The sequence below is a fragment of the Leptopilina boulardi genome, unplaced genomic scaffold, assembly GCF_019393585.1.
Source record: "Leptopilina boulardi isolate dan_hultmark-lab unplaced genomic scaffold, ZJU_Lbou_2.1 LbouV2_208, whole genome shotgun sequence".
NCBI lineage: Eukaryota > Metazoa > Arthropoda > Insecta > Hymenoptera > Figitidae > Leptopilina > Leptopilina boulardi.
The window spans coordinates 1,536,093-1,664,047 of record NW_026137761.1 but is presented as its reverse complement, the minus strand read 5'-3'; the positions used below and the strand labels follow the sequence as shown (position 1 = coordinate 1,664,047).

The 127,955-nt window shown below is 31.1% G+C and overlaps 8 protein-coding genes across 10 annotated transcripts; 2 read left to right on the top strand and 6 right to left on the bottom strand.

Annotated features, from left to right (window-relative positions):
* Window positions 1-14,961: 14,961 nt before the first annotated feature.
* Window positions 14,962-17,541, bottom strand: LOC127278595 (uncharacterized). 2 transcript variants are annotated; one of them, XM_051300394.1, is made up of 2 exons: window positions 16,927-17,541; window positions 14,962-16,810 (listed from the first exon to the last, which is right to left on the bottom strand). In XM_051300394.1, the coding sequence occupies exon 2, from the start codon at window positions 16,542-16,544 to the stop codon at window positions 15,849-15,851; it is 696 nt and encodes a 231-aa protein (XP_051156351.1). In that variant the 5' UTR covers window positions 16,545-16,810; window positions 16,927-17,541; the 3' UTR covers window positions 14,962-15,848. Both variants share the same exon structure in this region, with proteins under 2 accessions (XP_051156351.1, XP_051156352.1).
* Window positions 17,542-18,100: 559 nt separating this feature from the next.
* LOC127278575 (juvenile hormone acid O-methyltransferase-like) lies at window positions 18,101-19,251 on the bottom strand. The gene has a single exon (XM_051300354.1). The coding sequence runs from the start codon at window positions 18,875-18,877 to the stop codon at window positions 18,101-18,103; it is 777 nt and encodes a 258-aa protein (XP_051156311.1). The 5' UTR covers window positions 18,878-19,251.
* Window positions 19,252-29,420: 10,169 nt separating this feature from the next.
* On the bottom strand, window positions 29,421-29,906 carry LOC127278572 (uncharacterized). The gene has a single exon (XM_051300353.1). The coding sequence runs from the start codon at window positions 29,904-29,906 to the stop codon at window positions 29,421-29,423; it is 486 nt and encodes a 161-aa protein (XP_051156310.1).
* A 509-nt stretch (window positions 29,907-30,415) lies between these two features.
* Window positions 30,416-30,967, bottom strand: LOC127278571 (uncharacterized). Its single transcript, XM_051300352.1, has one exon. The coding sequence runs from the start codon at window positions 30,965-30,967 to the stop codon at window positions 30,416-30,418; it is 552 nt and encodes a 183-aa protein (XP_051156309.1).
* Window positions 30,968-65,516: 34,549 nt separating this feature from the next.
* On the top strand, window positions 65,517-74,694 carry LOC127278584 (E3 ubiquitin-protein ligase RFWD3-like). 2 transcript variants are annotated; one of them, XM_051300375.1, is made up of 5 exons: window positions 65,517-65,910; window positions 66,366-66,584; window positions 66,655-67,043; window positions 67,637-68,264; window positions 74,013-74,694. In XM_051300375.1, the coding sequence occupies exons 1-5, from the start codon at window positions 65,892-65,894 to the stop codon at window positions 74,504-74,506; spliced, it is 1,749 nt and encodes a 582-aa protein (XP_051156332.1). In that variant the 5' UTR covers window positions 65,517-65,891; the 3' UTR covers window positions 74,507-74,694. The 2 variants fall into 2 exon arrangements, with proteins under 2 accessions (XP_051156332.1, XP_051156333.1); XM_051300376.1 differs by lacking the exon at window positions 65,517-65,910 and adding an exon at window positions 65,913-66,016.
* LOC127278582 (condensin complex subunit 3) lies at window positions 74,545-81,614 on the bottom strand. The gene is made up of 7 exons (XM_051300372.1): window positions 81,375-81,614; window positions 77,789-78,594; window positions 76,391-76,931; window positions 76,000-76,314; window positions 75,558-75,926; window positions 74,921-75,427; window positions 74,545-74,847 (listed from the first exon to the last, which is right to left on the bottom strand). Exons 1-7 carry the CDS (start codon window positions 81,480-81,482, stop codon window positions 74,713-74,715), a joined length of 2,781 nt encoding a protein of 926 aa, XP_051156329.1. The 5' UTR covers window positions 81,483-81,614; the 3' UTR covers window positions 74,545-74,712.
* A 1,215-nt stretch (window positions 81,615-82,829) lies between these two features.
* Window positions 82,830-99,085, top strand: LOC127278583 (protein bunched, class 2/F/G isoform-like). Its single transcript, XM_051300373.1, has 5 exons — window positions 82,830-83,535; window positions 88,281-89,054; window positions 89,159-90,467; window positions 96,141-96,192; window positions 98,653-99,085. The coding sequence occupies exons 1-5, from the start codon at window positions 83,490-83,492 to the stop codon at window positions 98,854-98,856; spliced, it is 2,385 nt and encodes a 794-aa protein (XP_051156330.1). The 5' UTR covers window positions 82,830-83,489; the 3' UTR covers window positions 98,857-99,085.
* Window positions 99,086-99,715: 630 nt separating this feature from the next.
* On the bottom strand, window positions 99,716-123,459 carry LOC127278578 (E3 ubiquitin-protein ligase UBR5). Its single transcript, XM_051300358.1, has 16 exons — window positions 123,243-123,459; window positions 121,744-121,944; window positions 111,766-116,394; window positions 107,614-107,962; window positions 107,195-107,534; window positions 106,891-107,114; window positions 104,483-104,995; window positions 104,216-104,407; window positions 103,753-104,124; window positions 103,494-103,679; window positions 103,287-103,409; window positions 102,560-102,769; window positions 102,117-102,478; window positions 101,829-102,035; window positions 101,384-101,762; window positions 99,716-100,454 (listed from the first exon to the last, which is right to left on the bottom strand). Exons 1-16 carry the CDS (start codon window positions 123,302-123,304, stop codon window positions 100,242-100,244), a joined length of 8,562 nt encoding a protein of 2,853 aa, XP_051156315.1. The 5' UTR covers window positions 123,305-123,459; the 3' UTR covers window positions 99,716-100,241.
* Between the last annotated feature and the right edge of the window lie 4,496 nt (window positions 123,460-127,955).

Here is a 127,955-nt window from a genome sequence, read left to right as displayed (position 1 = left end):
TAAATTCAAGTGGTTAATTGTTTTATTTTTCTTTTGTGGACTCCTGACAATCCATTACAGTTTTCAGAAGTGGGATTAGAGCTATCGTGTACGCTTTTATTAAAACGCGGAAAAGTGACCGCCATTGTGTATGATAAGCGTCGCGTCGCCTAGTCATTGTGAATATTCTGTGTGGTGAAAAAACTAGATTTGAGTGAAATGAAAATAGTTGGTGATACCGAGTGACGACCAGGCCTTTTGTAATTGTGAGACATACTCATTGAGGACCTATCGCGTTTAGTTTAGTTGGAAAGATCGCAGTTTAAATTGTGGTGACACGCGATCGTAGCAAACAAGATGGCTCCAAATTTAAATGAATATTCCTGTGTGGAATTGAAGGACATCCTCAGGTTGCTGGGAGCTTCTACGTCTGGGAATAAAGCGGAATTGGTAGCCAGAATTTTGGAGTTGGATCCCGAATGTAAGAAGATTCCCCCACGTGTAGATAAGCAAACCCCTAGAGACCTGGAGGAATTCGAGAATAATTTGATGACGGAGAGTTTACAAAATGAAGCACTCTTACAACAACTCGAAGTAGCGAATAAAGAAATAGAGGAGTTTAAAAGAATAAGTCATAGAAGAGCTACATTATAAAATTCGGAGAGGATGCAAAAAATTCGAGCTGAAAGAGAAGCATTGAAGCTCCAGTTGGAAGCCGCGAAAAAGGAGTTGGAAGCGTTGACTCATGGTTCAAGTACAGAGCCTGTCAACAGCGTGAGCTCAGATGCCGCCACATTTGAAGTAGAAGAGAGAAGAAGAGACGAGGACACTCATCGACTGTTGGAATTAAGGAGACAACCCGAATTTGTACGACGAGGTTTGGGTAGCCGATCTTCGAGTGTAACTAGTCTTGGAATTCAAAGAGTGGGGATCAATGCTCTGGGCGAGCTTCTCAGCATGTTTGAAGGCCTCGCTGGCACATTTGACAGCTGGGAACGACAAATTAAATTGTTGAAATCAACATATTCACTCGAAAAATCGTAAATTTAAAATAAGTTTTATAATTGATACTTTAATCGAGTACAACCGGCGACAAAACTGATAAGTCTCTCTCCTAATCTCTCTCATTCCCTTTCCCTTCGGCTCCCCTTCCATAACACACCTCACACACATAGATACCCTTTCAATAATAAGTGAAATAAAAGATAAAATATGGAGCACTGTTATATTAGGGTATTCTGTCAAATTTTTATATAATTCAATGAAAAATGTTTTAGATATGATTTTTTAATAATAGAAAAACAGTGAAAAAGTATTAATTTATTATTTTAAAGCATTTGAAAGGGTAATAAATAGTAAAAATTAATGAGTTTATGGTATACTTTTTGTGTGTATTGGACAATGTTTATCGACAGCAAGTTACAGGTTACACCGGTGAACGCTCGATGGCAGCACAGTAAACAATTAATAAGACTTTGACAAGAAAAATATTTAACCCACTGTAAGTCGATGATGCATCTAGACACAAATAAAACAAGTTGTAAATTCAGATGTTCATTACATGAACATTTTGCTTCCTCTTTACGATCAGCAAAAAAATTTGCTTCCTCGTGGAGAAAGCAAAATTTTATTGACAAAATGTGAATTTTTGATTTTTTAACTTTCATTAATTCTTTAAATTTACCTCAAATGTATACTTTATATATCGATCGATTCGTCTTGACGTAAGGAATACAATTATTTCATATATAAACTTCAATTTAAAAAATCACAAAATTTTATAACCAAAATGTGAATTTTTGATTTTTTAACTTTTATTAATTCTTTAAATTTACCTCAAATGAATACTTTATATATATCGATCGATTCGTCTTGACGTAAAGAATACGATTTTATTATATATAACCTTAAATTTTTCCATTTAAAAATTTTTTCGATTAAAAAAAAATTTTTGGAAAAAAGACCATAAATTTTTTTTTTTTGGAGTATTTTTCAAAATCCTTTGGTCAGATTTCAGATATTAATATGATAAATGAGCCTACTAAATTTTATCTAAATCCATTAAAACCTGTTAAAGTTATCTTCTAAACAAAAAAGGGATCCACACACACACACACATACATACATCCGGACAATTGAGTGCTTGGATACAATAAGGGGACGTACGCTCGGCGAATCACTTGAAAGCCAGTCAGAGGTACCAAAAAGTGTAAAAAATGAAAATTCGAAATTTAAAATTTTGAAAAATACCACCTTATAGTGAATAAAAATGCGCATCTTTTTTTCCTTTAAGATTTTTTTGCATAATGAATATTTTGGATAATAATGACAAAAATGTCATAAATTTTAATTCCCAAAATTCATTGAATTTTTAAACATAAATTGTCGTATCTTCGACAAAAATTAGAGAATTCTCTTGATATTTGGTATACAAATGCATTTGGGTCTATAGAAGGCGACAATATTATGAGAATGTTAAACAAGGAGGGGGTCCTTTATGTTTATTTCATAAACATTATGCTTCCTCATTGTGTGAAGCAAAAAATTCGCTTCCTCGTGAAGGAAGCAATGAATTTGTCCAATTCAATTGATTGATTTAAAAAATTTCGAGTTAAAAATGTTTTAAATTAATTAAATTTTTTGAAAAATAAAGAAAATTTTAATTAATTTTGAGTGTAACATAAACTTTATATATACGAATCGATTCGTTTTAATGCAAGGAATACAATTATTTTATTCATCAACTTGAATTAAAAAAAAACACAAAATTTTTAAGCTAAAATATGAATTTTCGATTTTTCAATTTTTATTAATTCTCAAATTTTAAATCAAATCTATACTTTATATATACCAACCAATTCGTTTCAATGCAGGGAATAAAATTATTTTATATATAAACATGAATTTAAATAAACACATCATTTTTTAGCTAAAATGAGAATTTTTGATTTTTTAACTTTCTTTAATTCTTTAAATTTCAATCAAATCTATACTTTATATATATCAATCGATTCATCTTGACATAAAGAAGACGATTATATTATATATTACCTTAAATTTTTCGATTTAAAAATTTTTTCAATTAAAAAAAAATTTTTGGAAAAAAGACGATAAAATTTTTTTTTGGGGGTATTTTTAAAAACCCTCTCGTCATTTTTGAGAGATTAATGTGTTAAATAAGCCTACCAAATTTTATCCAAATCCATTAAAACCTGTTAAAGATATCGTGTTCACAAAATTGATCCAAACACACATACACACACACACACACACACATACACACACACACATACATACATCCGGACAATTGATCAGGATCTCATATAACATGTTTCTATATAGAGGAAAATTTGTTTTCACCATTTTTAAAAAGTTTATAAACGAAAGGCTGCAAAAAGTATGCGGGGAAGTTTCAAATTTTAACAACTTCCAGTGAGACATTTGTTCATTATAATATAAAGAAGTTTTCTGCAAAGTTGCAGAAAGATTGCTTTTTTATTTACAGAAATACAATAGTTTTTAACAAGTTGCGCGCGCCGTCCACGATCGCAAACGTGGAGTCTTTAAAGACACTTGCTTGGGAAAGTTTTATATATATAATATTATATAATTTTATTATTATAATTTTATTATTATATAATATTATTATTATATAATATACAACATTTATACTTTTTTAATAATAGTATAAAATGTGATATATGTGCAAATTGAAATATTACAAATAATTTTAAAACGTTTTTAGACGTGAATATTATTGTTTAGAAATCTGGAAATATTTTGTTTTTAACTATTTTTTAAAAATTGTAATTTTTAAAATATTTATATTTTAATAGTTATTATAAGGTTTTTACCAGATTTAACATAATTTAAAATAGCATTAAATGTTGTTACAGCATATATAGAAAATTCTAATACATTGTATCTAATACATTACAAGTGTCTTTAAAGACTCCACGTTTGCGATCGTTGACGGCGCGCGCAACTTGTTAAAAACTATTGTATTTCTGTAAATAAAAAAGCAATCTTTCTGCAACTTTGCAGAAAACTTCTTTATATTATAATGAACAAATGTCTCACTGGAAGTTGTTAAAATTTGAAACTTCCCCGCATACTTTTTGCAGCCAAAGATAGGAAACATATTTTCCGACAGGGTCAATATTAACAATAAAAAATTGTTAAACAATTAATTATTTTTAACATTCTCATAATATTGTCGCCTTCTATAGACCCAAATGCATTTGTATACCAAATATCAAGAGAATTCTCTAATTTTTGTCGAAGATACGACAATTTATGTTTAAAAATTCAATGAATTTTGGGAATTAAAATTTATGACATTTTTGTCATTATTATCCAAAATATTCATTATGCAAAAAAATCTTAAAGGAAAAAAAGATGCGCATTTTTATTCACTATAAGGTGGTATTTTTCAAAATTTTAAATTTCGAATTTTCATTTTTTACACTTTTTGGTACCTCTGACTGGCTTTCAAGTGACTCGCCGAGCGTACGTCCCCTTATTGTATCCAAGCACTCAATTGATCAGAATCTCATATAACATGTTTCTATAACGAAAAAAATTTGTTTCCGCCACTTTGAAAAGTTTTATGAACGAAAGGACTACAAAGCTTCCTCCACGAGGAAGCAAAAATGCTAAAGACTTATTGATTATTCATAAAAAATGTTACTAGGGGGTTTTTGGGGTCGCTAATTACAAATTTGATATCAGATTTCCAAAAATCAAAATGGAGAATCAAAAAATTGAATTTCTGCATAAACAAAATCCTGTAATCATATGAAGTTAGTCGTTTTGCAATAGATTCAACGTTTGACAATTTTTAATTTGTCAATATAACCTTTGCTTTCAACTGCAACTATCTTTCAAAGTAAGTAAATCTGTTTCTATTACTTTATTAAATTTTTATTAATGTTTTATTAATCTATTAAAAATCATCCTTTGTCAAATCCCATGTCATTCTCTATGTGAAATCCTTTATCATTTTTTTGAATAATTTCCCATGTCAATCCCCATGTGATTCTTAATTTTTTTCAAAAATTTTCTTATGTCAAACCCCATGTCATTCCCCATGTGACATGGGGTTTGACATGGGAAAATTTTTCAAAAAAATGATAAAGGATTTCACATGGGAAATGACATGGGAAAATTTTTCAAAAAAATGATAAAGGATTTAACATGGGGAATGACATTGGGTATGACATAGAAAAATTTTTCAAAAAAATGATAAAGGAATTTATTTAGTATTTAACATGGTATTTAACATGATATTTGACATGGTATTTGACATGGGAAATGAGGAACCTCGTTTTGAGATTTTCCGTTGTCAATTCCAGTCTCAATTTCCCATGAGGATTTACATGGGAAACCATATGGTTTCCTATATAGGAGTGGGGTTTTACATAGTTTTTGACATAGGATTCCATGTGGTTTTCTATGTGGAGATTTTCAATAGGGGTACGAGAACTTGTACAAGACCTTGCACAACATTTTGTACATAAATATATTTAATATTTATATACAAGAAAATGTACATGTTCTTGTACAGGTTCATTAGTGTCTTCGTTTAGTAAAAATTAAAAACTTTAAAGGCTGCGCAGTAGTTTTCTCAGGACTTTACAGCTGCACAATAATTTTTAGCATGTATAAGTAAAGAGTTTTATTGATTCTAAATTATAAAAATCTCAAATTTAAAAAAAAAAATTTTTTTTAATGAACTTGTACAAGAACATAAACCAGAGATATCCATTACTTCTGGATAGTGTTCGAGGATATGTACCTTAGGTTTTAATGGCTTTTTGAAAAGAGTTAAAAATTGTCTATGATGTTCATCAATTAAAACTTTGAAAAGACTAGAACAATCTATTTGCAATGCTGGAGAAGTTAAAATGTCTACCATTTCTCGTGTAAGTAAATAAAATTGACAAACAGGATCGTCTTTCTCAACTAGATTTTTACAAAAATCCTTCTCGACCATCGTGTGTAAAGTCAGCGGTCAAACTTTTTGTAACATGAAATCTAGGAAAGTCACGAAACACACATTTTTCGTTTATTCCAGTTATTGACGTGTTATTTTCAAGGACATCACGATCATAAGATTTACAATCTCTCATTAAACTTTAATTGGGAACATGAGAATGAGATCTATATCTATTTTAGGCATTTTACAAAATTGACAAGAAAAATTTTCATTAAAGTAATTCAATAATAAGTTGTCAGCTATAATCAGTCCAAGTTCAAAATATAGAGTAACTTTTCCAGATGGAAGATCAAGTTCGATTCCAATTTCTTGTAAAAACTTAAGTTCTTCTATTAATTTAGAAAAAATAGCTGCATTTCCTAATTCTTTTCTATCTGAGGTGAAAAAAAGAAGTGCTATGAAAATAGAAGAAAGAGCTGCTTAATATTCTGATGGAAAGCATGGAATATGCACATATGTTGCACCTATTTTTTGAACACCAGAGTGACTTTCCAACGGATTCCCAACTTCTTAATCATCAATAAGAAAGAAATAGTGGTTATACATTTTTCCCCTCATGATATTTTTTTTACTTTGCCATAATTTACCCTGAACAAATTACTAATGATATTTTTTTCCTCTTCTAACCTAGATTTATACGTCATTACGGCATTATATACATTAGAAGATTCAAAAAAATTTTAAATATTTTTCTCGAAGGAAAAAATTTAGCTTTAACTTCAGTTAGATTAACTTCAACGTGCCTATTTTGCGCAACATTTTTTTGAAATCTGCGTCTGATAATATAATCTTCGGGCATTATTAAATATCCATTTTTTTCGAGTATTTTAAATCTTTTGTATTCACTTTCCATACCATTAAAAGGATTTTCAAGAATATTAAAAATATTATTTATTTCTTTAATACTATCTACGTTATCTACGTTTCTATAGAAAGTGCTTGCAAACGATTTATTACTTTGGTACAGAGTTGATGTAATTCATCATGCATTAAAGAATTAGTTACTTCAACTATAAACTGGGCATGATTTCGAGGAATTGTCGGGGCATTCTATAATTTTGAAATAAAAAGGAGTCTATTTTTTTCAAAAATTTGTTCGAATTTTAGAAGGTCAAAGTTATATGCATTTTCTGGTATTTACTATGTTTACTAAATTCGTGTATTATTTGAAAATAGTCACACAATTCATTAAACGTTACTACATTTTTTTGACACTTAAAACAAACAGGAATTTTAAATATTTTTAACGGTTATATTAAAAATAACTGGATTCAATTTAAAAGAATTAGTTTGTAAAATATTATTTTAGTTAATCAAAACTCTTTAACGTTCTAAGTCACTAATTAGACTTTTTTTCTGATTCTATAGGATAGTTTAGCTGTAAAGCATAGCAGCTTTTAAAGGTTACGTCAAGAGCTTTTTTAGCAGAGTCAACTTTATATTCATTTCCGTTAATTATTATTATAATAAGCTGAGATTGTTTGAATTATGTTAAATTGAACTTTAATAATATAGTAATAAAAAAATGCATATTACATAATTAATTATAATAATAGTAATGAATGTGCTCAAACTTGAGCAAAAAACCTGATAAAATTCGCTCAGAGTTTACTTGAGACAATTCGACAGTGTCTTATTGATCTTGAATATTTTAATTATATTATACATATTCTTTCAAGATGGAATTCAAATAATATTTACATACGAATTTTTTGTTTAATTAAATATTTGCTAATGCAAATTTTGAATACATCCCTCATAACAAAAGGATATTCCTAGGATATCCATAGGATATCCATATCAATGGTCGATATCCTAGAATGGTCCCCAGGATAACCGCCGGTCTGTGGGACATCAACAGGACATCCATAGGATATCCACAGGATATCCCTAAGACATCCACAAAATATCTATTGGATATTATATCGCAGGATATCCATGGGATATCCTCAGGATGTCCGTGGGATATTCTTAGGATATTCACGGGATATTTAATATCTCAACATATATTTTTAAAGGTTAAAATTGTTAAGCTAATATAATGAATAATAATATAATAAAAACAAAAATCTTATGAGCTTCTAATTTATTTTAAATGAAGATTTGAAATGCATTTTTCAAAGTTTTTAAATAAACTTATGCACTTAATGTATAATTAATATTAATAGTTATTCGTTATTTGCGGGGAAGAATTTATATTGTTTAAAGCCAATTTATTTTCTGACAATATTAAGCATATGAATAAAGGAATGAATCACGAATGAGAAAAAAATTAGTTAATAATTTTTCAAATTAAACAACTTAATCGAAAAAGAAGTTGCATTTTATTTTATTTATATAAAATTTAATTCACAGAATATTCTCACTCGTAGTCTCATAATGACTTTAAAAACAGTGTCCTAAGAATATCTTCTTGACATCCAGAAGATATACTGAGAATATCCTGAAAATATCTGTGGGATATCCTGACGATATCTATGGGATATCTGGAGGACATTTATGAAAGTCTACAGAGATATCCAAAGGATATCCAAACCGACGATTTTTTGGATATCCTTAAGAGATCCTTTTGATATCCATAGGACATCCCTAGGATATCTGCGGGATATTATCAATATATCCCAAGATATCTTGTGTTATTAGGGATTAATATATGATAATTGGACTAAAAATGTTTTTTGATAAATATAAGAATATACCTAATATTATAACTTTACTTATTAATTTTTAAAAATTGTAATAAATTTTATTTTTTAAAATAATAGTAATAATAATTACCAACAAAATATGTTGATAAAATTGAAAAAAAGTAATAAGATCGTTATTAATTTCATAAAACTGTATTCTGCTTTTGCGATCTCAGTTAGGTTAGTTTACCTCAGGAGTTAGGTATTCGGTTTGCGTTCTGTGACTGAAATCGTAACAAAAACAGTCTCAAAACGTCAGAGATCCTCACTAATTTTTTTAAGTTCTGTGATTTTATTTTTAGCAGGGTTTCATAAAGTAGGAACTTCTCACAGTATAAATTTTTCTGTAATTAGATGGTTGCCACCCAGGAAAAAAAGTTTGTTAAATGCACTATTTAGTGAATAAGACATTTTAAGAATGCGGATACATTATTAATGTTTTCAATCGGAATGTAACATTTTGAATATAGAAGTTTGTTTCAATGAGTAATTTCCTACCAAGGTGCGAGTTGGCGGTCGGCCCCAAGTTGGGCCAACCATGTGCTCAGTCGACCCACCTTGGGCAACCAGAGGACTCGCTAACTAGCGAATTGATAACGTCAACCGACCTAAGGTCGACTTGGTTGGACCAACTATGGGTACCCAAGTCGGGCCAACTGTGGCTGCCCTAGTTAAGCCAACCGTTGGAGACAACAGTCGGCAGCCACAGTTGGGCCAACTGTCGCTGCCCTAGTTTTGCCGACTGTTGGGGACGACGGTCGGCAGCCATAGTTCGGCCCACTATGGTAAAGATTGTCGGCCCACCTATGGCAGCCAAAGGTCGGGCCAACTACCCAGTAAAAAAAAAGTATAGACAGTAAGGAAAAAGTATAGACTCATAGCTTAGTGGCTATACCGTTCGGCATGTAATGACGGTATAGAGACGTTACGGTGTATACTTTTTTCTTACCGTGAATACGGTTCACCTGGATTGTTTGAATTGATGTGTATTAACGCGATTTGACATTGTCAATGAAAAAGCCGATTGTTTTGAAGTGTAATAATGCCGATTACGAGGAGGAGCGACGAAATTTTATCTAAAAGTTAAAAAGGTAAATGTGACATGCACGAGACCTGCGAGAGTTGTTACCACTGGATTGAGAAAATGCATCATTACTGACAAAAAGTATTCGACAGAAACTTACCGACAGAAAGTTACTAGGAAGAGCGGCAAATTCAAATGGTCAAATTAAATTCGAATGAATATATACATAATTTAATGTAGTTTTTTTATTTTAAATCAAGTATAGTATTTTAAATAATTAAATACCGATATTAAATAATTAATGTTTATTATAAAAATTGACATATAGACATGAAAATTTTTTCATTTTTAGCATTTAAATCTGTGAAATAATGAAATATTGTAATTTTATTTTTTAATTACAAAAAATTATTATTTTTTATTAATTATTAATAATTAAATTTTTTTAATAAAAATAAAAATGTACTGAAAATAATATGTTTTATGCATTGAAAAATAAAAATTTGTTAAAATATATTATTTCTATATTTTGTAAATAAAGTTATTTATTAAAATAATATTTTATTTATAAAATTGAAATAGATTAAAAAATTAATGTTTTAAATTAAAAATTTTTTATTTGAATTAATATATGTAATTAACTATTATGAAAATTAATTAGTCGTTAAAATTTTTTTTTTTTTTTAATAATAACTAATGTTTTTTTACCTATAAACAAATTTAATTTTATTTTGAACAAAATTATATTTTTAATGATAAAAACTTTGTTATTTTACATAGAGACGAATAATATTATACTTTTTTTATTTGTGAGTGAGAAGTGACCAAAACCAAATAATTGTAAATCATCGTAAAAATATTTTAAAAGGGATAGAAACAAAACAATACATTTTAAAATTATACAACACAAGAATACTCGCAAATGCGATTGTAAAACGAAAAGTACGAAAGTAATATAATTTTAGGTTTATTACGTCCTGCAGCCGTTAGGTGGCAGAAGCATGCAGGGAGCACAATGTCGCAGCTGTCATTATATTACTTTCGTACTTTTCGTTTTACAATCGCATTTTTGTATAGATTTGCACAATCTTTCGGATTTAAGAAATTTATAAGATAAGGATCCTTGGTATTTTTTCCGATTTTGAAAAAAGTGTCCGCGTTTTGAGAAAAAAGTATTTTAAACTCAATGTTTATCATTTTCACGTTCAGTGCCGTTTTTATAGGGCGATTATTGAATGCCAAAGAATTTCAGAGACCGTTCGACACTCTTAAACGATATTTTTTTATTTGTGAATTTCTTTTATATTTAAACGCATTCTTTTATCCTACAATAATTTTTAATGCTTATAATTTGTTTCATACGCGTATATGCGATTTGCGAGTATTCTTGTGTTGTATAATTTTAAAATGTATTGTTTTGTTTCTATCCCTTTTAAAATATTTTTACGATGATTTACAATTATTTGGTTTTGGTCACTTCTCACTCACAAATAAAAAAAGTATAATATTATTCGTCTCTATGTAAAATAACAAAGTTTTTATCATTAAAAATATAATTTTGTTCAAAATAAAATTAAATTTGTTTATAGGTAAAAAAACATTAGTTATTATTAAAAAAAAAAAAAAATTTTAACGACTAATTAATTTTCATAATAGTTAATTACATATATTAATTCAAATAAAAAATTTTTAATTTAAAACATTAATTTTTTAATCTATTTCAATTTTATAAATAAAATATTATTTTAATAAATAACTTTATTTACAAAATATAGAAATAATATATTTTAACAAATTTTTATTTTTCAATGCATAAAACATATTCTTTGCAGTACATTTTTATTTTTATGAAAAAAATTTAATTATTAATAATTAATAAAAAATAATAATTTTTTGTAATTAAAAAATAAAATTACAATATTTCATTATTTCACAGATTTAAATGCTAAAAATGAAAAAATTTTCATGTCTATATGTCAATTTTTATAATAAACATTAATTATTTAATATCGGTATTTAATTATTTAAAATACTATACTTGATTTAAAATAAAAAAACTACATTAAATTATGTATATATTCATTCGAATTTAATTTGACCATTTGAATTTGCCGCTCTTCCTAGTAACTTTCTGTCGAATACTTTTTGTCAGTAATGATGCATTTTCTCAATCCAGTGGTAACAACTCTCGCAGGTCTCGTGCCTGTCACATTTACCTTTTTAACTTTTAGATAAAATTTCGTCGCTCCTCCTCGTAATCGGCATTATTACACTTCAAAACAATCGGCTTTTTCATTGACAATGTCAAATCGCGTTAATACACATCAATTCAAACAATCCAGGTGAACCGTATTCACGGTAAGAAAAAAGTATACACCGTAACGTCTCTATACCGTCATTACATGCCGAACGGTATAGCCACTAAGCTATGAGTCTATACTTTTTCCTTACTGTCTATACTTTTTTTTTTACTGGGTAGCGAATTGATAACGTCAACCGACCTATGGTCGACTCAGTTGGCCCAACTATGGCTGCCAAAGGTTGGTCGACCTTGGCATTAAAATTTTTGACGACCAATAAAAAATAAAATATAAAAATTTGTTACACGAATAACATATATTAGTAATTATTCTAAATTCATCAAACAATTATTTTAAGTATTTAAATACTAAACGTAATCTTATACATACATACATTTTAAAAATATTTATCGCTCGCAAGGATCGAACCCGCAACCTAACGCACCAAAATCTAACACGCTATCCATTACCCTACGCTTACATGAGAGTCTAAGGAAAAATTAGTCTCATAAGTTGCATCTTTAAAGAAATTTAGCCGACCGTCGGCCCGACTTGAGCCGACCATTAAGAAGTGGGCTTTTTAATATTTTAGCTGCCACAGTTTTATTAATTACCATTTTGTTTAAAGTATATCCCAACTGTGATTGCTAAATTACAAGTCATGTCAACCGACGATCCCATAGTCAGCCCAACTAGGGCGACCAAGGTTGGCCCAACTGTGGCTGCCCAAGTCATGCCGACTATTATCCCTCATAGTTGGCCCAACTAGGGTTGCCGACCGTCGTGCCCGATGGTTGGCCCAACTATGGCAGCCACAGTTGGCCTGACTATGGGGGACTATGCCGACTGTATTTTTAGAAATTTTAAATAAGAACAAAAATTTTAATTATCATAAATTAATGTAATAATTATTAATATTATAGTATTAACAAAATAATTCTTTAAAAAATTACCTATTTCAAATTATTTAATAAATATTCTATTTTATAATAAAATCATAATGCACAATTTATTTCATATCGAATCACTTTGGGGTTGGCAAAAGATTATTATAAAAATAAAACATATTTAGATAAGAAAATTAGTCAATTTGAAATAAATTTTGCGTTTGAATTATCATGTATTTATATTTTAATTATTTAAACGACCATTATATCCCACAGTCGGCCTAACCATGGCGGCCAAGGTTGGCCTAACTGTGGCTGCCCAAGTCATGCCGACTATTATCCCCCACAGTCGGCCCAACTGTGGGAACCATGGTTGGTCCAACTAGGGCTGCCGACGTTGGCAGCCATAGTCGGGCCACCTTTGGGTGACAATATTTACCATGGTCGGCATAACTAGGGCGGCCGACTCTCGTGCAGCTGTAGTTGGGCCAACCAACCATCTCTGGCGGCCGACCGAAATTCGCACCTGGGTATTAATGAAAAATTTAATATATCTGTTTAGACAATTTTGAATCGGATCGAAAAATTTTAGGTTATTTTGTCATATTCCGCACAAAATTTAATAATTTTTAATAAATGAGATTTGTAAATAAATTACAGTACGCTGGAGATGAATTAGATTTGTTTAATGCTTTTAAAATTGAAAAGATACATATCACTGTCTCTCAACTTACAGCGGTAATGAGGAAGAAAAGATTGAAAAATGTAAATGATTTGAATCGGAATCCATCGGAAATTTTCTTGTACGACCCGGCTGAAAAAACTTGTACAAGAAAATGTACAAGTTCTTGTACATGTTCATTAATGAACTTGTACATTTTCTTGTACATGTTCGAGTAATGTTCTTGAACAAGTTCAGCATCCGGAATTGAGACATGTTCTTGTATCAGAACTTGTACAAGATCCTGAACAAGAAAATATACTTGTACAAAAAAATGTTCATGTTCTTGTACATATTTTTTATGCAGGTTTCATGAACAAGTACTTTTACATGAACACGTTTATGTTCTTGTACATAAACATTTGTTTAAAAATGATTTTGAAAAAAATTTGTAATTTTAATAAGTTATAGTTATTAAGACTCTTCACTTCTGCATACTAAAAATTATTGCGCAGCTGTGAAGGCTTAAGAAAACTACTGCGGAGCCTTTAAAGTTTTTAATTTTTATTTTGTAAAACATAAATGAACGTGTACAAGAACATGTTCCATATTTGGTCCAAGAAAATGTACATGAAACCTGCACCAAAAAAATATGTACAAGAACATGTACATTTTCTTGAACAACCCAGTAAAAAATAAAAGATAGGGGAAAGGTGGGTAAGTTCGCCCAAAAAAAGTTTAGAGTATAAAATAAGTTACTTAATTTTAATGTTTGAGTATAAAAACTCATTCATAAGACAAAGACAACCTTCAGAAATAAAACAGAATAGTTATTTAAATTGTCTTTTAATGAAAATATTGAATAAATTTTAATTAAAATATCGATGGTAAAAATGAAGAATTGATCTGAGGTGCGGGTAAGTTCGACTACGGAGGAGGGTAAGTCTGTTTCTTCCAAAAAGTATGAATAAATTGAAGTAAATGTGTCAAATTTTGTTTTATTTGTTTTTATTAATCAATAATCTTATAAATGTCTTAAAAATTAATACTGTATTATAATGAAATATACATTTTTTTGGCAAATTTAATTTTTCAATCAAAACTAGTTTTTAAAGGAGGAGAAAGTAGTTACGTAAAGTACGTAACTCTCAGAGACAAATGCGCATGCGCGCTTTGTGCGCGCTTATTTCAAATGTTTTTCTTTCTCAAAATATTCAAATAATTGAGGAGCCGGATCGTAGAACCGATTCTTCACTAATGCGCAAGTCCCCCGCGCAGCTGAAAGCTGGCTCACTTGAGGGACTCCGGAGAGAGCGAAGAATCGGTTCTACGATCCGGCTCCTCAATTATCTGTTATTATAAATTTATTCAATTATGCATTTTTTCTATTAAAAGATTTTTAGACACGTATCACAAATAAATAATTTTTTTTTACTAAATGTATGGCGCATTTAAGATGAGCCCATGAAGAGCAGTCTTGGCATTGGATCCATTCTTCACCAGGTATTGAAAGTGAATAAAGTTCATTGCATGTAAGGCAATTAACATCGTCCTCCGTTTTTATTCTCTTTACTAGTGAATTCGAATTCTCTTTATCCAAACTTCTTCTCTTTTTAATTATTTTTGATTTACTTAATTTATTCTTAGGTGAAATCTTTGGTGTAGTACTTCGTAATTCCAATTCTTTTTTATATTCATCAGAAGTTACTATGACAGTTTTCCCTTTTTTCTTTGAAAAATTTTTCGCTCTAGTATTATATTTACCCTGCGGTAGAGGAGCAATGTCTGCAGGTTTTATTAGCTCTTTTTTCGTGTCACAAGGTGTTTTAGTCATAGGTTCTGGAATGTCTAATTTTAAAATACTATTAACTTTTGAATTTTCTACATTTAAGTGAGTAATAGAAATATCGGCTAATACTGTTCGATTGACTTTCTTTCCTTCAGTCTTTTTACATTTATTTTTGGTTTTAATTTTTGGAGAACTATTTACATCTAGTTCTGATTCATTAATAATATTTTCAGTATAATCATTCGAGTCGTGTTGCCTTTCGTCGCAGTTCATACTCTGAGATGACGTAGCCTGTGATGTTACAATTTCGATATCAGTTGTGAGAGATGGTGAAAATTGCTCTTCACTAAAAATCTTGGAATTAATGGGGCAAATTCCTGATGTTTTAAATCCATTTATTGCAATATTGGACACGGCAGCCCGAATGTAAGATCTTCCGAAAATTTGTCCAACATTACACATTTTAATAGCCTGACCTGGGTGTTCCCGAAGCCACGTTGTACACTCTTGACTATAATAAGTCTTAAACGGCTACATTATTTTTCTGTGCTGAATAAATGAGATTAAGATTTTTAACATGCGTACTGTGCCCGTCTAAAATCAGGAGAACTGGATTGTTCTCACTTGGTTTTGCGTATTTCAGAAAATGGTCGAACCAAACTGGACAAAATATTTCTGTTTGCATCCAACCAGATGGATGAAAAACGATTAGTGATTCAGGAGGACAACCGTTTTTCAATTCCGACTTCATTCTTTTTCGTGGAAACATCAGAGTAGGTGGAATAAAGTTCCCAGCGGCATTACAACAAATGACACAAGTAATTGTTTCCCCTCTTTCAGCAGAGGTTAGCAATCCTACTTGTTTTTTCCCTTTAACACTTAGAATTTTTGGCACAACATTGGGTACAGAACTTATGCCTGTCTCAACAACGTTGTAAATTCTGCTTGGTGAAAGCGAGTATTTCGTCATTAATTGAAGCAATAAATGAAAAAATTGTTCTACATTAGGCTTATTGAAGCCACAAGCTCGAGCAAACGAAGTTTTTTCCGGAGTTCTAAGACTCAACTCTGGATGTCTGTTTCTAAAATCTTTAAACCAATCTTTACCCGCTGCTCCTACATCTTTATTGAAACGGTGAGGTATGTTATTTGCTTCTGCAAATTGATAAGCGATTCTACGAAACTCTATAGGCTGCAAACCGAACATTCGCTTATCCATTTCTATAAGATAATTTTTAAGATCTTCTTATTCCGGAGTAAAAGTAGACGTAAATCGTCCAAATTTTATATCAGACTGTGTCACTTCATTTTCTTGAAAATATTTCAGTCTTCCTCTCAAGGTGCTGAATGGAATCCCATATGAATTCGCTATTAATCTTGCATGACCTGGCCTTTGACGACATTCAAGTATCGCTTTCAGCAAGTCCTCTGTCTTCCATCTCCGTTTACTTTCTTTTCGAACTTTAGACATCTTTATGTTGTCATCTGCAATAAAAATATAGATTTGGAATATGAACTTTTTTCCAATTTTCAACATTGACAATTTAAGCATTACTTAATAATAAGAAAACGACATTCTTCTATTTTTTAAAAATAATCACCAGAATTGATGCTCACTCCCAAAAAAAGACCAAAAAGATTTTGCGTCACCATAATCACACGAAAATCTGCAAGAAAAAAATTTATTTTGATAAGAAGTAAAATTCGATCAATAGAAGGTAAAAAAAACAAAATAACATAAATCTGTTTTATGTGTTTTTTTTACCTCCCTGCCGGAAGAGTGGTACTGGATTGGTACTGGAAAATTGGAACTGAGGGCTCAGTACCAACTCAGTACTAATTTGATGCATATTGGTACAGAAATGGAACTGGGAAATTTACCTGCGAAAAGGATCGAGTTACCGTTAATACCCTCATGAAAGTGAAAAGCGACTAGCTTTTTCAATATGTTGAAACTAATACTTTATATTTATTTCAATATCTTTTATTTATTAAAGTACATAATATAAATAATATAAATCAAATAAAAACATTTGGAAGTTATTAAAATTAAATTTTCGTCTTCTTAAAATGTAAATATATAAATATAAATAAAATATGTGGCAATTATTAAAATTAATTTTCCGTCTTCTTAACACGTACAAATATAAATACAAACAATAACATGTATAGAAATTTTAAAATTAATTTTCCGGCTTCTTAACATACAGGGTGTCCCAGTCGAGGGTGTACATATTAAAGGGACATATTCTTCAGAAAAAAATAAGACGAAAAGTCCTTTACAGTTTTTTAAAATTTTTTATAGTTTTTGCGTAAATTGCAATTGAAAATTTAAAAGTTACGCGTTGTGATTGGCCGTGCAAGCTCACTGGGCCGGTAGGCGGGGCGACTTGAACAGAACATTTCCAAAATTTGCAGGCGTGGGCGTTTAGCATCAGCGCTGTGATGCATCGGGTTAAAATAAAATAAAAAAATTTACACTTTAGTAATTATTTTAAAATAAGACCAAGTTAGTTACTTTAACATTATAAAATGGTTATTAATTTAATACATACGCTAAAGTGTAAATTTATTATTTTATTTTAACCCGATGCATCACAGCGCTGATGCTAAACGCCCACGCCTGAAAATTTTGGAAATGTTCTGTTCAAGTCGCCCCGCCTACCGGCCCAGTGAGCTTGCACGGCCAATCACAACGCGTAATTTTTAAATTTTCAATTGCAATTTACGCAAAAACTATAAAAAATTTTAAAAAACTGTAAAGGACTTTTCGTCTTATTTTTTTCCTGAAGAATATGTCCCTTTAATATGTACTTCCTTAAATGTTTCTTGAATTAAATTGTCCATGAAATCATTTTTTACATCGTCTGGCATTCGTGTTACAAAAGGATTAACAGCCTCAAATAATTCTTTTCTATCTTTTTGAGATTTATATCCAGTTATTTTTTCCCTTACACTGCAATGTAAAACTTGAAAACCAACTTCTTGTAATAATTTTACTAAAGTTCCTCTGGGATTATCGTTGATATAAAGAGGAGTTACGTATCTTCTAGCATCCTTTAGATATTCTCTATATTTTGAATTTTCAGAAAGTTTCAAATAACCATTATAACCGTTAAATAACAAAATATGTTGACTTAGGAAAGTTCCTCCTGGTTTTAACATTTTGAAAATATTTTCAAAAGCACATTTTAAATCTGCAATCCAGTGAAGACAAAAGAAAGAAATTCCATGATCGAATCGTTCAATGTATTCCGAAGGCAATTCAGTTGTTTCAATACTCATTTGCTCGAAAGTTAACCGTTTCTCATCAGAATTCAAAATCCGAGCACTATCGACCATATTCTTCAAGATGTCAAATCCAACAATTACTGCATCATTAGATATTTTTGGTAAAATTAAATTTTTCGTATTGTTACCAGGCCCACATCCAATATCCATAATTGTACCCTTCATTTTACTAACATCGTTCTCAAATTCATTCAATAAGGATGTAATCACCACATACTGAATGCCAGTTGAATGTTTCAAATATTCATTAGCTAGATTCATTGTTTCGATTTATTTTCAGAAATTGTTTTTGGAAATAATTTTCTAAAAATTAATTTTCAGAAAAATGAAAAAAAAACCTTTATGATGTAGATGTATTAAGTATTTAGATACTGCCTGATGAATAGACAATGAGCCAACGTGAATTATACTCTTAGGAGCAATGATAAGCAAGCAATCTATTTATTTCAATATTATATTTGTTTTTCCTGGATTTATATTATTTTCATACATTATTATGCATATGATATGTCCTTTGGCAGCTAAATTCAAAAATGATGTCCATTTTTTTGTCAAACTTAAGGTATACGAGATAAATTATAACTTTTTTAAATGTAATTATTTTTTGATAAATTTTAGATATTGATAATCTGGAAATATTAACGAATCTCAATATATATTTTTTAAAGTTAAATTATTAAAATTATAAATTTTTTAAGCAATAAAACTCGGGTTAAAATTTTAATCCTTCAACAAAGGACCTAGGGGTCTATTGTTCAAAGAGGGATTGCAATATAATTTCCAAACTTAACAGAAATTGAATTTTACTTCTTATCAAAATATACACTTGGAAGGGAATTTCTCATTCATATTTAAAAAAAATTTATTAATTTACTAAATAATTTTATGGTTACTCATTACTAATTTTTAACTAAACAACTATTATTACTATTTATTTATACAGTAACAATTCGCTAAGTAATTATTTTAATTCTATGATATTTGAGGTTATGTATTACTTTATTCTCTTATTATAAATTAAAACACAAGCAAAGCAAACATTTAAGGCATAAAAGATATATAGAAAATAAATATTTTTGTGGTGTAAAAATTTAAATATTACAAAACAATTAGGTACCTGTATTTTTATCAATATGCAAAAACACGTGGACACAGTAACCATACAATGAGACACACGAACATGACACTCTATGACAAAAAAATTTGTTGTTTATTCCCAAGAAGCACGTAATATAACCTCAATATCAAGGTAATATTACACGTGAGATTCGTAATATAACGCTGTAATATTACAGTAATCTTAAAATGTCCGCCTCAAGGTAATATTACCGGTAATGTTACTGTAATATTACGCGCTAATATTAAGGTAATATTACAGTAATATTGCAGTAATATTATACCGTAATATTAAGGTAATGTTACAAGAGAATATTACAGTAATATTATGGGAACATTTCTTTACGAAAAAAATCTACCCATCCAGGGAAGCGAACCCCGAACTCAAAGCACACGAGTCCAGAGTTTTACCAACAAGCCAAATTGACTTATAATATATTTATGTTTTTTATGCTTTATGAATAACTCAAATCAGTCTGTAATATTACAGTAATATTACAGTAATATTACCGGTAATATTACCTTGAGGCGGACATTTTAAGATCACTGTAAGATAACTGTAATATTACAGCGTTATATTACGAATCTCACGTGTAATATTACCTTGATATTGAGGATATATTACGTGCTTTTTGGGTTTATTAAATAATATTTTAATTAATTATTCCTAATTTACAAAAAAATATTACAATTATTATTATCTACAATAACTTATTCACTAAGGAATTATTGTACCCTGCTAAAAATAAAATCAGAAATCAGTCTCAAAACGTCAGAATTCCTGACGTTTTGAGACTATTTTGATGTTTTGTGATGCTGCTGACCAATTCTGACTTAAATGGTTTTTATGGGCCTTATGTTTCTGAAAAGTGACTATTTTTCACTACGTTTTATTTTTTTTGTGAAAAGGGTCAGACTCAGACCCACCATATAACTCTATTATGTTAAGAAAGCCATTAATTTTGAAAAAAAAAATTTCTATATTTTTGGTATTATTGATATGAAAATGAGATATTTGGAAGATTCAATTTTTCAGGATTCTAGACATCCAAAAAAATTCTATAAATAGTTAAAAATTAAATAGTTAATTTCTATAAAAAATTTTTAAATATGTATTTGAAATCCTCAGAACAATTTTTTTTATTTTTTTTCAAACCGCTTATTTACTTTTACCTACTACAATTTACATTTTTTTATATATTCCCTTTTTCCAATTGGGATCTGAAATACTGCGATACGCCATCTGGTGACGACCTCGTTGTGTCAGCCATTTTTCGTTTCATCCTTTTTAAAATATATGTAGAAGAAAGAGATAAAAAATCAAGATGGCTGACCCAACGAGGTCAGTTTCCCCATAATTCCCTATGATTTCAGATCCCAATAGAAGGTTCCTTTCGAGGGTCCATCAGGTTTTATGACTTTTTAATGCAAAATAAAAAATTATTTAAATTTAAATAAATATTTTTTTAAATGTTATATTTGTAATTTATAGATTTTAACGATAACGATTCCAATGATGTAAAACATTATGTAAAAACTCTAAAATTACATAATGATTATATAATAAATACTCCATTAATTAAAATTAATTTTCAATAATTTAAAAATATTTGCAAAAAATTTTATATCGTTGTAATTGTATTAACATGTACATTACGAATATAATATTTAAAAATTATTTTTTTCAAATGCAACAATTTTTAATTTTGCAATGAAAAGCCATAAAACCATAAAAGATCCTTCTGGCCTATACTTTTCTTTTTGTCCTTTTCTAACGTACATATAATATACATGGAATCACGTTTGTAAGACAAGGACAGAAATAAAGGGAAGGCGTCAATGACTACGACTATACTTTTAAAGTCCCTACTTCAAATTTGTATTTATTATTTTACAGTAAGCTAGTTTCCTTACATTTAGTTATAAGAAAGCATATGTTGAAAACCTAGTCTTACCACTGTGTTAACTCTATATATATATATATATATATATATATTTGAAAAAAATTAGAAATCGCTGGCTATTTCACATAAAAGTTTATTTTTTTACAACTAGATGAGCAAAAACATTCTGGTTTCTTGTAAAATAGAATATATGAATTGATCGCTCAATCAATCTCTGAGCGAATTTGATCCAGTTTTCATTCAATATAAATTTGATTTGAACCAAATATTGCATCTAATTATAGTGCAGTATGCTAAAAAGAGAAATTAAAATTAGTAATTATTTAGTTGATTTGTGGAAGAATTATGTTAAATTGAATTTTAATAATATGTGACGCTCCACGAGAAAAGGGATCTTACGTACTTTTGACTTAAGGTTCATTCTCTGTGTCAAGTCACTGTAAAAGCGAACCTTAAGTCAAAAGTACGTAAGGTCCCTTTTCTCGTGGAGCGTCACATATAGTAATTAATATATGCATATTAATTAATTCTTATCATTATAATTAATTATAATAGTAATGAATGTGCTAAAACGTGAGCGAAAAACCTGATAAAATTCGCTTAGAGTTTACTTGAGACAATCTAACAGTATCTTATTATTCTAGACTATTTTATTTCTATATTACACATATTCTTTTAAGTTCGAATTCAAATAATATTTACATACGAATTTTTTGTTTAATTAAATATTTGCTAAAGCAAATTTTATTAATTGAATACATTTGACACCGGTCACTGTAGAAGAAGCCACCGGGCCAAAGGCCAAATCTATTTCACTTTTATAACCAATGGGGAGCATTCAAAGGTACAGCGAAATAGTGGCAGAGTAACTTTAATTTCACTAAAGTTTGGAAGAGAGAGAGAGTGAGAGAGAGTCACCACCTCACAAGAGAAAAGCAACTTTTCCGTTGTGACGAGCACCTCAATTATTGTTACCAGCAGTTAGTCTCAATAATGGTGATGATACAAAGCTTTAAAAAAATGGCGACTGACAGTGTGGAAACTGTGGAGTCCAAAAGTAGTTTATAGGTTATGATTTATAACCGTAAGTTGATTCACCACCCCAAAATAGAAAAGCAACTCTTCTATTATGGCAAGTACCTCAATTATTGAGAACAGCAACTATTCTCAATAATGGTGGTGATCGAAATTCAAGTTAGTGCCGGGGGGATGAAAATGAGTCAATTTACAAGTGATCGTTTATTTTCATTAAGTACACTTTGTTGAAATAATTCTAAGTCCCACAAGGGTAGAATATTTCTAAGTTCGAAAAGCGAAAGAAAAATTCAAAGTCCAAGACTCGGAAAAAATTCTAAGTACGAATAAATAGAAATTTTTCTAAGTCCACTAACTCGGAATTTTTCTAAGTAGGAAGCTGTTGCGTAGTATAGGGTAGGCTAGGCAGGGAAGGCAACCAACCCTGAGTGAGCTCTGCAACAGAACTGACGTTTTGGTCCAGTGCATCGGCTTTTATAGCCCACAACTCTTCCAAAACGACGAAAATAGTGGGAGAATTTTCCAAGAGAGGGGTAAATCTTCCGTCTATGCACTTCTTACTTTTGACCCGCGGAAAACCGCGAGTCAAGAGCCAAGTCGCGCGTCTTCTCGCGAGATTCACCTCTATCCCCGAAATTCTCTCACATCCCTGCTTAACCATTCCTTATTAACCTAATTAATAACTAATCTTACTTAATAAGTGTGATATATGATAACAATATTATTATATTAAAATATAGTTTATTAATATAATATGTTACAAATACAGATATGCATGTGTAACATAATATATATTTGCTATAAGTTAACAATATAATATTATTCGTATTAAACACACACACACCCACACACACATATATATGTATATATATATAACATTATAAATTATAAATCACTATAACAATAATATATACTATTAACAAATTATAATTATTGTAATAACAATTATAATTAATAATTAGTTAATAATAATTTATTATGATACAATAATTATTTATAATAAATTATGCTATAAATGATCTACAAGATATAAAAACCACATCTAACTTTGAACATAACCTTTTATTTAAATAAATAATTGAAAATTCGGCTCGGAAAAGTATCCGGCGAACAGAAAGTTAAAAGAAGTGGCGCGAGGAAAGCAAAGGGCCTGTCGCGTTGAGAGTGGGAGGTGCAAGGATGAATAGAGATGGGCCGTAAGGCGAAAGTGGAGAGAGCGAATAGGGAAAAGAGTGGAAAGCTTGGAGTGTAAAGGGGCGCGCCGATAGGATGATTGGAAAAATGTAGAAAAACACATTACCAATGACTCAGCTAAGGACAAGAATTCATGAAGATGTAGCAAAGTTTTTGCATTCTTCATGAATTCTCGTTACCCCCATCAGTGACATGTATATATATGATAATTGGACTATAAATGTTTTTTGATCAATATAAGAATATACCTATTTTAACTTTAAGGTGCTTATATACCTCAAATTTCGATCAGATGAACATTATTTCTGGACCGTGAAAATGCGTGAAAAGTCATTTTCACGGCGGGTATTTTTGAATTGTTTTAAACAAAAAATGTTTTTTTAAGAAATATAATATTAAATAATTGTTTTAATATGTAAGAACACTTTAAAATAGTGATAGAGAGATGATTTGATTAAAAAATTTAGCAAATTTTGCTTTAAAACGTTTTCTGCTACAAGAAAGTGTAAAATGGCGATGTTTGTGAAATGGTTTGTACAGTGTACATGTTTCTTTCAGTTATTCGAAACAATTAGTAGAATTTAAATTTATTTGATAAACATTTCAACTTACCGATTTATTTTCAGCACTCATTATTTATTACAAGTTAAAAAGAAACGACATAACATAAACAAAACTCTGAGAGACACTCACAAGGAAGAAGCACTGTACAAACCATTTCACAAACATCGCCATTTTACACTTTCTTGTAGCAGAAAGCGTTTTAAAGCAAAATTTGCTAAATTTTTTAATCAAATCATCTCTCTATCACTATTTTAAAGTGTTCTTACATATTAAAACAATTATTTAATATTATATTTCTTAAAAAAACATTTTTTGTTTAAAACAATTCAAAAATACCCGCCGTGAAAATGACTTTTCACGCATTTTCACGGTCCAGAAATAATGTTCATCTGATCGAAATTTGAGGTATATAAGCACCTTTACTTGTTAATTTTTAAAAATTATAAAATTTTTTTAAAATAATAATAATAATCATCAACAAAATATGTTGATAAAATTGAAAAAAAGTAATAAGATCTTCTATTTTCATAAAACCGTATTCTATTTTTAAGATCTCAGTTAGGTTAGTTTAGCTCAGGGGTTAGGTATTCGGTTTGCGTTCGTTAGGTTGCGAGTTCGATTCCCTGCGTTTGCGAGATTTTCTTCGATAAGGGTAAATAAATATAATAAATTGTAAAAATAATAATTGAGTATGTGTAACGTAAAGATAAAAAAATGTTGTACGATAAATGATTTTTATTTATTTTTTTAATTATAAAAGATTGATTTTATCTTAATTTTTAAATATTTGTAGTCAGAATTCATGAGAAGTAAGTCAGGAATCTTGAAAACTATTTTATAGAAAGAAATGTCATTTAACATCACAAATAGTCACAAGGTTTAATGATTTATGGTATGGCCAAAAAAAGGGTCAGCTCCGACCCTCATAAAAAATCTGACTACTATTGACGATTCTTTGACTAAACCTCACTTATTGTGGTGTGCTGTGACTGCAATCGTAACAAAAACAGTCTCAAAACGTCAGAGATCCTGACTAATTTTTTGACGTTCTGTGATTTTATTTTTAGCAGGGTATGTATATAATTGAGGTTATGCATAATAGTAATTTTCTTGATTCTGCTACAATAAATGAAAATTAAAAGCGAAACAAAAATTTAAATAATAAAGTATAAATAAAAGTATACTTTTTATTGCAGCATTAAATTAAACTATTATTTAATAATTACCTGCATTTGTAGAAATCTATTAATTCGTCTTCTGCTGCATGTCTCTAGTAGTAGTAGTAAAGATTGACGTTGGCATTTATACTAGCTTTGCGCCTTGTATATCCAGCCATGACCTGGTATTATGCATGTCTCTATATACATTCTGAGCAATTGCGCATGTCCCGTACCTAACTTACGTATCTTGCTTGCGCGACTTGTGATTTGACGAACCTTACCGCACGAACTTACCCGACATTAATAGTTTAAACATTTTATTACTTATTTAATTTTACAACTTATTTTTGATTTTCAAAACATGATTTTCATAAAGTGTAACCCTGGCGGATTGGGAAAACCGAGTTGTAACCGAATTGGGTTACGATTCGGTTACGTTTCGGTTCATTGTGAAATATTATTGTTAATCGACGAAATATGTAGTAAATAACTATTAGGAATGGTTAATATACATTTAGAGAGCTTATTTATGCAATAATAATAATAAATTAAGATATAATTAATTAATAATAAGTGTTTTAAGGCCAGGTCCAAGTCGAGTCAGCTGTTCCTGTGAAGGTTCAATGGAACAGCTGACACGACTTGGACCTGGCCTTAATTGTACAGTGCATACAGTTGTTGTATTACCATATATATGTATATTACCATCAGCGGCAGCTGTGATACGCGCGTTAAACCCTAGATGGCGTTAAGGATGACTTGTTGTGGGTTTTTGGTTAGATAAAAGTAATTACTTTAAATAAAAACCAAGGGTATCCACAAGTCCCATGTTCAAACAAACACAACTCCAATTTAACAACAAATATAACATATTATTAAATATTAAAAAGGTTCAGGATAATTATTACAATTTATATTTGGCTAGATTGACATGTGATCAATCACAATTAATTAACTCGCTAACTGCGACTGGTCTAACCAGAAAGCAAAACCGCGCTAATAGTCATTCGCACATGCGTACATTTTTACATATCTGAGGGGAGAGGAAACGGTAACGAATCCCCCACACACTCCCCCCCCCAGTGTTAGCGATTTTAATTAGAATTTTACGTTAACAAAAATACAATAAATCGTGTTTCGAAAAATTCGATTACTAAATAAGCTAAACGAGTTTTCATTTAATATTTTATATAAAAAAAATTATCCAAAAATCGTTATATGATTAGAAATTTACATTTATACATAATTGTTACAACAATTCAAAATCTCGAGATTTATTTTAAAATATAATTTAATTCTTTATTTAAACAAAAAATCAGTCTTTCAAATGACTAATAGTCAATTTAATATTAACATTAATGTAATTTGAATAAAAATAATACTGATTTTGCGAAGGTACAATTATTTCTTTTTTTCGCAAAAACTAACTTTTTTCTTTCGTGAGTAAGTTCGCAGTTGAGGTAGACTTTGAAATGCTATTTCGGGCTGAATGCCAACGTCAGATTTTTCTTTCTGCAAACTGCTGCCCACGGGGGGTTGAACTGGACACGAAATATTGTCTAAATCATCCCTGACAAAAAATGCAGGTTTCAAATTCTCGACGGAAATTCGACTAGCGATGCCATTAATGTCGACTTCATAGACTCTATCAGAAATTCGCGATAAAATTTTATGAGGACCAGAGTAAGGTCTTTCCAAGGACTTCTTGGCAATGCCAATCTTTCTAAAAACATGAGTACAAGTGGCTAGATCTTTATGCATAAAAATTTTTCGTTTATGTCTATGTTGCACTGGAACAGGTTTTACTGCTCTCATATGCTCGTGGAATTCCTCAAGAAAATCCTGGCGATTAGGGATAAATTCTTCAGGAAGAATAAACTCGCCCGGGATCCGCAGAGCAGTGCCGTAAACGTATTCCGCCGGAGATGAACCGCTGTCAAGAACGTTGTTTCGCAAGCCTAACATGACTGTAGGTAAAACTCGGGACCAATCTCTCGTCGCATGACACATTATAGCGGCCTTCATCGTCCTGTGCCATCGTTCGACCAACCCATTCGCGGCGGGGTGATATGCCGTAGTATGTATTTTGTTTGCTCCGATTAGCTTCATTAACGATGCGAAAAGTCTCGACTGAAACTGACTACCTTGGTCGGTAGTTATTGTTTCTGGCGAACCAAATCGCGGTACCCAATTATCCGAAAAAGCTCGACAAATCGTTATTGCCTCAATATCGCAAAGCGGTATGGCCTCTGGCCATCTTGAGAATCGATCAATGATCGTTAAACAATAACGATAACCCTCCGAAACGGGTAAGGGGCCTACAATATCTATGTGGATATGTTGGAAACGATTTTCCGGAGCGATAAAATGGGCTGGTTTCAAAATAGTATGACGCGATACTTTTGACGCCTGGCAGTCTAGACATGATTTACAAAATCGAGCAATATCTTTGTGAAGGTTAGGCCAAACGTAACGTTTTCTTATGATTCGGTCGGTCACCTTTGCACTCGGATGCGCGGAGAGATGAAAAAGGTTAAAGATTCGTTCTCTAAGATTTGCCGGAATATAAGGACGAAGTGACTCACCGGTAACGTCACAGAAAACTGAGGTGTGATCAGGACCCCAGAGAACCTTCCGTAATTTAAGTGAGCAAGCTGGATCTTCGCGAATTTTTACGAGCTCTTCATCGGTATCTTGAGCATCGGCAATGTCCTTTAGACTAATATCGGAAGCTAACCTGAGCGCATCTACCCTCGATAGTGAATCAGCAACCACATTTTCATTTCCGGGTAAATATTCGATGGTGGTTGAATATTGTGAGATGAAAGATAACTGGTCTTGTTGTCTTATTGACGCCTTATCACTGCGCTGTTTAAAAGCATATATTAAGGGCTTATGATCGGTAAAGATAGTAAATTTTCTAAATTCGAGTAGGTGTTTAAAATATACAATGGCTTCGTAAACAGCCGTGAGCTCGCGATCGTAAGCACTATATCGCCTTTGTGCCGAATTAAATTTTCTAGAAAAAAACGCCAGTGGCTTCCACGACGAATCTTGCCACTGTTCCACGGTTGCGCCCATGGCAAAATCAGAGGCGTCCGTTACCAATCTCATAGGAGCTGTGTGTGACGGATGTGACAATAACGTCGCATTAGCCAAATTTTCTTTCATTTTATCAAATGCCTCTTCAGCCACAGTATTCCACGGAACTATGCGCTTATCATTTTTTCGCGAATCTTTCATAAACTCATTGAGCGGGGCTTGAGTTTCCGCGGCTTTCCTAATATTTCTCCTATAAAAATTCACAAGGCCCAAGAAGCGACGCAATTCGTTGATTGTCTTGGGTTTCGGAAAATTGACTATGGCTTCCACCTTCTCAGTGGTTGGTTTAATACCTTCAGAAGATATCCAATGACCTAAAAATTCTAGCTCTTTTTGGCCAAATAGGCATTTTGGTAAATTCAATTTTAAGCCGAACTCTTTTAGTCGTTGTAATACTTCACGTAGATGCTTTTTATGATCTTCGACTAAGGAAGATGCAATAAGAATGTCATCTATATAAGTGAAGGTAAAATCGAATTTTCCAAGAGCACGGTTAATGTACCGTTGGAAGGTCTGACTTGCATTACGGAGACCGAAAGTCATCACGTTAAATTGGAATAACCCAAAGGGTGTAATCACAGCAGTTTTTGGTCTATCTTCTGGCGCAACTGGTATCTGGTGGTAGGCCATCTTTAAATCAAGTTTGGTAAAGATTTTTTTACCGTATAGATTTGCAGAAAAATCATGCAAATATGGTACCGGAAATTTACTAGGAATAGTCACCGAATTTCATCTGCGATAATCTCCGCAACAACGCCAATCACCATCTTTTTTTAAATCCATATGAAGGGGGGACGCCCATTCGCCGTCCGATGGTTGGCAAATACCGTCTTCCTGCATCTTCTCGAATTTTCTTTTTGCAATCTGTAATTTATCTGGGGCTAGTCTTCGCGAGCGTTCTGATACCTGGGGACCGGTGGTAGTGATATAATGCGCAACATTTTTAACCTGAATGTTAGATTTCGTGTCTGACGTAATTTCAGGAAATTCTGAAACAATCTTTGACCAAGGGGTTGATTTATCTATTACACCGACACCAGACAAAGAAGCGCTTTCTACCCGGCCTTGAACTGTCGATTCGCCACCTCTATACGCTAGTTTTCGTTGACGGACATTTACGGTAAACCCAAAATGAGATAAAAAATCCGCACCTGAAATAGGGTACGGTACCGCGGCTACGTAGAAATTCCACGTGAAATTAGTTTTAAAGCCCATATCCAAAACAATGCGTTTTAAACCAAAGGTTTCTATTTTAGAATTATTAGCAGCAAAAAGACAGTGATTTGATTTAGTTTGACGATTGGTATCAGAAACAGGAATCAAAGAAACATCGGAACCCGTGTCAACTAAAAAACTGGGACCAGAACGTCGTTCTCTAACAAACAAACGTTTTGAGTTTAAAACCGAACCGACGGTCTCGCAACGGTACGGCGTTATTTGTTTTCCGGATCAGGCCATTCGCACGGTTTCGTGCATTTATTTGCTTTCGAACCGAATTTTCTATGAAGGTAACATAACTGAATACCGAGTTCATTTTTTTTGTTTTTATCCGAGTCCGACTTACCGCGACCGGAAGAGCTTGAACGATTTCTATATCGCGAGTTATTATCAAAACGACGGACAGAATTGCCCGCATTATTACTTGATTTAGTGAGAAATTCGTCAAATCTTTTTGTCAATGAATCGATCTTTTTTTCCAAATCATCAGATTCAGATTTTTCGCGTTAAACCGCGGCGGTTTGGAGTCCACTGGCCCCGGCTGTGTCATGGATAATATCCGCTAATTTACCGAGTCTTTGAAGATCCGTTGTCTCTGATAATGCTAGCGCTACGCGATAATCACATGGCAATTGTTCAATGAAAATTGCACGGATAACTTCATCGCTGCATTGGCCCCCACTTAAATTCCTAATTCTACTTAATACCAATGACGGGTTTCCTTCGTTTAAAATCTCGCCCTTTAGCAGTTGTCGCAAGTTATTTTCAGGAGAAGTAGCAAAATTAGAAATTAAACGTTCTTTAAGTTCCGTATAAAGGATAGGTTGGTTGGAGGTCACTAGATCTCGTACTGATTGGATGACGTCGAAATCCAGAACCGAAATGACAGCGCCAGCCCGGGCTCGTTCGGATGTCAAACGCGCGTATAGGAACATGGCCTCGGCCTGAGCAAACCAAAGTTCCGGGTCATTGCGGAAAAATTTTGGAAGCTTAGGTGTTCTGTAATTAACAGGTGCCACATTTTGAGCTTCACCAGGATTTTCTTCATCATCAGCCATCTTTATGACTGTATTCAAAAACCAATAAATGAAAATTACCGATAAAAAAATCGAAATCAAAATCATAAAATTGGCATTACCAAAAAAAAAAAATCCTATTGTCAATTATTATACAATATGATTAAAAAAATCGACAGAAATAGAAAAACCGTCTCACCACCGCCAAATAAAAGAGAAAAAGGAACAATATATTATATATGTATAAAGCTATCACTCAAAAGAAAAAAAAATTTTTAATGAATGTGGTAAACGTTGAGTTCCCCGTGGGCAGCAGTGAGCAGATTTAATTGATTATTCGACGAAAATCACAATAATAAACACTGTACACAATAACATCAGATTGTTAATAATTAACATCAAAACTCTAGAAGTTATTAATTCAAAAAAAATTATTAATCTATTTAAATTCTTTTTTAGAAAAAAAAAATATTATAAAATAATCGATTGAAAAATATGAGAAGCAAATTATTAACTGTATCAAAAATAATCGCGCGAAAACTGTCGACTAAGCAGTGCAATATCAGTAAAGTAACATAATATATACATAACTTTGACTATATTGAGTTTGACGAACTTTATCAATGCTATTTCCTTCGAAATATGGGGATTAGATATTTCGAAGTAACACACCAAACAAAAATACATCTATATCGTTGCTGAATTTTCGCTAAATATTCCGATGACAGTTAAAAAATTTTAAACAATTTAGAACATTTTTTAAAAATAATACATTATAAAATGAATTTAAAAAAAAAATCATTTGGAAAAAAAAATGAAAATTATTATTTGAATTTACAATAAAGAAAAAAAAATGTGAATTTATAAAGAAAAAAAATTTTTACACAATTAATAAATTATTGAATGAATTTAAAGTTAATTCACCACAAAAATGAATGCTGAAAAGATATACATAAATACCGTAGAGAACTTGAATTCGATGGTCGCTGTATTCTGATGTCATCGATGTTGTCGTAAAGAAGAGTCGCAGCAGAAATGGCAATACATCTGTTGCCGAGCTTGGAACGGTGACTACGTCACCATGAAGATAGTATGGTCGTGACTGCGTTGACAGGAAAACCCTTTGCACTAGTCTCAGGAATTTCAGGAAAATTTCCAGCGGTCGAACTCGTCAACTGCATGCTCTCAAATTGGAAACGAACTTTCCAGGTCCAAAGTCAGCAGCCCCTCGTCAATTTAGCATCGATCGAAGATGGAACAGGATCGAAGTTGAAATATATTGCTAGATGATTAGGCATCGTGTTTCCGTATAAGCTTCGGAACGGCAGCCATTTGCCACGTGGTGAGTATTGAATGCGGCAAAAATTTTGCGAGTTGCAATTTAATTCCACGAACCTTGACACATCAGCTGTTCACCAGATTGATGTTGGATAATTTATGTTGAGTATTTGGAGCTGAATGATGTACAAAACATCTTTATGTGATAACCACGCTATCACGTCGGGGTCACCAATTGTGGGTTTTTGGTTAGATAAAAGTAATTAATTTAAATAAAAACCAAGGGTATCCACAAGTCCCATGTTCAAACAAACACAACTCCAATTTAACAACAAATATAACAATTTATTAAATATTAAAAAGGTTCAGGATAATTATTACAATTTATATTTGGCTAGATTGACATGTGATCAATCACAATTAATTAACTCGCTAACTGCGACTGGTCTAACCAGAAAGCAAAACCGCGCTGATAGTCATTCGCACATGCGTACATTTTTACATATCTGAGGGGAGAGGAAACGGTAACGAATCCCCCACATTGTAAATGAATTTCTAAAATTAAGCCCTTGGGTGTCAAATGTGTAAGTGAATATATAAGTTTTTAAAAAATAGATCTATTTATTAAAACAACTTTTTTGATTTGTACAAATATAAAAAAAAAATTTTTATACCGAACAAAAATTTTTTTAATGAGAAAAAGTTTTTTATGTCAAAATTAATGTTTCTCATTTCATTGAGGAAAACAATTATTTTAAGAATAAAAAATTTTTTTGGAAAAAAGTTTTTTTCAAAATTAATCTTTCTCATTTTATTGATGAAAAAAAAATTTTATTAAGAAAAAAAATTTTTATTTTTGTTATTTGTTTAATTATGATAATAATAATAATAATAATTAAACAAATAACAAAAATAATTTTAAATAATAATTATTATAATAATAATAATTAAACAAATAACAGAAATAAACATTTTTCTTCTTAATAAAATTTTTTTTCCATCAATAAAATAAGAAAGATTAATTTTGAAAAAAACTTTTTTCCAAAAAAATTTTTTATTCTTAAAATAATTTTTTTCCTCAATGAAATGAGAAACATTAATGTTTACATAAAAAAACTTTTTTTCCCTAAAAAAATTTTTTTTTCTGAATAAAAAAATTTTTTTTCTCAGTGAAATGAGAAAGATTAATTTTGATACAAAAAAAACTTTTTCTCATTAAAAAAAATTTTTGTTCGGTATAAAATTTTTTTTTTATATTTGTACAAATCAAAAAATTTGTTTTTATAAATTGATATATTTTTTTAAAACTTATATATTCACTTCCACATTTGACACTCAAGGGCTTAATTTTAGAAATTCATTCACAAAGTCACCCTTAACGCCATCTAGGGTTTAACGCGCGTATCACAGCTGCCGCTGATGGTAATATACATATATATGGTAATTCAACAACTGTATGCACTGTACACTTAAAACACTTATTATTAATTAATTATATCTTAATTTAATTAATTTAACTTAATTAATTGGGTCAACATTAGGAATAACGTAAAAAAATTGATAAATAAGCTTAAATTGTTCAAAAAACATTTTGTAATTGAGAGATGGACTTCTTAAGAGTTCACTTCTGCATTGTTTATGTTAAATTAATTGAGAATTATTTAATTATTAAGGAAAAAAGAGAAATTTGTCAAATCTGTCACTTTAGATATGCACGATACATATCCCAGTAAAAAAAGGTTTTTTGAGATAGCAGTTCGGACAATTGAACAAGCCGTTTGCTCAATTGTCTTAAATGCATTCGGACAATTGGAGTGTTTGTTCAATTGTCCAATACATTATGCCCAATCATCCGCAATATTTCTCGTGTCTAAAAAGCTGCTAAAATAATATGAAAAACTATTGAAACATTGAAAAAACGGTAGAAAATGCATAATTCTTTATATATATACAGAAAAAGAAAGTATAAAAATACCTCGATCGAGGAAAAGGAAAGAGTTTTCCGAAAAATCACTTTTTAACTGACAGTATACTGCTGTACTTGACATTTTATAGGTAAAGAAGAGAAGATTATGATAATGAGTGACACTTCATTATCGACTCTCAATATTTGTCGAATGGTAAAATACAACAGTAGATTTCTTTCTGATTTTTTAAAAAAGGAATAATTTTTGAATTAATTGAATTAAAAATTTTCTTACTTTTATATTTCATTTATTGTTATGTTTTTATTATATGTTTATATTTTTTTAGTACTAATTTAAATATTTTTATTTAAATTTTAATTACATTAATTAAATTAAAAATTAGTTTAATTATTTGAAATTATTTAGTACATAAGTATAATTATAATTATTTATATTATGTATTATAATATATATTATAATTATACATCAAATAGATAAAATTTTAAAAATTGTTAGAAATAAAATATATATATATATAATTTAAGAATGAATAGAAATATCATTATATTTTACCATTCGACAAATATTGAGAGTCGATAATGAAGTGTCACTCATTATCATAATCTTCTCTTCTTTACCCATAAAATGTCAAGTACAGCAGTATACTGTCAGTTAAAAAGTGATTTTTTGGAAAACTCTTTCCTTTTTCTCGATCGAGGTACTTTTATACTTTCTTTTTCTGTATATATAAAGAATTATGCATTTTCTACCGTTTTTTCAATGTTTCAATAGTTTTTCATATTATTTTAGCAGCTTTTTAGACACGAGAAATATTGCGGATGATTGGGCATAATGTATTGGACAATTGAACAAACACTCCAATTGTCCGAATGCATTTTAGACAATTGAGCAAACGGCTTGTTCAATTGTCCGAACTGATATTTCAAAAAATCCTTTTTTACTGGAATAGCAAATTACGTTTCAATTTCGAACGGCGGAACGCGCGCCAAGATTTGAAAAAAGTTACAAATTTTAAACATTCATCAAATAGAAATTATAAAAAAATTTATTTAACAATTACAATTTTTTTAATAAAATTCTTTTTTTTTTTAAAAAGTTGCAGAATTTTTATTTCATATTCACAATTCTTTAATGAAATTGTTTTTTTAATGCATGTTATAAAAAATTAATTATTTATTTATACTAATTTATTTATATTAATATTAATAATCACTATTTCTTTAATTTTAACTATCGCCAGTGATGGATACGTATAATACATGACGTATAATACGTGGTTGTCTACGTGTATAATACTACGTATATTACGTGCCAAGTTTTCTACACGATGTATATTACATTTGATCACGTGATTTAAGAGCGGCAATTTTAAATTCTTCATTAAAATACATCATTCATTACACTTTCCCAGGGCAAACCCTCTTTAAAAGATTTTCTTTTACTTTTTCTGACCATTTCTATTTTATTTTAAGACTTTAATTTAAATAGAATGATAAGAAAAATTCGTTATGGCAAAAATCGGAGGATCATATATAGATGTCAAAATGTCAGTGGTTTTCTACATGGTTTTATACATTTTATACGTATATTACGTCGAAAACGTATTATACGTACAAAACTTCGTGTGACGCGTCACAACCCATCACTGACTATCGCCCTATATTAGTTGCATACGCCGTTAGATGGCAGCAACATGCAGGGAGCACAAAGTTGCAGCTGTCATATTACTTAAAATTAGTGATTATTAGCATTAGTATAAATAAATGATTAATTTTTTATAACATGTATTAAAAAAACAATTTCATTAAAGAATTGTGAATATGAAATAAAAATTCTGCAACTTTTTTTTAAAAAAAAGAATTTTGTTAAAAAATTGTAATTGTTAAATAAATTTTAATTTAATTTTTTCTTATTTTTATGTCTAATAAATTATATTGTTGTTGAAAATTATGATGGCAAAATGCAAAATTAACTAAATTTTTTGATCTTTTATTTAAGAATTTTTTAAAAAGTTATAAGTAAAAATTTATGAAAAATATATCAGCCTAATTTTTATTATTTTAACAAAATTCTAAAGTTTTTTTATAAATAAAGAAAAAAATTGCATATCTTCTATTTGATGAATGTTTAAAATTTGTAACTCTTTTCAAATCTTGGCGCGCGTTCCGCCGTTCGGAATTGAAACGTAATTTGCTATAGGTATCGTAAATATCTAAACTGACAGATTTGACAAATTTCTCTTTTTTCCTTAATAATCAAATAATTCTCAATTAATTTAACATAAACAATGCAGAAGTGAACTCTTAAGAAGTCCTTCTCTCAATTACAAAAAGTTTTTTGAACAATTTTAGCTTATTCATCAATTTTTTTTTACGTTATTCCTAATGTTGATCCAATAACCACCCAGGTGGGTGGACTTTGGGTAAATCAAATCCGCCAGGGTTTTAAGTGACACACAATTTAATTTTCCAAAATTAACGTCAATTAAAAAAAATAACCTCGGGTGAAGTTCCGAAAATTCAAAACCGAATTTTATTCCACTCCCTTCAATTCAGACTTCTTTGCTCTTCGGATTATTATTCAAAACCGAATTTTATTCCACTCCCTTCAATTCAGACTTCTTTGCTCTTCGGATTATTATTCAAAACCGAATTTTATTGCACCCTCTTCAATTTAGATTTTTTTGTTCTTCGGATTATTATTGAAACCTAATTTTATTCCACCCCCTTTAATTTAGATTTTTTTTGCTCTTGGGATTAGTTTTTAAAATCGAATTTTATTTCACCCTCTTCAATTTAGATTTTTTTGCTCATCGGATTATCATTTAAAACCGAATTTTATTCCACCCACTTCAATTTAGATTTTTTTGCTCTTCGGATTATTATTCAAAACATAATTTTATTCCATCCCCTTCAATTTAGATTTTTTTGCTCTTCGGATTATTATACAAAATCAAATTTTATTTCACCCCCTTCAATTTAGATTTTTTTGCTCTTCGGATTATTATTCAAAACCTAATTATATTCCACCCCCTTTAATTTAGACTTTTTTGCTCTTCGGATTAGTATTCAAAATCGAATTTTATTTCACCCTCTTCAATATAGATTTTTTTGCTCATCGGATTATCATTTAAAACCGAATTTTATTCCACCCACTTCAATTTAGATTTTTTTGCTCTTCGGATTATTATTCAAAACATAATTTTATTCCATCCCCTTCAATTTAGATTTTTTTGCTCTTCGGATTATTATACAAAATCAAATTTTATTTCACCCCCTTCAATTTAGATTTTTTTGCTCTTCGGATTATTATTCAAAACCTAATTATATTCCACCCCCTTTAATTTAGACTTTTTTGCTCTTCGGATTAGTATTCAAAATCGAATTTTTTTTTCACCCTCTTCAATTTAAATTTTTTTGCTCATCGTATTATCGTTCAAAACCGAAAACCGAAAAAAATATCTTATAAGTGATTTTTTATTTTTCGGAAATAGTCCCGCTGAGTTGTTTTACCTCTATAACTTATTAAATTTACAAATTTTTTTTAAAAACATTTTTAAACAAATGTTCTTGTACAAGAACATAAACGTGTTCAAGTAAAAGTACTTGTACATGAAACCAGCACAAAAAATATGTACTAGAACATGCATTTTCATATAGAAGTATATTTTCTTGTTCAGGATCTTGTACAAGTTCTGATACAAGAACATGTCACAATTCCGGATGCTGAACTTGTTCGAGAACATTACTTGAACATATGTACAAGAAAATGTACAAGTTCATTAATGAACATATACAAGAACTTGTACATTTTCTTGTACAAGTTTTTTCAGCCAGGGAATGCGGATTCAACACATCTTTCGACCGATTCAAAAAAATTATTATTAGTTTAATATCATTATTTAAAAATTCTAGGCCATTATCTGATCTAAAGGTAACTACTTTATTACCAGTTTGATTTTTCACCTGACGAATCAACACTTTTATTTTAGTCTTTACATCGGATTTATTTTTCAAAAACTCGACAACTCTATAACCAGAATAATCACCCTTCAAAAGCAAAAAAATATTTTGCTCCACCTAGTGATTCTACTTCAAATGGACCACATAGATCAGCATGGATAAGCTCACCAACTTTTTTAGCCCTAGAATTACTGAGAGAAAATGGTAACACAGCCACACAAAAAAAAGTACCCGGGCCGGGGAATGAGACCACCATTTCTTGATGTATTTTGATGCGCTGAACACGAATCTGAAGTCCGTTTAGCTCCATCACGTCAGGATTTTGACATAACCTCAAAAAACATAGCTGATTTTAAATGACAGGAGAAATTTTTTAAATAATGGCAGATTTGCTTGAATCTTGTTACTCGAAGGTTTTTGGGGTCGCTGATTACGAATTTAACGTCAGATTTATAAAATTCAAAACGGCGGATCCAATATGTCGGACGGATTTTTAAAAAGTAGTTGGATTTTTACGAAAATTGGTATCTAGGGGTTTTGGGAGTCGCTGATTACAAATTTATCGTCAGATTATTCAAATTCAAAATGGCGGATCCAATATGGCGGACAAATTTTTAAAAAGTAGTTGGATTTTTACAAAAATTGGTATCATGGGGTTTTTTTGGAGTCGCTGATTACGAATTTAACGTCAGATTATTCAAATGTAAAATGGCAGATATAGTACGGTGGTCAAATATCTTTATGTTTCTACATGTGTCTGCATCGAGGGCACCTCGACGTGGTGACAGTGGGCAACGGAGTTTGTCCGCTATCCGGCTAAGTCCCTGGATAAAGGCGTTTCTCCAATATGATCCTAAACTCTTGCGTTGCGTGACTGACGCGTTGATTTTAGCATAGGTTGCCAATAGCAACCGACGCAACGCATACGCAACGCAAGAGTTTAGGATCTTATTGGAGAAACGCCTTAATGGCTTTGATGCCGTCATGGCAGACACACGTAGGAAACGTATTACGATGCAGGGACTCGGAACCCCAGTATCGGCGGTTAAGCTCTCAGGCGTCGTCATCCAGCAACTGCAGCTCTTCATTGATGGGAAACTTGGCTAATGTAGAGTATAATACGACAACAAAACAACCTGATATAGACTTAAACTCTCATATTTGTAGCAAAAATCGAGACCTTTTTTGTTATATTTGCAGTAAATTCGAGGTAAAGTCTTTGCGGAATAGGATTGACGAAGAAGTACGTAAACTATATAATGAAATCTTCGGTTTTGAGATTGATCTATCTTCTAATTGGGTTCCGAACATCATTTGTAATTGTTGCAGAAAGATGATCTTTGGTTGGAAATCTGTTAAAAATAAGGAGTTTATCAAATACTCTTATCCAACAGTTTGGACAAAACCTACATGTGAAGAAGATTGCTACTTTTGTATGAATGAAATAAAAGGTTTCAGTGTTAAAAATAAAATTTCGTATGTCACCGTTACATCAGTGACATCTGATCAATCTCAAAACCGAAGATTTCATTATACAGTTTACGTACTTCTTCGTCAATCCTGTTCCGCAAAGACTTTACCTCGAATTTACTGCAAATATAACAAAAAAGGTCTCGATTTTTGCTACAAATATGTGAGTTTAAGTCTATATCAGGTTGTTTTCTTGTCGTATTATATTCTACATTAGCCAAGTTTCCCATCAATGAAGAGCTGCAGTTGCTGGATGACGACGCCTGAGAGCCTGCTTTCTCACTCTCAACCGCCGATACTGGGGTTCCGAGTCCCTGCATCGTAATACGTTTCCTACGTGTGTCTGCCATGACGGCATCAAAGCCATTATCCAGGGACTTAGCCGGATAGCGGACAAGATACCCTAGATACCAATTTTCGTAAAAATCCAACTACTTTTTAAAAATTCGTCCGCCATATTGGATCCGCCATTTTGAATTTTATAAATCTGACGTTAAATTCGTAATCAGCGACCCCAAAAATCCCCGAGTAACAAGATTCAAGCAAATCTGCCATTATTTAAAAAATTTCTCCTGTCATTTAAAATCAGCTATGTTTTTTGAGGTTATGTCAAAATCCTGACGTGATGGAGCTAAACGGACTTCAGATTCGTGTTCAGCGCATCAAAATACATCAAGAAATGGTAGTCTCATTCCCCGGCCCGGGTACTTTTTTTTTTGTGTGGCTGTGTAATCGATGCTGCTTACCAGCTAAGCAATCTACACAAACCGGATTTTCTTCATTTATAAATTTAATTTGATTGTCTTTTAACACCTTCCGTATTTGATCAAAATTGACATGGACAAATTTTTTATGCCAACCCTGCCGGAAGGGTGGTACTGGGAAATTGGAACTGAGATCTCAGTACCAACTCAGTACTAATTTGGTGCATTTTGGTACTGAAATGGAACTGGGAAATTTACCTGCGAAAAGGGTCGAGTTACCGTTAATACCCTCATAAAAGTGAAAAGCGACTAGCTTTTTCAATATGTTTAAACTAAAACTTTATATTTATTTCAATATTATATTTGTTTTTCATGGATTTATATTATTTTCATACATTATTATGCATATGATATTTCCTTTGTCAGCTAAATTCAAAAATGATGTCCATTTTTTTATCAAACTTAAGGTATACGAGATAAATTATAACTTTTTTAAATGTAATTATTTTATGATAAATTTTAGATATTCATAATCTGGAAATATTAACGAATCTGAATATATATTTTTTAAAGTTGAGTTATTAAAATTTTACAAATTTTTTAAGCAATAAAACTCGGGTTAAAATTTTAATCCTTCAACAAAGGACCTAGGGGTCTATTGTTCAAGGAGGGATTGCAATATAATTTCCAAACTTAACAGAAATTTTCTACAAACTATTATGTTTTTTTTTGCTGTTTTACACGTATATCGTGAAAGACGGTTTGTTGATCTTATATACCTTTAAAACTATTGTTAAAGTACTTTAAAAATGTCTTCTTATGGGTTATCAGGTAGTGGTACTGAAGTGGAACTCAAGCCAAGTCCAATTCAGTACCATTCCAGTACCACTCTTTCGGTAGGGAATTCGTCAATGTTTCTGCCACGTTACACTGAGACACATTAATTGTCTTAAAGAGCATTCGAAATAATTTACCTTCTCGTTTCGCAAAGGCAGAAATATTTCCTTCTTTATTCATTAATTTACAGCCGATTTTATCACAATGCAATTCAAGTCCTCTGTCTATCACGGCACTTAATGAAAAAAGATTCGCACTCATTTCAGGCACAAATAATACGTTAGTCAGTTCTGTTTTGATCCAGTCTTTTCTATTCCAGGCGTTCACTAACACTTTATCGGTACCTTTCACTTCTAAAAGATTTCCATTTCCTACTTTGACTTGCTTTTCTGTTTGATTAATTAATTTTAACTCATGGAAATATTCTTTTTTGAAGCACATGTGTTCTGTCGCCCCACTATCGAGCCACCAATTCTCTTCGCTTGACGATACTTAATTGTTTACGTTATTCGAACCGGTACACGATAACACACTACTAACACCAACTAAAGCTTGGTTTATATCAGTTTCGCTGTTGTTACTTCCTTCCTTATTCTTCTTGAATCAACAGTCTTTCATCAGATGCCCTCTCTTTGTACAAAAGTGACAAACTCGTTCCTCTTTGGATTTTAGTTGTGAGCAATTTTTCTTTACGTGTCCCACTTTATTACACTGAAAGCATCTGACATTCGACTGCTCTTTGGTATTATTCGAACTACTACTTAAGGCCATTACCTTCTCTGTATGTTTATACCTCTCTTCCTCTAACATCAGCCTAGACGTTAGGTTTTCTAAAGTTTGATTTTCCGATGCCGTTGACTCCCATGCTGAAACGAAATGCTTCAAGTTTTCAGGAAGTGACATTAAAATCTTGGTGATGATCATCTTGTCGCTAATTTCTTTCTTTCTTTGTTTCAAATTGTTTTGAATTTCCTCAACTTGCGAAATGAATGATGTAATGCCACCTTCCCCATACTCCAATTTAAAAAACTTCTGCTGGAGCAAATGAACACTAACTTCCGATTCATGCTCATAAATGTTTTTAAGTTTCGACCACATATCAGCTGCCTTCGTACATGACAGAATATGTGTAATTTGCTTCTTCTCGATTTTTAATACCAATATTTCCTGTGCTTTCGCGTCAGATCTATCCCACTCTGACGTATTTTGCGATGGTCTATCTATAGTGCCTGAGACAATATCCCACAAGCCTTTGGATTTGAAAATCACTTGCATTTGGAATTTCCAAAGATTCCAACTTCCACCGGAAAGTTTTATTGCCGTATTAATTTGCTCCATTGCACTCATTATTTTTCACACAGTCTACACACGAATTCTCTTGCCAAATAAAATTCAACTTTCCAGAATCATTTTATTTCATATCGACCACGTGTTAATATAACCGTACCGATTTTGTATTTCTTCTTTTCTCACCTTCCAAAATAAATCACCTCAGGAATTTCAATTGATAACTATAATAATGTCTTTACTGGGTCTGGGCCTATAACCTGATAAAAGGTGCAAAATTAAAGAAGTAAATTTATAGTAAAGAGATATTAATTTGATTTTATATCACTACAAGTGTACTGTGTGTAGATTCGCAAGAAGGTCGACATTCAAGTATAACTAAACCTAAAACAGTCCTTACATTCAAACTCACAATCACTGTTACCAAAACAAACATACAATAATTAATAATCTTTTATTTTAACCTTTCCGCTTCCTTCTTAAAGGATTTAACTAAAGAGAATCCGTCCAATCATATTCCATTTTTAGAGTTGCGTAATAAAAGGTAACTCGGCTCGTAACACATTACTCAATTGTAAAATATATTCATTAAATATGACTGCATGTTCAATTTTATCGTTAGTTTTGTCGAGCGCGACTAACAATTTTTTCGCCATGTTTATCATGTTTCTTAAATTATATTTTTTTGCAAATACCCTACCAACGTCAGCGAGTTCCAACAGTAGAGCCGAGTCCATTTGTGATGTTGAGATGGTTTCGTTTGATGTCGTCATTTGAGCTGTGAACTTCATAGCCTTCAATGCAGGAAAATTCGTCTGCAGAGATTCGGCGGTGTGATATGGTGTTGATCAGTCCTTTGATTTCGTCTATAGCAGGCTCTCGGAGTTTTAGAATTTTGTTTGTACGATCCCGATATTTTGGCGAGGGGATATTCACTAAAGGAAATCGTGATTTCTTGATTTTAGCATTAATAAACTATATTTAAGAAAACTTAGGAAATCTTAATAGAAATCTCGGAAAATCGCAGCAAAAATTGTGGATTTCGTTCTTTTAACTGTGATATTTGGCGAACGAACCCTAGCAATTCCGAAGTATTATTGACAGTTTATTGACAACAAATCTTACTTTATATTAGTATTATCCCAGAGGGCAAAAAACCATGTTCGTTTTAAAAACCTTTTAAGAACGTTCTTAGAATGTTTCATGTCTTTCTGAAACATTTGAAGAACATAGATGTTCAAATAATGTTCTAGAACATTATTTGGCAGACATGATACGTTCTAAAAACGTTTTTAAAACGAACATAGTTTTTGGCCCAATGGGATAATTTGTATTAATATATTTTTTTGTTATTATTATATTGATACATCCTCGGATCTATCGTGAGTAAAAAATATATTCAATTTCTTTAACATACCGTTAACAAATAGTTCTTAAATTAACCTAAAATTACGTAAATATATAGATATTACTTTTTGAGGTTATGTTGTATTCCTTGTCAAATTATAATTATAATCAATTTTCTAACATAAAAATAAGACAGTTATGTATAAAAACGAAGCACTGAAGTTTTTTCACTTATTAGAAAATGAATTTTTGTATTATAATTGAGGACCCCGATTCTATAAGGAGACCTAAGCTTGAGGCAGCCGCCTTGCGACCAGTAAGGTGGTCCAAAAATGGAAAAAATAAAATTCAAAATTAAAATTTTTTTAAAAACTCTATCTTGTAGGAAATGAAAATCCGCACCTTTTTTTCCCTTGAGATTTTTTTATAAAACGAATATTAAAATTAATAGAGGAAAAAATCCGCACCTTTTTTTCCTTGAGATTTTTTTTATAAAACGAATATTAAAATTAATAGAGGCAAAAAGTATTATTGGCCAACAAATAGTTGAGCAGCTCTGGGTTGTAGTGGCAGCGGATTGTATGGAGTTTCCGTCGAGTAAGAGTCAGAATAAATACCTAGTAGTGTTTCAGGATTTGTTCTCTAGCTGGATCGAAGTAAAGCCACTTCCAACAGCAGATGGAAAAACAATCGCGCGTGCCTTTAAGGAGATGGTCTTCTTTAGGTGGGAAACCCCTAAATTCCTGTTAACGAATAATGGGAAAGAGTTTGATAATCAGTTTTTAAAAAAGACTGTTGAAGAAAATGGTGTCCAACACTTAACCACTCCCCCCTTTCACCCTCAGGCGAATCCAGTGGAAAGAACGAATCGTACCCTAAAGACGATGATCTCGACCTTCGTTGGTGCCGATCATCGTGATTGGGACTAACACGTCCATGAGTTCCGTCACGCGGTTAACACTGCCATTAGCTCGTCAACCAAGGTGTCCGCGGCGTTTTTGAATTTTGGATTGATCGAATGACCCGTTTAGATGCCCTACGCGAATTAGTAGCGCGATTTATCGATTCGGCGTGTGAAAAACAAAGTGGTTATTATAATCGAAATCGAAAGCAAGCGTCGTTCAATGTTGGCGACAAAGTTTGGTGTCTGACCCATAAGTTTTCGAATGCAGTGCAGAAATTTTCTGGAAAACTAGCGCCCAAGTATGAAGGCCCTTACGAGAGTAGTGAAAAGTTGTCCGAAAATACGTATAATTTGCATGTGGAGTGAAATCGTTGAGTCCCGAAGGTGCATATCACACAATTGAAGCGCTACATTTCCCCTCGTGGCAGTAAAAATGGAGTTGGGATGAATTACTCATAACCATAATGTCCGTCATTATTTTGGAGAGCCCGTTGTACCGAGCATTAGAATGCGCAAAGGCAGCATTGCCCGTCGAAGGTGTAGCAGTGGAAGGCGTCCACCGAGTATCGACCCCCTTTGGATGCCAGTGCACACAATGAGATGGGTCGCAACAGAAATGAGGCGTCACAAGTGGAGGGACGAGAAGTCCCTGGACAAACTTGCCGGTGAAAGTGATGAGGAGTGGCAGAGTCGATGTGCCGTGGTGGAATTAGAGGAAGCGTTTGTAGAGGAGGTATGTCCGGCGGAAAGAACGTTGAAGGATTTGCGAGAGAAATTGAAAAGGGTTATTGAGCGGTCACACCTCGCCTGCAGGAGCAGTTGCCAATGGCAACCGTGTAAGAGTAAGAGAGATGGTAAATCTTCTATCTCTCTTACTCTTACACGGTTGCCATGGGCAACTGCTCTTGCAGCCGAGGTGTGACCGCTCTATTAAAGAGCACCAAGACAGAAACCCCTTGCAGTCTTGGGATTATGTGACAGCTGGAGCGTCTGTCTCGACGAGCGAGCTTGAACCAAGTCCATTATTGGCTTTGGAATTGCCTGATGTTTGTATTCCATCTCCACCAACGGTCTTACCAAAACCATTAGTGGAGGTTCGTCGTCCTTCGTCGCCTGTGACTGGTGTGATCGCTATTGTTAGCCCCAACCCACCTTCGCGAAAAAAGAAATCGAGCACTCTTCCTGTTCGAAGGGGTGGTCGTATGTTCGATAGAGTGGATTCAATACCGACCGATCCGACATTAGACCCTCCCTCGGACATTGCCATAATTGTTGGAAAAGAGGCCACAGGGTTAAAGATTGACCCAAGCCGTGGGGGCGTTTCTGCAATAATTATATGCGGAAAGGAATAGTACTCCGAGAGTGTCCCCGTTGTGGACGTGTTCATCGAGAAGAGATGAAACGAAGAGGAAGTGGCAGAGTTTTTGTTAGTCCTGAAGAGCGAAAGGTCTCGTCGTTTGTGTCACCAAAGCCGTATGTGAATGAGGAGCTGGTGCAACGTCCTATATCGTTCCTTGGCCGCGTCCGTCGGCAACATTTTGGAAGAGTTACGAGAATTACATAGATTGGTAGCTGGAATGACCCCGGACGTGATCCAAGAGGCAACCCGCTAATTTATGCTTACGCGAAAATAGGGTAATCCATAGTGTGTTTTTTTTGTATGTCCAACTTTATTGTTATTTAGCGCGAGATTGCTATTTTCAGTTTCATATAACAATGGATAGTTATAATTTTTTTTGTTAAAAAAACATTTGAATTTTTGTTTTTTTTATGTCCGATATCCATGATTATTTATAAAGCATGATTGTTATTTTTAGTTGTCGAGTCATGGATTCCATTTTTCTTTTGAATGTCTAGTGTCTCGTAGAGCGAGACATTAAGTTATTACGTGTTTGAAATTAATTTTTGTTGTTGTTGTGCGTATTTTTGGGATACGGCAACATTACCAGGGGTAATGTTGGCCTAGGGGGGGGGGAAATGTGACGAAGTATTAGTCAAAATGATATTTATTTGAAAGAAATGGTTATTTCCTGGGCCCAAGTTCTTGTTTTTAAGTAAATTTATATTTTTGATACTTCTATTATTTTTGTAATTGACCCAAATGGTCATTTTTGCAACTTTATGCGCCGATTAACGAGTTCCGGCGATAATGTACGAACGAGAGGATTGAATGAGCAGTCGAAGCGAAAATCGACACACACATCATCGATCGTCGATAGGGATCAGCCGGTGGGTCGTGCGTCCCACATCCCTTTTTATTTAATTCTCGGGTTTGTTTAAGATTATTGTAATTGCGTCAAGTGGAAATAAATAAAGTGTCATCTGTAGTCCAGTCAGCTGATAACCGAGGCAATTGTAAGTATTATTACATTGAGTCCAATGGAAGTTCTGGTTTCGGCGTTGATTGCGTCTCACCGTGGGTCGACAAATGCGTTTCTTATTACCTTAGATTAGTAGTAGTAGTAGTAAAATAATTATTTAATTAAGGGAAGACGCCGTTTAATTCAAGTTTAATATTCCCTTTGATACACAGCTTATGTTACAAAAAACTATCACATTGTTTATAAAAAACAAACTGACATGTTGTTAATTTCTAATTTTCAAACACTTTATTACAAACAAAAAAACACGTTAAACAAAAAATTAAAAGAACAATTTGCAAGCGAGATATAGATTATATACAACCGACAGAAAATTCTGTAAACACATTATTTTAATACCGAGGTTTCCCTCTAGAGGCGCAAGTGTAATTAGATTGGTGAAAACTTGAGAACCTTGAATACCGTGAACCGTGAATAAAACGGGGCTACATTCCATTGGAGCCGGCCATAGGTGATATTTCTCCTTATACATAGTACTTCGTGTGGAGACCTATACCCGCTCGTGAGAACGGTTGTTAGAGAGGGTATGCTGCAAATCTGCTCGGTAGCTACCTTGCTTTGGAATAGGCGATGCGCACCTTCGGTGGGGGTTCTCGATTGCTCGAAGCCGTACCGTAGTGGGGTCGTAAGTTCTTTCGTTACCGTCCGTGCGTTTTACCTAGTTTTTTCGCTTTACATTTTTAGCAGGGAGTAGTATAAGGCTGCAGTCCAAGAAGACTAGAACCAGGAGGGGAAACTCCGTTGTAAAGATGCGGCGTGACAAACAAGCCACTAGAAGGCGTGGCTTATCGTTCGTGCTTTGCTATTCAGACGAATTTCAGTGTTCTGCGCATACTTTCTTGACACTGATATTTGAAATGTAGCAGACGCTGTTTTTAAGTTTCTGTTTATGCGGTTATGGCAAATGGTTTACCCATAAATTTTTTGATGCGATTATATTTAATTAATTATATGTAACTAGCAAAATTAAACGCGCGCAAGCGCGCCAAATTGAGTGTTTAATTGTTTGTTATAAAGAAATTAAAGATTAATATTATCAATAATAATTTAATTTATTAGAATATTATTACATATTAAATGATAATAATGAAAATTATATGTTTACAAGCCTCGGATTATACGACTTTTTCTGACTTTTTTCAAAAATAAGACTTTTATCGACTTCTTTTAATAAAATGCGACATTTTTTTTAACATTTGAAAAAAATGTAAATAAAATACATTTTTCTAGTATAAAATGTAGATCTTCATCATATCTTCTTCAATTAAATTATTTAACAAATTTTAAACTAAAATGATTCTTCACTACATTAATTATTTTTAATAATTTTAATGAAATACATCACAAATTCAATTATATCAAAATTATTTTTCAATTAAAATTTTTATGAAATTTAACAATTGTTTATAATTTTTTAAAAAAAATATCACAATAAAATTTAATTATTTTTTAAAAATTTCAATTCAAAATAAACTAAAATTCAATTATTACCCAAAATTTTAATTCAAAATCAATTAAAAATCCAATAATTATCCAAAATTTTCAATTTAAAATTTAATTATTTACCAAGTTTTCAATTTAAAATGAAATAAAATTCAATTATTTTCTAAAATTTCTATTCAAAATTAATTAACCAAATTTTCAATCAAAAATGAACTTAAATTAAATTATTATCCAAAATTTCAATTAAAATTTAATTATTTACCAAGTTTTCAATTTAAAATGAAATAAAGTTGAATTATTTTCTAAAATTTCTATTCAAAATTAATTATCCAAATTTTCAATCAAAAATGAACTTCAATTAAATTATTATCCAAAATTTCAATTAAAATTCAATTATTTCCCAAAAATTTTCAATTTAAAATCAAATATAATTCCATTATTCTCAAAAATTGGAATTCAAAATTAATTGAATTTTCAATAATTTGAATTTAAAAGCATCTAAAATTTAATTATTTCTAAAATTTTACATCGAAATTTTTTTTTTTGAAATTTAATAATTTCAATTATAACTCTAAGGAAATTCAATTATTTTTAACTATTTTAATAATATTCTTTGAAAATTCAACTATCTGAAACCATTTTTCAAATTATTGTATTTTGTCCGCATTTTCTAATAAATTTTTAGTGAAATCATCTAAAATTTTAATTACAAAACACTTAAAGTTTCAATTAATTTCAAAAATCTCAATTTTAAATCTTTGAAAATTCAATTAAATTTAAAAAATGTTTTCCAAAAATTGTTTGATAAATTATTTTCAGTTCTGGAAAATTTAATAATTGTTTGAAAATTAACAATATCTTTGAAATTTAATTATTTCTAAAAATTTCAATTTTAACCCTTCGAAAAGGATTATTATTAAAAAAAAAAAAATTTTATTTAAAAATCTGTAAAATATTTTTGTTAAAATAAAAAACAAATCCACTTTTTTTTGGAATATAAATCGACTAAAACGACTTTTTTGTGTCTTTAAGTTGATTCGAGGCCTGTGTTTTTATAATTAATATTTAATAGCCCAGTAAAAAAAGATTTATTGAGCAAGCGATTTGGCTGATTGAGCAAGCCGTCTGCCCAATTGTCTAAACGACATTCGGACAATTGGACTGTTTGCTCAATCATCCAATGCATTATGCCCAATCACCAACATTGTATTTCGCGTCTAATAAAAGAAGAAATCGGTCCGAGTGTTGAGAAAATGATAAATCATGAATAATTATTGTTAAAAAGCAAGAAGTAATATATAAAAATACCTGAAATAAGAATAAATAACGAGTTTTGTAAAATGTTATTTTTTAGTTGACAGTGCACTGATGTAATATGAATTTTGTCGGTAAAAGTGAGGAGTATGATAAAGAGAAACGTTTCTTTATCGACTCGTGATACATTTCAATTGATAATAAAAAATTGTAGATTTCTTGTTTTTTTAAAAAATAAGGAGAAATTTCAATTGAGTATTTAAATAAAATAAATTTTAATTGATTTAATTTAATTTAATTAGTGGATTAATGAATCAGTGAAGTGAATTAAATTAAATTAGGTTAAATACATTGAATAGTGGTAAGTAATTATATTTTGTAAAATTATTATTTATTAAGACAATTATATTCTTTGTTAATTTGTCTTGTATTATTCTTTTTAAAAAAATAATTATAAATAAAAACTGGTAAGTAAAATAATTGAATTTAATAATAATATATTTATATTATTAAACTCAATTAATTAAATAAAATAGGATTTTTATTAAAAGAAACAATAAATAGGAGATTTAAATTAATCCAATTATTTTAAAGAAAATTTTATTTTTATATATCAAGGATCAAAATATAATTTACACTAAAACATATAATGCTCCCGGATCTATAATAAAAAAAAACATCTAATTATTCAAATATTTGGCATATGAAGCAAAAATGCTGGTTTTTTTTATAAATATATATAGTATCACAATAATTGTGAGAAAAATAATAATTAATAATAATTGGTCAATTTATTATTAAGTTAAATTTAAACATTTTTATTTGCGTCTTTTTTTATAAAAATTTAAATTAACAGTAAAATTTTTTAATTTTTTTTCAATATTTTCTTCAAATGACACCTTTCTAAAATATTGACCAAATAATTCTTGTTATGAGGCTCATTTTTTTATTTATAATTATTTTTTTAAAAAGAATAATACAAGACAAATTAACAAAGAATATAATTGTCTTAATAAATAATAATTTTACAAAATATAATTACTTACCACTATTCAATGTATTTAACCTAATTTAATTTAATTCACTTCACTGATTCATTAATCCACTAATTAAATTAAATTAAATCAATTAAAATTTATTTTATTTAAATACTCAATTGAAATTTCTCCTTATTTTTTAAAAAAACAAGAAATCTACAATTTTTTATTATCAATTGAAATGTATCACGAGTCGATAAAGAAACGTTTCTCTTTATCATACTCCTCACTTTTACCGACAAAATTCATATTACATCAGTGCACTGTCAACTAAAAAATAACATTTTACAAAACTCGTTATTTATTCTTATTTCAGGTATTTTTATATATTACTTCTTGCTTTTTAACAATAATTATTCATGATTTATCATTTTCTCAACACTCGGACCGATTTCTTCTTTTATTAGACGCGAAATACAATGTTGGTGATTGGGCATAATGCATTGGATGATTGAGCAAACAGTCCAATTGTCCGAATGTCGTTTAGACAATTGGGCAGACGGCTTGCTCAATCAGCCAAATCGCTTGCTCAATAAATCTTTTTTTACTGGGAGGTATTCGTTGGCACCTGGTACCTTAAAAATTAATTTTTAAAAATAAATGTTTTTCAAATTACTATCTTATACGAAATTTCCTGGCGCATCTTTTTTCTCATCATACATTTTTTGTACAATTTTTGAATCAATATACAACTTTAAAAAGAATTTCGTTGGTAAACGTTGTGTACTTCAGCTTCGTGAATTGAATTTTCAAATTTGGAATTTTAAAGAAACTTATTCCGAAATTTGGAAACACAATTATACAACTTTGGCAAAAATAAGAAAAAGAATTGTCAAAATTTGACACGTCATAAGATTACTATTCAAAAAAACACGTGAAATCAGAAAAGGCCAACTTCGCAAGTTAGGACAGAAGGACAGACCAAGCATTTTATTATTATATAATTTACCTAACCAAGCAGACGCAAACATTTGCAGCTGCTTGCTACGAAATTTCCCCTTCAAAACCTACATGGATAGTATGCGCAGAATTCGTAAATTCGTTCTATTAGCAGTGCACGAACTTAAACGACACGCCCACCGTGTGCTCGCTTACCATGCCACTACTCACTGCGGTAAAGCGTGGAAGTTTCACCTCCTGGTTCTAGTCTTCTTGCTGCAGTCCCATGGCAGCGTTTTGCGTTGCGTTTTGTCACTAGACCCTGAGTGTAAACATAGCAAACATATATCTGCATCTCTTTTACACTCATGGTCTAGTGACAAAACGCAACGCAAAACGCTGCCATGGGACTGCAGCCTAAGTCTACATTGGGAACGTCGCGTATACTAACGTGCCCAATGTAGACTCAGCTTTAAATGGATAACGTTACGTTTACGTCATGAAGTAGTATAAGGAGCACTCACTGCTTGTTAAGCATATAGGTTCCCTGCATGAGAATAAATCCGAAATTACATATCTCCGATTATGACGTCTCTAGCGGAAAAGCGGTATACTTAGAAGTTTTCAAAATATGGCTGCGCCTAGTGACAGCTGTTCTCATATAGTAAGCAGCGTAAAGTGATATATAATAATTTTAGAAAAAGTGTAAAGAAAGATAAAAGTTACACACAAAATTTTAAATAAAACATAAATTTTTTGAAAAAAATTTTTTTTGAAAATCTATTTGAAAATTGGTAAGTTTTTGCTTATTTATATATAAATATATAATTTAGATTTTTAAAATATTTGTTTTTAATTATGTTTCATAATGAAATAATAAAGGAATTGCAATAATTTGTTGTAAGTTATATAAAAATATAAATAATTTCTTTTTAATTGTAGCCGTATATATTTCAAACGAAATTTCTAATTTTTTTTTTATTTTTAGGTTATATTTACATGTAAACAAACAAAATATAATGACAAGTTCAGCAAGTGTTTTGTTAACATTCAAATACATACAAAATAATTTGTATCAAGTAAAGTTGCCTGTGTTAATGCTGATTCATTGATCAATTTAGCAGCCTCATTTTTCACTTTTTTATGTATAATTACACAAAATTAACTACCATCAAACACATTTCAAAAAAACGCCTACTGACAGTTATACACAAACACTTATATAACAATGTACCAGGTGACCTGTAATTCCTCGCTTTTCCGCTAGGGTTGTTAGTATCGGGGATATGTAAATGCTTCTATTAAAGCTGGAAAGGCTGGGGAAGAATTTTCTTCTTCTTCTTAAATGACTTCAGGAACAGCCAACTGGCAGAACAACAAACATGAAGGAAAAGAACAGAATAGAGTAGAATGTGTCCGAGATCCTAGCGAGGCATTATGGTCTATATCGGTTGAACATTAGGTGAGTTCACATTGGTCAGAGTTGTCGGATCAGTGTCGCCCCTCATTTGTAATATCGTAAAAGTGCAGGGAAAGTGATCCTGTAGATTTTGTATGAACGGTCCGAAGAAGGGGAGGATGCGGGAGACCCCGGCATTAACTCCTACTAAATGTCAACTCCACCAAGGACCATAAAGCCTCCCAACTCCCTGACTAGCTCCTCATCAGGACAGTATAGAAGATCCTCCAAAGAGACCTCTCTCGGTTTAACTCCGGGAAATTTTTTCTTCAGATACCTTATTAGGTCCGGTCTTGCTTGCTCAAGAAAGGGGCAGTCGAAAAGTATGTGATCCAAGCTCCTCCAAGCTGACCCACACCCACAATCCAGTGCCGCATCATAATAAAATCTACTTAGGTGGTCAGCTGTCGCTATGTGAGTTGATCTAAGTCTGTTGATGATTACAATTTCCCGTCTGGGTCGCAAAATGTTCTTGAACCAGGGTCTGATGGTTTCAAAGCTTACGTTGCGGAAATAGGAATTGTCACTACCTTGTGTGGAGTAGGGCCAAAGTCTTGATAACCAGACTTTCATGTCAGGTATTAAAATCTCATTTTTAAAATCAGAGATAGGTGGGTGAATGGTGATGCGATTAGAGTAAGTATTGGCTAATTTCGCCGTGGCGTCCACCTTCTCATTGCCCACGAGGCAATTTGAGATCCTATTTAAGGCAGATAGAGAGTCTGAAATAATTAGTATTTTTTTAATGGTGTGCTTTTCAGCATATTTAAGGGCGTTATAGATGGCGAACAGTTCGACTGTGAGGATCGAAGTGCCATATTTACGGAAGCTTCTACGCGCCACCACAAAACCAAGTTTATGCTCGATTCATTTTAGCCTCGAAAACTAAAGAACCGTTTGTGATTTCGCTGTTTCCATGTTTCTGACGTGAAAAACCGCGAGGTGGTTCGGGTGTTTGGTCGTTCGCAGATTCGACAATTTGTCCAAAATCGTGTAACATTGTCTTTTTAGTTATATTTATAGATAAAAGTAAATAAGTTGATATTTCAATTCTTAAATTTTATGTAAGATTTTATGATGTCCGGTTATGTAGTATGTATGCACGTGAGATTTTACAGAATAATTGTCTTTCCTTTTCACATGTTTATCTTATATTATTTACAATGATATGTAATGCTCAGAGAGAAGCAATTATTTAATAGGATTTTAATAATCCTGTGTAATTTCGTGCGGGGTTTTTTTATTTCTATGTAAAGTCATCCCGCCAAGAAATTGCTTTTTGACAGCTTTAGAATTTGATAAGCATGATAAACAACGCTTCCAAATAAACAAAGTTTTATGAAGAGGGATCAGTCCAAATTATTTTGAAACATGTTTTTTAATACTTAATATAATATTGAATGTAACTAACAAATTTTTGATTTTCAACAATCACTGACACATAAATTTATGTACAAATTTTTTACAAAAATAAATGTCTGTCTGAATTGCTAAAGTCTTTTTTATGAATTTTAGCCAATTTATACAATTTTTTTATTATATATAGTACATGATATATTTCGTTTTGTAAATAAAAAAAAATCGGAAAAGTGCGAGTTACACTCGCACTGAAATCGAGGGTTCCGTACTCGAAGCGAACTTATTTGGTATAAAAACTCATGTTTAAAAAAATATGTGTTGTATGTATGTCAAAGTAATCTGTAATAGAATCTAATTCTTCTGGCAGAAGATCTCTAATTTCCATAAAATGTTGTACAACTCTCTCAGTTGGAACGAATGCCAAAGCGCAGAGCGCATGGACCTTTTTTTTAAACAATCTATCTTCACTCATATATCTTTCTTGGAGTCCCTCTGGCTGGATTCTCCGATAAACGTTTTGACATAGGTGAAAGAAACAGCATTTTACTTCACCGTCATTACCAAGAACTTCCTGAGCAGCGTTTATAATGGCGAGCTCGAAGTCAGTCATTATGTAGGATGGTATTTGCAAATTTTGAAGTTTTTCGCCTTCCTCTAAAATTATATCAAATACTTTTTGATATGATGATTGCCTTTTATTCTCTAAAAGAGCATGGACAAACGGCAATCCTACAGACTGTGGCCTTCGATTAACGCCAACTTGCGTTGTAGCACCCAGTATGGAAAATAATTGAAAAAATAGGGATGGAGCGGTTTTAAACGTACCGTCCACAAACAAAACATTGCACCTGAACAGATGTATCAAATTCTCTGACGATGAAAAAATCAAAATCCTTCCGCAGTCTTCTCTTTCATCTTTATTGTCGTAATAAGAGGCATAAATAAGAAATTCACTTCCACCTAGAGTTTTCGTGTATTTTTCCGGAATTTCTGTTAAGTCGGACATACCGATAGGGTTGCTTGGCATGTTCCGTAGACGGACACGAGAAACTTGTTTTCTAAGGTTTGGCCGATCAGGCATCTGTGCCAGAATTTCTAAATAAATATATAAATAAATAAAATAAATATAAATAAAATAAATTTATTAATAATATTATAAATGTAATTTAATTTAAAGCCATTTATGAAATGTACCTGATGTAACGCCTCGCAACTCCCTACGCAAAATTTGGGGTGAAAATGCAAAATTGATGTGCTGGAAGTAACTCTAGATTATCTTCAGCCTTTCTTTTAATTCCTTGTATTATTCTCTCAGCATCTACAGCATCTCGGTTTGGAGCATGTAAGTGAGTCGATTCCACAGGTCCCTTGAGAAGAATTAAATTTTCTGCATTGCCAGATGTTATTGCTCGAGCCGAACATTCTCCTTTTTGTTTACAATTCCAGTATGTGTGATTTTGATTTTGATAATGTTTATAGTATAAGAAGCCATCAACGTGAAAGAGCAAACTTTTTTTTGTATGAATTAATTCGACATTTGTTGCAGACATTTTTTTGATTATTTATTTATGTACTAAAAATTTTGACACAATTCGAATGGTTATGAATAACAAATGAATTACAAATTTATTTATTATATATCTTATATGTTCACTGCGAAAAAAAAGATTTTGGGAAAAAATAAAATTTTGGAAAATGTGACCTTTGGGAAAAATGATCATTGTGAAAAACGTCCATTGGGAAAAAAAACCATTGGGAAATGCAGATTGGGAAAAGTGTCCCCTACCGATATAGTCTAGTAGCTGCTTGTCAAGGAAAAATCGAAAGTTATCTAAAAAATAAAATTTGTTTATTAATTCTTATTATTAATTAATTATAATTTAATTAAATCTTTTGAAGATTAGTATTTTGCCAATTTCATTGAAATAATTAATGTTAGTCTCAAGTTTTGCTTTAAAATATTAGTGCATTAAAATTCTTGTTAGAAAAAAAGAAACTTTGTTTATTTAAAGGAAACAACTTTCAATGATATTGTTTCCAAGACGCACCACGTGGAGGTAACTAATCATGCATCTCAACACAGAAAAAACCTAGTCTCCTTTTTGTTGAAACTCAAAATAAGCCTATGATAATCGACATAGACAGTGGCGCCACCAACCTGGCTCATTTTTGGTTCACTTCAAAATGAATAACTACTCATTTTGAGACCAGGTTTTTTCTGTGAAGCTGAAAAATTTAGAATAATTTGTTTTACATTTGTTTAATATTTATATGAACCATTAATGATAACAAATAATACAAATAATTTAAGAAGCTGTTTTTTAAAATTTATAAATTGTAGTTTAATTTAGTTGTCTGTTAAATTAAATTTTTAATTTATTAAACTTGAATAAATATTTATTAAATTTGAATCACTTTAGAAAAACTTTTTTCGTTTTTTGCGGAAAAATACATTTTTTTCTGAAATTTATCATTTTTCTTCAAAAATTTGATAAAAATTGATCATCAACTCCAATCGCGCTTACATTTTTTCCCTGTATTTATCACGCAAAAATACAGTTTTACAGCAAATATAAACAGTTTGGGTTGAATATTATGTGCGCTAGGGAGAATAAATCATTTTTTTCGAAATTTTTGATTTTTCCTTCACAACGCTATGTAAATTGATCAGAATCAATTTTCACGTAAAAATACGTAAATTTACTAAATTTGAGCTCTTTATGTCAAAAGATGTGGCTGCTAGGGGGGGGGGGGTACATAGTCATTTTTAGGTATTTTTCGTAAAAATTCATGGTTTTTCCTTGACAAACGCTATGATAATCAACTCCAATCATGCTCGCTATATTTTTTTGTAATCTACACGTAAAAATACGTTAAAATATATAAATTTAAATCCCTTTAAATAAAATTTTGTTCGTTTTTGGTGGAAAAATACATTTATTTCCTAAAATTGTCATTTTTTCTTGAAAAACTTGATAAAAAGTTAATCATCAACTCTAATCGTGATCGCTTTTGTTTCCCTGTATTTTTCCCATAAAAATACATTTGTATACTAAATATGAACTGTCTGGGTTGAATATTGTTTGCGCTAGGGAGAAAAAAACAGTTTTTTTTCGAAATTTTTGATTTTTCCTTGACAACGCTATGTAAATTGATCCGAATCAAGTTCGCTATATTTTTCCTGTAATTTTCACGTTAACATACGTAAGTGTGCCAAATTTGAGCTCTTTATGTCAAAAGATGTGACTGCTAGAGGGGGGGTACATAGTCATTTTTCGTAAAAATTCATGGTTTTTCCTTGACAACGCTATGATAATAATCAATTCCTATCAGATTCGCTATATTTTTCCTGTAATCTACACGCGAAAATACATATGTGTACCAAATTTCAGCCCTCTAGATAAATTCGTGTGGCCGCTAAGGGGGGGGTACACGATTTCAAAAAAACCGATATTAATAGGGTTCCGAACCGAGTACGAAACCCTAAAAAAGACGCATGTACATCTTACTTGAAAATGAGATTCTTTTAAATTTATAAAATTTACGAATAATGCAAGATTTCATTACAAATAAAAGAAAAAGGAAATTGTAACTCTTAAGAGAAGTTACTACTTAACAAAAGAATTAGAATTATTATGACATATAATTACATGTGAATACTTTTTTAGACATTTTATTTCTAAATTAATACAATAAATAGCTATCAATTCCAAAAAAAATTATTTTATATGATATGACCAATCCACCTCAAAATAACGATATTTTCTACTCAAAATAAAAGCAAAAACTTTATTTAATTGCGGACATCATAAAATCTTACATAAAATTTAAGAATTGAAATATCAACTTATTTACTTTTATCTATAAATATAACTAAAAAGACAATGTTACACGATTTTGGACAAATTGTCGAATCTGCGAACGTGCGAACGACCAAACACCCGAACCACCTCGCGGTTTTTCACGTCAAAAATATGGAAACAGCGAAATCACGAACGGTTCTTTAAGGTGCTTATATACCTCAAATTTCGATCAGATGAACATTTTTTTGGACCGTGAAAATGCGTGAAAAGTCATTTTCACGGCGGGTATTTTTGAATTGTTTTATACAAAAAATGTTTTTTTAAGAAATATAATATTAAATAATTGTTTTAATATGTAAGAACACTTTAAAATAGTGATAGAGAGATGATTTGATTAAAAAATTTAGCAAATTTTGCTTTAAAACGTTTTCTGCTACAAGAAAGTGTAAAATGACGATGTTTGTTAAATGGTTTGTACAGTGCTTCTTCCTTGTGAGTGTCTCTCACGGAGCATTTACACCTTTGGTAAAAAAATTTTTTATTTTTGAATTTTCCGAAATACACAAACCTGATTGGTTGTTCACAATCTGATTGATAATGGACAACCAATCAGATCTTTGCATTTCCGAAAATCAAAATAAAAAATTTTTTTTACCAAAGGTGTAAATGCTCCATCAGAGTTTTGTTTATGTTATGTCAGTTCTTTTTAACTTGTAATAAATAATGAGTGCTGAAAATAAATCGGTAAGTTGAAATGTTTATCAAATAAATTTAAATTCAACTAATTGTTTCGAATAACTGAAAGAAACATGTACACATGTACACTGTTCAAACCATTTCACAAACATCGTAATTTTACACTTTCTTGTAGCAGAAAACGTTTTAAAGCAAAATTTGCTAAATTTTTTAATCAAATCATCTCTCTATCACTATTTTAAAGTGTTCTTACATATTAAAACAATTATTTAATATTATATTTCTTAAAAAAACATTTTTTGTTTAAAACAATTCAAAAATACCCGCCGTGAAAATGACTTTTCACGCATTTTCACGGTCCAGAAATAATGTTCATCTGATCGAAATTTGAGGTATATAAGCACCTTTAGTTTTCGAGGCTAAAATGAATCGAGCATAAACTTGGTTTTATGGTGGCGCGTAGAAGCTTCCGTACATATTGGAGAGGAGTCCCAATTATGTAACCTCGATCCTCAACATAGATTGATGCAGAGGATTCAAAACTTTTCTTGTTGTAAGAGGCATCAGTGTATATTAAGGTATGATTTGTGTAATTTTTTTAAATGTATTTTCTAAAAGCGTTCTCAGAGTTAGGGTGGTTTTTAAACTCATAACCCGAGACGAGGTCACAATTCACAGTAGACGAGATGGATGTCCAGTCCCAGTCAAAATGAGAAGTTCTATTTGTTCTATAGAATAATTGAGACGGAGGTTGGATTCTGTTAAGAGTTGAGAAGGGCATATTTTGTTTCGTACTCCTTAAGAGTGCGACCAGACAGTTTACCTCTCAACAATAGTAGTTTTGGAATTAGAGGGTTGTCTTTCCATTTAATATTACGTATAATGAACCGTAGTAGCACGATATATCAACCAGATGTCACGGTGATATCACCGGGGAATGTCACCGTGACATCAGGAAAATATCAAAATGTCCGCCTTACGGTGATATCACACGGTGACATCGAAGTGATATCATGGTGACATCAAGGTGATATCACAGTCATATCACGGTGATATCATGTTGATATTTTACAGGGATTTAAAATTTTTAAAAAATTATTATTTTTTTTTATTTATTATTATTTTTTAAATTATTAAAAATTTTAAAAAATTATTATTTTTTTTATTTATTATTATTTTTTAAATTAATAAAAATTTTAAATCCTTGTAAAATATCAACATGATATCAAGGTGATATCATCATGATATGACCATGATATCACCGTGATATGACTGTGATATCACCTTGATGTCACCATGTGATATCACCGTAAGGCGGACATTTTGACATTTTCCTGATGTCACGGTGACATTCCCCGGTGATATCACCGTGACATCTGGTTGATATATCGTGCTACTTAGGAAAGAGTTTGATAATTTGATTCTGCACATTGCTAGGGGAATTTCGCCAGCTTCCACAAGTAGGATATTCGTAGGGGTGGTTTTCATAAGTCCTAAGGTGATTCTAAGGGAGGCGTACTGTACTCTAAGATTTTTAAATTGGTTTTGGAAGAATCTGCAAAAAGAGGAGAACCCCAATCCAAGATGGAACGGATAAGTCCTGTATGTACCATAAGTGTGAGTAGAGGGGAAGTTCCCCAGGTGACCTTTGCTATAATTTTCACTATACTCAGAGCTCTAATTACCTTATCAGCAATATATCATCTGTGTGGCAGCCAAGTAAGTTTTCTGTCTATTGTAATGCCGAGCAGTTTTAGGGTCTTTTCGCATTTAATCGAGGTGTCCTCCAAGTGGATTTCCAGATCGTCGAAGTTAATTCTGGATCTGAAAAAAGCATAACATTTAGTCTTATGTGGGGCAACGTCGAGCCCCAATTCTGCAAGCCAAGTTCTGAGAATACGCAGAACTGCTGTGACCTCCTTAGAGATTGAATCAAGGTCCGAAAACCTGACATATAAGAGGAGGTCATCGGCATACATAACATATTTAAAGTTAACAGGTAGGATATTTCCTATATTTCTTAAGTAGATATTAAAGAGAAGAGGGGAGAGGACTCCTCCTTGTGGCACACCAACTCCACAAAGTTTCCTGTCAGGACCATTGGAAAAGGAGATCCACCTTTTAGAGGTTAAAAAAGTAATAAAATTAACTATATTTGGATGAATATTAAGTTGATCATGTGTGTATTCAATATCGCTGGTCTCACATTGTTGAAAGCACCTTTTATATCAATAGAAATAGACAGTTTGTGAGCAGATTCGGCAAAGCCATTCATTATGTCAGCCACCAGAGTGGAAACGCAATCCATCGAGAATCTTTCTCTCCTGAAACCAAATTGATATTTGGGGATGGAGCGAAAGCTCTCGAGTCGATGCTCCAGTCTCTGGTGAACCCTTCTTGAGAAGGGGAGGAATTCTTCTGAAAATGTACGAGAAGGAGGTAGGATGGGAATATCCTGGGGGGGAAGGTCCTCTCTAATTAGTTCTTCCTTTTAATTTTGTCATATGTATATTAGTTGGGTCGTTTGTAATATTAGTTGAGTTTTGTTTTGTGCGAGAAGATAAGGCTTTAATGGTTTTTCATAAAATTTGAGTACCGCGCGACGGGGAGATGTCTTCACAGAATTTTCTAAATCCGTGTGTTTTTTGTTGTCTGATACGTTGTTTAATATCCTCATCTTTTTTCTAAAAATAATTCGATTATTTGGGGATTGATTGTTCTGGTACCATCTATAGTTTTCTCTCCTATCCTTTAGTATCTTGTCACAGTTGTCATTCCGCCAAAGAGGTTTGGGGTTATTAATTAGAGTGCGCTGACTAATGGCGGAAACAAAAGAATTATAAACAACATTAGGTTGTGAATCTGAGGCAAGATCAGCAGAGTAGTAAAGAATCTTGGTCAATTAATTCCTTGAAATTTGCCCAGTTTAAGCTTTTTAGATTTAATCTTGTAGAAGTTATAGAAGAGGTTTGAGGTTTAATGTTGGCTCTAGTTAAAACAGGACAATGATCAGAAGAGTAAGTATCGCTCATAACTGTAGTATCAGAGAATTTGCAAAATTGAGGACGGGCAAAACAAGAGATCCAGATTATTGCCCGTGAAATTGTCATATTTCTGTCTTGTTGGATAGGTAACATTCATTGGAAAGAGGTCGTTGCGCATGACAAATGTTAATAGTGATGTGCCTCTCAGGTTCGAGTTGTTGTCCCCCCAGCAGGTGTGGAGGGCATTAAAGTCACCACAGAATATGTGATTGGAAGCAGGAGGGAAATATTCTTCCAAATATTTCTTCCCATAATTGTGTAGGGACATCGCCTCCTGGAGGAACGTATGTGCAAATGATTTGAGTGTTTCCGAACAAAGTTTTGAGGGATAAAGCCACTATGTCAATATGTAAATTGTTAGAATTATTATGTGTAGTCTGTAAGATCATGGTTTACGTTCATGTTTTTGGTCTATTCTTGACTCAACTCTAATGGTGTGTCTACAATGGGAACCTAAGAACAAGCGTTGCGTATACGTCGCGTTGGTTCCCATTTAGTTTAGCATTGGTGACGTCATACGTATACGTTTACGAATGCTTTTATACCTCAAATTTCGATCAGATGAACATTTTTTTGGACCGTGAAAATGCGTGAAAAGTCATTTTCACGGCGGGTATTTTTGAATTGTTTTATACAAAAAAATGTTTTTTTAAGAAATATAATATTAAATAATTGTTTTAATATGTAAGGACACTTTAAAATAGTGATAGAAAGATGATTTGATTAAAAAATTTAACAAATTTTGCTTTAAAACGTTTTCTGCTACAAGAAAGTGTAAAACGACGATGTTTGTGAAATGGTTTGTACAGTGCTTCTTGCTTGTGAGTGTCTCTCAGAGTTTTGTTTATGTTATGTCGGTTCTTTTTAACTTGTAATAGATAATGAGTACTGAAAATAAGTCGGTAAATTGAAATGTTTATTAAGTAATTTTAAATTCAACTACTTGATTCGAAAATTAATTATAATTACTTATGAAAATCAAAAGTAATTATAAAACTTGATATTTAAAAATACAAAAAGTATGTGTACGAATTTGAGGTTATAAATCAATTTTTCACGCATCTCTCAAATACTTTCTGTACATTAAGTTTCTTTCAGTTATTCGAAACAATTAGTTGAATTAAAATTTATTTGATAAACATTTCAACTTACCGATTTATTTTCAGCACTCATTATTTATTACAAGTTAAAAAGAACCGACATAACATAAACAAAACTCTGAGAGACACTCACAAGAAAGAATGACTGTACAAACCATTTCACAAACATCGTCATTTTATACTTTCTTGTAGCAGGAAACGTTTTAAAGCAAAATTTGCTAAATTTTTTAATCAAATCATCTTTCTATCACTTTTTGAAAGTGTTATTACATATTAAAACAATTATTTAATATTATATTTCTTAAAACAACATTTTTTGTTTAAAACAATTCAAAAATACCTGCCGTGAAAATGACTTTTTACGGTCCAGAAATAATGTTCATCTGATCGACATTTGAGGTATAAAAGCACCTTAAAATAATTATACTGGGGTTGCAATCAAAACAAATAAGCATCCTCAAAGCTTCCATAAGACACGGATACGGAGCACGCTACGAAGCACACTACTAGGCACGCATCGAAGCACCCTACGAGGCACGCACGAGTGGGTCGATTCAATCGTGCCTCGTAAGGTCCATTCCACAATAGCTAAACGCAAAGTTAAAGCGCACGCAAAGATGACGCGCGCGTTGGTTCTAACCAACCAAACCAAAGAGCGCGTCATCTTTGCGTGCGCTTTAACTTTGCGTTTAGCTATTGTGGAATGGACCTAAAGTCGGCTCTACAATCCATGGTACGCGACGCGAACGTGAACGCGACGTGCTGACGTCACCCATTTATGCTGACTCTACATTGGCTGCGCAAACGTGTACGTGAACGTGAACGTGCTGACGTCACAATGTTATTCAAATGGGTGACGTCAGCACGTTCACGTACATGTTTACGCAGCCAATGTAGAGTCAGCATTAAAGTCGGTTCTACAATGGGCACGTTTGTACGTGAACGTATACGTTCCGTGCTGACGTCACCCATTTGCAGAACATTGTGACGTCAGCGCGTCGCGTTCACGTCAAGCCCATTGTAGAACCGACTTAAAGTCGGCTCTACAATCCATGGTACGCGACGTGCTGACGTCACCCATTTGGTTAACATTGTGACGTCAGCGCGTCGCGTTCACGTCCATTCACGCCCATTGTAGAACCGACTTGATTAACATTGTGACGTCAGCACGTCACGTTCGCGTCGCGTACCATGTATTGTAGAGCCGACTTTAGGTCCTTTCCAGAATGGAGCTAAACGCAACGCAAACGCGACGCATCCCCATTTGCTTAGCATTGCGATGCGTCGCGTCTGCGTTGCGTTTAGCTCCATTCTGGAGAGGGCCTAAAGTACGGAAGCCTGTACGGCTCACGAGCGTCTCGGACGCAAGTGGCGGTGTTTAGTACCACAAGTGGCACGAAGTCCGTCCAACTTGTGGCAAGTTCGTTAGTTCGTGCCACTTGTTGGACAGACTCCGTGCCACTTGTGGAAAGTGGATTTCTTGAAGGGTCATTCACAAATATGACAATTCCGTTGTATTCTGTTGCCGTCTATTTCGTCAGTGCTTTTCATTTCAAGTATAATTTCATCCGGGCAAGTCCGTTTAATGTTTTTGAATAAAAATGAATTTGTTATTTTTTAATTGAAAATATATGTAAAAGATTACATTTCAGTGTAAACAAATGATATTGACATCTTTATTAATCTTAAATATTCATAAAAATATACTTTTAATTTTAAAAAATAAAATCCTCTTCATGTATTTTAAATTAAAAAATGACAACATAACCAAAAAATCTTATTTTTATTCTAAACTAAGAAAAAACTTCCGCTTAATTCTGTGTGGAATCCGTAGTTTATTAATATGTATATTTACGTTTGGAAGGAGTATTTATGTGTGAACTATAAAAAGTTTGTTCCATGACATTTACTAATATGCTAATATTACTAATATCTTATAAAATTCATTTTTTCTTCTTCACATGAAATTGAAATGAAAAGCACTGACGAAATAGATAGCAACAGGATCCAACGGAATTGTCATATTTGTTAATGACCCTTCAAAAAATCCACTTTCCACAAGTGGCACGAAGTCTGTCCAACAAGTAGCACGAACTAACGAACTTGCCACAAGTTGGACGGACTTCGTACCACTTGTGGTACGAAACACCGCCACTTGCGTCCGAGACGCTCGTGAGCCGTACAGGCTTCCGTACTAAAGCGAGTGAGTGCTTAGTGGTGGCGCATAGAAGCTTCCGTATGAACGTGCTGACGTCACAATGTTCTGCAAATGTGTGACGTCAGCATGGAACGTACACGTTCATGTACAAACGTGCCCATTGTAGAACCGACTTTAAAGACCAAAACAGAACAGCTTGGCGAACGTGGTTCATGAGGTAAAAAAGGACACAAATATCTATCTGTCCTTTTCTAACGCATGCATCTCGTTCGCGAAGCTATTGTGTCTTGAGCTTCATGCAAAGCAAGTACAGATTTCAAGTTGTGTAGAAGCACCTTTACAAGGAAATGTGGGTTAATAACCCTTTTACTTGTTATATTAATTTCTATAAGGTAATATAGTTTTTAGGTTTCAATATACTCATCTAATTGAATTCGTTTAAGTTCTGCGTTGTAAACAGCATCATATGGGTTGTTGAATCTAGGGTGAACTTCATGAATGTTAAATGTTGATAAACAGTAAACAAAGAGTTTGTTATTTATTTTATTGTTCAACAGTGAGTACCTATTAAGTAGCCAGTCTTAATGTAAAATATGTTTTTTTGTTTATGACTGAGTTGAACAAAATTTCTGGAAAATGGAAGAATCAGATTCTGGTGAGATTTTAATGTTTCTACGCATGTTTAGTCCACTGTTTCAAGTATTCAGGGGTGTATCGTCGATGAATATCATTTCAAGCTCACATGGATACATTTGTTTGGTGTTTTTATCTTAAAATTAACTTATCTCATTTAACTTATACTTTAAACTGTTAATGAAGTTTTACATTGTAACTTGAATTTTTATTTGATTTTCTAATATGTCATTCATGACTTTCGTTTTATTAATAGAAATTTCTACAGAATCCTTAGCACTGCACTTAAAAATTAACTACTGCTTATAAGATAAGCTTTGAAATATAAGAAAATAGAGTGATAGAATTTGAACAATTTACTATTGAACTTTAGAAACATTTTGATGATGATGTTACATGCAAACTAAAATTTCTGTTTTTATAAATTGCCTATTAATAAGAAAGAAATAAAAAGTATACTTTGCATTTTAAAAACAGTGAATGCAGATAATCTTGATGTACAACAAGAACAAATCGAGGTCCCTGAAGAACAAATTGAAAGATATGAAGAGGTTATAATAATAGAAGATCAAAATGAGGGTGATGTACCTGAAGCTGCCCCCGAGATAGAAGTTGACGTTGATAGAGTTGACCATGACATTCCAGTGGATCAAGAAGTCGTTATAGTAACTAATGAAGAGCCACAAAGAGATGAATGTAAGTTGACGTTATATTATAAGTAAGCGCCTTTTAAATTCAGCGAAAGTAACTTTGAATTTCTCTTTAGCTGGTAGTCGGGTCAAAAGAAGAAAGTATGCTGAAATCAGTAGTAGCCCTGGGGGATTGTCTGATGACAGTATAGACGCTGACCAGAAATGTTCAATTTGTCTCGAAGGCTGGAGTAATTACGGGGATCATCGCCTTTGTTGTTTGAGATGTGGCCATTTATTTGGACACAAATGTATCAAACAATGGTTGGAGCAGTTTCAAAATGCTCAGTCTCGCCGCTGTCCAGAGTGCAATACAAAAGCAACAAAAAAAGACATTAGGATATTGTATGCCAAAAAATTATACTGCCTTGATAATGCCGAAGAAGAGAAATTAAAAGAACAGTTAAAAGCTGCAAATATTCATAAGGAACAAATTGAAAGACAATTAATAGAGTACAAAACAAAGGTGAGATTTAAATTAAACACCTTAAACCTTTTAAGGGGTTACCTGCAGTCACAGAGCAAAAAAATCTGTTTTTTAAGATTTTAGTTTGCTTAAACCAGTACGTATATATTTATAAATCTTTTTGTATTTTATTGTACATATTTTTATTAAAATTTTTTTCATTTTGACTACATTTTTTATATAAATTTCAAGTTTGTATTATCAGGGTGTCCAGCGGTCAGGGAACTTTTTAAAAATTTGCCAAAAATGAACATTTTTATGAATTTTTTAAATTTTTCAGTGCAAAAAAAAAGTTTATAATGCTAATAAATAAAATGTTTTTTATTATCTTAAAAATACTTTAATATTTGATACTTTAATTTTTTTAATATTAAATATTTATTAAAGAAAAATTGGATAAAGTCAGGGAATGTTTCTGTACTTCATGCTGGACACCTTGATTATACTTCTGAATATGGAAAAAGCGTAGGGAGTTCACCCAACACAGTTCGTGTGTAATTTATTAAGTTTTACAACTTTTGGCTATTTATCCTCGCAGATAATATTAATAAGTTGCATACACGTTTTGTTATAAAAATGACTTGTTATTTTAGGTGAAAATGTTCGAGTATCAAATCACCTCGATGCAAAAGCGAATCGATGATTTTGAAAATGAAAGAACAAGACGGTTTCATCATTCTAACACGAGTTCCATGTATCATGATACTCTGCTTCTTCAAAAAGAGCGGTCCTTCACCATTTGTGAGAGGGCGGGTTGTCGAGTAATGGCATATAATCCATGGCACAATATATTAGTGACATCTTTAAAAACAACTCATCCTTTAAGAACCGACCACGGAATTAGTAAAATTAAGTTAGACACATTTTCACTTATGCCCTACCGCAGTGTTCATAATGGTGCTATCAGGGATTTAGACTTTCAACTTGATCATCCCAATATTATGCTAAGTGCGGGTTTTGACAAGCGAGTTATCTTGACCGACATTCGCGATATATGTCGGGAAATACATCATTACGATGAAAACGCTCAGCTCTGGAGTTGTGCTTGGTCTAGGGAATATCATCACTATTTTTTTGCAGGAACACAAAATGGATGTATTGTCAAGTATGATATTAGACAAACGGGAACATCATTGGAAATAATACAAAATCCAGATGACAGTTCACCTATCGTCTCTTTAGCTTCCGTGCCTCACAATTCACATGGAACTTTCAGAACAGGTAAAACGATATTTATATTTTAATTCACTCTTGCACGATATTTGAAATTTTCTTTATTCCACATCTTTTGACATATTTTTTTAACAGAATTCAGAGCGCAGGGATTTTACGAATTTTTTATTACCCTAAGTAACACATTTCCTATGATATATCAAAACTAATGAAAAAGAATGATAAAATGACAATTCGATTAAATGAAAAATCAATCAAAAGCAAATTCGGTTAAATTAAAATTCTATTGAGGGGTCATTCAAGTAGCGCGCTCCATATAAAATTCTTATTTTTTCCATTACATTATGCTTATTTGGGGAAGGGGGGGGGTCCAAAACTCATGAAAATTACATAATACTTGATTTCCCCTTAAATGCAGGATAAGGCATTCTCTCAATTTTTTTATAAACAAATAATATAAAAGTTTTATTTTCAACACAAATTAAACATAAGACTCATTTATATATTAATATTTTAAATAAAAAACATCTTTCAAAATTACTTTATCATGGAGGAAGTATTGTAATAGCAACAAATTTTAAATTCGAATTTTTCACTTATCTACATTTTTTGACGTCAGGAATCCAAAAATTACACTTTTAGAAAATGTCATTCCATGAATTCTATGAACATTTTATAAAGTGTGAATTAAATTAATTTTGTTTCCTCTTCTCCCGAGGAAGCTTTTTATTTTTTAATTTTTTGACTTTGAGAAAAAGAGATAAATCTTTGAAAACTGTTGTTCTTAATTTGAAATATTAATTAAAATGTAAGTCTAATGTTTAAGGGGACATTCCAGTTCAAAATGGGAAAAAAAGGCTTTTTTAGGATGTATTTCTAAAAAAACAATGACATTTATTCAGAAATCTTTGTTTACATGTTATAAATAACTTATTCAAGAATATGAAAAAATTATTTTCTTTCACTTGTAGTCCAAGATGGCGGCGATGTACAACATTTTCAAAAAATGTTCATTTTTTCATGGGGGGATCGATTCCGAGATTTCTACAACAGATAGAGACATAAAATAAAAAGCATTTTCTTCGTTAGATATTTCTCTATGGTTGGAACCTCAAAAAAGTGGAATTTTCGTCCTGTTCTTTTTTTTATGGTAAGTTTTTCTCAAAACTTGAAAAAAAAACACATGTTTTTATTCAGAATTTCTGTTATAGAAAAAAAGGGAAAAAGTAATTTCCCAGTTTTTGAGGTTCCATCCATAGATAAATATCTAACGAAGAAAATGATTTTTATTTTATGTCTCTATCTGTTGTAGAAATCTCGGAATCGATCCCCCCATGAAAAAATGAACATTTTTTGAAAATGTACATCGCCGCCATCTTGGACTACAAGTGAAAGAAAATAATTTTTTCATATTCTTGAATAAGTTATTTATAACATGTAAACAAAGATTTCTGAATAAATGTCATTGTTTTTTTAGAAATACATCCTAAAAAAGCCTTCTTTTTCCCCATTTTGAACTGGAAAAAAAATATTCATAAGATTAGAGGCCATTAAACTTTTAAAAAAAAAAATTTTTACAAAATTTTTTTATTGGGTCGGTTTGGTCACCAAAGGGCACTGAAGTCACAAAAATTGAGCAATTGGCGGATAGGCTACAGCCTCTCAGAGACATTGGATCTGAAAAAATAAAACCAAAAAGAAACAGGTACTTGGGTTAGAGGGATCGCTTAAACGGTTTAGTTACGATAAAATAAGCTTTTTTTAAAAATCGGTTTATTAGAACTCGAATTATGCTGTCCGCCAGTTTCAAAAACATCGTTTCAAGAAAAACGCGTTTAAACATTTAACTTTTAAATGTACAAATTTTTGTCAACGTTTAACACTGTATTTTAGAACTTAAACTTTATGAAAAAAATTTTGCAATTAACATTTCTTATGTGCCAAAAACTGCTCTTTCGAATGGTGCATACACTTGTTTTTTAAAATAAAAACGTGAATGTTACAAGCTTCACAAATACACTGCGCTTTATTTAATTGTATAACTTTTTAATTTTTTCGAATTTTGAACCGGTACTTTAAGATTATATTAGTAAGGTTATTTGTAACATGAAAATTTTAAAAAAAGTCGATTTTTTGTTCGGTATAAAGTGTAATACTACCCCCCCCCCCTGTAAATGTAACGGTGAAAAACAATTTATACCTCCCCAAAAATAATTTTTTTAATATATTAATTAAACCTAATAAATTCTCCTTACTTATCGTAAATTATATTTATCATTATAATATTAATCAGAGTAACGTGTCAAAGACGAAAAATATAAAAATAAAAGGAATAGAAGTATAGAAATGCGTAACGTTAGATTTTCGAACCCCTCCACCCTTCTCCCTCAATCGCGCAATTATCCCATTATTTACGTTAAACAAAAATTTGGTGAAATGCAAATGACATGAAAAAGTGAAACTGCTAAAAAAAAAGTTTTTACGGCAATTGTCAGGAATTGCCTTAAAAAGTAGTAATTTAGCGGACCAAAACATTTAGTAAAAAGTCACTTTTTCATGTCAGTGCGAAAAAAATAATAATAAATGTAATTGTGATAAAGTAAATAAGTATACAATATAATTTGACATTAATGTCTCTAATATTTTTAGAATCGCTGATTACGAATCTGGCATCAGATTTTGAAAAATTACCAAATTAAAAATTGATCGAATTTGCTTGAAACTTGTTACTCGGAGGTTTTTGGGGTTGCTAATTACGAATATGATGTTGGATAAAAAATTAGAAATTGATCGGATTTGCTTAAAACTTGTTTCACTGGGGACTTTGGGGTCGCTGATTACGAATATGAAGTCAGATTTAAAAGAATCAAAATGACAAATACGATTGATTTGAAAAAAAATTTTTTTGTCCTCCATATTGTATGCGCCATTTTGAATTTCGAAAATCCAACATTATGTTCGTAATCATTGACCTCAAAAACCTCTAAGTAACAAGTTTCAAACAAATCCAATGAATTTTTAATTTTCTGTCCGCCATATTGAATTTTAAAAATATGTAAAATTTGACTTCGGATTCTTAATCAGTGACCACGAGAACCACATATAGTGCCCTTGATCACTAAATTCCTTTACTAGAAAAATGTATGCTTCAAAGGATTAAATAAATATTCCATAATAACTTTACACACCTGTCTTTAATGAAGAAAAAGTTGGTACCCGATGCCGAAAAAAAATTCTGGAATATTTTGAATCTCTATACCCTAAATAAACAAAATTTCAAAGATTTAAAATCATAATCGATCCTCCTGCATGATTTTTTATGAATTTATTGTTTTTTATGCATTATTCTGAAAAATTGCTTCATTACGATGTGCAGATGAGTTGAAATTACTAGTGCAATTTTTTACACTTATTAAATTTAAAAATAATAATAACAACAATAATACATTACTATAATTTTTGGGAATAAAAGTTACATGATCAATATTGTGATTTTAAATCCGTACTGTCAACAAAAATAATAAGAGAGTATTTTCCTTAGAACACCGCAGATGTAAACATTAGATGTTCCGAATTTTCTATCATTTCTTATTCTCATTAATATACGCAACGTTAGTTAGTGCTATTGCAATTTGTATTTAAAAAAAAAATTAGTTCAAAGTTTTGTAGATGTAGTTGATTTATTTTTAATCTATTTGAAAATGAGTTATTACTACAAGTTAAATTACGCGTGTTGTCATGATTGAAATTGTTAAAGACGGATGTTAATTAACAAAAAAAATAAAAATAGATAATTTAACGAGAAATAATAAATATTTAGAAAGAATACTAATTTTTATTATTTAACAATTCCGCTTATTTGGAAAGCGAAAATTGCTCTTCGCTAACAAAGTTAGATTGAGGTAGTGGACTGTCACTTAGAATATTATTTATTCAATACACCCGGATAGACGGTATTTTAGTGAAAATGATTAAAAAGAGAAATGAGACAAAAACATCAAAAGGTGATTAAATAAATCAAAACTTGAATTAACACAAAAGAAGATTACATTTATTCACTCAACCCCCAAACAGTGTACATCTAGTTCCCAAATTGATCTTTGATAAAAAAATTGTTTACCATTAAAAAGCCATTTACGTTAAGCTACTTGAACAAATTCAAGTCTCACAAAGAATGGTTTATTTCAATCAAAAAAAGCAAAATGATCAAATGAAAGAAATATTCAATAATAAAACGAAAATAGTTGGTTCTTCATAAATTTGAGACAACAAATAATAAATTGTATGTGTAAAAAAAATGTGTGTGTGATGTGAATGTTTCTTTATGAGATTCTTTATTTTTCAAATAGAGAATAAATATTCAGAGTAACTCACCAGAATAATAATAATTAAAATGATACAGAAAAGTATCAAATTACTTTTGAGCTCGGTGGAGTTCAACACTCGTGTTTGTCATACGACTTCAATTATGCGGAAGTTGCTTTTACTTCCTTTTAATTCTTTATATCTTTTTATTTTCAATACATTTGCAACGATTACTTTATGATCAATTATTTCACTATTTCAAAAATCCGTTTTAAAATTCAGAGCATTGGGTTCACCAAGTCTGAATTTTCTCTAAAGATAATTTCAAATATAAACAAATGTGAATTTAATAAAACACTTAAGATTTTTAGCTGAATCTACGCTTTAACCATTTATGACACTTTATACTGAATGATTCAATTCCCTTTTTTTTAATGAACTTTTAGATGATAATCAATTTCACAGATTGTGGAAAATTTCACTTGTATTTTTATAAACAAACTCGACGAATTTCAACCCTTACTGCGGGGAACAAATAATACTCTCTACCACTCTTAGTGGGAGTTAAACTTTATATTCATCCGCCTCTTTGCGGGAAACACATCCGCTCTGCAGGAAAAACAAATTAAGACTCTTTGAACAATAATTCGGTGGCAACGATCACACCCTGTTGGTATGTAATTTTAAGTAGTGGGAGGGTTGATTTTGCAATCAGCACCTCGTTGTTTCCATGCAAGTTTTAGCAAACTTGCATTTTATTAGTGGCGTGATCGGTTCAACCACCTGAATTACCTTTATGATTTCTTATATTTCCTAATTTTTTAAACTAATGTGGAAACTTTTATACGTTGTAAATGCCACAATTGGCAAACTTGATCATATTTTTAGTCCGTGTTATTTCGCAACATGAAGTTCAATAATAATCAATAATAATTGTTAAATAAATTTGAATTAATAATTGAATATTTAAGATTAGAAAAATTTATATATGTATGTGTGTGTGTTACATTTGATGTTTGATTATAATTGAGAAGAATGTTTACAATATTTTTATAACAAATATTATTTTTAATGAATAATATTTAACAAAAAAAATTAAAAATTTACGGAATTCCATCTGTAACAGAAATATAAAAAAATTTGTGCCTTATGTGGTGGAAAAATTGTTTGCAAGGACGGTAATTTAGAAACTTTTTTCATCACAGAAAATCAAGAAAAGCTAATCCAAAGTTTTCAGAATAGAAATTTTTCTTTAAATAATTGAAAATTTTCTATCGAGTATGTGTGTAAATTGTTTTCATTATAATGCATAAAAAAACAAATTTTCGGCATCGGGTACCAACTTTTTCTTTGTTAAAGATACGTGTGTGTAAGGTTGTAGAAACCTTTGAGTGGTTCTGAAATGGAATGAAATTATTTTATTAAAATTTCTCCAGATTGAATACCAATCTGTTCTTCTGATAAATCTCTACATGCATACTCTGTTTCCAGGAGGACTGCTGGCTTGTCACTTAAATACTTGTTATGCATATACTGTGAAAGATGGCATCTATCAAGGAAATAGAATGAATCTTGAGGGTCCGTTTATGTCGGTGCGTTACGATGAAAAAAACAACAATTGTCTGGTTTCCTGTCGTTCAAATACGAGACAACAGCATGTTCGGCATTATGTTTGCAATGTGGAGAGAAATGAGGAGGATGGCTTTCAGTGTAATATAGTTCACACGTTTCACGCAGGCGATGCACAGAGAATTCTCTCAAGACCCTGTCATATGTATTTACAAGATGATACATTAGTTGTTGCAAACAACGACAGTACGAGTAACGTTGTTCTCTGGAGTGTTTCCACTGGGAAAGAGATGTTTAAATTACCTGTACATAATTCCGTAGTAGACACGTGTTCTTTCGAATTCAACAATAGGTACCTTGCTATTTTAACGTTAGAAGACCTTCATTTGTATAGTCAAAAAGAAGATGACCGGTGAATAATTGAATGCATTGTAAATTAAACATCCAGCACAAATCTATTTTCATCATTCTCCAAGACGAATGTTTATTTTCGTTTTATTTTTTTCTAGTTTACGAAAATTAATTCTTTACAAAATTCATGTATATAAAATATATAATCTTGTAATATAAGAAAAGATTTTTTATAAATACTTTTGAAAATGAATTTGTCATTATTTCATTGTTATAAATCATTTGAAGATTCACTATTAGTTTCACTAACGTTATCATCATCCTGTGCCTCCCTCGTATCAGTCACATTTAGTTTCGCTTTAAATTGCTCGATGTATTTAACTAAACGCTTGTCAATTTCTTGTACCTGAAATAAAAAACGAGATTTTTTTTAATACTCAAAATTTTGAGTTGAATATTTTTGAAAATTTTTCTCTTACTTTCTCAATTGTATTGTCCAACGCTTCTTTCAAATTCTCCTTCAGTGATTCAATTTCCAACTTAACTTCCAAGAATTTCAGAGATCTTACTAATACAGTTGGTTCTATTTCGCAATTCGGATTCAATAATTCGGAAAGAATTGTGAAGACAAGATCATTATGCACGTTGACAGATGAACGTTTATGAACTCCTTGTCTCGTAAGACTTAAAATAATCTCACATATTCTGAGAGGGTCAATGGCTTGCAAAGGACTTCTTTCAGGGGCATTTACTAAAGTTTTTAAAGTTGGTAAAAACGCTTCTTCCAACATAGTTTGACTGTCAGGAACGTGTACAGCAAAGTTATTGAAGAACGTACACAGGCACTGAGTGAGATATGTGTTTCCTTCTGACATTGGATTGTGCCAGAGAATTATTAAGCGTGCTAATAATCGAGGACTGTTGATTCTCCTGCAGAACAGTAATTTCGTGAGACCCTCTGTTGCCGTGAATCGTACTTCCTGATCCTAAAACAATGTATTTGTTTTGCCTTTATTCAAATTAACTATTACATATTATACTTTTAATGCAAAATTTAAAAAATGTCATTTTTTTATTCTGCTAATTTCCAATTAATGTAATCTGTGAAAAACTTACTTCATGATCCAAGAATCCAGTTATTATTTTAATGAATTTATCTCCCCCTTCTTCAACGTCGAACCGTTCATTATTAACCGACGAAACTTCGTCATTTTCTGTATACAATCGTACAGTTCTGTTCCGTTTACTTCTCTCATTCACACCAATTTCATCCTCTGCCTGAGGAATGTTAAAGAATTCTAAGCCATAACGCAAAAGTAAGTCAAAGATTGCCTTTAGGGCAGTAATCCACATCCTATAATCATCTGGGAAATCAGTAAATGGAAGAAAGAACATCGTAAAGTACTTTTTTGCCAACTCTCCATCCAGTAAGCAGCAAATTACAATTGTCTTCAGCTCCAACTCGTGTATAGTTACGTCTTGATGCTGTAAATAAAAATTCCATTATAGAAAAGAGAAAAAATCTTCAATGACTGAATGTCATAATTCTAAATCTTACTCCCAAATTTTCGACAACCATGTGATCCAATAAACTTCTCAAAGTTGGATGTAAAGACTTAATGGATGGACTTTGCATACTTGAGCACATTATTTCTAAACAAATTGTCATTGTATGAGAATCATTTTTCTCTATTTCTTCTCCAACATCATCCGTGATCATTGGTATGGCAAGTTCCTCCGTAATACTTTGAATTTCGGCCGTCACACTTTCAATTTGCATTTTTAATTCTTCGGCTTTCAAGTAGTTTTTATTCTGAATTTCATTATACTGCTCTTCTTTCAAATCCAATAACTTTACTTTCAATTTCGCTTTCTAAAAACAAAGTCAAATATAATAAATTATTACATACTTTATTTAGTATTTTTTCAGTATAACAATTTAAACTTACCAACATATTCTTATTATTTGCCTGACTTGAAGTTAATTGAGAAACTTGTTGCGTCTGAGTTTGTTTTAATGGTCTTCGCAATTCATTTATAACTTCTGCCAAAGCTGTAAGTCTTCTATCTACATCTGGAATAACTTGATCAAAATATTCAACGATACATTGCACAATTTTATCTGAGCAAATTTCATGCATCAATGTATCCACCATTAATGATCGTAAATTATCTCTCCCGCATTCATCCGATAGATCGTACTGCTTAACCATTTCAAATAACTGACAAAGCATAAACTGATGCATTAAACGCTCCCATGGTTCCAACTGCTTTGAACTTATTAATACCAATAATTCTCTAATAAATGTACAAAACTGTGAAAGTTCCGGAATTATGTCCTCCAGGTCTTCAGTGCAACCTTCTCGTTTTAAATGTTCTACTACGCATCGCCAGAAAAGTACATTCTCACAATTTATTTTATCCAATGGTATCAGCCGTGTCTGCACATCAACAGGTAATTGTTCCAACAAAACCTTAATTTCTGAGGTTCTGAAAAAGTATTTGACTTCAAGTTAACTGACCAATTTCACATTGCTTCTTTTTTTAATATATAAATAACCTTTTTAAGTAATAAATAAAATCTTATATTTCCTAAACGAAGCAAAACACCTTGGTCAAATTTTAATAGAAGATAAATAATATTATTAAAAATTTATGAGTAAAATTTCAAATTTTTTCGAGACCCGCCAAAAAAAGGATAACTAAAAAAACTGTTAAATTATATTGAAAAAAAAATTTCAAAATCACTTTTTATCGAATAATAATAAAATTTTCTAATAAATCCAAAGTTTTTAAATGCAGATTAAAATGATTTATGTTTTTGATAAGTTCCAGTAAGTATGTACAATAGTTTTTCGATAATTTAGTTTTTTAAAAAATTGAAAAATTTAATGTTACGAAATCACACCGTGAACCACTTACTTTTATTAATTGAAATTATCAAAGGAAATAAAATTTTTACATTAATATTATGGGTAATGAACTTAGAAAATCGTCGAGTTTCACCTACATTAAAAGCCTCAATGACTCAGTGACAGTGAAAATTTACTTTATAAAAATTCAGTTAAATATAAATTCTATTAACTCAGAATTTAGTTAAATAGAAATTCTTTGATATGAAAATTAGGCTCATTATAAAATCTACTTTATGAAATGCTGCTGAATAAAAATTCGATGACTCGATCTGCGCTCGGACGCACGCTCTATTGGTGGTCGAGTGAACCATTGACGCTCGGTGCTACCCGACTACCAATAGAGCGTGCCTCCGAGCGTCGAACGAGTTATGGAATTGGGACATATATACTATATATACTTTCTGATAAATAAAATAAAGTAGAAAATCTTACTCAAGTAGACTTTTAAGTGTTAAAACTGCAGTTTCCATTCCTTTAATATTCATTCCAGGATCTAGAGCACGTAACAATGCAATAAAGTCACCGTTGTAATTCCTCAACCACGAGTAAATTAAATCTCTTTTTACACAATTTTTGACTATGTCACTTTGATCCCTGAGGCCATCACTAAGTAATTCTTCTCTTTGCTTTATACTGAGCGATTTCACAGAGATTTTACATAGAAAAGTATAAGCTGCTTTTCGCACTAGATCGTTAATATCCCGAGTTCTCTTTAATACACATAATAAGGTCCTCTGAGTTCTAGCCATGCAATTTAAAATGTTTCTCCGAACTTCATTGCTAGGATCTTTAGCAAGGTGAAACATGTAAACTTTCGTGACACGACAATCCTCATCAGTTGGATCTTGTAGTCTCTGAAGAGCGAGAATAGCTTGTGCTCGAACCTTGGAAGATTTATCCAGCACTCGATCCAACATACTGCTAATGATTTTGTCACAGAGAGTGTCATCTATGTAAGCATTATCTCCCATTGCTGTTAAAAGCATGTTTAAAAAGTAGCAAACTCGATATCTCACACCAGGATCGACAGCAGTTTGCGATTTCATTAAAAAGTCAAAAATTTTTAGCATAAAAGGATCCATCTGTTCGACATTACTGTCTTCGTCAACTGACTGAAATCCAACTGCAAAATTTGCTGCAAATATTAAAGTGTTCTCAACAACTGGATGCTTGTCTCCAATTGTCAAAGGAACCATGAGGCAGGATATAAATTCCCCAGCGAAATCGTCAAGGTTTGTCTGAAAATAGAGGACCTATCTTTTTAAAGTACTATTACTGAAAAAAATATTCTGTTACCTATTCCATAAAAAATTGTCATCAAATCTTTAAACCCATTTTTAAAGACCCGAAATATCAATAATCTTCAATGGCTGCAGTATTTTTTTTAATGTTCAACAATAATAATTTAAATATTCTACAAGTTTTAAATTTATCTTTTTTTTTCTCAAAAAAATTATTAACGTTTAAAAATCGAAAAAATCAACAAAGTGACAATTTTCAATTAAAAAGTTTCTATATTTATAAAAATGTTAAATTAAGAGAAAATTAAGACCTTATTAAAAGAAGTCAAAAATAGCAATAGATAAATACTAATAATAATAACAGAAGAAACTGATAAAAAATGATGAAAAATTTGAAGAAAAGATTAAATAAGGCATTTTCTATCAAAACTATTTATATTTTTCCTGTAATTTAGACTTTTACATTTAAATTAAATTTTTAAAATTAAAAACAAATTACTTGATCTTTATTGGGTGGTACAAAAAAAGTCTTGCTCTGTCTCCCTAAAATTGTTACAAATGGAAAAAAAGAGATCCGTATGTTTTTATTTTGTAATCGGTCGACATTTAATGACGCCGCTAGGCCTTCGAAATTTCATTGGGAAAAGCTGCTTTTTCGTAAAATTGCAATAAAATCGTTACACATTAATATTTTACAATCGGCAAACAATATTTCTCTTCAGGAATTTGTATCTGCAAACGAGTAGTATTTTTGGAAAGCCTGGTTATTTGGCTATAATTTTGCTATACATTATTTTGCTGTAGAGTGCAATCCCTACGAGATACGAATGAAAAGTAAAAAAAAATATTTAACTATGGATAATTAAAAGAATCCGAATGCTAAAATTGTCATAGAAAATCAGTACATTTTCGGTTTCTTTATTTTAGTGGATTTAGACTATTCAATATTGATATATCAAGTATTAACAACATGTTTTGAACATTTTCTAAATATCAATTATTGCATTAAAATTCGTCTGAACTAAAATCTGAGGTTTAACCAATTTTCTTCAGATGATCACCAATTTCTTGGTCAATAAGCTTCGTTTTCCGTATATAATTACGTACCATTATGTATATCAATATGAAAAGAACAATTAAACATTTTTTTATAATTTACAGTCGCATTAGCAGGATTTTATCAAGCCGTAATAGCTCTAACTATCCTTGCCCCATCCTCCCCTATACGTATTTAAAAGTGTTTCTAATGATTTTATCGATATTTTTTGCATAAAATTTATTTTTTCTACAAAGAAATTAATGAATACTGACGATGTCATGAAAATATTAAATTTGTTTCAACAAATTATTGTTATTTATTTATTTTTTCAGAATAATGCTGTAAAATTGTATTTTTTCTGAATTTTACAACTTACCTTGTTATCTACTATAACCCGTTTAAAATTGTTGTCTAAAAGGAACAATAACATTTGTTTAAACAAATTGTTGTTTTTTTGTTAATTATTTATTTATTTATTGAAAATATACGGGCAAAGCTCATTCGTACAGAGTACTATAGAGATACATTGTATGTGGTTTGTATTAATTGGCTGTTGTTAAACTGGTTTGCCTCATTGCTCAGTCTGTTGATTACTGAATTTGTTACATAGTTTTCTTTAATAAAAAGTAGTTTAAATAATGGTAGGTTTCTAGGTGATTATCTAAAAATAATTCTAAGAATCTTCTAATTTTTTCTGAATTTTACATCTTACTTTGCTGACTACCATCACCAAAACATAATTTATTAAAAACATATTTTTCGTCTCCCAATAAGTTTAATAAACATTCAACAATTTTTTTGAATTTCATTTGTCAAAATCGTATTTAACAGGAAAAATTCAATGTAAAATTCAGAAAAATCTACTAGTGTTTTTAGGCGTATTTTTAGATAATTAATGAATAACAAGAATAATTAAAAAAATATATATTAACTACGTTTTGATAATTTTTAATCACAGTAATTGTAATCGGTAACAAAAGGTATAAAACTAAGATAAAACTGCAGCTTTATAGCTTTATTATGAAAAAAAATAATAATTTGTTTAAAAACTTCAAGGGTCATTAAATATCAATCGATTACAATATCAAAAATACGAGTCACTTTTTTTCCATTTAGAACAATTTCAGGGGGACGGAACAAGAAAATTCTAAAAAATTATTTTTCCTATGTATTTTTTGGCCACCCTAATAATCATACATATAATCATGAAGAAAAAGAAGTACCTACAGAAAAAACTATTTTTTATGAGGAAGCAAAATATTCATGAAATGAACATATAGATCTTTCATAAAAAAACCACTCTCTTCTTGTTCAAGCTGTGCTTATTTTCATCTGTACGATCTGTAGTTTTTATGCAATAAAATGTAATTTAATTTTTTTTTTATTTGAAACAAATGTCAAGCCCGAGGTTTTAAACCATTAAAGGGCACTATATAAGTAAATGAATTTACATATATGTAAATGTTTTCTAAGATATATTAGAAAATAAATAATTTTAGGAATGGTTTAAAAATAAAAGTTTTAATAAACATTCTTTAAATTATATTAACATGATGATTTTACATTTAATTTCAATAAAATGTATTCTAAAATAAAATTGTTTAGTAATATTATTGTTTTATTAACAAGACATGTATATTTTATTAATTAAGCTCTAATAAATAATAACTGAGAGTAATAAAATACATAAACAAATTTAAATTTTAAAAATAATATAACCTATAAATTTCAGAAATACCTTTCCATAACAGGCTTTCATCTTATCTCCAACACTCTTATGGCATGTTTTACTGGTTTGCGCCTTATTAAATAAATCACGAATATTATTTCTTAGCTGTTGATGCATTTTGTCAATAAACAATTATATTCTTTCAATAGTTTAGCATCTGTCAAATTTTAAAATACACTTTCAAAACAACGCTTTGCTTAAATGCTTACTGCAACTGCCTATTTTTACCGCCATAATCCGACGAGCAACATATTAAATTAGGTTGTGTTCACAATCTCTGAGGCCGTTTCAGAATTGGGATTTTAGCGCATGCTTGGTATAAGGTTATTCAAGTTGGGTGTGGGAAAGCCAAGATGGATGATTGCTGGTGCACAAACATCCGGCCTATCAGCCTATCAGCATTCATTCCCACGAGAAATACGTGGAAATGTGTGCTGATAGACCGGATGTTTGTGCACCAGCTTGGCTTTCCCCCACCCAACTTGAATAACCTTATTAGGCTGTGTCGTGTCAGTTCATCGAGATATTTCGAGTTCAAGATATGACGTCAGAGGTCAAGTTAGTAAACAAACACTCCTAACCTCAAAATTTATATTTTATCACGAATTGAGAGAATCTATCAATGCAATTGAATGAAATATATAACAAAATTAATTATCAACACATATTTTAATTTTATTATATGTCAACAAGCGTTTTCCATGTTTAAAGTATGAATAAAATTGATGAAAGTGGAACCTAATTTTCTTCTCCATAAGAATAACATTGTGTCGTCTGTTTGTGTCCCTCCAGGCCTCTGACGTCACAAGTGACAGAGCCTAATATTGGCAAAAATTAATTATCGATGCTTAGATAAAATTTAAATTATATTAGTATTTCTCTTCTAAATTGAGAACGAAAGCACATTTAAAATGTTAAAATTTTTTACGAAATTATTTCAAATAAGATAATATTATTTAACTCAACTGAAAGTTTTTAATTGACCAATATTTTATTTATTAATTAATACTTATTTACCAACAATAAACCAGAAATTAAATAACAAAAAGAGGTTATGTTGCCATTGATGTGGCTGCAATGTCGAAAACCTGGTTTTTTACAGTATTATACGTATAATACGTTATTTATGTATTATACGTAGAAAGCCTCCAGAAAAGCACTTTTACCTATCCCTGGTCGGAGCCCTTGAAGCCTGAGCAGAATAGAAACGTAACAGAAATATAATCGCAAACGCAACCGGAAAAATGAGTTAGAGAAGGATAGATAGATAGTTTGTCCTTCTCTAACTTATTCTTCCGGTTGCGTTTACGATTGGGTTCCCGTTCAAGAATCTATTCTGTTCAGGTCTTTACTATTGCAAAAATAAGATAACGCAAAAATCAGCGTTAGAACACAGGCAAGCAAACAGCCACATTCGCGAAGCTATTGTGCATTGGCCATTATGAAACGAGAATGACAAGATGGTCAACGATTTGCTCCCTCTCTCTTTCTCTCGTGTCACATTTGACAGTAGTAGAAGGCAATACTTATATATTTAGTTCATTGAAGAATTTTCTACATCTCCGAACTGTCATGAAAATTGTTATGCTTCGTGGTCATTTCGCGAGTGAATGAATGGTCAGCCATTTTTAAACTTCACACTACCGTAAAATTTAAAGCAAAAAAGCAGATAGAAAATGGCTCAGCGGAACTTGGGTGAATTTAGTTCTGTAAGCGTATGCTATTAAACGAAACGTGGATATTATTGAGCTAAGAAAAGTAGGTGATTTTAATCGGTCAGAGAGTTTGGTTTTTTGCGTCTTTTGTAGCGGACGGTACATCAGCACAATCACTTGAGCACCGTGAGATTTATTAAACGGTGAACTGTCAACACCTTGAAAAATTAAGAATAATGTACGTTCAACTATCATCTCACTTTTGTTGAGCATCCTTTAATTCTGAAATGTTACTGAATGACTGCCGGTGAACAACGCTTGTACAATTTGCGTTGCCATACCGGATACATTGACTAAACAGATTAATTGAGACGTACGTAAGGCATCAGCGATGTCGATTTTAATATGCGACAGGATAGATACCAGAGATATCCTGGAATGCCAGTGCTAATGCCAAGTGGTCTTAATAATGGCAGATAGTGTACACAGAAAACCGCACAAGCTGCTGTCTGATGGTAAATATAACCACAATTTTTATTGCTTTCTTCCCACGCATACTTGACCAATTGTTTCTTCATTTCCTGCACACATCATCGTCCCGTTCCCCAAAAACGAACACACATGGAGGCACCATAACCTCACTTTCATCCTTTTTATTTTTACATTCATTTATACCGAACCAATTTTTTCAACTCAATCTCGTCTGGTAATTTTCCTATTTGACAAACACACCAACATCTGTTGCTCGATTTCGACATGAATTTTCGCAACATTTTTCTATTTCTTTACAAATCTGCAATAAATTCTAACATTTATTTTACATTTTTCAATTAGTACAAAAGCAGTCTTTAATGAAGTCGTCAACAGGGAAATCTTTCTCGACCTTGACGATTGAACCCCAACTCAAAATTAAGCTATCTAAACTGTGCACCAATGTACTCGACATGTACTCAGTTTGATTAGGGGCAATGTTATTGGTTGCACTCACTAGAGTCAAGAGGAAAACGGTCATTGTCAATTCACACACACACACACACACAAACGTAGTATTACGAACGTATTGGATTCATGAAATACTGTAACTTAATCTTTAGCAAATTTAATTCTTTAGTTGGTAAATTGGTCTCTAGAAATTACGTAATTTCCTCGACATTCATACTTTTCTTATTATCGTATACATTACAGACACTTAACTTTGACAAGCCTATCTCTTATGCAGGTACACATGCTTTAATTTTCATAAAACGATTTATTCATTCACTTGTCTTTAAATTCTTCATTTATTACTTCATTCGTTTTAAAAACTTATTTGGATATAACTAACGGCAATGTTAATTCATTTAAAATTCGAAAGAAGGACTTTACAGGATATCCACAAGTGATTTGATTCAACAATTCTTTGAATGACATTAGTCATACTATACTTAATAATCAGAATTATTCATAAGTTCATAATAAAGAGTTAAAATTTGTACTTTATTTTTTTCATAATTTGCTTAATTATAATAATAACTTTTCATTAACAAGGAAATAGTATATATTTAAATATAAATTTATTTATTATGCTAATTTTTGCGCGAAAGAAAGAATGATAACTTTATTAAATTTACAAATTACACATTTGTCACATTCTTTTGTGTGACTCGAATTAATTTCTATTAAAATGAAGACATAAAAAACGCTTCTCCTATTATTAGTAGCCTTAAGTTTTATATTTTTCCAAATCTTATCATAATTATAAACATTATCATTGCTAATTTTTTGTTTAATTTTTCATTGTTATTATCAATAAAATGTGATAATTTAATTTTTAGTTCAAGATTGTACTAAATTTGATAACGTAACAGTATTTTTATGTTGAAAAAACAGAGCTCATTAAGTTAATTATGACTAAAAAGAGATTAAGGTAATTCAGCTGAAGAGTTAAATTTAGGATCATATCTATATCTCACGTATCACTACTACGTATCATAATTGTCGCTGTTCACATTTATGCTATATGTTTATATATTTCGAAACAATACTGCATTATTTGTACTTCTATTTTCAATACAATAGATTACAAAAATAGAGTTAGATTGTCATTAAAATTGTCCAATTTCACATTTTCAGAAACGACTAATTTTTTTCATAGAATTTTATTTTTTATACTGAATAAACAAATCGAAAAATAATTTTTGTATTTTATACTTTGTAAAGAATTGTAACGAATTGAAAAAAAATTACATTTTATACCACAACTCTATTTTTGGTTCAAAATGGATTTTACTCCATTTTTGACGATAATAATAATAATAATTATAATAATAATAATAATAATAACATGAGTCTAGAAAAAGATTAAACTATTTTATAGACTAGTGTAGAAAGTGATTTAAATACAAAATATCAAATCTTTTTTTAGGAATTACTCAGAATTTATCAAGCTGAATGAAAATATATAGGTATAGATTATTTGAAAGAGGATTAAATATGTTTTTAATGTAAAAATACTTTTAAAAAATAGAAGTATGCAAAAAGTGAGAGTTTTTTTAAAATTTTTTATGTAATTATATCTATGGAGCCACGTAGTAAAAATATTAATTTTAATTGAAAAATATTGATTTTTTAAATACTGCTACATGTTTGAAGATTGAATTTTACATTTCATATGAAATATCTTTTCAAATTAAAAGAACTTATAATTTTTTGTGCGAAAATAAAAGTTTAAAAATTCAATTCTCTAGAACTGAATTATCAAGACAGTAGATAATCCTTTCACTTTTGCGATAAAAATCCAAATATCGAAAAAATTCTTTTAAACAGAAATTTGCAGAATGACGGCAGACTGAAGTTATGTGCAGTTAGCACCACTTTTTCAAAAAATCAAAGATATGTTTAGAGTTCTGAGTAGTTTGGCGATAGTTCTAGAGTTTTGAAACGTTTTTTCTAATAGTTCTGGTGATTAGCATCAAAAAACGTGATATGTATTAAAAAAATTGAGTGCTAACTTCACGTAGCACCATTATTTTCATTAAGAGTTCTACAAATGACCCTTATGACATTGCTCTAAAATCAAAATAAAAAAAGAGCCGAACTTTAAAATATTCAAAATTTTTCTTTTTTTTTAATTTAAGTTTTCAGAGTGACAATTTGCTCAAAACTAAAAATACAAATAAAAGTGCTGCACTTTGAAATTTTCAAAATTTCCAAACAAAAATCAATATAAAATTTTTACTATAAATATAAAAAATTTTAAATTTAGAACTCTAAATTTGCAAAATTAAAAAATTTTGAACTGCAGCTCATTTTTGGACTTTGAGTTAAGACCTACGTTTTAGTAGAATTATTTTTAGAACGATACAGCGATTCCAGAACTCTAATAAGAATTCGCAGACCTTTAAATTTGAGGTTTTTGAAATTTTTTTAAAAGTTTAAAGTGCACAACTTTTTTAAAAAATTAAAATTTTTTAAGTAATTTTTTAATTTTTTGAAACTATTTTTCTTTTATAAGAGAACTCTAGAATTATTGCTAATCTACTGAGAAATCTAAAAGTACTTTGATATTTTGAAAAAGTGTTGCTAACTGCACATGAATCAGACTGGCGAATATTTATGATATTAGTCACTCTGGAACCTTTAATTTTAAAAAAGACCAACTAATGAATTGATGTTTTTATTGCTTTTTGAAATTAAAATACTATTCGAAAATTAAGTGATGCCACTTATCACAATATTAGCACAAAACTTCAGGTATGCGTTAAACGTACAACTTGTAGTAAATTTAAGGTGGTTTAAAAACTTAAAACTTTCGCCCTGATCGTAAAGTTCCATGTAAAAATTGTTGTAAGCTTAAATGTGAAGGTTGCAGTAAGCTTACTTGGTAAGATTCTGGTACGCCTACGCGATAAGGTTGTGGTGAGTTTATATTGTTAGATTATTGTAAGATTATTCTAAGCTTTGTGAAAGGTTACTGTAAGATCGCTAATTTTGGAATAATATTAAAATTTATATTATAATACAGTTTTTTCATAAAAAATGATATATTTTGTAAAGTAGTTGAGAGACCCCGACAGAGTTTGTGAAATAAAATTACTTCACAGTAAGCTAACAGTATAAACTCACTACCACCTTACCGAGTAAGCCTACTATATGTAATAGTAGTAATGATATTACTATTTCTATATTATATCAAGAACGATTCTACCCATTTCAATAAAATCTTTTCGGCTTATACATCGGATTTCCCAAAATAGCTATATAATAATATAATGATAAATTCAAAAAGGAATAAATTTTTTCAATAACTGACAAATATGTGTACGTCCGCATGAGAAGGGACCACTTTGTCGATTTTATTTTAGGAGATAATCGCAATTTTCTAAAAGTGGTTCAGATTTTTCACTTTTTTTTTTATTGTTGAAAATCAAACTACAAAGTGTTCCACGTTAAATTATTATGCTTTCACGATGACTTAATTGTAATTAAAACAATTATTATTCTTATTTTTAATTTTTAATTAACATGGGAACTAATGGTAGATTTGAACTTCAAACTCGTTTTTCTCTAAATTAGGTTTTTGGAATTTCTAACTTTGAATCTCTCTATAACTTGGCGAATTTCTCACTTAGAGCGGCTTAAGACCGCTCAAATTGTTGGAAATTTAATGAAGAATACACTCATGCAGATAAGTCCAATAGTGCCAAAATACACATATAATAATATTATGAATAATATATATAATAACAATATAATTATTAATTGAGAAAGGAATAATTTTCTCGACACATTAGTCAATTGTTATAAACAAATTGTTAATTTAAACGAAATTGAAAAAATTGGACATTTTAAATTTCGAAAAAATTGATATCGGATTTATAATCTGCGATCCCAAAAACTCCTAAGTAGTAAGTTTTATTAAAATTCATGTCATTGTCTAAATTAACAATTCTTTTATATAATTCTATAAGGTACAGCGAGTCAATGGCTGCGCAAGGGGACCTGCACCAACTCGTATAACACCTTATGAAATCCAGACCCTCAATTTTTGAATAATAATTTACTAATAGGCCTTTAGTACCATTCTGAAATTCAAAGATCTATAATATAAGTAAATTTAAGTGACTAATAAGAAAAACTATATTTTTTTGAGATAAGCAAATATGAAAAAATTGAAACAATTTTTAAAATTCAAATTGATTAATGAACAAATTATTTACCATTTTGAAATAAATATAATGAGTTTCGAAATATATTAAAGAGAATATGTGAAATGTTACAGGGAATAGAAAAATTGTAACTCCTGTGCATCGAACTACGTCTGAAACGATACGATTGTCTGACCCAGACAAGTTACTTCCACCAGCTAATCTAGCTGTACAGAGTAATTCAACTTCGAATAATAACCAGTGCCGCAAAAAGACTTCCTCTTTCCAAATCACGAGCGTCACAGTTGCTTGCCGCATGAGCAACGATGCTGGAGAGGATTCGAACGACGACTTGGATGAGTCGCACACTGAAGACAATTCCGTGGAGCATTCACGGATCACCGACCTTGAGACGCCGAGCTACTCAGAAGATACGTTTTCGAAGGAAGACGTCTTTTTCAATACAAGTAACGTTGCCCTTGGTTCGGCACCGGTGATCCCAACAAGCTCCCAGTACGGCCTCGCAATAGTGCCGTCTGAAGGGAGCAACGTCAGCAATTCTGTCAACGAAAATAACATTAACAATCTGGACATTGCTTCTGTCACTGACAACAACATCATCAACCTGATTTCCGCGGGCGCAAAGCAGGACCCCGAACTGCGTGAGGTTCACCCTCACGGCAGAAACGAGCGGTTCAAAGTTGTCAAAATCGAAAGTACCGAGCCTTTCAAACGTGGAAGATGGACGTGTATGGACTACCTCGATCACACATCGGTCAATCAATCCAATGTCATTGGAGGTGCAAAAGTTCCTGATCCGAACGAGGTGTGCATATCGTACGGAGTCACGGACAGCGGAATCGTCGTGCCTGATGCACTCAAGCAAAATTCCGTTGCAGACGAAAAAGGTTTGTTCTTTCTCACTTGCACCACTCAAAAGTCTTGATGTTTTTAAGAAATTTCTTCACACTTTATTAATTAATTGTTTTTAAGATGGAGTTTTGCATTTCAGGTAGAAGCTTGGACTTGAACGGCCATGTAACTCACCAAGAACTTCACGGAATGATGGGAATGGCAGGTGGTACTGGAACAATACCTGGTGCGAGTTATGCAATGAACAATTCAATTGCTCAGAATATACAGCATAACACCGTGCAGGTTCAGTCTCAGACTCAAGTACCCCAATACTTTCAGTCTTCAAATTTAGCCTCTCAGCAGCAGCAGCAGCAGCAGCAGCAACCTGGAAGTCAGGGATCAACGTTACCTGCTAATCTACAGCCCAATCTTCCCAACAGCCTCGGCCATCCGCAGAGTATGCCTCAAGGTTCCATCTCCATTCTTCCTCAGGCCACTAACGGCGTGCCGACTCAAGCAAATTTATCTCTCTCGAAAGAGGAAGCTTACGTGACAGTTAACTCCCAAGGCCAGCCTCTGCCATCGCAAAATGTATGCCCCCCTAATATAGTGCAACAGCAACCTTCAATACCGACCTCCCAGGCACCTAACATACTTCTCTCGCATCATCCTCAACACTCACAACAGCAGGGACAACTCCCGCAACAATCTCAACATCCTCAACAGCAGGGACAACTTCCGCAGCAACCTCAGCATCCACAACAACAAGCACAAATTTCACAACATCCTCAACAAGTTCAGCATTCTCAGCAAATTCCGCACCCGCAACAAGTTCAACATCCTCAGCAAGTTCAACATCCTCAGCAGGTACAACATCCCCAACAGGTGCAACATCCACAACAAGTTCAGCATCCACAGCAAGTTCAAATCCCTCAGCAGGTGCAACATCCCCAGCAAGTGCAACAAGTTCAACACCAACAACAAACGCAACATCCACAGCATATTCAACAGACGCAGCATCCTCAACAAATGCAACATTCACAACAACAGATTCCACAAATAACACAAATCTCCGAGCCAATGACCTCCGCCATGCAAGGGATGCAGGGCATTCAAAATATTCACCAAGTTCCTCAATCAGGCGGCCAGTCCCAGTCATCGATTCACATCCCTGGTGCGCCAATACAAACGCAGGTTATCAATCCTGGCCAAATGCAACCACAGAGCAGTAATACCCAGGTTCAGATGACTCAGGTTCCAGCCAATTGCCAAAATGTGCCAGTCGGAGCAATAGGTGGAATGCAACAAGGAAACATGACGTTCCATCAACCTGATCAGGAGCAGGACTCCATTTCGAATATTCAGGTTGTGTCTGGAGCACAATCAACCGATCCAGCTGTACTCGAGACTCTCGCCGAAGTTATTCAAAATGCCGATGAACAACCGCCTGTCGAAGACACTGAAAGGTACTTACAACTTAACTTCTCTAATATTTTTTTAAAGCATTCAATAAGATTTGCACACAATTTTACTAAAAACAGCTACAATATATTCAACTTGTCAAATTTACCAAAATTATCACTTTTATTAAAAACCGCTGCCAAGTTGATCACGGTGCACCTGAACTAGATTTAAATCAAAAGTCTTTCCAAATCAAAATTTCTTCTTAATTTTGAATCAGTAGAGTTCAAACTAAAATAATCCACGGAGGGCTTTACGAGAAAAGTGAATGAATATTTTTACATTCGAAATGTATAAAGGGTGTCTAACAAGTCAGAGAAAAGTCATGGAATTAATTTTTTGTATGGAAAAGTTCTGGAAATCCCTTTAATTTCTGGAATTTTGAAACAAATGATTTTATTCGTTGCTTTTGAGAAATAGAAACACAATAAACGAAAAAAACCATAAATTTTAGGAATTTTTTTATGGTTTTCACCATAAAAATCAAATTTTCGGGCATTGTTACTAAGATTTTCATAAACAGTGAACCAAAATACATAAATGTATGTAGTATAAAAAAACCGAAGATATTTTTAAAAAATTCAAAGTTTCAAAATTTTTAAAAACTTCTGAAATAATTGTTTGCCCACAATCGGACTATGCTTAAAATTTGTTAAAGTAGAAACAGTTTTTTATAAACAATTTTGATAAAGTCGATCAGTATGTTAATTAAGAAAATTGAATTTTTATCTTTAAAACTTAAAAATTTAATAATAGTGTCGTTTAAAAAAAAATTTTAATTTTTTTTTGAAAATTACATTTAAAAACAAATTTGTAACAAAATTTTAAATTGATGCATTTTTAAGGAAGTTATAAGCATTCAAAAATAAAAAATCTTTAAAATTCTGAAATTTTGAAATTATATCTCATAAACTGCTTGATATAAAAAATTGAAAAAATCATTAAAGCTAGTCTTAATTAATACTAAAAGAAAAAAAAGTTTCAAAAAAATCAAATTTGCAATTGCAAATGGGTGTCTGATATGGCGTGAAATAAATCATGTATTAAGTCAGGGAAATCTTTTATGGGCAGGTCAAAGTCGACGCGATTTTCCCATTCAAGCTCTATGTAAAAATTGCATCGACTTTGACCTACCCTTAAGGATGTCATGGAATGTGAAAATCTTCAAAATCACTTTTCTCGAAAAGCCCACCTCGGATTATTTTAGTTTTTGCGATTATTTTAATCAAGGAACACTACTGATTCAAAATCAAGAAGAAATTTTGATTTACAAAGATTTTTTATTTAAATTCAGTTCAGGCGCAATATGTGAAGTGTGAATTTCTTCTGTTCATTTCATCAACACTTTGCTTCCTCATGGAGATATGGAGTCTATAAAATAAATGCATTCTTTTAAAACTAAGATAAAAATTTAATAACTAAACAATACCAAAAGTCACGTTTTTAAATATCAATAGCTTGGTTATATTTTGCAGTAAACTATGACATGACAGGAACTTGATATTTTTGACAAAGACGATTTATGCTCTCAATAAAGTTGCAGTTATGCAGCAATTATGTTTTTAAATAGTCTCAATCATGCTATTATCATGCTCTTAACAGTTTACTTTTACGCAACTTTTGAAAAAAAATTCAAAACCTTTTCACAGTTTTCAAAATTAGCAATAATTTTTTTTAAGATTCACCTTTAACGTAGTAACACTTAATATTTTTAAATCTGAATTTTTTTTTATATAAAAAAATCGTGATTTTTAATAGGTATACAATCCAATTATTTACATATTTTTTCATTAAAATTCTTTAACAATTTAAGTAGGTATATATTTTCAAAAATTTTAATGAAATTTTTTCAAACATTCAATTATTTTAAAAATCTGTAATCAAATGTTACAAAATTTTAATTATTTAACATCCTTGGAATAAAATATTTCAGAAATTAAATTGTTCTCAAAAATTGTAATTTTAAAATAAAGTAATAATATAATTCAAACTAAATTCGAAAATTTAATTACTTTTGAAATTTTTAATTTAAAATCATTTAAATAAATGTAAAAACTTTCAAATTGTCAAATAAATCAATAAATTTAATAAAATTCTTTAAAAATTAAGTTATTTAAAAAATTTTTTAATTAAATATTCTCTAAAACTTAATTATTGTATCGCTCCTGAAATACATTTTTTAAAATAAGAATAATTTAAAATACAATATTACGAAAATTGCATAAAAAATACTAATTTTTCTAAAAAATTAACGTTGTATGCCTAGAAAGTTTGATGTTTAAAATTTTTGTTAATTAAGTGTCCCGATCAAGTAACTCGACCCTTTACAGTGAGGGTAAATGAAATAGTTAATTTCATCAACAATTGTCTAATTTTTAAAGAAAATTATGTCTCAAAACTTCATTAAATTTGAAACAAATATTATTTTGTTTTATTTTATAAAGGAATTTCTTTTTACAAAACCTCCCATAGAACAGAACTGCTTTTCATTGATGATCTCCATTTTAATATACATTCACATTTTTTTTAAAAAGCTTTTCAATATTAGAATTTACCTATAGGGTCACCCGGGGTAAATCCGAACGCTAATTATTTCAGCTTAATTAAAATTTAAAAAAATAAGTTAGACATGAGAATTTTTACCTCAGATCCTCTTCAAGAGATTCTAAGTATTATCCCATTTTTCGTTTTAATTAGCAACAGCATAAACAAAGATAACGAGTATTGCAAAAAAGATTGAAAATCAAAGATGACACTCTTCCAGTATTTTGTCTCGTATTTGAAGAAAAAGAAGCTAAAAATTCATTTTATTATTTATAATTGTTTGTTATGAATACTAGAACAGAAACTATTTTTGATTTTTGCCTTCTGTAAAATTTTATTAATAATATCAGACCGTTCGTATTTACCCCGGAAAATTGGAAAAACCGGGGTAAATCCGAACGGTATTTTCAATAATTTTTTCTTATATCAAAAATTGTTTTTATTTGATTACACTATTATTTTAACATTATAAAAGTACATAGAAAAAAGTTTTTCTTTCTATATGTATCCTCGTTAGTAATTAATAAGCAGAAACTTAATCTCCGTTCTCTCGAAGGAGTGTTCCATTTTTTTTGCCAAATGGTTTGTTGAAAAAAGTTTTTCAGGATCTTAATAAAATTTGGTATTCTACGGTTTTTGGGGTCGCTAATTACCAATTTGAAGTCAGTTTTTCAAAATTCAAAATGGCGGACGAGAATTAAAAAATTCATTGGATTCGCTCGAAAATTGTTACTCGAGGGGTTTCAGGGTTAGCAAATTTGATCATTTTTAAAAATAAGTTTTAGGAAAGTCCGCCATTTTGAATTTAAAAAATTTGACTTTTATTTTTGTATTTACATTCAATCACTCCAAAATACTTTCTGTACCAAGTTTTGCAAAAATCCGTTATGATTTGATAAAGTTATTGAAGGTTTTAATTGTGTAATGCATTTTAATTTTTAACCTGTTTGATTTTTGTATTTATATATGATGCATTATTACATAATAGGTTTATTATCGTATTTTTTTGAGTTTTTATATAAGTTTAACAATTGCAATACTTTAAATTTATTTTCCCTAAGATTTTTCTGAAATTCAGTGGCGTTCGTATTTACCCCGGTATTTTAGGAAAGTTGCAAAGTATCGAGGTAAATACGAACGCTAAGTTTCCTGCGATTGTAATGTATCAAAAATTTTTGCTACCCCATAAAATTGTTCTATGGAAGTAAAGTAACAACTTCATGCACCAGAATACCGGAAGTATTGTCTTTTAAAAGAAAAAACTTATGTTATTGTTGAAACTTACTAAAAGCGTTCGGATTTACCCCGGCTGACCCTACCTAACTAAATTAAATTAAAATATATAGAATTTTTTAACGGTAATAAACATAATTGATAAATGTTAGTCTTTATAATTTTCAATGAAAATTGTTATAATTTTTAGTCCTTTATAAACCATCGATTTATATATTAATGTGAAACTTGATGAAATGTTAGATAACATATATTTTACACAATGATCATTTGAAATTACATTACACAAATAGGAATATTAAATTACTCATAAAATTTCATCTAATTCTAATCCTTACAATAATCACAAAGTTAGCTAATAATTAGTTAGAGAAAATTCATCATTTTTCTAATTTACCATTTACAATACATAATGTATTGTCTCTTCCAAATGTTGTAATTTAACGTTCTTGGAATAATTAAAAATTAAATTTTAAATAAAGTTCTGATGATTATTTAAACCAATAATATTGTTGCTAATTATTAAAATTCTGCACAGTGTACCTACATAGATGCAATTTTTTACAAATTAAAGTGAGAATCCAAATTTCGACTCGAGTGACTTTACAAGTTTAATAATATCTCAGAAATAACTAAATGTTACTTAAGTTTCTTGATCTGTTGATAATGAAAATGTGAAAAAAATCAAAATTTCGGTTTGTCCAGTTATCAAAAATATTTGTACTAAATGTCATTTCACATGATATTTAACACTCTTGGAAATTAAAGTTTACTTTTTAATTGACCCTAGGTTGGAGCAATTATAAAACAAATTTTTTTTTTTTTTGTTGATGAAATTAAGTATAAAATTTGTCTTTGGTCTAAAACAATTGACTATTTTTTTTCTAAAGTTCGTTCAATTTTTCAGAAATTCTATAGCATAATATACTTTTGAATTAATAATTTTCAAGCTCTTATCAGAAATATCATTGATTCAATAACTTATTTTTCTCAGTACATAAAGACTTTTCACATAAATTACCAGCGTGCTGTACATTTGTTTCAAGGGTTATGGAATTGTACCTGTCAACGGTGTAATTGTAAAAACATGAATTTTGTTAATTTCTAAATTAATTTTTTTTTATCTTTATAACATAGAATCGTTTAAGTAAATATAGTTGGTATTGTAACGCCTTATCAATTGGCGTACAGTTTATGAAAAACAGCGAGTTAGTCGTGTTTTATTAGTAATAAATATCTCAAGAAGAGTGAACTCTACAAAAGATTTAAAATATTCTGACTAGTAGCATCCGTGCTTTCCATGTGCAGTAACATTTTGTTATACCTTGTTCGTCGAATAATTGTCAATCTTTCCAATGTTATTGAACTTAAATTTGTCAGTCAATACCTGAAAATACTTGAAATTTTGTTGAGGATGCTCAGTGGTCGAGAATTTAAGCGGCGGTAATGATATATCAATGTTAAATAGATGATGACTTAGTTTTAAAACACAGTAAATTTAGCTGAAGGACAAATTCTACATATTCGCTTGTCTTATTTATCGATCGAATAATTGAAAAGCTTTTCACATTTTTTTTTTTTTATTGTAATTATACATAAATTATCTATATTTCTAGATTTATAGAATATAAAGATGTCAATTTTTTTTGACTTAGTAGAAAATGTTTCTAGTTACATACATTATTAACTTTTATCATTCTTCTGAATTTCATTTTATTTTTAGTAACAAATTCTCTTTATTTTTAAAACAAAATGACAACGATTCTGTCAAAATAATTCAAGTATTTTATTCTTTCAGTAAATTGAAATATTACTTTATGCATTTATTTGTCATTATTTATTTCTTTTACAAAAAATTTTAATAAATTTGTTTTAATATAACAATTTTTACATTTTTTCAGTATGTCGGGAACTAGCGCCGTAGCTATTGATAATAAAATTGAACAAGCTATGGTGAGTTGAACATTTTTCTTATTATCTTCCTAATAATATGTGCAAAATTTTTAATTCCTAGAAGTTTTTAATTTTGTCTACTAATTGTTTTTATTTAATATATTGTAGTTGAAAATTAAAATCTAAAAATAGAACACTTTACTTACCTGTTAACTCTTTCAAAGCTTTTTATTAAAAAATTTAACAGTAACAAATGTTCAGTTAGTAGGGTAAAGGAACCAATTGTCGAGAATTAGAGAAAATAGAGAGGTTACAAAAATATAAATTTATAACTCATAAATAATGTCTTCAATATTGCAAATACTAATTGGATAAAAAAAGACCATCCAAGTTTCTAGTTTTTATATATATTTTTTAAAAAAAGTAAATTAGGTATGAAAAACTTATTATTAAACGAAAAGGAATTGTCATTTTGATCGAAAATTTCTTTTTCCGTTTCGCCCTCAAATATTTCTACCCTAGAATATTTTTCGTAAACTTAATATTATTTACTAATAGTTTGGATATATCTTAAAAAATAAATTTTAATACTTTAAACTTTGAAAAAAAAATTAATTAGTTACAGGGTAATCACAAGTAAGAAAAGTCATGGAAAATCTTTTTTGTCCGGGAAATTAAATGAATTTACAAAAATGTCAAGTGATTAAACTTTCTATTTATTTAAGTTTCAAATTTTTAATTACAATTTATGTTTCTAATTATCGAAATTTTAATTGATTTACGTTTTATATTATCCGAATTTAAATTTATTGAAATTTTGATTAAGTTTCAATTTACTCAAATTTTAAACTATTAATACTTTAATTATTGATGAAAATTTGAATAGATACAAATTAGTTATTTTTGACGGTAATTGATTTTAACCATCAGTTTTTTATCACCTTTTTGTCATCTATTTTCGGTAAATAATATAGTGTTTTAAAATCTTTGAGTTTTTTTGAATCCTTTGATGTAGATGACGGAAAAAATCCTATACATATCGCGATCCGACACTTACCGAAATTGTACTGTAATGGGTAATGTATATAAAATTATTTATTTAAATGAATAATATTATTTAGTGATATTGTATTATTGTTAATTTTTAAGTATGCACTATTTATAGGCAAAAGTAGTCACCGCAGCTCGACAATTGGTTCCTTTTACCCTATGTAAATATTGGTTTAAAATGAATTTTTCAATAATTTATTTTATTATTAAACTATGATTTATAGTTAAAACTGTATTTAATAATCAGGCCCGTGCAGAGAATTCGCATATATTTTTTATATATTATATGTTAACATATAAGTTTGAAACCTCTCTGGAGGGGGGTTGAACCCCTGTGCGCACGAGCTCGCTAGTTTTTCGAAAAACTGACATAATTTATAAAATATGGTCAGATTTATCCAAAAATGATGACATTGGTCAATCAGATTCTCTGAATCCGAATTTGTGGCTAGAATTTGAAAATTCAAAATGGCAGACTTAAGTTTTAAAATCTGCCGATTTGGGCATGAAAATTACTGCTAAAAGAGTTTTCAGGTCATTTAATCTAAATTTATAATCAGAATTTCAAAATTCAAACTTGTGAATTTAAAATAACGAATAAAAGTTTTTGGATCTGCTTAACAGCATGAGAGTGAGACTATTGGGTAACGTGATCACCGCCCTGTTAATTTGTTGGACACATTTGTGGTTGCTAAATCGAAATTTTACAATGTTATAATTTACAAAATTCCACATGTCGATATACATGGGATAATAAATAATGAATAGCATATAAGAAATTGAATTTTATTGAGTCTATATGGACTCTAAATTCAAAGTTTTTAAAAATAATTAAACTCAAATTTAACAATATTATTTTCTAAATGAGTACATAGTAGTATAACTTTTAATGAAATGAAATAGTACATTGTGCAACATCTACAAGAAAAAAGCTACTTTATATGCTGTTTTAAAGAATAAATTTAAGGTTATGTTGGCTAATATGCCTGAAAGTGTGCAGAAAAGTGTTTTTTGCTGCACACTTTATCAGAATGCAAAAAGTAAAGTAGTAAAGTAGCGCTTTTTTGCTTGAGTTGCACAAAAATATTTTTATGAAATCGACAAAAATTTACAATAATATTATTTGTAAAATAATTTTTAATTTTCAATGTTTTAAGCTATTAAATTGTCTATTAAATTCATCATTTTTAAATGAAAGCCAAGTTCATTTGTGGACTTCTTTTTTCGTAAATCACAGTGGTCCAGACTGCTTGAGAAAGTGGACAAAAAAACAGGAACTTATCTCACAAGGCAAAAACCGTTACTCTAGAGTTTTTATGAATCTGACCATAGTTTAACAAAATTTAAAATGGCGGAAGAATGTTTTAAAAAATGGAAAAATTTTACTCACTTGTGTAATAACAATAAGGATAGTATAATTATTATATTTAAATTGCCATTTATAAAAGAGAGATAAAATTTGTGTTGTAGGACTTGGTAAAGAGTCATCTAATGTATGCTGTGAGAGAAGAAGTTGAAGTGTTGAAAGAAAAAATAGCAGAGCTGATGGATCGCATTAATCTATTGGAAGCTGAAAATTCAATTTTGAAAGCTCACGCTTCGCCTGACACCTTGGCTCAACTCAGTCAAGTGACCACAAAATTATCCATAAACAACACTGGCAGTGGTCAGTAGTTAACCCATTGTACATAAGTTTCTCATGATACTTTCTCAAGTACATAACGGATAATATAATTATTGTATATATAACTCTACGATTTTTAGAAATTTATAAATAATGAGATTTATTATATATATTATATATATTAGCATTAGTATTTTTTTTAAGTAAATTAAAGATAATAGATTATTTTTTACTCTTTCAGTTATACGTTTAGGAAATACATATTTAAACTGCTGTAAATTCAAAGAAATTTCATTTTAATTGGGCGCTATATTTTAAGTGGCTTGCGAGTACACGCAAGTGAAGTAGCCATAAAAATTTTCTTCTTTCTTGATTTAGAAAATTGATTACAAATTTTCTTTATCCGTTTCTTTTTCTAAAAAATACATACGTCTGGAAGGACAAATTATTGTCATTAAAATTCATTTCTTATTGTGTCAAAGAAATATATATATATACATATATATATATATATTTACAAAGAAGTGATTATTCTTTGTAAACAAAAAATATAATCGGCCTGGAATTGTTTTCTATTTATTCTATGTTTTAACAGTTGTGCATTTACTTGAAATTTTTAATTGCTTCTCGTACTCGACTATAATTTGCGCTGTACATATGTATTTCTTGGAAATGGTGCGTAACACGTCAAGGGACAAATCCAATTCTCATGCTTTTTCACTTACAAGGTGAGTCTCGTTTTAAAAACTTAATCTACGTCTTCTGTTACGTCTGGTACACGCCTAATAAAAAAATTTTTAATCGTATATAAACACCTTGCTTTTCCTTGTCGCTAGAAATTTATAGATTTTACGTATTTTATTAAATTAAACGAGAAAGTTGTTTTGTTAAATGAAAACTCAGTAAATGTGAGATTTTTCTCAATTTTTTTATTACTGTTTCTAAAATTTACCAACTGTTGGGATTTATTTTTCACTTACGATGTAAATTTTCCTACAGATTTCATTTGTGTGATTGATTTTTGTTTCGATGATTCAACATTTACAAAGTTTATTCTTTTTTTTATAATTATAATAATGATAATCTTTTTAAAACTGAAAAAGCTTATTTTCTCCATTTTTTGGGTGAATGAAATGTCGAAACATTTGAATGTCCGTAACAATTTATAATAGTTGAGAAAGATTTATTCGTTTTTCTTTTCTATAAAGGCTAAATATGACACATTAACATAAAATCTTATTAAGACGAAGACCAATTTCCTTGATCGAAATAATGAAATATTATAATTACACCTTACAAATTTATAAATGTTATAAATTTTTCTAGGAGAAAAAGGAAAATAACAACATATTTTGCATTTTCTTTTCATAATATATGTTATAATGCTTATTGCGGTTTCCTTTAAGGACTATCGCAAGTATACAGAGAACAAAGTTCATACGAATCCAAAGTTCTTTGCCTTTATGGCGAGAAGTAATTTGTGACGTAGCACGTGTCGTGAGCTGTACAGTGGAACGTAAAGTCGAGAGATGCAAGTGTTTGCAGTTGGTAGGTGCATGTCATCAGCAGGTCGGATTGTCACACTTGGCATTGGTTGAAAACCACCTTCACTTGCAGGCAACGCTGGGGATCCAGTCCAAAAGTATACCTGTCAATTTTCTAATTATTAGTTTCTATGTCTCGACTGCACGCAAAATTATATCCTCTTACATTTGTAAGTACATTTGTCTAGAAAAAAATACATTCCACATTTTGCAAAATTCCTAATATTTGAGAAAATTACCTTCCTTTTTCTGAATCCATTTAAGGATGTTTATTCACGGAAATGCAGACCTCCAGAAAAAAATATCAATTTTCAAGAAAAAAATGTTCTGTCACATCGCTTCTACAGAATTTTTTAAAAATGATTGGATTTCAATGTAATATGGCTTATTTTCTTTAGAAAATGATTCTCCAGAACTTCACCGTGGGGATTTTTAAACAAGCAAGCCGTTTAGAAAATATGACTATTTGTAGCCATATTTTCCAAACGGCTTGTTTGTTTAAAAATTGTTTAAAAAATTGTTCGTTGTAGAGAATCATTTTCTAAAGAAAATAAGCCATATTACATTAAAATCCAATCATTTTTAAAAAATTCTGTAGAAGCGATGTGACAGAACATTTTTTAAGTTTTAAATTTTTTTCTTGAAAATTGATATTTCTTCTTTCAGAAAGTACAATTAATAATATTATTTTAATTATTTAAATGTTAATTAATAATTTTTTTGTGGGAGGTCTGCATTTCCGTGGATAAACGTCCTTAAGAGAACATCAAAATCACCTTCAATAAGGTGAAAAATGACCATTTATTTTATCAAATATGAACAAGACTTGAGCTTGACAATAGAATTATCACAAACTAAAACTTGCATAATTAAGCAGATAATTTGACTCATATTTCAGTTTCTACAACTCAATTTATTATGTATTTATGTAAAATAAAAATTATTTCATATATGTAATATTCGCATCAGAAAATTTTATTATACCCGTTTTCCGACGTCGTGATGTTTAAGGAAAAAAACTTGAAATACTTACTAAGTCTTGTCGTTCAACGTGAGACATTTTCTCCACAATAGACCAAAGCCATCGTTTAAATTTGACGAGCCGCTCTGTTGATTCTCCAGATTCATCATTAAATGAAGTATAGGATATTAGAACGGAGACATTTATATCACCAACGCCATTCAGTAAAAGTCTCAAATCTTCAGAAGTTAGACCATCCAATGCGCCTTCCGGAAGAACATCAAAGACGCCATCCCTCATCGAATCCAGAGCTTTCTCCTGCACTTTAATCATTCTCACTTCTGCGTACTTTCGCACATAATCATAAACGTTGGTTCCTGTTACTTCAATGTCTCGACCATTGGGTACTAACTCGATTGAGCCTCCTCCTTCTTCTTGGCACAGGTCAATGCTGAGAAAAAACACCAATTGAGTTTTAAAAATTATCAAAATGATATTTTCCTCTTATATTATTTACCTGAACGTGAGCTCCAGTGCTGAGAATAAACTGTTACTATCCTTAGTTTCTGCATCAATCACTAGTTGCCTTAGACTTTCGTAAATTACAGAATCAAAAAATGCAAGATCATGGAACCGAATAGGTCTACCCAATATATATTTGATTACGTGTCGATTCAAGAATATTGGACACAATTCATTTTGTAAAAGACATAATCCAATAAGCCTGTAAAGGAAATTGAATATTTTTTCAATTTTTCTCTTCTGTCAAAGTTAATAATTAATAAATTAATAAATCTTTACTGACCTTCCTACATTTCTGAAAGCATTTAATCGTTCATAACTAGCTCTACCTTGCCTAGGTGTGTAAAAACCTCTCTTCCCCGGAGAATAAAATAGAGGAGCATTATCTTCTGTATCGTCTAAGAATATACTTTCCATGCTTTTCTTTTTGCTGCTTCCGCAGCGTTCAGTTAAACTAAAAACGTCTAAATCTAAAAGTGCCTCATTAGCAAGATCCTGACTGTGACTATGAATCAACTCAAACGCTTCGTCCACTTTTTGCCTTAGAGCCTCTTCCGTCGCGAGTAACATTAATAATTGCGCCGGTGAAAGTTCCAACAACATTCCAGTTATTTTTTCTGCTAACGTAGGTCTCAATGTTTGCACCTACAAGATCAGAAAGGAAATTAGCTGTTGCTTTCTAATTTCATTGCAACTTAATCGACAAGCGTGAAACTAAAATTTTACCTTGGGGTAGAGTCTATCTCCCAACTGTTGTTGATGCATCGTTAGATGATCATTGCTTAAATGGTTTGCAGTTGTCGAATGAGAATTTGCCGATGAACCACCAGTGCCGGATCCACTAGCACCTTCAACTGCACTCGATGGATGAAAGGATCGAGCGTCAAATGACAAAGCTCTTCGTGTTTCCCTACACTTCCCAGAAGATCGTGAAGTCTGCAAATAAAACCTTGGTTCAAAAAGAAAATCATGAAACTGTTAAAGTTGAATTAATTTTACGTAATTTTGTGAAATTTAAACAATTTTCACCGTCTAGTTTTGAAAATATTTGCAATTAAATTAACATCGTGTCTATGGAGAGGTTACTCTCCAAAACTGTAAATTTAGTTTTTTTCAACACTTTCAGTAAAGACATAGTTTCTTCAAATTTGGATAGAATCTGTAATTCTTAATGTATTTTGATAAATGTTTTACTGTTAGTTATTCTTAGTGATAGTGTGTTTCACAGATAGCTGATACACATAAAATCGTTCAAATAATTATAATGATTTTAGTTTTAATACATTTTTGTGAGTCACATGGTATAACAATTTTTTTTTGCCAATATCTCATTAATTTTACGATATTTATCCTACATTCTTTGTATTTGTGACTCATAGTAACGTAAATATACTTAAAAATTAGTTTGCTACACATTTCTCCTTAAAAAGCCATTCTATTTTCGTTAAATTACCTGTCTTCTAAGATTATGATCGCGATCTCTGCTCTTTAATTTTTGTAAAACATTATACTGCGTATATTTAGTTCCAACTTGTGCAGCTTCGAGATTTGGAAGTTTTTCATTTGCCAATAACGCCTGAAAGTAAAAGTTAAGTAAAATTGTGAAATTTACAATATTAATTGTTGAGCACATCAATTAGAGAATTAATGAAAACAATACCTCAGCAATCGCAGTGTAAAACCCTCGAGCAACTCCAGAACCCTCTCCTGGTTCGTCTTTAAATGTTACTTTAACTCGATTTACCGCTAAAGGAGGTGTATTCGTGGCTCTTCTGTTGTAAAGGTTATATTGTGTATTTAATTCCTTCATCGTTTGGACCAGCAACTGCGTTCTATCACGTTCAACCTATTTTTCAATAGAATGTTTTAATAAATTACTCAAATTCATGAATAAAGAAAAAATAGAAGAGAAAAATAACCTTTGAAAGAGTAATGTCTTTTTGTTGAGAATTTTTTAGTTTCTCCATATCTCTACGGAATTTAGCTTCCTTGACAGGAAAGCCGCCTAATTCTGATACAACAGATCCTGCTTCAAGTCCAACATCTTCCATAAAAACTCTTCCAAACAAATCGAGCGAGAGTCTCCAGCGTCCAAGTAAAATGTTGTGTGAAATATTCGTACCAATTGTTGACACTGTTTTAGTTGTTTCTATAGGACTTGTTTCGACAGTTTCATGCGCCGAAATTTCATGACTCGATGCCGTGGGATCAACTTCCTCTGTGACATTTTGCGCCTCCATGGCTAATACCACAAGAACATCAGGCGCACCAACTTTATTTACATTTGATTCCTGAATATTTTTTCATAACATTTAGTAAATGTAGACAAATGGAACATTATTTAAAAATAAATTAAATATTTCTCGTTAAACTGGTACATACCGATACAGTTCCTGCTCTAACAATGACACTTCTGCCATTTTTACAAGCGTCTTTACTCTTTCCACTCGGTGCAGCAGCAGCAGCAGCATCACCTTGACTATTTGGCGATACAATAATTGGAGCTCTGTCAAGTTGTTCACTTGCCACTGGTGATTGTCCATCAGCAGTGGAATTTAAAATTTTTGATTTGTCCTATAAGACAAAAAAACAAATACAAAATAATGAGAAGGAATAATTTTTTTGAAAATTAACAATGCCTATTATTACCGTGCATTTACTCGAACCGGGTTCACTTGTGTTTAATGAATTGCGTCGATTGTCAGACACAGTACTGGAGCCAGGTCCCTGAATAATCTGACTCAAGGTTAGAGTTGCGCCGGTATTTTGATTATCAATACTGCGAGTCGAGAGACCGAGTCGGGTAGGTAAACCCTCAAGTGTATTTTGATTAGAGTTTGGATTCGACACCAGAGGTTGTCTTGGAACACCGAACAGATCCTCGCGTCTCGAGTGTGGCTGCAGTAGATGCGGCTGATCAGCTAGTGGTAATGCCTCACTTATAACTGTATCGAATGGATCGATTGGCGGACAACCGAGACACAATGTTGAGTCTGATCTTTGCAAGAAAGGATGCTTTCTCCCTTTTCCCGCTTGACTAATACTACTTCCCGTTCCACAAACTGGAACCTGCAATAAATCTGGATATTCCACTGGATCGGATTCCATTGCAGCGTTTCCTGGCAAAGTATCATCCTCCCCTTCTTCATTTTCGTTCTCGTCCTAAACGTAATATCAAATTTATTTAGAAAACATTACATTTACCATTTTATTTGAACTCTAAACTAAAAAGATTCTTTTGGTTTATACTGTGTTGCAATTTTGTCACACTATTCCTGAGATAATATTAAATTCACTGTATGCTCCAACATAGTAATGTATATGAGATCCTGCTCAATTGTCCGGATGTATGTATGTATGTATGTGTGTGTGGAACTTTTTTGTGAACATGATATCTTTAACAGGTTTCAATGGATTTGGGTAGAATTTGGTAGGCTTATTTATCACATTAATCTCTCAAAAATAACGAGAGGGTTTTTAAAAATACCCCCAAAAAAAATTTTATCGTCTTTTTTCCAACATTTTTTTTAATTGAAAAAATTTTTAAATAGAAAAATTTAAGGTGGTATATAATAAAATTGTTTTCCTTACATCAAGACGAATCGATTGGTATATATAAAGTATAGATTTGATTTAAATTTTAAGAATTAATAAAAATTGAAAAATCAAAAATTCATATTTTAGCTAAAAAAATGTGTGTTTATTTAAATTCAAGTTAATATATAAATCAATTGTATTCCTTGCATTGCAACAAATCGATTCGTATATATAGAGTATATGTTACACCCAAAATTAATTAAAATTTTGTTAATTTTTCAAAAAATTTAAGAAATTTAAAACAGTTTTCAACTCGAAATGTTTTAAATCAATCAATTGAATTGGAGAAATTCATTGCTTCCTCCACGAGAAAGCAAATTTTTTGCTTCACACAATGAGGAAGCAAAATGTTTATGAAATAAACATAAAGGACCCCCTCCTTGTTTTACAAATTTTTCAAGTTTGATTTACGGAAATTAATTAATTCAAATTTTCAGCAAAATTTTCAAGAGGAAATTAAGGACTTCAATTTTAAGCATATTTACAAGTCAAAGGTCAATTTTTGGAATTATTAACAAAAAATTGAAAATATCTTCAATTATTTAATAAAAATTAACTCAAAATAATTGCCATTATCATAGATATTGAATCAAATGTAAATATTTTTTTTAAATTAGACAACAAAATAATAGAAATTATCTTCAAATATTTAATAAAGTAATTAAAAATATCTTCAATGACCAAACAAATTATTAAATAATTTATTTGAGGGGCAGCGTACAATAACTACCGCTACGCTCAGCCGGTCGTTGTCAAGCTGGTTAAAAAGTGTAAAAATTTTAAACTCGAAATTTTAATTTTTTAAATATATTACATAAATAAATACATTAAATAAAAGCGCAACTTTTATCTATATGGATTTTTATTAAGTCTAATATTTTTGTTAATAAATGCAAAAAAAAACTCGAAAAATTTTCCTCTAAAATTAAATTAGTTTTTGAAAAATAAATTATGGTTTTTATTGAAAATTAAATTTTTCAAAAATCTTTTTATGAAACAATTTGAAAATTTTCAGAAAACTTCCTTGAATAGTATTAAACAAATGTCTCACGACTAATTCTTAGTTTTAAAACTCCCTGTAGACTTTTTGTGATTGAAACTAGGAAAACCTGATTACCGACCACTTTCAATTTGCAATTAAAAATAATTAAACAATAAAAGTTTATTAACTTTTTTAAGGTTTCATTGGCTTTAGTCGCCCCTAATAAGTGTATACATTAAATTAAATTTGAAAAAATAATTATTCAAGCTTTTTTGCATTTATTAACAAAAATATTAGACTTGGAAGAAAAATTCATTAAGAAAAAAGATGCGCTTTTTTATTTTCTATAAGGCATTTTAAAAATTAAAATTTTTACACTTTTTGACCAGCTTGACTCGCTTGAAAACGACCAGCCGAGTGTAGCGGTTGATATAGTTTCTAATTAATCTGTATTAAATTTTTAAAGACAAAAAAATACCTGATCATTCCACGTCGAAAATGACGAAGAATCCTTCTGGGCGTCCCCTCTTGGATCCGAGAGAGAACGCATGTAGTAAACAAGAGCGTCAAAAACATAAGCAACATGTCGAAGAGCAGAAACATCCAAGACAGGAAGACTGTCCCTATGTTCTCCGTTGTGTGCTCTCATCAATGACAGACAATAGGACAAAAATTCTCGCCTCGATGAATGTGCGTCTCCTCCTAATGTGTAGAAAATGCGTAAAGAAAGTTAAAGATTATAGCAGCACAGGATTCAGGTTGATAAACTTGATGATCCTTACCTTCGCGATCTCTGTTGGTTCTAGGAGGATCACCAACACCAGTGAAACCAACAGTGAGTCTCGTCGATCCTTGAGACGAGGAAATATTCGAGCTAGCAGTAATGCCGCTGCGTTGATTGCGATTGGAATTGCCTTGAAGTGTTAGAGACACAGCAGCGGAATTAAACAAGCCTGAAAAGTTTCCCCCAGAAAGTGATGGCGCATTGTTTAGAGGATGTTCAGGATGAGATGGGTCGGCACTTCGTGTCAGCGATACTCCAAATCGCAACTGGGCTTCTGTAGCGTCCATCACAGTCAACAGCCAATCCCATGTTGGCTTTAGATGACTTTCCAGATATATCTATGAATTTAAAAAAATGAGCGTCACCATCAAGAAACACTTCCTCAATATACACAACTATTAAATAATCAATACATACTTGCAAGTTAATAGCATCTTGATAAGTAATTTCCATAAGTCTTGGAAGAGATGGAGCATTAAGTTTGTAGTCATGCATCAGCGTCAAGAGATCAGCTATTTGTCTAATAACGATTCCAAAGGCTCTTGCTAAACAACTTGCAGTTGTTCCCATAGTTATAGGTTCTTGAGCTGCTGCAACTGTCGAAGCTGTAGAAGATCGTCTCAACGATGATGGATCTATGAAGACTAAATTACTTCCGCCAGTTACCCTTAAGCCAGCAGTGCGAGTACTCGATTCCCGATTTCTTATTGCCCATTGCATCGAAATGGGAGCCAAATTGTTTCTTTGTAAATTGCCCGATGTACCACTAAATAAAAAGAAACAATAGTTTTATAATTAATACAATTTCTGATATTAAACATTTTACAAAAATAATTCTCAAAGTAGTTTTCGATTCAAAATTCATTGAAACAAAAATAGTTATTTGTTAATTGAGAAATGTGATACTTAAAATTTGAAGAATAGAATGACAAAAGGGGACAAGCGCCAATTTTTCGAAATTGAGGTGTTTTCATAAAAAAATCAAGTAAATTCATTTACACATTTCTGTAAAAGGATTTTCTTTTTTATTGCGTTTTTAAATCGTTTTATAATGAATAATATTAAAATCATAAAATAGAATCAAATTTAATTGATTACAATTCGATTGAAAAACAAAAGAAAATGATAATAAAAATAATAATAATAATATCAATAATCAATTTAGTTTTTAACTATTTTATAATTATAATAATTGTTAATAATTAAATTTAAAAACGAGATATTGCTCGATTGCAAAACAAGAACTTAATTCATAGTTTTTTCGAAAACAAACAACTTTTCTCAAGTAAATTTTGTTTCATTAAATTTGTCAATTCAATAGAAAAAAACTAATCTTACAGTTTTTCTTTAACTTGTATATTTTTTACACAATTAATGTTTAAAGAAAATGTGCGCAGTCGATATAACCTTAAAGCACCACATTTTTTTTTATTTTTCTCCTTAATATGTAGATTTATTTAAGCAAATACAAAATCAAGAATGTGAGGTTATATTTAGAATTATCATAAGTGTTTTGCAATTTTTCTGATTCTCCAAAGCAATGTCTTTTTTTCAGACTGATTCTAACGAAAAAAAAACAAACCTGAACCAGAACTTACAATCAGCGGAAGAATTGGAAGAAGAGAAAAAAGAAAAGACTTAGGGAGAGAGAAAGATATCATCAGAAAAAAAAAATTTGTTTCCCTGACATTTCCCTGACTTTTCCCTGACTGTTTGACAGGTCAAAAAACGTTGTCCTTTTTCAAGAAAATACCCCCTTACACGACAGGATACATTTTATATACATATTTATATACATACCCAGATAACACACATTATGTACGGTAGTAGTATAATACTAGTACGGCGTACTAGACGTACTGGTACTGTACCAGCCATGTACCTTCGCACGGAACCAGGTACTGTACTAGTACGGCGTACCGGTATGCAATATCGGTAGAATACGAGTACTATACGAGTACGACGTACTGAAAACTTTTGTGACTTAGTATAACGTACTGTTATTGTACTGATACAATACATTTATATCATATATTTATGTAATAAAGTTTGAGCTAAATGAAAATTAGCTAAAAAATGACACCAAGTTGATTACATAAAACTTATGTCAGAAAAGAATTTGTTTTGATAAAGATTACGTGAAATAAGAAATTAATTGAAATAAAAATGATGCTAATGAAGAATTATCACAAATGGTGTTTAGGTCATACTATGATAGTGACAATAGAATTTAAATTAGTTAATAATTATTTCAATTGGTAAATTTCAATTATACCCCCAGAGTATTTTTAAGTTAAACTGAAGAAAATTAAATTTTTTTAAATTACCAAAAATTTCAATTTAAAACCTTTTAACACTTTGCATCTAAAACTTTTTAAAATTGAATAATTTCAATTATAACTCTTACGCTCATCTGAAAACATTTTTCAATTAAAAAATTTTTAAGTTCAATTTTTGTCTTTTATTTTTAATAAATTCTTCAGCAATAGAAATCACCAAAAAATTTCAATTCAAAATCACTTGAATTCAATTATTTTAAAAAATTTCAATTTAAAACCTTCGAAAATTTAATTATTTCTAAAAATGACGACTGTAACTCTTGAAAAATTTAATGATTTTAAATGATTTTTTACAATATTCTTCAAAAATTCAATTATTTGAAAATATTTTGAAATTCAATTTTTGTCTGCACTTTCTAATAAATTCTTAATCACCAAAAATTTCAAATAAAGAAAAAGGGGTCGAGATTTATATTACATAAATGTGATGTTCATTTCACGAACATTATGCTTCCTCGCAGAAAATATTTAATTTAATTTAGATTAAAAAAAAAATTTTTTTAATACTTTTAATTAAATTTATTTCAATTTCGATTTTGCATTTCCTGAAGAAGTTTTTGTTAATTCTTAAATTTTTCTTTTTCTTAAGTTCTTTCAAATTTTTTTCATCCTTTGTTTTAATAATGACTCTGAATTTTCACTGTAAAAAGAAAGTACTAAAATAGTATCGATTTTACGTATCAAAATAGAACCAAATAACAATTTAGTACCTAAAGTAGGTATTAAATTAATACCTTTCGTTTTACAGTGTTGAGGATTCTTCAGTTTCCTATTGAATCTTGTTTTCCGCGTCTTAACTCATCATAATTTAATCCCAATTTATATGCCTCCCTAACCCTTAACAAAAACAAAAAATTTAAATTTTTTGAAAAAATAAAAATAATGATTTCATCTATAAATTTAGGTAAAATATGAACTTAATATAGGTTAAGAAATTCGTTTTAACGCAAAGAATACGGTTTTAAAATAAATAAAGTGAAATTTTTATAATAAAAAGCTTTTTTATCAAAAAATGTATATTTGACTTTTTTAAAAAATGGTCCCAAAAAAAAATTGTGTGGATATTTTTGGAAATCCTTGTGTCCGATTTTTGGTATTAGTAAGTAGAATTAGCATGCAAAATTTCAGGGCGATCCGTCAACATTTGTTTGAGATAATTTGTACACAAGAAGCGGTGCACATATACATCCGGTTAATTACAAAAATCTGAATTGTAAATCTTTGAATATTCAATTCTTTTAAAAAAATGTAATCTAAAATTATTTGATACATTATTTTTAATTCTGTAAAATTTAACAAAATCTTTTGAAATTTAATTATTTCTAAAAATTTCAACTATATAAGTCTTTCAAAGATCAATTATTTTTAATAATTTTAATATTTCTTTAAAAACTCTAAAATTGAATTGTTGTTAAATTTTTTTTTAGAAATTTGTCCTACTTAATTAAAATTAAAAAAATTTACGTCTTCGATTCTGAAATATTCGAAATAAATTTTTTTGATAATATTACTATAGAATTATTCTTATTAAGGAATTAATAAAATAGATTTAATATCGTAATAATATCACACGGAAAAAAGTACAACTGCATCTGAGAATTTTTTCGCCATAACAATTAAACATTTCGTCAAAAGTGAACCAGCGATGTTGTATTGCTGAAATGGCTGACCAGAAAGATTGAACTCTAAATTCACTATAGCCGAATTGGCTAAGCTTTTGGCTACTGCGGTAAACTTATTCACAGCGTTGGATGTTTCGTTCCTTCATATTAATTATATTCCCAAATAGCTCGTTCTCGTCGTAAAATTTTTTTCCGTGCAATTATTTAAAGTAAAATACTTATTATTTACATAATTAAATTTAAATAAAATAAAAAAATGGACCTCTGTTGCAAGGTAAATCGACTAAATCTATTTTTTTGCGCCTTAAAGTCGATCCGAGACCTGCATTTATTAATGCATAAATAAATCATTTTTGTAAGTTAAACATTTTTGTCTTAAAACTTAGTATCTGTTCTTCCAACGAATATTATTAATAATATTTTAATTTTTTAAATGTCAAATAAATAATTTTTTCTGATGGTCTGCATTCCCCGGTATAAACATCCTTAATGTTTTAATAATATATAATAATTTATAAAATTGAAATAGAATATGTACCTACCTAATTATTTATCTAATACTGCAAACTGGTAAGAGAGATAAATAAATGATAATTAAATTAAATTACCTTCGGCGTTCTAGTTGTTCATCACCAATTTGAAATTCATCATTGTCCTGCTCATCAGTTTCTCCAGCTTCACTCTCGTCATCTTCTTGTTGACTCGATTCACCAGATTCAACTTCAGGGAAAAGCAAAATAGATCCCATACCGCCATCAGAACCCGCAGTTGCTCCAGTTTGTACACTACGTTGTGCAGAAGCAGCATCTTGATTGCTGTGATTGTCATCAGAATCAGAATCTGTTTCAGCCTCAGCCTCAGCAAGAAGATCCAATTCGGCATCAGATTCTCCATCGCCTGCTTGTTCCTCTCCCACTCCGCCAACATTATTGTCCACCTCGCCAAGAGCTTGTCCAGAGACACCTGCTCCAGAGATACCTGATTCCTCATGTTCACTCACATCGCCATCAATGTCCATTGGAACTTCCTCGCCTCCTTCAGTCTCGTCCATTGCAGAGACATCTCTTGCAATTGCAATATTACTGTTTCCCGGCTGCGCCTGTAATCCCGCCTCTAAAATCTGAGGACTTATTCCATTATGAGGAATTAGTGGCTCTATTGAAAACAATTCTTCCGATCCGTTAATAACTTCAATGGCAGAGCTCGTAAGAGTGAATGGTGCAGTGGGACGAGAAACTCCCAATCTAACAGGAGCAATCAGAGAATCGGCAGTTTCGCACAATTCCTCCACCGCTAATTTAATTAAAGCTTGAAAGATTCTACGACACTTGAGCAAAGGCTGTGAAGTTTGCGTTGTATTCGAAGTTGTCGATTTGGTTGAAGTGTTTCTTCTCTTGTTGGTGTTCGGGGCCATTTCTATCGTGAATATAACAAATATTCTCGAGACTGATCTTACAAACCGTCTGGCAACATTCGTTGCTTCTTCTTGTCGACCTGGCACTGATTCGTTTTGCAATTCACGAATCAAAGTTGTCAGTAGCGTATCCAACATTTCACAACTACACTTAACAATCAAGGAATGAGTGAATTTATCGAGCAATGCAGTTCCACTTTGACGACTTCCATTTCCTTGGTCTCCAAACAATTGGTCAATCGGATTTTCATGAACGCCTGACATTATCATACACTGAACTGCTGGCCAATCGTTCAACAGTCTTTCAAGAGCTCTTCTGCTGAATCGCGGAGGTTCCAAATCGTGATCAGGCATGTCTGCTTCAGCACCAATGCCATCAGCCGAAGTTGTCTTCCGACTGGCGGAAGTTGGCCGTTGTCTTGGGGTCGATCTGAATTGACGCTGCTCAATTGACTGTCTACCGACAGTTTGCACGAGGAACAGTAAAATACTTTCTCCCCTCGAATTAATCTTGGTGGCTAAATCGGTACTTGTCACTAAGCGACAGAGAAGATCGTAACGCGCTCCTTGCAAGCCAGAAATTAAAGCTTTGCACTTACATTTCTCCCAACAATCACAGTAAGCGGTTGGAGAAGTTTTCTTCAATTTGCAATCGTGTCCTCTGTGACAAACACGAGCGCACTCTGTACAACAGCACAAGGAGCCAGTCAGCCCACATGTTCTGCATTCAAAAATATCCTGATTTATGTGATCAGCACCGGTCCACGTGAAGCTGCATGTGTCATTGCAGCAAGTGACGAACAAAGGAGACAAATCAGGATTGGAATCTGGAGGAAGAATCATAGGCGAGCTGTCTTTACCGTCTCTATTGACTCTTTGAATGGTGTCGAGTAAAATGAGCGCAGCGTGATAAGCGCGAGCAGAAACTGCGAGCATCAATGGTGTCTGACCTTGAGCGTCTCTCGCTGAGAGCAGTTCCTTCAAATTTTGCGCCAAAACAGGATTGTCACACATGTACTTTAGAATGAGGAGTGCATTGTTTCGCCTCTCAACCGAATCGATGATGTAGGTATTGTTTGCGGCGTTGTTGCCCGATTTGTTCATCATTGAAATGCTGGCAGTGCCGATACTCAAGAGACTGTCCTCCTCACCGGATGTGTTGTCGAAAGCTTCAGGAGGCCAATTCAAGGTCGGAATAGGTTCCTCGATTGGAGCGGAACTGGCGTCGACTGCATTCGTTACCAAGTCTCTTTCGATTCCTTGATCGTTTTCCTTGTTCGAAGTGGGTGAGCACATGTTGACACAGGCGTGAAGAATATTCCTATTACCATCGCAACGTTCGGTTAAAATGGCTTGAATCTGGGTCGAGCATCCTTTTGAGTCCTGTTCCAAAGTGGCGAAGATTTGCTTCACGCCGTCGTAATCACACCTGAGAATTCGGGGCATCAACATGAGATTATCAAATGCAAGGGCAATAACTGCGACCTGATTCTTCAAATTGATTGAAGGAATATTCGGCAGTGGAATAGTGGAAGCACCAATACACAAAATAGGCGTCAAATCAAGCCAATTGGAATCACGAATCGCGTCCGCACAGTCTTTCGCAATCGGGTAGATGGTGTTGTTGCCGTCGCGAAGTATCATCGAGCACTCGGTATTTTCACCGGCGCTGGTCAAACTAATATTCTGAGGTTGCAAACCCAAAAATGCATTCAAGTCCGAGGGAATATAGCAATCTTGAACGTATCTGCCGGTGCTTAAATTGTAGATGACATAAGTGAGCTTTAATCCATTCTTAACGATCGCGTGAATACCTTGTCCGTCAATTGCGATAGTGAGAAGATTTTCGTTTGAACTTTCTGGAATGTTGACTCGTCTGGGTGTTCTCTGAAAGCAATCTGGAGCTCGAGAGTTCATCGAAGGTTTAATCACTTGCAATTCATCCTTTCTGAGGAGTCTGCAGTCCGCGAGAAGCTTAATTAATTCTTCAGCTGTTAGGTCCTTGAAATCGGCGGTACTGAAATCTTTGTCCTTGCTCTCTTTCTCCTTCTCTTTGGAATCCTTGGAGAAAAATTTCACAGCTACATAGCATCCATCAACTTTAATCACTTTTCCAATAGGAACAGTTTTCACGTCCTCAACAAAGACAACTTCTTTCAAATGCCAGTCCTCCTCGTCTTTCCTGTCTGGCTCGCTTTCGCTTTTCGGAGCCATTTTCTTTTGGCGCTTGTGGCTCGTTGTAATGCTTCCAGTATCACTGCAGGTGCTCGATGCCGGTGACGGAGGAGGAGGCATGTCCAGTCGATCGGCAGTTTCCTTGTGAATGGTCTTATTGCTGGAACCACTATTTGTGTTGTTGCCATTGGTTTCCCTTTTCTCAGATGAGACTGCACTTGCCAGTGAGCCGGGGGGAAGGATCTTGAACCTGCAAATAGCATCCAAATTCCAAACAGCTGACAGCAGTTGTCCAACTTTGGGAACGCCATTGGCGATAGTGAAACCAATTGCTCCGGGTTGATAGATGGGACTGTTCTTCATGCAGACATGAGTGCCATAGCTGATTTCGGCAGACAATGCTGTGGATGGCTTGTGTTTACGAGATTTCGCCTTGTATTTCTCCCAGAGTTTCATACGTTGAGCAAAAGGCAAGACACCCCACCAATAAAGAGATCCACTCTCGAGTTTCGCGACTGTATATAGTGCGCAAGTGTGAAGAGATATAATCTTGTCGAGAATAAATTCGGAGAAAGCTTGTGCAGGGTGTTCTAATCGAGAAGCAACAGGACCGAGCAAATCGTCTAACCAGGTGGCAACTTTGCCACTTTCTGTACTGACGGAACAGCGGATCGCAGTCGCCGAAATATTGACAATCTTTTCTCCCGTAAGGCCTAAATTTATTGTCTTAGGATGATGAATATTTGGATTTTCAGGATTCTTATATGGTTCAGAGTCTGCCCATTTCCATTGATACAATTGTCCAGTCGAGGACACGCCTATCAATTCACTGTAGAGAGCTGCAATTTGTACAAATTTCGGTGGTGATTCGCCAATTCGTTCGTGGAACCACTCCAATTCTTCAGATATCCAAAGTGGACTTTGTGAGACCAATTCTTTTTTCTTGCTGTCGGGATCCTTCTCCCAGGAGTCTTTCAAAGCAGTTTCCAACCATCGCCGAGGTCCATAATACTGACGATCCCTCCATCGACTGAAACTGTCTCTGTCCCTATCCCGTTCCGTTGAACGTTCTCCGTCCCTGTCACTCCCAAGCCTTCTTGATGAACTACTGCGATTTCTTATTCCACCATAGCCAAACATATCCTCCGAGAACATGGAATCTGCGTCGATGATGACAGAGTGCTCGTTACTAAATCCACCGTCTAAAAGAGATATAAGGTCTTCTGGTACATAGCCATCGGCAGCGTCCTCCGCGTCGTCGCCTTCTTCATCGTCTCGGGATAATAAATTGTTAACTGCCAAGTTGACGTCCAAGTTTGTACGCTGCAGCTCTCGCATGATGATGTTTCGACTTTTACCTTGCAAAACTACTTGGGCTTGGGCAATCAATTCATCGGGAACAAAAGGAGCTGGCACAGAAACGATGGGTCGCGTACTGCTGCTGCTGCTGCTGCCTCCCATTATTACTCCCGGCGGTCCTATTCTTCCGCTACTTCCACTACCACTTCCACTACTTCCTCCTCTGATTGCTGAACTTCCTCGCATTATTCTTGCTCGAGAACGTGATATACCCGCTCGACTTCCAGTCCCAGTGTTTCCGCTTCCGCTTGGTGTAGAAGTTGAATTTCCCACTTGACTTTTTGAGGTACTATAAAAAACAAAATTATATTTTTAATGTGCACATAAAAATTCTTAGATTAACTACATTTTATTCATTGAACATTTTTTTTCCTAGTACATACTTGAAATAAATTAAATTTTATTAGAAGTGAAAACTGAAGCTGTATAAAGCTTAGTTCGAATCGAATTCTAAAGCATCAAAGTTAACAGTGTAAGTTTAAATGTTAAATTTTCCTGAAAAATTAAATTGCTTGACATATTCTAAACATTTTGGATTTGGACTCTTTCTTCTATACGGGATATTTCATATGAAAATGACCAGTCATGTCTATGATTTTTTTACTATTCGTTTTTTGCAGTGTTTTGGAAGCTAAATGAGTTTACCGAATTTAAATTGAAAATAATAAGTTATTTAACAAAACTTCAAGTTTTGATACTTTAAATATACATTGATCCTACATAAATCTACTTTAACCCTACATTGAATCTAGTTCGACTTAGAAGCGGTGAATGACAGGCAGACGGATGCTAAATTTTCTTAAAATCTGCATGAAAAGAAATCTTAGATTTATTAGTTTCTTGTTCTAACCTATAAGGCACAGTCAAATTTCATTGTTATTTTTAATTTGCTTTTTCAATAACAGTCGCCATTAATTTAAGATATTAAATTTGAAAAAAAATTGAGATTTGATATATTTCTAGTTTTTAAATATGTTAAACTTGAACATTTTTTTAGTTCATTAGCCATAATATTATGGCTTAAATTTTTCTTTTTTTATGAAATTAATAATCAAAAGTATGAGGTTCCGGATCTTATTTTGCAACCTCAAATTTTTTACTTTTTAAAAAACACTATTATTCAGAGAGTATTTAATACTTGATATTGAGACTTAACAAATTATAAATTTCTTGATTCTGTACGAAAAAATGATAAAATAGTTGCAGAAATATTCGTCTATAAGACAATAATAATATTTGAAATTTTTTAGATTTTGTAATTTTTTTGAGGACCTCCTAAAAATTTGAGATTTTTTAATATTGATAAAATTTAGTTCCCATTAAAACTTGAAGTAGGTGTATTGCTACGTTTTGGAAAAAACATTTAAAAATTTTTAATTTAAAAAGATTAATTTTTATTTCTCTAGAATTTAAATTTCAGGAAAGAAATATTAATTTATGGACTTCAAGTGGTACTTTAACAATAAAATATATTTACATTTTTATATAAAAATTTGTAAATTACATATCTATTAAAGAAAGCAAAACACCTACGACAAGTGTTAATATCAACTAAATTATTCCAAAATTAAAATATTTTCAAAACCTAAAATTTTTAGGAAGTCCTAAAAAAATTACAAGCTCCGAAAAAATTTGAAATGTGATTATTATTTTAAAGAAGAAAGTTTCTGTAACTATATTTTATTATTTTTTAGTACAGAATCAAGAAATTTATACTTTTTGTAAGTCTTAATATCAAATATTAAATACTCTTTGAATAATAAATAAAAATAAAATAATAAAAGTACAAAACTTGAGGTTACAAAATAATGTTCCGAACTTCCTATTCTTAAATTTAGAATATAATTTTTTCGGTGTACATTTTATTATAGCCATTTTTGTGGATTCAAAGAAAAAATTATATATGGTCAGTTCATTGAATTTTGTCTGCGCGCTGTTGCAGTCAAATTTTAAAAAATTTAATTTTGAAATATGTTAAATTTGAACATTTTCTTAGTTCATTAATCACAATGTCATGGCTTAATATTTTTTTTAAATAGAAGAATATTTAAAGGTAACTTAAACTCAATTGTCAAAAATCACTTAAATTATTAATGCACCGGATAAGTTTAGGAAAAGTGTTTAAATCGTTTAACAAAATTTTCATGAAATGAACACAAAAAGTTCATACTTCAACTTAGTAGAGGTTTTTAATTAAATGACCAGAAATAAATTTCAAATATTATGGAAATTTGCTTTCCTGACTATTAGACGCCCTGGTAATATATTCAATAATTTTTTAATATAAATAATTTTTTTGTAAAACCACCATAAAAGAATAGTTAATGTTAAGAAATTTTTAATAAATTATAGATTACTTGAGTTTTTCAAACTCAAAGTGTGCACCATAACAGCATATTAGAAAGAGAGAAAATTCTTAGAAAATTATTCTGCAAGTTCTTTAAAATAAAACATATTCTAGAGAACAGTGTTCAGAAAGTTAAAAAATCATTATAATAATATGATTATATTATTATTATATAATATGAATATTTATAATGCTGAATTTTCAGTTTCAGACACTTTTCTCCTCATATACAAGTTACAGCAAAAGCCAAATTTAAACATTTCAAAATAAATATTTAATAAATTAAGGGTACAATAAAAGCCCATGTTGGCGGTACATATTTTTTTGACGTGTTTTACATTTTTCAACATTAGAACTATCACTCACCATGAGTTTAGGAAAATTACGTTTTATTCTTACAAAAATGAATGAACATTGACAGTAATTATGATTTAATAAACTTTCTCTATTAAATATGTTCTAAAAACGACAGATATCTAAAAACAATTTATTTATTTTTAAAACTGTTTAAAAAATGTGTTAAATTAAGTTATTAATTAATAATTATTGTATAATATTATTACATTTTAAGTTTACAATATAATTTACTATTTATTAATAAAAATAGATACCGTGGCTTAAAATTAAATTGATACTATTTAATTTTAAACAATTGACTTATAAAAGATTTGCAAAAATAGAATTTATCATTTTCGAGAAAAATTTTTTAAACTTGACGATGCACGAAAGTGAGGATCATGCGTTAAAAAGTACTTAACTTTGTCAAATATTACAGTCAAAACATTTAAAACATTGCAAATGTTTAAACTTGAAAAATTTATAAACTTTTAATAATTCCAAGCCTTTTTCATGATGTACACTAGGTTCTGTAAAAATTTTGTTTTTTAACATATTGCTGCAAACATTTTTATAAGTATAGAATAGTTATTTATGATACAAGTGCGTAAAGAGAGTGATTATACGAGTGTGATATTTGCAGCACGAGGCAAATGTCACACTCGTATAATCAGATTTACGCACGTGTATCATACAACATTTTTTGCAACACCCACCTCTAAAGTTAAGTACCTATTATGAAGAATTCCAATTCTCTATTAGAATAATTTCGATTGTATAAATATCATTAAGCAGTAGTGTATAAATTTAAAAGTAAAGTTCTTTCTTTAATTTTGTGGTTTTGTATGGTCTAAAACAATCCTTATATTATGCGAGAAAAATTTCGGTGCTTAAAGTAAATTTCAGTGCGTAAAGTGAATCACTTTACACACCGTTTTAAAAAGAGCTTCTTTACACACACTTTTCCGTGTGTAAAATTTAACTTTAGAGGTTAGTGTAGCAAAAGAAAATTTTTCAAATTATTTTTTGGAAAATACTTTCGAATTATTATTTGGCAGAATTTTTTAACTTCGAAAGAACATTTTTTATAATTTTCAATTTACCGAATAATCATTTCTCATAATTATTATTGTAGAGAATTAGTATTTTTCTATTTTTCTTATTCTACAATAATAATTATGAGAAATGATTATTCGGTAAATTGAAAATTATAAAAAATGTTCTTTCGAAGTTAAAAAATTCTGTCAAATAATAATTCGAAAGTATTTTTATTATATAATCTGACGATTCGAATTGAAAAAATTATAGTCAATTCCTTTTAGATAAAACGATTTTCGAGAAAATAAAAATTCGAAAAAACAAATTTGGGGTTTAATCATGAGCCTCAAAAAACATCTTCTTTAAGATATCAAAAATTGTTCTCTGTTTATATTTTGTCTCAAAAATCAAAAAATATTTTTTCAAGCACACTTTCTTTTTCTAGGGAGAAAATCTTATATTATTTTATTTAAATTAAAAAATTAATTTTAACCCTCTCAACGCAAGTATATCATAATATCCTATATTGATACATTATGACACAAATAATTAAATAATATTAACAATTTACAATAAAGAAATTATGGATTCCTCCAATTGAAAAGCACTTTCTAAAAATTCAACAATTTTACATTAAAAAAACATCAAACATTTTTCGCTACGATAAACACTACCAAAAAACATAAGATGAAAAAAATTGAGACGACTGATCATTTTTGAATGAAATGTCTCATATTTAACTATAAATTTTTCATGGAAAATTATAGATTTATTTTTAAAAAATACATTTTTAATTAAATATACACGTGTATCAATTCAAATTGTTATCTAATTGTTAAAAAGACAGTATTGAAAAGCTTAATTTATTTATCAATTTTATAGATACTTAAGGGAGCAGTCCACGTTCGATGGTTGAAAAAATCTATTTTTTTGTTTTTGCATATTTATAATCTAGAGGTTATTAGAAATGTACCCTATGAAGGAAATTGAGGAATAGTTGTTAGTTAATGAGTAATTGAACCCCCAACATGATCGTGCGCTTGGTCCTTTCCATTATTTTCGTTAAATTATTATGCCATGCTTTTTCTAACTGGTAAACCGGCAACATCTTCTCAATGAGAAAGATGAACTCGACGGCCCTGGTGTAGACAATTAAGTCGTAAGTTTTTTCAATCATTTATGTTTAAACGCATTTTCCCAAAACTCGTGTTTTTCAAACATTTTAGTAAGACTTCGGCTAGAAGTTTTTGCTCTAGGTCAGGACACAAGCGGTTAAAAATAAATTATTTTGGAAAAAAACTCTGTAAAAATGAGAAATTTAAAAAATTTTAAAAAAGCTCGTGCCTAGACCTAACCAACGTAATAACAAATACAATAATATATATATTTTTTTATTCAGGCGGTCACGAACGCTTCAAGGTCGTGTGTGTTAATATTATTTTTAATTCAAGCAATATTTTAAGAGTTAAGAGTGTTACATTAAAAGGCAAAAAATCGTTTTTTTATTTTCACGTGAAGTTCATTCGCAAACCTTCCCTAAAAAGAGGCTCGAAATTACGGCCCGAACGTGGACTACTCCCTTAAATTGAAATTTATATTTATTGAACTTATTATTTTCTATGTTGAAAGAATCAACGAATAAAGTAATAATAATTAATGGTTATGTAAACATTTTTTAATCGATTTATTGGAAATAATTAATTTGTTCATTCAAACGTCAAAGAAAAACTAAACTTTTCATCTGTTGATAAAATTTCTGTAAAATAAAGAAGGTTATTTAAGTCACTCCTTAAAGTGTATTGCAGAAGGTGACTTACAACTTCAAATTGCATAACTTATAAAAAAAAGGTGAGAGAAAATTAAAGGTTTCTAAAAAAAATTAATTTAAGCGATCGCAAATTTATGTTGTAAAAATACCTTCTGTTAGGTTCATTTTTTCTTAAATCCAATCTATCGTAAAGAACTGTGAATGCAACTCGACAAATTCTATTGTCCTCCATAAGAAGAGCAATGTGAGTAGGTCCTACAACTAGTCGCTTAACGGAGGTCTTTAGACCGTTAAGCGCTGGTGATGTTACAAATCCATATCTGTTAATCTTCTCTGCCACTTCTTTCAATCTGAAATGAAAATTTCAATACTTTTCAAATAATTTCCATTATTTAACATTTAATTTATCAAAGATGAGCGAATAATTTCATTTACACGTGCATTAATAAATTAATTAATTTTGAATTATGTTCTGCAAATGTTTTTCAAATTAAAAAGAGTTAAAGAAACAATACTCTGCATTTCCTTCAAATAACTTGTTAATGATTACATTTAATACTGACAAAGCTAAAAAGTATGACTCATATTTCATTTCGATTACTTTAAAATATGAAATATCTGTTGATTGAAAAAAACACATCAAAAAGAAATTTTTTTATTTTACACTATTCCAATTAAGAATATAGGGTAAATTTAAAGATATTTAGTAAGAAAAAAGTAAAAAACCGACTTCATATGCAAAATTAAAAAACACTAAAAATTCTATTAAAACATTTTTGCATAAAATTGATAGAAAAGTCATTGAAATTTATATTTTATAAATACATAGATAAGAATTTAATTGGATTTGTACGTTCATTCAAAGTAAAGAAAGATACAAGAAAATTTGATAAGTTATTTTACGAGTAAGAATGACAAAATGGAGTAAGAACATCATATTCCATAAAGTGTGGTATTCAAACTTATCACGATTAAAATTAAACTCGATAGTACATCCATATTATTAGAAACTTTGAAAAAGAAAAAAAAATCAAGTGAAAGGTGTTAGGTTAGAATTGAAAAAATATCCTTCTCAAATTAATATTTTTAATCTTTGCGCTCCACCTGTGTATAATAATGACACTTAAAACCAACAACAAAAATAAGCAATTAAAAAACAGAAAAGGTTTTCTTACTAATTCCGTATAATTTGGTTCAATGAAAGGCTAAAATTATTGAATTTATGAATAATATCTTGATCAATATGCATGCAAACGTTCAAAAGTTTGTATTTTACGTATAAATTTTTCTTGCATGCATAAAACTATAACCGGTGAAAATATTAAGGAAATTTATAAAGAAAACTATCAGAACAAGAAGAAGGTGAATAAAAATAAAATACATTGGAGTTTATAGCGGTTAACAATTCCTATCGTTAATGCTAATCATCAAAGATGAAGTCATTGCATCACAGGAAAACTGGAAAAGCCTTGAGATTATTTAATTTAGAAGCAACTGCAAATAAAACTACTGAAAATAATAAAATAACTATTTTTGTCACAAACATTGAAAATAGTTCAACTGATTATAACAGGACAGTAATTATTCATTAGATTAGACTTGATGGAAGTCTAGCTTATTGGAGTATAGAGCACGAATTTGTACATACCGTTCATTTAATTGATCGTCCGTTCCAGGCAACGGATGTACAACAAAATGTATTGAAGTCATTGTCTCTGTAAATGAAACGTTTACTGATCAAGACAGCTTCTTTTAATGTCTTTATACACAAAATTTCACTAATACATAAACTGAGCCAGCCATGTTTCAGAACAGGAGAAACATCCAGTTACGTATTCCTAAAAACTAACGTGTGTGCATACAACCTTTCGCGTTCGCAAAAACATTAAACTTATCCAGACTGTTTCTTTTATGCATGCACACGCAAGCGACATTCTGTAATTGGTTAGAAATCCCCGCGTTATTTCAAATGCAGAAATAAAAGTGAGCAATTTTACAAATTATTTTTCAATATTAGAACCAACCATACAAGTTAAATTAATATTAGTATTCTAAGACTAAATTAAAATTAAACTCATGTTTTTTAAATGATGTTTAAAACATTTTATTGAAAAGAAAACAAAATGTATATCAACATGTCCACCAATAAGAACTAGTATTACATTGTAAACAGAGCTTTCTAAATAACTAAGGGTACGGTCACACCTCGGTATAGCGAGGCTACCTATATGTATATCATATAATATAACGTATAAGAGTGAGAGAAATAAGAATATTTTTTATTTCTCACACTCTTATGGAGCATTTACAGTTTCGGCAAAAAATTTTCTTCACTTTGCATTTTCCGAAGTACACTTACCTGATTGGTTGTCCAGAATCTGATTCATTGTGGACAACCAATCAGGTAAGTGTATTTCGGAAAATGCAAAGTGAAGAAAATTTTTTGCCGAAGGTGTAAATGCTCCATATACGTTATATTAGGCGTTTTCGGCAGATGCTCCAGGAATACTCCAGAACATTTTATAGTCCAATCACCTATTAATTCTATTGGATCCAGACAATCAAAAAATGCTCCAAAGCACTCCGGAGCATCTGCCGAAAACACCCATTTTAAGGCCTTAAACAGAATAGATTCTTGAACGGGAACGCAATCGTAAACGGAAACATAAGAATGTGTAAGAGAAGGATAGCAAATATCTTTATTCTTCTCTCACACATGCTTACGTTTGCGTTCACGATTGCGTTCCCGTTCAAGAATCTATTCTGCTTAGGCCTATATACGGAAGCCTGTACGGCTCACGAGCGTCTCGGACGCAAGTGGCGGTGTTTCGTACCACAAGTGGCACGAAGTCCGTCCAACTTGTGGCAAGTTCGTTAGTTCGTGCCACTTGTTGGACAGACTCCGTGCCACTTGTGAAAAGTGGATTTCTTGAAGGGTCATTCACAAATATGACAATTCCGTTGTATTCTGTTGCCGTCTATTTCGTCAGTGCTTTTCATTTCAAGTATAATTTCATCCGGGCAAGTCCGTTTAATGTTTTTGAATAAAAATGAATTTGTTATTTTTTAATTGAAAATATATGTAAAAGATTACATTTCAGTGTAAACAAATGATATTGACATCTTTATTAATCTTAAATATTCATAAAAATATACTTTTAATTTTAAAAAATAAAATCCTCTTCATGTATTTTAAATTAAAAAATGACAACATAACCAAAAAATCTTATTTTTATTCTAAACTAAGAAAAAACTTCCGCTTAATTCTTTGTGGAATCCGTAGTTTATTAATATGTATATTTACGTTTGGAAGGAGTATTTATGTGTGAACTATAAAAAGTTTGTTCCATGACATTTACTAATATGCTAATATTACTAATATCTTATAAAATTCATTTCTTCTTCTTCACATGAAATTGAAATGAAAAGCACTGACGAAATAGATAGCAACAGGATCCAACGGAATTGTCATATTTGTGAATGACCCTTCAAAAAATCCACTTTCCACAAGTGGCACGGAGCCTGTCCAACAAGTGGCACGAACTAACGAACTTGCCTCAAGTTGGACGGACTTCGTGCCACTTGTGGTACGAAACACCGCCACTTGCGTCCGAGACGCTCGTGAGCCGTACAGGCTTCCGTACCTATAGGCGTTTTCCAGATTCTCGCTATTAGCGCTCATGGAGCATTTACACCTTTGGTAAAAAAAAATGTTTACTTTGATTTTCCGAAATGCAAACATCTGATTGGTTGTCCATTATCAATCAGATTGTGAACAACCAATCAGATTTGTGTACTTCGGAAAAAGCAAAATAAAATTTTTTTTTACTAAAGGTGTAAATGCTCCATCAGTGCTAAGAATCAAATGGTTTAAGGCCTAAGCACAATGGAAACGTAACCGGAATCGTAATCGCAAACGCAACCGGAAAAATGAGTTAGAGAAGGATAGACTTATTGTTTGTCCTTCTCCAACTCATCATTCCGGTTGCGTTTGCGGTTACGATTCCGGTAACGTTTCTATTCTGCTCAGGCCTTTAGCACAAGTATCGATGAAATTTTCTCAGTACAAAGTCGTAAACAAAACTAGTTTCTAAAAAACGTCAGAAGAAGCACACCTGTTTTGATCAAAAACATGAAAAACTATAGCCTGTTTTACGTGCACTTCTTAATTGCAATGTTTTAAACAATGAAATTTAATGTTTAATGTTAAATATTAAAGGTGCTTTTATACCTCAAATTTCGATCAGATAAACATTATTTCTGGGCCGTGAAAAGTCATTTTCACGGCGGGTATTTTTGAATCGTTTTGAACAAAAAATGGTTTTTTAAGAAATATAATATTAAATAATTGTTTAAATATGTAAGAACACTTTAAAATAGTGATGGAAAGATGATTTGATTGAAAAATTTAGCAAAATTTGCTTTAAAACGTTTTCTGCTACAAGAAAGTGTAAAATGACGATATTTGTGAAATGGTTTCTACAGTGTTTCTTCCCTGTGAGTGACTCTTAGAGTTTTGTTTATGTTTTGTCGGTTCCTTTTTAACTTGTAATAAATAATGAGTGCTGAAAATAAATCGGTAAGTTGAAATGTTTATTATATAAATTTAAATTCAACTAATTGTTTCGAAAATTAATTATAATTACGTATGAAAATCATAAGTAATTATAAAACTTGATATTTAAAAACACAAAAAGTACGTGTATAAATTTGAGGTTATAAATCAATTTTCCACTCATCTCTCAAATACTTTCTGTATATTAAGGTTCTTTCAGTTATTCGAATCAATTAGTTGAATTTAAATTTATTTAATAAACAATTCAACTTACCGATTTATTTGCAGCACTCATTATTTATTAAAAGTTAAAAAGAACCGACAAAACATAAACAAAACTTTGAGAGAAACTCACAAGGAAGAAGCACTGTACAAACCATTTCACAAACATCGTCATTTTATACTTTCTTGTAGCAGGAAACGTTTTAAAGATAAATTTTTTAATCAAATCATCTTTTTATCACTATTTTAAAGTGTTCTTACATATTTAAACAATTATTTAATATTATATTACTTAAAAAAACATTTTTTGTTTAAAACAATTCAAAAATACCCGCCGTGAAAATGACTTTTCACGCATTTTCACGGTCCAGAAATAATGTTCATCTGATGCAAATTTGAGGTATAAAAGCACCTTAAGAGGAGACGCATGAAAATCCCCTAAACTTCATATAGCAGAAATGCCATTTGACAGAAATTTATATAACAGAAATTTTATTGGACAGAATATTTACATGGCAGACAATTCATATAACAGACTTTTCATTGGACAGACGTTTGATTGGACAGAATTTTTATCGAACAGAAATGTCACTTAACAGAAATTTTATCTGACAGAATTTCCATTCAACAGAACATAAGTATAGCAGAACTCTCATAGGATAGAATATTTACACGGCAGACGATTCATATAACAGACTTTTCATTGGGCAGACGTTTGATTGGACAGAATTTTTATCGAACAGAAATATACTTAACAGAAATTTTATCTGACAGAATTTCCATTCAACAGAACATAAGTATAGCAGAACTCTAATTGGTCATAATTTAACTTTTGCATCATACATTCTCATCCCTGCTATATTTTTAACTTGTCGGTAAAGTAGACGTAGAGGTCAGTAGTTGCTATTTCTTTCTCGCCCCAAAGTTTGAATATTAAATAATAAAACTAATATTTTATTTACTTATAATTATTAGGTATTCATTATCAATAATAATGAAATAAAATATTAGTTTTATTATTTAATATTCAAACTTTGGGGCGAGAAAGAAATAGCAACTACTGACCTCTACGTCTACTTTACCGACAAGTTAAAAATAAAGCAGGAATGAGAATGTATGATGCAAAAGTTAAATTATGACCAATTAGAGTTCTGCTATACTTATGTTCTGTTGAATGGAAATTCTGTCAGATAAAATTTCTGTTAAGTAACATTTCTGTCCAATCAAACGTCTGCCCAATGAAAAGTCTGTTATATGAATCGTCTGCCGTGTAAATATTCTATCCAATGAGAGTTCTGCTATACTTATGTTCTGTTGAATGGAAATTCTGTCAGATAAAATTTCTGTTAAGTGACATTTCTGTTCGATAAAAATTATGTCCAATCAAACGTCTGTCCAATGAAAAGTCTGTTATATGAATTGTCTGCCATGTAAATATTCTGTCCAATAAAATTTCTGTTATATAAATTTCTGTCAAATGGCATTTCTGCTATATGAAGTTTAGGGGATTTTCATGCGTCTCCTTAAGAGGGATAGTGATATACGTCTATATCTCTTGCACTCATGATTTTCTGCCATACGCTT

Excerpts from the sequence above, each read along its gene's own strand:
- LOC127278583 (XM_051300373.1), top strand. The coding sequence starts at position 83,490 with ATGGCAGATAGTGTACACAGAAAACCGCACAAGCTGCTGTCTGATG. Across the intron at positions 83,536-88,280 it reads GCACAAGCTGCTGTCTGATG|GGAATAGAAAAATTGTAACT; the intron begins GTAAATATAACC and ends GAAATGTTACAG. Across the intron at positions 96,193-98,652 it reads ATAAAATTGAACAAGCTATG|GACTTGGTAAAGAGTCATCT; the intron begins GTGAGTTGAACA and ends TTTGTGTTGTAG.
- LOC127278578 (XM_051300358.1), bottom strand. The coding sequence starts at position 123,304 with ATGACTTCAATACATTTTGTTGTACATCCGTTGCCTGGAACGGACGAT. Across the intron at positions 104,996-106,890 it reads TTTCGACGTGGAATGATCAG|GACGAGAACGAAAATGAAGA; the intron begins GTATTTTTTTGT and ends TATTACGTTTAG. Across the intron at positions 102,479-102,559 it reads GAGATAGACTCTACCCCAAG|GTGCAAACATTGAGACCTAC; the intron begins GTAAAATTTTAG and ends CTGATCTTGTAG.
- LOC127278572 (XM_051300353.1), bottom strand. The coding sequence starts at position 29,906 with ATGGGCTTTAAAACTAATTTCACGTGGAATTTCTACGTAGCCGCGGTA.
- LOC127278584 (XM_051300375.1), top strand. Across the intron at positions 66,585-66,654 it reads AGAGCCACAAAGAGATGAAT|CTGGTAGTCGGGTCAAAAGA; the intron begins GTAAGTTGACGT and ends ATTTCTCTTTAG. Across the intron at positions 67,044-67,636 it reads TAATAGAGTACAAAACAAAG|GTGAAAATGTTCGAGTATCA; the intron begins GTGAGATTTAAA and ends TTGTTATTTTAG.
- LOC127278575 (XM_051300354.1), bottom strand. The coding sequence starts at position 18,877 with ATGAATCTAGCTAATGAATATTTGAAACATTCAACTGGCATTCAGTAT.
- LOC127278582 (XM_051300372.1), bottom strand. The coding sequence starts at position 81,482 with ATGCATCAACAGCTAAGAAATAATATTCGTGATTTATTTAATAAGGCG. Across the intron at positions 76,315-76,390 it reads CAAATAATAAGAATATGTTG|AAAGCGAAATTGAAAGTAAA; the intron begins GTAAGTTTAAAT and ends CTTTGTTTTTAG. Across the intron at positions 75,428-75,557 it reads CTGGATTCTTGGATCATGAA|GATCAGGAAGTACGATTCAC; the intron begins GTAAGTTTTTCA and ends ACATTGTTTTAG.
- LOC127278571 (XM_051300352.1), bottom strand. The coding sequence starts at position 30,967 with ATGGCTGATGATGAAGAAAATCCTGGTGAAGCTCAAAATGTGGCACCT.
- LOC127278595 (XM_051300394.1), bottom strand. The coding sequence starts at position 16,544 with ATGGATAAGCGAATGTTCGGTTTGCAGCCTATAGAGTTTCGTAGAATC.